At 41.9% G+C, this 144,179-nt stretch overlaps 1 protein-coding gene across 1 annotated transcript; it reads left to right on the plus strand.

Moving 5' to 3' along the window:
• Window positions 1-14,196: 14,196 nt before the first annotated feature.
• On the plus strand, window positions 14,197-52,983 carry LPAR3 (lysophosphatidic acid receptor 3; the record flags this gene model as incomplete). Its single annotated transcript, XM_084243054.1, has 2 exons — window positions 14,197-14,947; window positions 52,658-52,983. Exons 1-2 carry the CDS (start codon window positions 14,212-14,214, stop codon window positions 52,981-52,983), a joined length of 1,062 nt encoding a protein of 353 aa, XP_084099180.1. The 5' UTR covers window positions 14,197-14,211.
• Between the last annotated feature and the right edge of the window lie 91,196 nt (window positions 52,984-144,179).

Consider the following 144,179-nt stretch of genomic DNA (forward strand, 5'->3'; position numbering starts at 1 on the left):
TGCTGCACCATGTGGGTAGCTCCCTGCAGATAGCTTCATAGTGCTGAGACTTAACCCCTTATGCCACCAGGGAGGCCCATTTGCATTTTTAAAGCTTTTAATGTGTATGGTAAAATTACCCCCCCCAAAAAAAAGTTATATTGATTTACATTTCCACCTGTATTTTATGGGAGTGCCATTTTCCCTGTACCCTTGCCAACACCAAGTTTTATTTACCTGTTGAAATGTTGTCAGCCTGATAGTACATCACTTTTGTCCCTATGTCAATACATACCATTCTCAATCCTGTATCATACAGCATCGCAGCTTCCCCTGAGAACAATCAGGGTTTCTCAAACTCAGCACCACTGAGTTTGATAAGTTTGGCTAAGTCTTCACTGTGGAGGTCTGTCTGTGCCTTGTGACGGGTGTAGAAGAATCCCTGACCTTGGCCTATGAGTTGCCAGCAGCAGCCCCAGTCAGACATCTGTCACTAATGTCTCCAAATACTGAGATGTGGAGTGGGGAGTGGAGGATTAGCCTTGACCGAGATCCCACTGTGATATATTATGAGCTTCCTTAAGGCATTTTACATCTTTATACATTTTTTTTATGGAAGGTGGGGAGGTACATCTCTTGTTTTTCTCCTGCCTATCATGAACAGTGAGGAAATGTTAACTGCACAAGATGTGAGGAATCAGTGTTTGGGTAGATCCACTGTGACGGGACCAGTGAGATTTGCCCATTATGGATGTGACTTTCCACATGTGTGAAGTCCACACACATCCATGGAGGTACATGTCAACAAGGTCAGATTTCCATGGATTGCTGCTGCATCATTACCAATCTCCCCCATTATCACACCGTGTCCACCTAAATTTATAGTCCAGTAATTGAAGCCTATGACCCAGTTCAACTAGTAGACTCCATTTTGTTGATTGGGAAAGAAGAATGCTTGAGGAAAAGATATTTCTTCAATTGCACCCTCCACTGTGCTAGAAGTAAACCAGGTTGCTTGCTCGTCTGAGCTTTCTCCGCAACAGGCAAGCTGATTCTAGCTTGTACTGCTCTTTTCAATCATGTCTTTAGAGTTTTATTCTGTCATTTTCATTTGATTATATAATTTGTCCCCATCAACTTTTCTCAAAAAGTCTAAGGAGAGAAGCACTTACAACTTAAAAAAAAAAATGACCACAATCATATTATATTTCTTCTAGAGTCAGTAATTGTTTGCAAGAGGCATTAATGTCATTATGCAGAACAAATCTGCATGTTTCATACTCATGAGGGCACAGTTAACTACCAGAGAGAGACTCCAGTGGTTAGTGTGGTGAAAACACCCCGGCCAGAGGATGCCAGCTGGTCAGAGTAGATGAATCTCTCCAGTTTTAGTTTTCTTCTCTGTGAAATGAAGACAGCTGCACCGTCTCACCACTCAATCAAAGGGGAAAAGAAATGTGAAATTGCTTTCAAACCTCTTCTGTGGTATATCAGTAAATGTATTCTGTTGGATTATTCTAAGATCCAGTATTTACAGGAAGCAGAACAATATAGTTAGGTTAAACATCAGGTTTCAACCTAGTTGTCTTAACTCTTCTTAGGCATATTCATCTGGGGCTAAAAGTTTTCGATGGAAACACGAATTTTTTTAATTATTTCAAACAACTCAAACATCAGCTAAAAACTCTGGACAGGGCAGCAAAGGATAGAAGACCCTGGCTTTTGGATTGTTATGCCAGTGAGGCACCCAATCTGAGGTAGGGGTTTTCTCCTTTGATCTCCCCTCCCCCATAAAGTTAGGTCCCACTCTCCAACACCCATGGGGAACAGGCTTGCCCTGAAGGTAACTGGTCCTGTCTAACTCCTCTGTACCTGGAAGCGGGCTGAGGGCTTTACTTTGGCTATTTCATTTACTTTTTCCCAGTAACCTGATCATGCAACAAGTTAGAGCTTGTTGCTCTTTTATGATAAATGAAATTGAAGCCTGAAGATGTTAAGTACCTTTCCTCTGGATCCACTAGTGATAACAGCAATAACACTCTGTGTCAGAGACTGTTCTAAGCTTCTCATTTAAATTTCCCAAAAGAGATTAAGAGTCCCATTTACTGATGAGGGAAGTAAGTCACAGAGAAGTCAATTGACTTGCTGGTAAGTAGGGCTTCAAATTCCGGCCAGCTGTCTCCAGAGGCCAGGCTATCAGTTTCCCAATAGCTTTTGTTGAAGAAACTCTTTCTCCATTGTGTAATTTTGTTGAAGGTCAGTTGATCATATATTCACTGCCTTATTTCTGGGTACTATATTCTGTTCTACTGGCCCATATGTCTATCTTTATGCCAGCATCATACTGTTTTAATTACTATTGCTTTGTAAGATGTTTGGAAATCAGGAGTATGAGGTCTCCAATTTCTTTCTTTGTTTTGATTATTTGGGATCTTTTGTGGTTCTTAATGAATTTTAGGATTGTTTTTCTATTTGTATAAAAAATGCCACTGGGAATTTCTTAGAGATTGCTCTGAAGCTGTAAATCACTTTGAATAGTTTAGGTATTTAAACAATATTTAGTTTTCTGATCCATGAACAAGGCATGTCTTTCTATTTATGTCTTCCTTGTGTTTTGCAATTTTCAGTATATAAGTCTTTTGTTTCCTTGATTGAGTTCATTTCTAAGAATCTTACTCTCTTTGATGCTATTATAAATGGGATTTTCTTAATTTCTTAATTTCCTTTCTGGAGTATTTTGTTAATGTACAGAAATGTGGTTGGTTTTTGTATGTTAATTTTGTATCCTGCAACTTTATTGAGTTCATTTATTAGTTGTAATAGGTGTGTGTGTGTGTGTGTGTGTGTGTGTGTAGTCTTTAGAATATATTACATGAAAGTTCATACCACTTGCAACCAGATGTCATTTGTCATCTTTTCTGAGTTGATGCCTTTTATATGTTTTTTTTTTTTTGCCTAGTTTCTTTGCCTAGGACTTCTATTACTATGTGGAATAGAAATGGCCAGAGTGGGTACTGTGGGAGCCACGCTCTTTAACTGTTCTGCCCTCTCTCTTATCTGCTAGTATTTAAACCAGAACTTGAAGCCTGTGTTCCTCTACCATACCCTCTGGTCTCTCTGCTGCCTCCTCCTTACCCTCTTCTGTCTCTCCATTTTGTTTCAAGCAGCAGAAGAGGGAAGTAAAGTCTTTGGCTAAGTTGCTGTGGCATGTACTCTCAGGCAGTGAGAAAGTCCTTCCAGGAATGTAGTTATTTTAGTGTAGGTATAGGGTGATTTTGTCATCTGTCCTTGCTAAATTGAGGTGTTAAAGTTCAAGCAGTTAAACTTCCAATTGCCAGCCAAATGTTCTAGAAACTGAGTTACCTGGCTTTCTGGGGAAGCGCTATTTAACATTTATTATTTCCTATGTGCCAAGCATATTCAGCAGTTTAAAAACATTGCTTAAATTCAGTCCCTTCAATGAGCCTCTATAGTTGCCGTCGTCAGTGTCCCTAGAGAGGAAAGGAAAGGCTCTGGGAGATCAGCCATGTGTCAGTCACAGCCATTGCTGAAAGACATGAGCCAGCACTTGACAGGTCCAGCAGATTCCAGAGCTTCTGCTCCTTTGTCCTGGCCACCCTGCCCCTCCCGTGTGTCACAGCCTGCCTGCTTTCCTTGACAGAGTTTGATCTTCTCTTCACTAGCCTCTGTTTTAAACACCCTGCTAAAATGTTTGATTCCTTCTTTGTTCTGACTGACAAACATCCACTCTACAATGGAGGGATGGAGACAGGACACCATAGAACAAAACAGAGGAAAAAAAAATTCAAAAGAATGAGAGATGTGAAGCAGTGACAGGTGCATACAAGTGATGAAATCCTGCTGGGCTGGAATTATGAAGGCCTTTCTACCCTGGCATAGAGTAAGTTCTGTGCTTGTTCTCTGCTTCTGCACTCTTGGAGAGGCCTCCCAGGGGCCTCTGTCCCCTGGAATGTTTATCCTTGTCCATTAAATCCCTCTGTGGCTACATAGGAAATGGGTATTAGAAAGTGTGTGCTCCTTGGGGGGAGAATGAACATAGACCTTTCTAGACCAGCTGTGGCTTCCATGGCAGTGTGTAGAATTACTTAAAAACATCATAAAGCTGCTGGTGTCTGCATCTAGTTGGTTCCACCTGCCAGTTACCACATCCACATTCTGTGCTGGACCAAGCTCTTGAGATTGCCTTATTTCCCAATGTCTGTGGCTAGCCCACTTCTCTCTTCCTCTCTGCATGGTCTCTACTTTGAGGTCCTCTAAAACATGAGCGTGAGCAGGAAGCTGCACTCTTATGGCTATCTTTACCATAGATGTGTCTTCCTTCCTGTAACATTTTATTGAGGGGACTTTGAGAAAGGTTGGATCCTTAGTATGATGTTCTGCTCTTTGAGGTCACACAAGCAGCTAAGTTTTCTAATCCTCCCCAGTCTGTGGGTGTTCTCTGTTCTCTTCCATCTTTGCTTATAAACTTCAAACAGCTATTTTTTTAAATATTTATTTATGCATACAAGAACTGGGGTGTAGGCCAGAGGTGCGGAGGAGTGAGAGGATTCACTGGAGACAGTGGGGAGCAGAACAGGAGGACTGACAGCAATACACTGCTGAGGGGAGCAGCGGGTAAGACAGGAGAGGTCTGCTGCGCCATGTGGGTCACCTCCCTGGCCAGGGATCAAACTTGTGCTTTAGTGGCTGCTGATAGCTTGATAGTGCTTACTTTAGCCACTGCACCCCAGGGAGACCCTACAAACAGTTCTTGCCTGAGCTCATCTTTTCTTGCAGTGCCCGGAGCAGCCAGTACCTGCTCACGGTTCTGTTTCTTCCCAGTACCTCCCCTGGAGCCACAGACCTCTTAGGCAAAGAAGCCCCTAAACATGGTGGCTGGAAGAAAACCGAAGTTTATTTTTCTCTCTTATGAACAGTCCTGAAGTGAGAGGTTAAAGTTCAATGGCTTTCTTCCATCTCATTTCTCTGCCCTTTGCTAGGACTCCGCTTCTCCAGCTCCCTTTGTTGAAAGACTGGTTTTCCTTATTTCCAACCTGCCAAAGACCAACACTTTTGGTTTACACTCTGTTCAGAGGTAAATCCACTGGTCATGCACTTGTCTTTCACAGCGGTGTCAGGGAGTTGTAAACATGTCTAAATGTCTATTGGAGTTTCTGCACCTTATCACCTCCTCGATGGAACTTCCTTGAACTGGGCGTCTCTAAGAAACTTCCCTGATCTGAACACTCGATTCTGCCTCACAGACCTGTTTGTGTTCTAACTTGCAGGAAGATGAAAGAACATGAGGCGCACACACTTGTGGTTTAGGGCTAACCTGGAAGGAACACACTTCATTTATGCTCACATCCCTTCGGCAAGAACTTCCTTACGTGGCCACCCTAACTACAAGGAGACTGGAAATTGGAGTTCATTGCTTTGTAAGAAAAGATAAATACAATTTAACAGTCTGTGCTATAGAACTTTAAGATGAAGAATGATACTGGGGAATAATTGGGAGAGAAGTCCCAGGGCAATAAACAGTTATAGGCCCGTGAGCTAGAGGAACGGCTGTGAATTTGGTCTCATAGCACAATGAATAGGACTTTTTAGAAATGCCATCTGGGCATCTGGGTCCCTGCTTTGATGCAGCCTAAGTCAAATATTTGTTAGGTACCTAGTACTGGGCATCAATGCACAAACATGAGGAAAAATCTGCTCTAGCACTTAAGAAGCTCACAATCTGGTGATAAAGACTTACAGCACGGCAGAGAATGTCTATAAGACAATCTTAGGGGATTTTCCCTCCAGTGGCTAAAAGGGAATTAAATGTAGTCAATGAAAAATCTACTTTAGGAGAAATCACTGTATGTTTTAAAATTCCCATTGTATAGATTTGTATAGGTTCCCGAGTCAAAAATTGCTTCTGATTTTCCCCAAACTTGTTTGTATTTATATTTGAAGATTTTGGAAGCACAGGGCCTTCCTGGTAGCCTAGAGGTTAAGTCTTAGCACTGTCACCACTACAGCCTGAGTTCAATCCCTGGCCAGGGAGGTGACCCACACATGGCGCAGCAGACCTCTCCTGTCTTGTCCGCTGCTCCCCTCAGCAGTGTAATTCAGTAAATCTGTCTCTTCCATTCCCCACTCTGTCTCTGGTGAGTCCTCTCACTCCCTGCACCTCCAGCACCCCAGTTCTTCTACATGGAAAAAAAATGTTGGAAGAGCAGAGGTGAAGCATGCTAGAAAATAAGCCTTTTGATGAAAAAAGAAAGAGCTGACTTCTGATGGCTTCCCCTCCCAGCACCCTGAGCCCTGAATTTCGTTGTCTACTCAGGGACCCTGTCTGGCTTGTGTCCCTAGGGTGTAAAGGTTGGCTGTGATTATTGCCTCTCTACCAAGGCTGTAGACTCCAGAGCCTCTCAGAGAGCTGCTCTTATCTACTGTCCGCCATGACTGGCTGTGCCACTATAAATGCAACCTTGGGGGATAGATTGTGGGGACCCCCAAAATGTAGTCTTTGCAATGCCGTCTGTGTTGCTGTTGCCCCAGAGGTTACAGTGCTTCCTTGGCTTAGGTATCACTGAGCTCCCCCTTGCCCCCTCACAGGCATCGTAAGGAAAAGTCTAGTGCTTCCTTCTCTCAAGTGTCTGGTTTCAAATCTGGCTTATCATAGGCTCAAATTAACACTTAAATCCACATTATTTATTCCCTTGTTGTACATGACTGGGAACATAGATAGAGCTGAAACCCACCTTGGATGAATTAAAGAACAACTAGGAGGAGGAGGTAAGGCAGACTCCATTATAGTCCTCTTCGTTTGATAGAACTCTTGTGACCATGGGTCAGTCACATGTTTACTGAATCACTGCCTGTGTGTAGAGAAATTTAATAGAGTTCAGGTACATATAAGGGAATATTGAGTGCATCGAATGAATTGTGATACTGGACCATATTCTTGGGAACATAACTTATTTCTCTTTCCTTCTCAGAGTTGTTATATTTAGAACCAGAAAATGTTGTGTAGATCTTTTTAAAAGATTTAAGAAATCCATAACAGATTATAACCTTCCCAGAATTTTTTTTCTTGTATTTCAGTGTATTTTAAATGACATCTGTCTTAGAGTTCCATAGGAATGAGGTGACATAGTCACACTAGGAAGGAGGATGTTAACTAGGTAACATTTTTTTTTTTTATACAAGAACCAGGGTACAGGCAAGAGGCGTGGGAGGGTGAGAGAATTCACCAGAGACAGAGTGGGGAACAGAACAGGCAGATTGACTGAAGTACACTGCTGAGGGGAGCAGCGGGCAAGACAGGAGAGGTCTGCCACGCCTTGTGGGTATCTCCCTGGCTGGCCAGGAATTGAACCCACACTGTAGAGGCTGTGGACAGCTTCGCAGTGCTGCGCTCAACCCTCTGCGCCACCCGAGGACCCCGAGGGATACTCTTTATAAAAGGAAGACACAGTTTGTAGAATCCATCAAGAGATGGTGTAGTGCCCAAGAGCTGGGAGCAGCAAGGAGTAATGAACACGACTCTACCTGAAAGCTGGAGAAGAACAACAGAGACTTCCTGTATTAGAAACGCCCTAACAGGAGTAGAAGTAACCACATAACATGGCAATCTGGCAAGGAGGGAGCCTCACCCACCTCCCTCCTGCCCATCTCTTGCCATACCTCTCAATGGCAGGAGCTGGGGGCCCAGGAAGGCTGTGGAAGCAGTCCCTAGGTTCCTGTAGGGTCCAGAGACATGGAAGAAATTGGAGAGAGAAACTGGAGAAACTGTGGGATGTGATCAGGCACAGCATTCAAATGCCTCTTATATGCTTTTCCATGACCTCACTACCTTTACACAGATGTGCTATTTCACTATCAGACAAGGGCAGAGTAGGTGAGGGTGGTAGAATAGGCAGGGCCATGAACCCCTACTTTAGCGATGAGCCCTACTTCCTGCTCGAAGCTTAGGATTCCTTCAGGAATCCCTCTGACTTGTTTGTTTAGCAATAGCAGTGCTTGTTTTTGGAACCTCTGAAGCCTTGCTTAGGAGAACTGTTTCCCACTACAGCCACGTGCTTTGAAAATGTGATTTTCCTTTCCATATAGAGTTTTGGCCTTCATTTAGGCACTATCTGGGGACTGGTGTCATCTCTGGAAGCATGCCTGGGCCACCACAGCTCACTGCTGACCGATTGCTTGTCCTAGCCCAGGATTATTTAGAATAAACTTCTGCAGAATGAGAAGCTCTTGAATGTGCTTCTCGGGACTCGAGGTGAAGATGGAGAGAGAGTGAGTAAGGAATAATGAGTAACTTCAAGGTTAGGTTAGGACTAAAAGTTTAGTTATGACTAAACTTTTTCCTCTTGAAAATTTTCTAACATAAAGAAATAACATCTTATTTTCTTCTCATGGGAAGTCATTTGCTGTGAGCAAGCACTTTGAGATTTCTCAAAATACATTTCACAGAGCGACAGGGTTGTTTGCACAAGAATATCTCTTTCAGCCATGAATGGCCACGATTTAAATTTTGGCATTCTCTTCTCCCTCAACAGTAAAGCTACAGACATCCCATTACACAATGGTCCAAGGATTGCTTGCTCTTTCTGTAACAGACCATATGGAGTTATATTACATATAAACATTAATTTTACCATTTTGATTAGCAGTTTTGCTTTTATAAGGGTCAAAGGGCAAAATGTTGTTGCCTTCTTTCTAACCTAGTGAATTGGATGAGATTAAATTTGCTTTTATGAGGGTCAAAGGGCAAAATGTTGTTGCCTTCTTTCTAACCTAGTGAATTAGATGAGATTAAATTTATCTAAAAGGTAAAGCAAACACCATTAAGCATTAACATTACATTTGGATGAACTGAGTCAGAGAATTTGCTGACCATATGAAATCCACGTCTTACTTTTATTTGGTTTAGTTTTGTATGTTTTTGGATCTGCTTTCCTGTTTAATCAAGAGGCTTAAGACAGTCTTCAGTCATCAGTGACATCCGGGGAACAATACATTTGATGACAGTTGTTTACTAAACAAGTCTTAGAGTAGACGCTGTGTGTATATACCCTGGGCTCCTGTAAATCCACCCACCTGATGCAGAAAAATTTGTAGTTGAACCAGCTGACACACAGCAGGCGATCCTCCCTCGCTCAACGGCCTGCGAACGTGCACTGGCAAAATTATCCTGTTTATTCTACTAAGCTCAAGCTGCAGTTTTCTCTGCATGTCACCACCTCTGATATGAATGAAGATGACTTGAAGCACGGAAGTTTCTCTGTTTCTCAAGTGCCCCCACTGTGTGCCTGCCCCTCCTCTGTATGACCCCTGCTTTGAGACCTTTCGAGGGCCTAGGTGTATCAGAGACCTTATTGCTATGTGGAGAATAGAGACTCTGAATCAGAACAATTGCATGTACCTGAGTTGATCTATCCTTCTTAAGAAACAGAAGTTGAATTCAGCTTTCTTAAGAGAAGTGGTCCAGGGCCTCCCCTGGTGGCACAGCGGTTGAGCTCTGGGCTGCAAAGCTGCCCGCAGCCTCTGCAGCACTGGTTCGATCCCTGGCTGCCAGCGAGGGTCCCACATGGCGTGACAGACCCCTCCTGCTGCATCCACTGCTCCCCTCAGCAGTGCATTTTGTCAGTCTGCCTGCTCTGCTCTCCCCTCTGGCTCTGGTGAATTCTCTCACCCTCCCGGGCTTCTGACTGTACCCAGCGCTTGTATAAATAAATGAATAATATCTTTAAAAAAAAAAAAAAAGAGAGATGTGGTCCAGTGTATTAAGACAAGGTAGCAGATTGTAACAGCCCTACAGGTAACAGGCACCTCCAAAGGAAATGAAAGGTTCATTCAACAAGATTTATCCAAGAATATCAGAGAATATAGAGTAATATCATACTCTATTACAGACAATAGCCGTTCAAATTGAATCTCAAACAAATTGTTACTCCTCTGTGTATTTTATCATAACGAATGAAGTAACCACTTATGAAACATGAGAGCCTTATTTATTTTGAAGTTATTATAGTAAATAACATTTTTCCCCTCTTTAATATTTATTTAAAATATTTACTTATAGACCTGTTTTATATTTACAGGAAAATTGAACATAGAAAGTTCCCACAGTAACCCTCCCCTACTCCTGCTGAGTAGTGGGGTGGGGGGGGCTACTACTAACATCTTACATTAACTTAGTACATTTGTTACAATTAATGAACTGATAGGGATTTACTGTTATTAGCTGAAATCTCTGTTTATTCAGATTTCCTTACTTGTTACTTAATGTCCTTTTTTCTGTCCCAGGATCCCATGTGGAATTGACATTATATTTAAAAGCTCGGGTTTTTTTTTGTTTTTTTTTTTAAAGATTTATTTATTTATTTATTTATTTATACATGCACTGGGTACAGTCAGAAGCGTGGGAGGGTGAGAGAATTCACCAGAGCCAGAGCAGGGAACAGAACAGGCAGAGGGACACGGCAGGAGAGGTCTGCGCGCCATGTGGGACCCTCGCCGGTGGCCGGGGATCGAACCGGCGCTGCAGAGGCTACAGGAAGCCCCGCAGCCCAGCGCTCAACCGCCACGCCACCAGGGGAGGCCCCCAAAATTGACATTATATTTAGATGCGATGTCCCCTTAGCTTCCTCTTAACTGTGATGGTTTTTCATATTGTCCTTGTTTTTGATGTTCTTGATGATTTTGAGGAGTTCTGGCCAGCAGTTTTATAGGATGGAACCCCAGTTGGGATTTGCCTGGGTTTTCCTGATGATTTCACTGGGGTTTTTGGGAGGAAGATCAGAGACCCATCTAAATACTTCACATCAAGATTACAGACTAGCATTAGGATCTGCCACTGTGACGTGGCCTTGCAAACCTGGCTGAGGTAGTGTTTGTGAAGTTTCTCCTCACAAAAAAAAGTGGCTCTTTCTTCTCTGTTTCATTCCTATCCTATGGAGGAGGCAGTGACTATGTTCAGCGCACACTGTGGTAGTGGAGAATTCTGTTGCCCTCTGGAGGGGTGGAATTATTTGCTTCATTTGTTTGGAATTCTTCTACATTGGAGATTTGTCTCTTCTTCCTCATTTATTATTTTACTCAGTCAATCATTTACATAGTATATACTCCTGGGTGTTCATTTTATATTTTGGGTTTTGTTCAACATTTATTTTGTTGCCCACATTGTCCTAGCATTGTCCAGTAGGCCCTCCTTTGAAGTTATGTTCAAAGAGGAGTCGTAGTGTCTGCTCTCCATGCCGACTGGAGACAGGCCTCTATTGTGGGGAGGCCCTCCAGGCCACCCTAACTTGTCTGCTGCAGTAAAGCACCTTTTTAAAAAAAAATTAATTTAATTTATTTACATATACTTTACATCATTGATTATTTTTGTACAATTTTTGCTTTCTCCTCTCCCCATAAAATTCCCTTTTAAGGCTGGAAATTCCACTCCTCACACCTCTCAGGAAGCAGGGTTGGGGGCCAGGTCGACAGAGGGAAATGAAAGAGTTGCAAGACCCAAATTAAAGAGTGTGCAGAAGAAGAATGTAATAACGCTCATTTTGGGTAAAAGGTTAGGGGGCATGCAGGCTTGTGTACACAGTGGTGCTTTGCTCCATTCTACATTTAACAAGTATTTACTGAGAGCCCCTTACATGTTGGGGCTTGTTTCAGGCAGTTGGTGGGGGGCAGGAGGATAGGCCTTAACAATAGAAAGCCCCTGCCTTTCTGAGTGCATGGGAGTATAGACCTTAACCCCAGGCAGATCACAGTGAGAAACAGTGTAAGGAAAAAATAAGCAGGCAGAAGTGCAGCAGGGAATGGAGAAGTGGTCACTTAGAGAGTGGTAGGGAGGGGACCTTGATGAAATGACATTTGAGTGGAATGAAGTAGACAGATGAGCCCTGTGGGTGTCTGTGGGAAGAGGTTTCTGGGAAGAGGGCCCAGCAAATACTAAGGTCTTGAAACTAATGGCTGAGATGAACCTCAGGGATCATAGGTGGATAGAAATCTCCCATACTGCCCCAATTTTGCCATTAACATGAATTATTAATAAGAACTCAGTGAGCAAACATGATTGCTTATGCAGGTGAGGTCTCTTTAACGGCCATTAGAGTACCAGCTAACTGGACCTGCAGCTTTCCTCTGTCCAGGGTTTCCAGAAAGGAGAAGGCCATTCTGCATTTGTGGGCCACAGGAAGAAAAAATAAGCCAGCACCAATCGATGTTGTTTTGGATGCATCTCGAATCTTCCTAGGTGAGAGAGGAGAGTGTTACTGAAAGTTGGCCGAAAGACCAGCAGCAACTTGTTTGGCAAGACGTAGCTAGAAATAAAAGCTGCTTGAGTGGTTTTCAGATGTCTTAATTTTCATAATTGTTTCCATATTATGGGCCGGCTGGACATTTTTTCAGAGATTCAAGTTTGGGAGAATCTAAATGAAAGCTTTGCTCGTGAAGTTTTCATTTGGATTCCACATATAGACTTTCTAAACCATCATTTTATGAAGTCTTAAATTACTGAAGTTTGAAGTTGCGGTAATAGCTCCAAAGTTTAACATCTTTTGTTTCTGGGTCAGAACTATTCAAACCCCTAAACCTTTTGTATTAAAAAGAAAAGAAAAAAAGAGAGAGCGAGAAAAAAACCAGCTTGAGATTGGGCAGAATTAATTTAGCAATGTTAAATTCTTGAAATTGACCTTATTGAGGTTTACTTCCCATAACATTTGAAAATATATTTTCAGAACTATGCCTTCCCACATGTCTCAGGATTATTAAAACAAAGCAAAACAGAACTCCAAAGCTATTTAGAATGCCCCCATTTTAAAAGAGTGTGTGTGTGAGAGAGAGAGAGAGTGTGTGTGTGTGTGTGTCAGAAGACAATCGTAGAAGGTCATTTGATTGGATCATTCTATTTTGGTAATTTGGTTTTGAAGTATGACTATAGCGTTTGGCTCTGCCTGGTGTTTTGTTTGTCTCTATATAGAGAGTGTAGAGTTGTAGGTCACCATGAGAGTCCTGATTAGGATCCAGGGTCTTCCCCTACTTCTTATGTGACCTCAGGGAAGGGTCTTCAGTTGCCTGGAACTGAAATGCACGGAATCATAATATCTACCTCACTGTTGGGAGGTTCAATGAGATTCTCTATAGTCAAGCACCTGGCACAAAGTAATCACTCAAATATGAGCAATTAAAAATAGTCATAATGAAGTAGAAATATTAAGTAACTAATCTAGGAACACGTAGTTCGTAAGTGAAGTTCATTGTCATGTCATTCCCACCAATGGACTGCTGAGTGTCTAGGCCTACTGGATCTCTAGTTCTCCAGAGAATTAAGTGCAACCTCATCCCTTGTGAGGGAGCCCGTGGGCATTCTCCCCAGAAGCTAGATTTCCTGGCTGTTAGTCCCAGTCTCCTTTGATTAGACCTTTATGTCTGTGACCTGACCACTGTGAGTAAGGACACCTCATCATCCCACCAAGAACAGGTAGGTCCCACCTAAGAGTCCCAGCCCAGCCCCTCATTGGCGACACTCCCTTACTCTACTCTTGGATCCAAGATGACTTGTCCTGATACTCCACTTAGGGGTATATTTTCAGACATGTGTTCCTAGAACTTGCCCTCAATTGACAGGTATGTTCTGATATCGCCTGAGGTTGGATGTCTGTGCAAACTCCAAATCTGTCTGTCGCCCAGAGGCCTGCCCTTCTACCACCTGCTGTGTAATGGGAAGACATTGATTTGAAGTGATTGGGTCAGAAAATTCAGTAAACAAATTCACTTTGGTACAGTTTGTTTTAGGAGACTCCAAGGAAAATGTGAACAAAGAGATAAAGAAGGGTTGTTGAGACCAAAGTCTCCAACACTGAACCATACACTAAACAAGTGAGTGTTGCTGTTGTAGCTTGAAACCGAAAGATGGCAAAAGGAGAGTCAGGAGTGGAATCAGAAGTGGTAGAAAATTGACCCCTTGGGGAAGCATTTTGTTGTGTGAAGAGTAATTCAGCTCTGTTCTTAGTGTGGGGCACAGACAATAGTTGTTCATGTGAAATAAACGCTGTGATGGGAGGTCAGAGGTGAGTGTCCTGGAGAAGGAAGAGTTATAGAAGACCTTCAGGAATAACAACAGTTGGACAGAAAAAGGGGCTTAGCAGTGGCAATTGGTGTTTTAGTGAATGATCTTGCAAACTGTGATGTTTGTTTCTTCTTTACATTTCTTTCTAGGATGTTCAGTTCTTCTCCACAATGAATGAGTGTCACTATGATAAGCGCATGGACTTTTTTTATAACAGGAGTAACACTGACACTGCCGACGAGTGGACAGGAACGAAGCTGGTGATTGTTTTGTGTTTTGGAACGTTTTTCTGCCTGTTTATTTTTTTTTCTAATTCTCTGGTCATCGCAGCAGTGATCAAAAACAGAAAGTTCCATTTCCCCTTCTACTACCTGTTGGCTAACCTGGCTGCTGCAGATTTCTTTGCTGGAATTGCCTATGTCTTCCTGATGTTTAACACTGGCCCAGTTTCAAAAACTTTGACTGTCAACCGCTGGTTTCTCCGCCAGGGGCTTCTGGACACTAGCTTGACTGCCTCCCTGACCAATCTGCTAGTTATTGCCGTGGAGAGACATATGTCAATCATGAGGATGCGGGTCCACAGCAACTTGACCAAAAAGAGGGTGACTCTGCTCATTTTGTCCATCTGGGCCATTGCCATCTTTATGGGGGCAGTCCCCACACTGGGCTGGAATTGCCTCTGTGACATCTCTTCCTGCTCTTCCTTGGCTCCCATTTACAGCAGGAGTTACCTCATTTTCTGGACTGTGTCCAACCTGATGACCTTCTTCATCATGGTTGTGGTGTACCTGCGGATCTACATGTATGTCAAGAGAAAAACCAATGTCTTGTCCCCACATACGAGTGGGTCCATCAGTCGCCGGAAGACACCCATGAAGCTAATGAAGACGGTGATGACTGTATTAGGTAAGAGGAACCACAGGAGCCATTATTCCCATTCATTCAGCAAACGTTTATTGAGTACTTACTAGCACCTACTGTATACAAGGCACTTACAGGTACTTAAGAATGCAGTGAAATAGAATGAACATGAGTGCATTCCTATGTGTCTGGACCTGACACTCAATAGGGGAAGACAAAATAAGTATTTTTTTTTAAAGATCTATTTATTTATTTATACAAGCACTGGGTACAGTCAGAAGCACGGGAGGGTGAGAGAATTCACCAGAGCCAGAGCGGGGAGCAAAACAGGCAGACTGATGAAATACACTGCTGAGGGGAGCAGTGGACCTGGCAGGAGAGGTCTACGCGCCCTGTGGGACCCTCACCGGTGGCCGGGGATCGAACCGGCGCTGCAGAGGCTGCGGGCAGCTTCACAGCCCAGCGCTCAACCGCTGCGCCACCAGGGGAGGCCCGACAAAATAAGTATTCTAATGGAGATAAATACAATTTTATCATAGACCTTATGGTGAAAGTTTAGAAAGTTGGATGATATTAAGTCTCATGGAGAAAAATTAAGCAGGAACAGAAGGTTAGGAGTGCTAAACAGATGTAGTTCACCCAGGTGCCTTTTTAGAAAAAATGTGAAGGTGGTGCTGTATGAAGAAGAATTATGTGGGTAACTGGGGAAGGAAGCTCCAGGCAGAAGATTCAGTAAGCATAGGAGCCCTGAACAGCAGGAGACCAGTTGTGACAGAATGGAGAGAGCAAGGGAAGAGGAGGAGGAGAGATGTAGGATGGGGGCAGGGGGCAGCTTATATAAGGTCATATAGCTACCATAGGGCTTTGGCTTTTTTTTTTTTTAAGATTGATTTATTTATACAAGAACTGGGGTACAGAGACCAGAGGTGCGGGAGGTTGAGACAATTCACCAGAGACAGAGCAGGGAGCAGAACAGGCAGACAGACCAAAGACACTGCTGAGGGGAGCAGCGGGCGAGACAGGAGAGGTCTGCCAAGCCATGTGGGTTTCTCTCTGGCCAGCCGGGAATCAAACCCGTACTTCAGAGGCTGCAGACAGCTTCACAGCATGGCACCCAACCCACTGTGCCACCAGGAAGGCCCGGCTTTGGCTTTTCTGTGTGAGATGAATATTGGAAGGTTTTTAACAAAAGAACAATATAATCTGACTTACCTTTAGTGGTATGTCTCTGGCTGCTGTTTTAGGAAATTCCTGTAGTAAAGCAAAGACAAACGCAAGAAAATTGGTTAAGAGGGTATTTAAGTACTCAGGAGAGATGACAGTAACTTGGACTTCAGGGCAACTGGGAGGTGATACTGTGTGGTGGGACGCTGGATATTCTTTGAAGGAGGAATCTGACTGGTTAGGGGTGAAGGAAGATGAGAGTTGGTGGGGATGGTGGGAAGTGTCATCATGAAGATGAGGAAGATTGAAAAGGATGAGGTTTGGGAGAAAGGTGAGGAGTTTGCTTTTGGAAAGCTAAGTTTAGGATCCCACTAGACATCTGAGTGGTTATTGAAACCAGCAACTAGATGTATGAATTAGGAGTTCAGGATTTAGGTCCAAGTTGGAGAGTTTTTGAGAATCATTGGGAGAAGAAATGATATTTTAAACTCCAAACTGGGGGCCTCCCTGGTGGTGCAAGGGGTTAAGACAGCACTATGAAGCTATCGGCAGCCACTGCAACACGAGTTCAATCCCCGGCCAGGGAGGTGACCCACATGGTGCAGCAGACCTCTCCTGACCCGCCTGCTGCTCCCCTCAGCAGTGTATTTCAGTAGATCCTCCTGTTTTGCTTCCCACTCTGTCTCTGGTGAATCCCCTCACCCTCCACACCTCTGGCCTATACTACAGTGCTTGTATGCATAAATAAATAAATCTTAAAAAAATAAAATAACCCCCAAAAATAAAATAAATCTACCATGGAGGTGACTCTAATAGAGAAGAAGACCAAGGAAGGAGCCTCAGGGCACAATGGAAGGAGTGTGGGAAGGGAAGGAACAACCAGCAAATGAGCCCCCACAGGAGTAGCTAGAAAATTGGGAGAATATGGTGGCCTAGAGGTCAAGGGAGGGAAGCCTCAGGGAAAGGAGTACCAATAATGTTAATCGTCCGCAGAGATAGAGTCACACAAGGTCTTACTGGATTTAACAAAGTAGTTCTTTGGTGACCTTGAGAAGAGCAAATGTGGTGTAGCTGAGAGCCTCACTGGAAGAAAAGGAGGAGAAGCTTTAGGACAATGAGTTTGAACAACTCTGAGGAGTTTTGCAGATGCGTTTGGCATGGTAGAACTTCCCTTCATTTGACTTTCTCTATGACAGATGGCCTGGGGTCCCCCAGTTGCAGTGTTGGGTCCCAGGTGGAATTTGTGACTTATGGGCAAACGAGGACTTCTGTAGTTTCACACACCTAGCTGTCTGTCTTAGAGGGGCCATTTCTCAGGGAGGTAGCTGCAGAATGGAGACTGCTAGAAACTGAGGAGTATATCCTTTGCAAGTCTTCATGTGAAAGAATTATAAATTATTGGGAAACAATAATTAGAGGGTGCAGGGTGTAAATATGTGGCACAGAAACCATCTCAAGGTTTCTAGGTACTGAATCTGCTAGTAATACTTAGAGAAGAGCAGACACATGGTAGGATTGTTTAAATAATTTCAAATTGAGGATTCACTTTAGTTCGCAAGTATGTGCGTACTATCTAATATGTGTCAAGCATTGTCCTGAGTGTTTTATAGATATTAACTTCTTTAATACCCTGTAAGAGGGGTGTTATTGGTATCTCCATTTACCAAATGAAGAAACTGAGACGAGTTTAAGCACTGTGTCTGAGGCACGCAGCTGTTAATAATGAGCCAAGGCTGATCGGTTAGCTTTTAATGTCCACATGCTTTGACCTTCTCTGTGGTGCAGGGGATTGAGCGCAGCGCTGTGAAGCTATCCACAGCATCTGAAGCGCCGGTTCAATTCCTGGCTGGCCAGAGAGCTACCCACATGGTGGTGCAGACCTCTCCTGTTTCACTCGCTGCTCCCCTCAGCAGTGTACTTTGGCCTGTCTGCCTGTTCTGTTCCCCACTCTGGTGAATCCTCTCAGCCCCCGTACCTCTGGCCTGTACCCCAGTTCTTGTATAAAAATAAATAAATCATTTTTTAAAAAAACTCCACATGCTTAATATCCTACTCTGTAACTAATTTTGACTTGTTTGGTTTTTTTTTTTTTTTTTCAATTGGTTTCTTTGTCCTATCTTCTGCTTTGACTAACTCATTCTTCTTTTAGTACCTTAACAAGAATGCAGACAAAAATAAGATCAGAGGGGTCACATTAATACATTTTCACTCTTTTTGTGAGTTAGAGAGGACAATGATGTTTTAGTAAAGAGTAAAGCTTGGTATTTATTGGCAGTGTCAAGGAACTCTGCAGCTTTCTCTGCTGAACTTGCAAGTATAGTCATTTGCTTGGCTATGTCTTGAGAAATTACTTGCCTGATTAGAGAGAAAACTTTCTTCTTTCAGCACATTGTGTATTGTGCACAGCATGAAATAAAATAAAAGGTTTCTGTGAGCCTGGGTGGAGAGAACAAGACTGTGCTATAATCCTTGTCATTAGCTTCTGTTTTGTATGTAACTTTGTCTGGAACAATATGTAAGGGTTTAAAAGAAAGGAGCTGTGTGGTTTTGGCAGATGTGATGTTAGATAAAGAAAGACCAGAAAAAGTGAAATTTCTAAGTAGGATAAGAGAAGTTGTGGCATTGAAACACAACAGCCTGGGGGAATTGGTTAATGACAGGAAAACAGTGTGGTGTTAGGACCTGAGGAAGTTCTTCAGTGGTGGGACAGAGTGCTCTGGAAGAAGATAGGAAGTTCGGAGACAGAGGAAATGAAACTGAAGAATGAGGTGGTATGAGGTTTCTAGGCTTCCAGCCTCTGATTTCTTGATAGCAGAAGGTCTGATTTATATAAAAATAAGTTTTTTTTTTAGATTTATTTATTTTTATAGAAGAGCTGGGGTACAGGCCAGAGGCATGGGAGGGTGAGAGGATTCACCAGACACAGAATAGGAAACAGAACAGGCAGACTGACTGAAATACACTGCGGAGGGGAGAAGCAGGGAGACAGGAGAGGTCTGCTGCACCATGTGGGAATCTCCCTGGCCAGCCAGGAATCAAACCTGCACTGCAGAGGCCGCGGACAGCTTCACAGCACTGCGCTCAACCCACTGCGCCACCAGGGAGGCCCACAACTGTTATTTTTTACAAGGATGATCTGAAGCACACAGGCTCACGTTTTCTTGGTTAAATTTTCTCATTTGAGTGGGAATTGACTATCTTTAAGTTCTTCACAAGTTGTAAAATTAGTGATTTTATTATAACAATAAGTAACCAGCGTTACAGAAGGGAGAGAGAGAATGTGGTGTGTGTGTGTGTGTGTGTGTGTGTGTGTGAGAGAGAGACATTATGTAAGTGTTTAAAAGAAAGGAGCCAGCACTGAGCTCTGTGAAGTAGCTGTGTATCAAAGCCAAGTCTCTGCCACCGTATCTCCCGAGGGAGAAAGCCCCCAGTTGCTCTATCTGATATATGTAAAAATACAGTGGCTGAGACTAATGTCTCCCAAATGACGGTATTAGATAAAAATCAATAGTGGTGTCAACTACCATCCCTGTAGTCACTGGCCCGAGTATGTAGATGTTAATGGCTTAATGTATTTTTACAATGATTACCTGATTTAAATATCTTCATGATAAAACACTAAGCCTTTCTATTTACTCCTTGACATATCTATTGTAGGAACAGTTAAGATTAATTTCTTGTAAACCACCTCTTTCAAACATTAGGAAGTCAGTTAATAAATATATATGAACTATCATGCATCTAAGAAGCAAAGGGTTGCAGGAATTCAGTGTGCTGCATCTCATTATAAAGAAGAAAGAATAGCCAGGTGCTGTAGAGCTTGGAAAAAGCTTCTTAGAGGCTGAGGATATGATCTGAAAAGATAGATAGGATTTGCATGGGCTGGAGGGAAATATGCTCTAAGAAGGAGAAATAGTATAATCCAAAGTGTTAGTAGAAACATCTAGAACTTGTACAGTTGCACCACAGGGAAAGCCCTGTGCACACAGATGCATGTGGTGGTATAACAAGAAAGAGCTCATCTGTGAGCCAGAAAAGGTTAGCTCCCTTCTTTGGAAAGGGAGAAGTAGACCAGATGAGCTTCGGGTTCCTTTCCAGTTTTAGGATATTTGTTGAACATAAAAGTGTACCAAGCTGCAATTTTTCCTTGTTGAGGGAGGTGGTGGTGATAATGGCCATGTGAATTTTAAACCTGTGCGTGATTGGAAAGGCATCTAGACATCACGTTCTCATTACAGCAGCCCTGAGGTGGAATACTCACTCACTTCTTGGTTGAGATGTGAGATGGCCCCTTTAATGAAACAAGTCACTTATTGAATGTTCTCAAAAAGATATTGGGGATGTATGATCTGACTTTCCCCAGGGCAGCAAAATCCTGCTTAAGAGAGGGTCCTGTGTTTTGAAATCCTACTTGTCAACAACTTAATGGACTGTAGCAAGCAAACACAAGAAAAACCCTACATGAAAACCTCTCGTTTGTCAAGCAACATACCACATGCCCACAGGGGTGCTTTGTTTCCTGAAAAATGGGCTAGACTGTCTTCTATTTTGCAATGTCTGAAATGCAAAAGAGAAGAAAGGTTGAAGGGATTTGTGAAGCATATTTGAAATCTTCCATGAACTTTCTGGTCTCTTAAGGTGATGTTTTTCAGATTGCAGGTTGAGACCCACTAGTCAGTAGTGAAATCAACTAGGAGATCATAACTGACACCCTTTTTGAAAATAGAAAATAGAAAATAGAAAAGACAATCAAATATTAGAGCGCATTGCATGTAGAGGTATAAATATTGTTCCATGACCTTTCTCTCTGCATCTGCTGGATTGTGCTATAAAACGTATTTCTTTCATGAACCTTCCAAATGTCATGGTCTTAGAGTCAATGTTTCTTTGTTGGCCAGTGAGATATGAACTCTTTTAAAATAAAAGAATATTATAGTTAAAAGACTTTGAAAGGTTTGTAGTAATTGAGACAGAGCTGACTATTTTTCTTCTCATTTCTCCTTCACCTTTTCATTTAGTTCAATGCTAAACCTTCCTGGCCTTCTCTCAGGGGACTGCAGAGGGAGTTAAAGTGGTGGTAAGAGAAGAAGCAACATGGATTTCTCTGCTAGGGTCAAATGGGTGAAAATTAAGTAGCCTTGCTAGAGTACTACCAATAACCACACATACTGTGATGTAGCCCTGGCCCTCTGTCTTGTTCTGTGTTATTGTTTTTTTTTTTATTTTTTAAAAGATTTATTTATTTATGCATACAAGAGCTGGGGTACAGGCCAGAGGTGTGGGGGATGAAAGGATGCACCAAAGACAGAGTGGGGAACAGAACAGGCAGACTGACTGAAATACACGGCTGAGGGGAGCAGCAGGCGAGACATGATTTTGATTTTTTTCTTTGTTATAGTTATTCTTTTTCCTGGTCCCTTATTTAGGTTTTCTAGATTCTTGCTATGAGTGAGACCATCCAGGATTTTTCTTTTTCTTTCTGGCTTATTTCGTTGAGCATGATCCCTTCCAGCTCCATCTGTGTTGCTGCAAATTGCATGTGTTTTGTTCAGCGTTTTAATACACAATTTTCATTTAATTTTGTGGAAATCCCTCAAGATAAGTGGGAAAGATACAATTACCCTGTTTTCCTGCCACTCCCTTAGATGCACCCTGTAGTCAGCTATAATTAATCATTTGTTATTCCTGTGTATCTCTAAGTTCTTGCATATCCTGGAATACTTCTCATGTTCTACCTGGAAAACTCCTTTCATCTTATAAAATTCAACTCAAGGACCTGTGTTCTCTGAGTCTTTCCTTGCCTTACCTGGGTAAATCTGATTACTGTCTCCTTTGGGCAACCTCTCCATTTGGTCCTACCTCAATCATTAAACTTATGCTATGCCTTTCTTTTGAACTAGAGTATATGTTTTATATCTTTGCATACCTCACATGTAATATGCCATCTGGCTCATGCTTGTGGAGATTATATATAATAGAATGAATAAATGAGGAAGTCATGGTTTAGGGAACTTAAGTGGCTTTTCAAAAGCTGGAATAAAAGCCACATTTCCTCACATGCAGTCTGACCTTCAGCCGACTGTGGCTGTGACAAGCCTGTGAGGTAATAATGACAAGGGGGTGGGGATAGCATTTTATAATACTGGAAACTGAGTCTCAGAGGAAAAGAGTGCTGTCTTGGAAAAAAAGAAATCAGAAAAGCATTAGTTGAATGTGTCCGAAGAGGAAGTATGTGTGTTTGATGCTTTTAGGATTTTATTTCACTTAAACCTCGTAACAACTTTATAGCTCTGTTTTGTAGATAAGGATGGACATAACCACCTTACCCATGGACTCATTCTGGAAAAGTAGTAATAGTTAATGTTCATGGTGTGCCATACACATGCTTTCTTTCATTTAATCCTCATGGCGACCCTATGAGGGAGGTGCTGTTATTATTACCAGAATAGGAAACTGAGGCCCATGAGAGGTTCATTGTCTTGTCCAAGATCAGTAGCAGAGCTGAGATTCAAATCTAAGTTTTGGCTCTAAGACACCACTCTTCAAGGTTAGTCAACAGCCTCTATTAAGTGATGGGGCCAGAGTGATGTTGACCCAACTTATGAGGTTTATAACTTGCATCTCCCTGGATTTCTAGCTGAATTTATTTCTGTAGATCCTTGATCTCATTGTTTCACTTACTCTTGATTTGCCCTGGAGATTTTACAGCAAGATAGTGACAGGATAACACCTCCTGGGAATGATAGCTCCATCTGCTCAAACTTCATGCTCATTAAAATAGATGGCAAGATGAGGTTCTTTGAATTAGGAAGGGAACCAGGTTGAAATCCTGGCTTACCTGCTTCTAAGTTGTATGACCTTGAACAATTCACCTAACCTCTCTGTGACTTAGTTTCCTTATTTGTGAGCTAAGGAGAATATTAGCTCTGAAATGGCCAAGTTTGGAAGATACAATGAGAAAATGGAGGTAAAACACTCAGTGTGTGCTTGCACATTGTAGGTACTGAGTGAATGTTTGCTACTCTTCGTAGGCCTTAGGTTGACTCTGAAGAGCCTTGTACTCAAGCAGAGTGCCCTTTTATGCCTATTAATGTTGCAGGTGCTGTGGAGACAGGGACTGAGGCCTCCTGCTGGTGCCATCATTATGGCAGGTTCTGTCATGTAGACAAGGACCAGGAAGGAGATGATTGGTTGTGCTTCACAGAGGCTGCCCGACAGCGGGCAAGTGTATCCAGCTGGGTTCCTGGTTGAACTGAGGCTGAACACACAGTCACCACAGACTGAACAGCTCTGCGCTTCTTTTGCTGGTCCCTATAAACACCCCTCACGCCGTGATCATTGGCTAGTGATTCCTACGTCTGACAGATGATCTTGGCAATAAAACATTAATAATTCATTTCACTTTTGCAACATGTATGAATAAATCATTAGAAACAAGACCCTGACCATCGAGTGTTGGCTTAATAAGAATCCATAACGCAGTCCCAACAACTTGTTCCTAGATCTCTGAGAGCTTTCTCATAAGAAACTGTCCCCATTTTGCTAACAAATCCTAACAGGATGCCTAGTTGGGAAAGCACTGTTACCACCTTTACTAGAATTGGGGGATTTGCCCTTTGGAAAGCACAGGGACCAGGGCCTCCCTGGGGGTACAAGGAGCTAAGTATCAGCACTATGAAGCTATCACCAGCCACTGCAACTTAAGTTTGATCCCCAGTCAGGGAGCTACCCACATGGCACAGCAGACCTCTCCTATCTCGCCCACTGCTCCCCTCAGCAGTGTACCTCAGTAGATCTGCCTGTTTCTGGTGAATCCTCTCACTGCTGCCCCTCCTCCCCATACCTCTGGCCTACACCCCAACTCTTGTATGCATAAATAAATAAGTCTTTAAAAAAAAAAAAAGAAAAGCACAAGAACCAGAAACCAGTACTTTTGACATTGTTCATGGACTTCACCAGTGAAATATCCTACTACTTCATGGGGGGTGTGGGGGAGGAGTAGGAAGGAGGGAAAGAAAGGTGTCCATGCATTCTTATTCAAGAGAAACTCATCAGCACTCCCAGAAATTCTGAATCATTTGCTTTCCACTTTTTTGGCCTATTACTATGGCTTCTGCATCACAGAGGCCTGCTTTTAATGTTCACTGCCTGCATGCCTTAGTAATCAAATACCTTAAAAAATAAAAAGGTTAAAGCTTTGCCTTCAGAAATGCTGAGTGAAATGATCAGATTATTGGCATGCCGGAGCTTTGTGCTGCTGTGCAGTCAAATCAGATGGAGAATGACTAATTCTTTTCAGTCAAACCATCCAGGCACTAATACTTAGGACACTGAGTTCAGAGAGCCCCAGAATACAGGAGGTTTTGTCTTCAAATAGCTAACCCAAGGGGTACCTTTGTGGCAATGCTTCTCTTGTGAGCTTCAACCTTCAAGTCCTGATAGCAGGGACCACGGAGGGGGTTTTGTGGGGAGATGAGTGAGAGGGGACAGGGGAAGAGAGGCAGCAGAGGGATGCACTTGCTTCCAAGACAGGCTGGAAATGAGTGAGTGCAAAACTGTGATGGCCTCTCAGTTTCTGTCCCAAGCAGTCCTTTTTGGCACACTCCTTCCATTCTGAGGGACATGTGGCAATAGAAACCTCTATCACGATGTTACAAAGAAGACAGCTTCCTAGTAAAAAAAAAAAAATCCCATCTATATCCCACACCATCCCACTTTTTCAAATTACCTTGACTTCTTGACACCTGTTCCTCCATGGCATTTTTAGGAATCTGTCCCCTTCTCTCTCTCTCTCTTTTTTTTTAATTATTTATTTATTTATTTATTTATTTATACAAGCACTGGGTACAGTCAGAAGCGCGGGAGGGTGAGAGAATTCACCAGAGCCAGAGTGGGGAGCAGAGCAGGCAGAAGGACCGAAGTACACTGCTAAGGGGAGCAGCGGGCTGCAGGAGAGGTCTGCGAGCTATGTGGGACCCTCCTCTCGTGGCCGGAGAGCAGCGGGGAATCGAACCAGCGCTGCAGAGGCTGCTTAGGCAGCTTTGCAACCCAGAGCTCAACCGCTGCGCCACCGGGGAGGCCCCTGTCTCCTTCTCTACCTCTGCCTTCTGTAGCCCTTTGTTTTCTCAAGTCTGGCCCTTCTTTCTCCTTTTATCCCCCCACTTTGCTGTTTCAGGTTGCCTCACTTTGTAGTCAGTTCAAAAGTCATTTTCCCGACTCATTGTCCTTTTTGGTATAATCACTGTTCTGCCTCTCTTCCCTTCAGCTCTGTTACAGTCAATCCTCTCAGCTTCTTTTATTATCTGTCACACACCCTCTTTTGGGACTTTTCCCTGACATTTCTTCTCTTTAGAAACCTGAAACCTTCCTCTTTGGCTGGAGTCAAGATTTATTTAATTATTTCCTGAAAGCAAGATACAGAAACACTTCTTAAATTCTACTTTTTCCCCTCCCCCCCCAACTGCATTGAGGAAGTTGATGAACATAATTGTATATATTTAAAGTGTACAACATGGTTTGATGTACAGTTACATTGTGGAATGATTACTAAGATCTAGATAATCAGCACATTCATCACCTCACATGGTTAATTAACTCATTGTGTGTGTGTGTGTGTGTGTGTGTGTGATCTACTCTCAGAAATTTTCAAATATGCAAAACCTTATTATTAACTGTTGTCACCATTGCTTTTTTTTAGATCCTTTGAAATCATAACTTCTGTAAGTGAAAGTTTGTGCCTTTTCATCAATGTCTCCTCATTCCCCTCCTCTCAGCTCCCGGCAGCCACCATTCCATTCTCTGTTTCTATGAAACTGGTTTTTGTTTTTAAATTTTCCACTTGTGGGCCTCCCGGGTGGCTCAGTGGTTGAGCGCTGGGCTGCGAAGCTGCCCGCAGCCTCTGCAGTGCTGGTTCAATCCCTGGCCGCTGGCGAGGGTCCCACATGGTGCGCAGACCTCTCCTGCCGCCCGCTGCTCCCCTCAGCAGTGTATTTCGTCAGTCTGTCTGTTCTGTTTCCTCCTCTGGCTCTGGTGAATTCTCTCACCCTCCCGTGCTTCTGACTGTACCCAGTGCTTGCATAAATAAATAAATTTAAAAAAAAAACTTAAATTATCACATTAAAAAAAAAAAGATTCCACTTGTAAGTAATACCATAGAGTATTTGTCTTTCTCTACCGAGCTTATTTTACTTACCAGAGACGTTCCCTTATCCAACTACATCCAACTGTCTTGACAACACCCAGCGTCCTGGAAGGTTTAGAGATCCAGAATAAGGAATATTCTCTCACAGGGCCTTGATTTCCACCAAAGGAGAATGTGGATGTTATCTGTTTTTCAGGTGTCACACCACCAGACTAATTTAAAACCTAGAATGACATTGTCCCTACTGATCCATGGGAGAATTATATCAATTCATGTTAATATTGGTTGTCCCATACAAATGTCCTCTGGAGGCTGCTGCATTCAGGGTGAAGTTAAAGCAAATAGGTAGAATGGGATCTGGCAGTCATAGGTGTTTGCTGGAGCCATGGGCAGTCACAGACAGAGGGATCAACACCGCAGCTGATAAAGGGCAGGAAAACCAAGTAACATTGGCTGGCAACACCAAAAGTGAGCCGCCCTTTCCCCTCCTCTGAGGATTGTCCCCCCAGTCCAGTCACTTGCTCTCCCTCACTACTGGATCATTATCATAGCTCTGTAGAGTGTGACGAGGAGGGATCCCATTACCTGGAAGAATCAACATCTGTTGAGAGATTTGCCCATGTTCACCTTGCCAATCAAGTGCTAGCGCAATGGACTTCCTAGTTCCTGCTTCTTCTGTTAGGTCTCTCTCTTTTTAAAAAGATTTTGTTTATTTATTTTTGCATAGAAGTGAGGTGCAGGCCAGAGGTGGAGGGGGTAAGAGAATTCACCAGAGACAGAGTGGGGAGCAGAACAGGCAGATCTACTGAAATAAACTGCTGAAGGGACCAAGGGTTAAGACAGGAGAGGTCTGCTGCACCATGTGGGTCAGCTCTCTTGTGGGGGATTGAACTCATGCTGCAGAGGATTGCTTCACAATGCTGTGCTTAACCCCTTGCACCACCAGGAGGCCCAAATTTTTGTCATTTTCTTGTTCCCCTGGCTGTTAGGAATTAAACTATTTTGTTAGGTTGAAATTAGCCAGTTTGAATTTGTATCAGCTCTCAATTGCTCTGACACAAAGAATCCCTTTGTGGGCAGTGAAAACAACTTAGTGGTGTTGTCTGAAGGACAAAACAATATTCCTGAAGCTCTTAACGCCAGGGAATTTCTTGTGACCTCTCCAGCGACCTCCAAATGGTACTTCCAACTGTATTGCACTTCTGAGGTGAGGAAGCATGAAATGAAAGCTTGCCCAAAATATTATAGAGAATACTTCACATGGAAAAGTCATAAAAAGACAGAGACACATAAGTATCTATAAATGAGAGGGGAGAAGGGACTTCTACAATTAGCCAGATGAAAAGGTTTGCTGGTTCTAAGCAGCATGTCTTTAACACTGGTGTGTCTGTATTGCACACAGGAGCCTGTGGCTGTAGCTTCTTGAAGATAAAAATTGCCTGGGGTTCTGCAGTATTGTGTTTTTGAGATTCTCTGATAGAATTGGAACTTTCAGGGAAGTGCAAATTAGGCATAGCGTTTCTAACCTCCATTCCCCATGCCAGGAGAACCCGTTTGAATCATCTCGTTCATTTTTATATTGCACAATACGCTGCACCTAGTTGGGCTTAAGAAATGTTTGTTGAATTATCTAAGCAAAATAATCTAAGAAGATGGTCTTTTATTGTCATAAACACCTTTCGATGACACCTCCAAGAAAGCAAGAATAATATGTATTTAAATTAAAATTTGCTTGTGTGAAGCTGAGGGAAGTGGAAACTGGCCACTGTATTTAGAAATGAGTCCTCTTATTTGAAGCCTTGGTGAAGGTAATAACTTTTTAGCATCATGGCTATGTAGAACTGGTAGAACATGTTGTCCTGTCCTCCAGTTTGTATGCCTTATTTGTAGATGGCAATATAGGAAGGAATGCCATTAACAAGCAAACTTGTAGAAACTTCCCAGGGATAAAGTATCCCTTTCTTCAGCCTGACGGAATTACTGCCCCTGCTTTTTTCTGCATTTTCGCTTCTTTTTTTTTTTTTTTCTTCATTCTTCAATATTTATTTTGACATGATCCTCCTGGCTTCTAGTTTGGGGTACGTAAAAGCATTTATTTGAGCTTACTTAAAATGATTAATTGGACTTGGTGATGATGAGCCCAGAATACAGATTTTTCACTGCAGTTCTGCTTTCTTTTATAGTTCTAAGGGTACTTATTACTGCTGCTGACTAAAACTTGTCCCTTTCATCTTGGAGGGACTTCATAGTTTCTGGTATTCATGTTCACCCACCTTCTCTCTGGGTAACCCATGGGATGCAACAAGGATTTAATGGCAGAGCATTTGATTCTAGTTCTGCTCTGTGAGGGAGAAATTTGATTTCTCACCACCTAAGTTTTCTCACCTGTAAACGTCAATACACAAATCCCTTATGGAATGTGCTCTTAGGAATAAATGAAATATAATCCTAACAAGAAGTTAAACAATACACATAATGGCTTCTTGGAATTTCCTTAGTGATTTCAAAATATTTTCTATACATGTCCCAAGAATTTGATTTAGCCACCCAATAACCTCAAGCAGTAGATGGCACAAAAAGTTCTAGATTCATTTTATGGATCAGGAATAAATAAAGCCCAGGAAGGTGACAGAACTTCTTAATCTGACTGTTGAGACGAGAGCTCTGAAAGTACGTAACTTTATAAAATAGTAAAGTGGTTTGTCTCCAGAATTTAAATGATGTTTAAAATCTTTATCATTTTTGTTATTTATGAATGGGATATTTGCTTGATATTAAAATTTACACATCACAGAAATTCATGATTTAGAAAGTGGAAGTCCCCTTCAGTACTCTCTCTAGAGATCAGAACCACTATTAACAAATAGATGTGCCATGTCACAGACACTTTCCCTGCAAATAGTGAGTGTGTGTACTCATTAACACACACACAGTGATTTTTGTACAGAAATGTGTTCTTAATATTTGCAATAGGTCTCCAGCTTACCTTTTTCACTTGGCAATATATCTTGGATTTTTTCCGTGTCAGTATTAACATATCTAATTCCTTCAGTGACTGTCTAAGTTTTCATTGTATTTCATATTGACTTGTTTTTTCATGGGCTACTTCTAATTTTTCATCATTACAATTAATGCTGCAAGTGTCCTTTAAATATTTGCCAAACATTTTAATGGACTATACTATTTAGAATTAGTAGGTCAAGAAAATGCCCATTACAATTTTTATTAGGGGGCCTCCCTGGTGGTGCAAGGGGTTAAGTCTCAGCACCATGAAGCTATCACCAACCACTGCAACATGAGTTTGATCCCCAGCCAGGGAGCTACCCACATGGCACAGCAGACCTCTCCTTTCTCACCCGCTGCTCCCCTCAGCAGTGTATTTCAGTAGATCCGTATGTTCAGTAGATCCACCCCAGTTCTTGTATGTATAAATCAATAAAAATAAATCTTTAAAAATAATTTTAAAATAAATAAAATAAAAAATTTTATTAGGTATTTCTAAGCTGTTCTCCAATAGGTTGTATCGACCCACAGTCCTCAAACAGTGCAATATGCTTTCTCCTTACGCTTTCCATCAGACTGGGCTTTTAATTCACATACCTTTCAAGGAAGCATTTTTGCTTTACCACAAGACATTTGAAAGGGTGAGAACAACCCCATCTATCAACAGCTGTCAGCAAACCAAAGGCAGAAAGCATAGAGGAGTAAATTAAGGTTGACAGGGAGGTGAACACACATGAAGCTAGAAATTGAGATATTTGCCTTCCATTCCTGTTCATTCATTCAGGTAGCATTTAGGCCTGCTTAGGCCCTGGGAATAGAGTGATAACTAAGACAGAGTTCTTGCCTTCATGAACTTACATTCTTGAGTGGGTGAACCATAAACAAATAAATTAGAATGTAATGTCAGATTGTGTTTAGATCTCTGATGAAAAAAATGGAGAGAAAGGGACAGAGTGGCAGGTCAGAGTGGGGTGAGCGGAGGCTACTTTAAATTGGGTGGAAGTTCTTCTGCTGATGTGATACTGAATAGAAACCAAAATGCAGTGAGGACTGAATCCCATGATGTGGTGCAAAGTTCCACCTACGCAGAGCTGGCAACAGCAAGAGCTGATGCCAGGGGAAAAGGAACGATTTGGTAGGTTCCAGAAACAGCTGCAAAGTGTCACTGACTTTTGATCTGCCAGAAGAGAATAATAGGAGGACTCCTACTTCCTTTTTTTTAAATTTTTATTTTATAAATTTTTTTACATCATCTTTCATTTTTTGTACAATGTAAGCATTTTCATCCTGGTTATCGTCCCTGTAAAATTCCCACCCCCCCTTGTTTTGATCCTACTCCCTTCTCCCCCCCTGTAGTGTGTCTCTGGTTTATAGTTGCTTGTTGATTTTGAATTTTACTTTATTATAATTAGTCTTTTTGCTGACCCCCTTATTTAGGTTTTCTAAATTCCTGCTATGAGTGAGACCATCGGTATTTTTCTTTTTCTTTCTGGCTTATTTCACTGAGCATGATCCCTTCCAGCTCCATCCATGTTGCTGCAAATGACATGAATTTATCTTTTTGATGCTGAGTAATATTCCATTGTGTATATGTACCACATCTTCTTGATCCAGTCATCTATTTTTGGGCATTTGGGTTGTTTCCATAGCTTACCTATTGTAAATAGTGCTGCAATAAACATAGGGGTACAGGTGGAGGACACTTACTTTCTATAGAAGGCCATGTTCAGGTAAATGAACTTAGGAAATGCTATGTCTCTTTAGAGGAACAATGAGTTTAACCACTAAAATCCATCAGTGATGTCTGGCAGATGTGAAGTTTCATACAACCCTGCCCCTTAGCAATAAGACAGTTGGTAATGAAATTTACAAAGGTACAAAACAGACCCAGGGCACCCCCAGACTATAGAAGGCTAGACCAATATACTCTTATGACCAACAGACCTTTCTTCCTGCTGCTTGTGTCTTAGGAACCCATTTCATTGTTAAATGTGGCTTCATACAATTAGAGAGAAGAGATCACAATTAAAAAGGAAGTTTGTTGGAAGGTGCTCACAGAGAAGGTTCCACTCGCCAGGCCTGGTGTCTTAAGGGTGGATCACCACCTAGATCCCCCTTACTTACGGGAACCTGCACAGGCTGAGAGCAGCAGCCAGGAGATTAGCAGGTAGCTGTGTAGGAGAGAAAAGGGGACATGAGGTGAATGAAAAAAGGCATTTTAAAAAGTGAGGATGAAGATAAGAGTTAGAATTTTCTGTAGGCCAGGGCCTCTGCCGGCACTGGACTTCTGACTGGGGCCTGTGGCCTACCCCAGAGTTGAAAGTTCCTTTTAGCAGTGTGAAGACTAAGATAAAAGGAGTTTGCATTCTCTTACTTAGTCCCCTGCTCTTAGACATCCATCTTTTAAGGAAAGGATGAGCTTGATACAAAGCTTATAGAGCTGAAGCATTGCTTACTTATTGGGTGGTTTCTATTTCCTGCACACTAATTCCTCCATGTCTCAACATGTAGTGAATCTATTTTTTTCCTTTGCTTTACTCCAAGAGTCTTATGCAAGAGGACTCAAACAAGAAAAACCTCCTTGTGAACAAAACAGCACCCCTGGAAGACTTTGAAATCTATGCCAAATGTGATATTGAACTTGAAATTCAAACATAGGACTGTTATTATAATCTGCCTCTAAAAGGAACTCCCTAGTCTACCCTCATTTACCTACGTAAAGAAAAAATGTGCTTACTCATAAGTACTTTAACAGATAATTTTTTAAACAACAATTTTTCGAGTGTTATGAATACACAGATTGATGCGGTTTATGAACTGCACTAAATCGTCCCATTTTATCAAAACGAAAACTAATCCACATAAGTGCATTTCTTTAATGCATTACTTCAAATGTAATTTATGATGCTAAAGGAAATGTAAAGAAAATTATTTCTGCTAGTTCATTTACATCATTAAAGTCACTTGCACAGCTGTATGTTATGGTTGGTCTTTTTTATTTCAAACTCTGGGAACTTTTTGGCTTTTAACTAGTGACTCTACTTTTGTCTGAGACTCTAAAATTACAGCATATAATTGATCTGATAGCAGTGATTATGACACATCTGGAAGAAACTATATATTTCAGTTTCTTGCCCTAACTTAAACATAGAATCCCATTTATATATTAAGTGTCCTTTTGCTTAAACACAAAAATACCAACATGTCAGCTTAAGCCAAATAGGAGAGAAACAGGATTATCATGGAACACAGGGGCATACAGATCACCAAGCCTAAGGAATAACCTGGAACCAGGCATTGGAAAGCTGTGCTATCAAAGAAATTTTATCCACTTCTTTTTTTTTTTTAAATAATAAATTTTATTTTTATATTCCCCCATACAATTGCAAACGCCCCATTCTGACCCCAATCCCTCCCCTCTAATCTGAGTTTTTCTCATGTGCTTATTTTATTTTTTTAAAGATTTATTTATTTATTTATTTATACAAGCAGTGGGTACAGTCAGAAGGGCGGGAGGGTGAGAGGATCCACCAGAGCCAGAGCAGTGAACAGAAGGCAGATTGACGAAGCACTGCTGAGGGGAGCAGCGAGCATCAGGAGAGGTCTGGGCGCCATGTGGGACCCTCGCTGGTGGCCGGGATCCAGCCGGCGCTGCAGAGGCTGCGGGCAGCTTCAAAGCCCAGCGCTCAATTGCTGCGCCACCGAGGAGGCCCTGTGCTTATTTTATTTTCATCCCTTCTGTAAACTGCTCCTAACCCCCTCCCCCATTTATATTGTCTAAAATATGGCTGCCAGTAGGTCCTACCTGTAAATATCAAGGTATCAAGGTCTGTCTTTCTCCTATTATAAATTTTTGGGGAAGGGACGCCACTGGCTCAGCCTGCAATCAGATGTCAACCTACGGACCATTCATGTCGAACAGAAGCTGGGATCTAGGGAGTGGATTTTGATTAGCGCAGTCTGAATCAAGTGTTTCAATTTTTTTTTTTTAAAGATTTATTTTATTTATACATGCACTGGGTACAGTCAGAAGCGCGGGAGGGTGAGAGAATTCACCAGAGCCAAAGCGGGGAACAGAACAGGCAGACTGACGAAATACACTGCTGAGGGGAGCAGCAGACGCAGCAGGAGGGGTCTGTCGCGCCACATGGGACCCTCGCTGGCAGCCGGGGATCAAACCGATGCTGCAGAGGATGCAGAGGCTGCAGAGGCTGCGGGCAACTTCGCAGCCCAGCGCTCAACCGCTGCGCCACTAGGGGAGGCCCTCAAGTGCTTCAGTTTTAATCAGGAGTGGCTTCAGGGTGCTAGGAGCCTCACCTATGTAAACATGTGGCTGGAGCATGTATGTGTATGTGTGTGTGTCTGTCTATGAGTGGTGTGAAAGAGATAGGCAAAAAGAAACAGAGAAACAGAATATTTTAGAGAAAGGGGATGTGATATTTAATTACTCTTAAGTCCTAGAGAGAGACTGAGACAAAATTTAATTGAGAAGGATGTGCAGGTGGAAGCAGTTGCCAGAAAAGAGGGCATCTTAAAAAAAAAAAAAAGAAAAAGAAAAGAGGGCATCTTTGACTTGTAGGTACCCATTTGAATCCCAAAACATGAGGCAATACACACTGTATGACCTGAAAGTGTAGAGGTGGAAGCTTGGAGAATGACAGAGGAGCCCTGGAGAAATACCTGGAATTGTATGGGGGCTTCATCCAGTTTTCTAAAGGACAAATTCCATTTCAGTGAAATGCAAAGACTCTCCAGATTTTTCAGATTTTTAGTTATAAGGGGCTTTTGTTTAAAAAATTTAAACACTAAATTAATGAGTAAAACAAGCACCACTTGTCAGAAGGAGTCATTGGTTATCCTTGCAAATCTCTTAGATAATAAGGATTTTCATTATTATGCTGTATATTTTAAGACGGATTTAATTTCTATCACAGAAATCAGAAATGGGCTTCAAAATTTATTTTTGACCTATGGTCTAGGGGAAAAAAGATAAGAACATCAACGAAGATTATTTTCATTACCAAACATTGCCAAAGAACAACTCACTGTTGAGAACTGAGGGATTGGATAAATTTATATAAAAAAAGTTCTGATTGCTGTTTCTTCAAAAAGAAATTCCAGTGAACATTTAAATGGGTCACAGATGTGAGCACCAAGACTTTGGATTGCTCGGTCAACAGTTTATAAAATTTTCTATATTTCTGTGTTTTCTTTCATGAAAACCAGTAACTGGTTGAAGCATCTAGGGGTCTCCATGCCAATAATCTCTGAGCAGAAGACAGTGAGTGTTCAAAACAAGGGGTGCAATCCTTAATCAGTGTCCAAACCCCTGGCATGGAGTTCATTCCTTTGGTTATATCTTTGTGTTAATAAGACATCTGCTTTGCTTTTAAAAGTGTACTCAACTAACTCCTCTATCGAAGTCTGAGGATACATTTTTTTTTCACTGTCATTGAATAAATTGTTAAGTAAATTTTTCCCATAAAATAGAACTTTGGTTCTAAACATTCTCACAAGTCTGCAGTTAGTCTTAGGAGACATTTCCTTGCAATTTCCTATACATTTTGTCCTCATGTATAGGAGTTCATCCTTGATGTGAGTAGGTGGTATTCTCTGACACCTTTGGATCATCTGCTCTCAGAGTTGGTTAGGAGCTCTTCTGTTTTTTGTTTGTTGTTCCAGAAGCCTCCCAGATAGGGTATTTTATTTTTTAATAAATTTTTTTGAAAGATTTATTTATTTATGCATACAAGAGCTAGGGTATAGGCCAGATATGCAGGGGTTAAGAGGATTCACCAGAGACATAATGGGGAACAGAACAGGCAGACTGACTGAAATACACTGCTGAGGGGAGCAGCGGGCGAGACAGGAGAGTTCTGTTTCACTATGTGGGTTTCTCTCTGGCTGGCCAGAGATTGAACTCGTGCTGCAGAGGCTGCGTTTTGCTTCATAGTGCAGTGCTTAACCTCTTGTGCCAACAGGGAGGACCTGTATAGGGTATTTTAAAAGAACTCCTTAAGCTACTTCTTGTATGCTTTGTAATAAATCCTTGGGAGATGATGTTTAATTCTAGGATCAGCATATACTTGAGGATTGTCACTTTATCTTAGTCAGTTCCTCTTGCCTGTAAAATTGAGCTAAATATATTCACCCCTTTTTACATGTGCTTATAGTTTCTTCGTTAACATGAATGCTAATAATCGAAAACGCTCACACAGTCCTTACATGTTCTAAGAGCTCATCAAAGGACTCCACAGATATTCACTTATTTAACTCATATATATTATCATTATTCTCATTCTAGGCAGAAATGTTAAATAACTTACTTAAGGTCACAGTAATACTGAGATTTAAATGCAAACAGTTTGGTTTTAGAATGTACTCCTCACCCATACTCCTCATGGAGTATGTCATCATTTATGTATTCATTTGTTTGTTTATTTTTTTCTTAAGATTTATTTATTCATGCATAGAAGAACCGGGGTACAGGCCAGATGTGCAGGAGGTACATGTAACTTGTGTCTCCAGGAGTTGACCTGATGTTCAATTAGGCCCCAATACATGCTAGATCTGTGTCTTACAGAGTTCTGGTGTTCACACTGTATCATACAAGTAGAGACCATAGAAGCATCCAGTTCAGTCATTCAGTAAGGTGTTTCGCAAGCAGATGTGATTCGTATTGAATTATGTATATTGTAAGGATTTCATTTCTGAATCGTATGATTTTTCTTTCAGTTCTGTGTAATATTGTTTTCACCCAAGTTTTGTGCAAATAAGAACATAAGCTTCTACCCTGAGGCTGAAAACGTATCCCCTTTGATTTTGCTGTGGCCCACAAAAGAAGTGGTATGTAAAGGAAAGTGAAGTTTGATTACAATCTATACAAACTCTCCCTGACCTCACTACCTTCCCCTCCTATTTCAGTATCTTATTACCACTGTTAGTATTTCAGCACTTCTTTTCAGTGGCAAATAGCTGATATGAATTGTGTGTGTTTATATGCATATGATAAAGACATTGCTAATGGACCGTATTTGTCTGTTTTGTAATGAGAAAATCCTGTCTAAGATTGTCATTTCATGCACACTCTTTTGACTCCATTAGTTGACGTTACCTTGGTTTTTTCCTAGACAGGGAAGGATCCCACTTCTCCTTGTTGACCCCTAACCAGCTCAGAATCTCCAGGGAAGCACATCTGCTGACTGTGTGCAATCAGCCTAGGGGAATTTTCTATCTTTCTTTAAATAATTAAAGTGCTGTGTTCATGCATAGTGAGGTTTTTTTTTCTTTTAATAAGTGGTAAAATGTTTTTCTTTCAATGATGGAATTATTACTTTTTTTCTTAAAAATATGAACTTTAAATTTGTAATATGAACCTGCCTTATTTATTTTATTTGCTAACAAGATTTACTTAACCCTTCTGTGCATCAGTTTCCTCACGTATAAAATGAGATAATTAGAAAGCGTAGAAATGACTGTTAATTTTGAGACTTTAAAAAATTTGTTTAAAAAATTTGTTTGAGTTTTTTAAAGCAGGCCTCATATAAGTTATTATGGTTGATTGAAAATGAAATGTTATTCTTTCTTAGGACACAGGACACAGTATATGTGTTTAAAAAAAAAGAAAAATAGAATATAACAGTTTTGACCTTTGGAACATTTAGGTTTCCTTTTCAGATCATGTTTAGACCTTGAATATTTAATAAATATGAGCAATTTTGTATGGTCATAAAATAAATTGTGATCATATATTGCTTAATTGTTTTGATGCTTGACAATCATATATTTAGCAAATTGTAGAAAGGATTTCCAAGTAAAAAAATAAGAAATGGTGATTATAAGGCATCACATAAATTAAGTAATAAATTAATCCAATTTTATTTTATGATAAGGTTGCTAGGTAAGCAGATAAGGAAAATGCTATACAGAGTATGTGAGTAAATGTCAGGAGTAAGGTCGATGTTAGGTGACACTGAACTTTGATAATTGGACATAGATTTTGACAATCAAGAAGCACTTTGGTCAGGGGGATAGAACAGTCAGGAAAGTATAGCTAATAATTTAGGGAGGAGGTTCCAGATTCAAACAACTGTCAACAGAATAGGATGATAGGTTAAAACAAGGGAGAATGGCATTTTATAAGAATAGCTATGATTGTTAGATTTATGTAGATCCACACATCATAAGCACACAACCACAAGAATGAAGCAGACTGTCTTAAAAAAAAACAAAACAAACAACAAAAAAAAAAAACAGTGCCTGTTTCGGAGTGGAGAGGGTTGGGGAGAAAGACTATAGATCTTTACGGACTAGAGGTGCTGTGGTACAGAGGACATCTGCTGTCCCAAAGGGGAATGCGATCATGGAGATATTAATCAAACCTGAAGAAACTGGAATTAGAAAAGAAATTGTGCTGCTTTCTCTGCACACAAGTCAGTCCTGTGTGCATTGTAAGGCCATTTCTGAACATCACCTTTTGAGAGGAATATTGTCAATGTAGACAAGACTTACGGGGGTGAAAGGGATGGCACCTGGGGTTTAGAAGGATGCAGAGCAGATGAAGAAACTGGGGAAGTATCACTCGAGAAGAAATGGGGACAGTAACAGTGATCTTAAAATCTTGTAAGAATTGTTACCTGGAAAAGGAATTCCATTTCACGGATTCAGAAATTAAAACTATCATCAAGGGGTAGAAATTACAGAAAGTGTATTTTAATGCATAATCAGAAATTATTTCCCTCAAAATCAGAGCCGTTGTCCCATGAATCTAGTTGCCTAGTGCAGTGGGGTGAGCTCCCCTCTTTCAGGAGTGAGGTCAATGTTAGGTGATACTGAACCGTGGTTGCTTAGGGGTTCTTTCACAGTGGAAGAGGATAGACAGACTTAGAATTCTTGCAAGCCTCACAATCTATGATACTGCAAAAAATGTTTAATCAAAAATATTTCTTTAGATATATGGGAAGATGACTTGATTGCACTTGAACTGGGTACAAACATTAAATACTTTCATTGCCATGGGTGTGTATCATCTGCATAAAGCAAAAACAATCTTGCCAAAAGCCCTGTGCAGTTTATTAGCTCCATCTGGGTTAATGAGAATTGCCAAACAAACCAGAGGATTCATCAGAAAACCTGGTATGGTAAAAAGAACTGTAATTTGAAGGTTAGAGAAATGCCACCCCTGTTCATTCATCTTCTGGGTTGCTGCTGGCTCCTACCTATTGACCCAGCAGTCAAATTCTGCTCTATTAGTATTAAAGGATCCTCTTCTACTTCAGTAGATAACTACATTTATCCTTAGATCTCTATTTATTGACTCTCTTGAACATTCACTCATTAATAAATATTGACTAAGTGCCTGCTTTCTGTTAGATACTATGCTAAGAACTGGGAATACAAATGTAAATTCATGTATACCATTTTAGTGTTCGAGAGTCACAAAGTCTAGTAGAGAAAACGGCCATGAAAATTAAAAAATATTTGTAGCGTTGCTAGCTATAATAGAGACAGCTGACTGGATGGGTTTCAGCGTGTTGCTTCTGCTGCCAGGCCTTTTTCATTTAGTTTCATCTGTATAGCTACATGCTAAATTTATCTTAAAACATCATTATCCTTCTGGGATTACTTAGAAAACAACAGCTAGTTTCTGCCTCTCAAGTAACTAGTTTCTTCATATTTTTCCAACCCTTTTCAGACACTTGAGTCTGATTCTGACCATCTTCCGCCTGGGGAGCAGGACCAGCAAATGCAATGAGTCATGTTCTGTGCCCAACACTGTCAGTCATGTATCCCCTGGAGGATGATGCTTATTATTATTATCTCCATGCTACAGACAAGGTGACTGAGGTACAGGTGGGCTAAATTGGTTAAATAAAAAGTAGTCTGGGCCTCCCTGGTGGCGCAAGGGGTTGAGCACAGCACTATGAGGCTGTCTGCAGCCTCTGAAGCATGAGTTCGATCCCCTAGCCAGAGCTGCCCACATAGTGCAGCAGACCTCTCCTGCCTCGCCTGCTGCTCCCCTCAGCAGTGTATTTCAGTCAGTCTGCCTGCTCTATTCCCTACTCTGTCTCTGGTAAATCCTCTCACACCCCACACCTCTGGCCTATACCCCAGTTCTTTTTTTTTTTTTTTAATAGAGGCATGTTTTTATTTATTTATTTATTTGTTTGTTTGTTTATTTATACAAGCACTGGGTACAGTCAGAAGTGCGGGAGGGTGAGAGAATTCACCAGAGCCAGAGCCGGGGAGCAGCCGGGGATCGAACTGGCGCCGCAGAGGCCGCGGGCAGCTTCGCAACCCAGCGCTCAACCGCTGCGCCACCGGGAGACCCTATACCCCAGTTCTTGTATACATAAATAAATAAATCTTAAAAAAAAGAAAAGTAGTCAAGGGTACTCAAAAGCAAGTAGCAAAACCTAGATTTGAGGGCCTCCCTGCTCGCGCAGCGGGTTAAGCACTGCACTATGAAGCAATCCGCAGCCTGTGCAGCACAAGTTCGATCCCCAGATGGCCAGGGAGCAACCCACATGGCCCAGCAGACCTCTCCTGTCTCGCCCGTTGCTCCCCTCAGCAGTGTATTTCAGTCAATATGCCTGTTCTGTTCCCCACTCTGTCTCTGGTGAATCCTCTCAACCCCCACATCTCTGGCCTGTACCCCAGTTCTTGTATGCATAAATAAATAAATCTCTAGAAAAAAAAACAACAAAAACAAAAACAAAAAATCCTACATTTGAACCCAGCAATGTGACCCTAGAATGCAAGTGGTTAAGACATTGTAAACAGAGCATCTTGGTCTGACCAGTGCTGTTCCCAAATATCAGATCACAGAAGCCTTTTAGGAGCAATATTAAGACCTGATGTTGATTGCCCTGTGCTAATACTGTCTCTCTCTCAGGCCTCCCCAAGCTGAGGAGGGAGATTTCCTTATCTCTTTGACAGATGAGGACACATAGGTTCTAGAATTCACTTACCCAAGTTTACCACTAGTAAATCCTTTAGTACATGTACACCATTTGGTTACTCAGTCGTTATACATACAAACACATTTGCTTGAGGAAAATACAATGGGCTATGTTGAAAGAGGAAGTATTTAATGCTTTTCCTAGAGCAGTTGGGGAGCTATAGAAAGATGGGCTTTCTGCCACTTGTGTATTGCGATGCCTTTACTTCCACAGTTTGATGGAGAGTGTATTCCAGACTTGTTTATTTGCCCTTCATTGAACATAGGATGTTTGATGTGTCTCCTATCCTGGACTGTAAATAGGTGGTCTCTAATTCAAACACAGATTCCTTTAAACTTTGAACAGTCTTTTCAGCATCTAAATTTATGTGATTTGTATGTTTCTTCTTCACTGATTAACAACTTATAAGTTGTTTATTGTTGTTTACACATAGTAACTTACTAATCTCATTTGATTACTAGGACAGTAAAAATAACCTTTTAAACAGAGGACTCTTTCAATCTATGATGTAATGTGGTTTAAGGGTGTTTAACCCAAATGTGGAAAGAGAGGGACTCGAAGAGGCATCTCAGACTCTTCTGTTCTAGACTACAGTTAATCATCCCAAATCAAAAGCGGAGTTCTTGGCTTCCCAGGTACCTGTGGCAGCACAGTGTACCTTCCTTAGATGAAATATGCACTGAGCGGTACCCCAGTTTGCTGTCATTAGCACCACGCTGTGGTGCCTAACCTCAAAGAGTTGGTTTATTTATAAGTTACATGCTTGGCCAATGGGTCAAGGGACCTATGAGTGTCCTTCCTTCCTAATAATTCAATTCCTGCATTTCCTTCATGACCCGTCTCCCCCAAGCCCCATCTTCTCCATCTGGCAACCTGCAAACATTTTTCTCTGAGTTCCTTTATCATTCGCCCAGTCTATTCATCTGCTACCTGTCATTTGTTACCTTGCCTTCCTTATTTTTGAGTTTGCCCTTTTGCCTTATTACTTTTTCTTTTAAAGATTTATTTATTTTTATTTATACAAGCACTGGGTACAGTCAGAAGCGCGGGAGGGTGAGAGAATTCACCAGAGCCGGAGCGGGAAACAGAACAGGCAGACTGAACAGTCTAGAACAGTGTATACAATACAATGCTGAGGGGAGCAGCGGGCGGCAGGAGAGGTCTGTGCGCCATGTGGGACCCTCACCTGGCGGCCGGGGGATCGAACCGGCACTGCAGAGGCTGCGGGCAGCTTCACAACCCAGCACTCAACTGCTGCGCCACCAGGGAGGCCCCCTTTAGCCTTATTAAGAGGAAAACATTCTGAGGGCAGAAAATGTTTCCTTTTTTAATTAATTTATTTATATGTATTTTACATCATTGTTCATTTTTAAACAATGTTTGCTTCCCCCTACCCCTTCAGGTATAGTCCCCACAGAATTCATCCATGCACCATCACCACAGTCCCCTGTGCTTTGCCCTCCCACATTCCGATCCCTCTCCCTCCCCCTTCCCTGCTGGGTGTCTCTGGTTTATAATTGTCTGTTTGTTTTTGTTGTTGTTGTTGTTGTTGTTGTGTTTTGTATTGTTATTATTTTTCCCCTGATGTTTGATTCCCCTATATTCCTGCTATAAGTAAAACCATCCAGTATTTTTCTTTTTCCTTCTGACTTATTTCACTGAGCATAATTCCTTCTAGCTCCATCCATTTTGCTGTTTATGGCATTAGTTTAACTTTTTTGATTGCTGAATAGTACTCCCTTGTGTATATATGCCACATCTTTTATCTGTTCAGTCATCTATTCAGAAAATGTTTCTTAAGCCATCTTATTTTTTCCAACACTTATTATAAAGATGAATAAATATGTTTATGACTATGGGGAAAAAAACGAGGAAAAAAGAACATTAGCCTTTTGTATGGGTGAGCTTAGATAGGGAGAGGGTGTGTTTACCATGACCACAAAGACTGGACCCAGGAGCATCCCCTCCCACCCACCTCAGGAAAGCATGATGTCTGGGTGGCCCGGGAGCCCTTAGCACAGGCAGTCCTCACATTTAAAGGTGGTGCTTGCTTTCCCAGGATAAAGTGATAGAAATTGAGTTTAACTAAGTTTCAACAGAAACAATGTCTTAAACGAGAACTGTGTTCCCACCCAAAGGGTGGGGATGCTCAGTATTTCTCTAAAGGGAATTTTTACCAATACCCTGTTTTATCAACTTTAAATATGTATGACATAAAGCAAGGGTATGTATTTAAAGTGTGCATGTTTATGTATATGTGTGTAGTATTATGCAGGGTAAGTAATTACTTACTTTTTGTTACTAATTACTTACCTTATGTTTTAAGGTTTAATTTTGTTTATTTGCACATACAGATGTAGAGAGGTATATGGAGTGGAGGAAAGGACTGAGGGGTGTTGTAAGAAACAACTTGAAGAAACTGAGATAACCTCTAGCACCCTTGGCAGGGGCCGGTGAGGCTTTTGGCAAGGGGAAGCTCACAGTTTGGAAGGATCTAGTCGGATGTTCTTTCAAACATTAACAATAGTCAGAAGTGTGCAGTGGAGAAATAGTTTTAGGGAGAATTTTCTGGGTTTTTTTTTAAGGACATGTTCATGGCAAAAAGTTAAGACAACAATATAAAGTGTTGTAAGGTTTCTTACTAGAAAGATGTAAGGAACAATTTAAAAATCACTTGGATCATGCTGATTGGGATAATATTACCTGAATATTAATTGGGATAATATTACCTGAATATTAATAATATTACCTGAATAGAATATAGGGACATGTGTTTGGGGCTCTTTCTGTGTGCACATATTTGCACACAAACACATACTTTATTTATTCTTTTTAATCAGAATGGAGCCATTACTATTCATAATCGGTGTTTTAAAATTTTTAAAAACTCCCCAACCTAGATGAACACCCTTTGTACTAATATTATTGTTTTCAGCGGTCACTATTGTTTTCAATAATATTATTTTATATTAGTATTATTTTAAATATCATTTTCAATTATTTCAATGTTGATTCACCAGTATATCTCTAATAATCTCAAAAGTTTTGTTTATATTAGAAGCCATATGATAGTTGTGCTGCCATAGCTATTCTTAACATTTCTATCCTTTTGGTGACCTTGGAGAGGCTGATCATTCTACTTCTCATGGAAGCCACTAGGCACTATGGCCTTACAGGGTCTTTGTACACCCTGCACTATTATTTATGCCTCTGTCTCCTTTGTCTCACTATTCATAGTGATTAGCACAGTGTCTGACACTTAACACATGTTCACTGTATAGATAAATGCTGAGTATCTGAAAATATTGTGGGTGCCCATCTCCAGTACCAATTTCTGCTGAAATCATACCCCCATCCCAATCCCAACTCACAAGTTCTCTTTCTCTCTCTTTCTCTCTCTCTCTCTCTCTCTCTCTCTCTCTTTCTCTCTCTCACACACACACACACACACACACACAAACACACTAGTGTTTGCCTTTCTTCTCAGTTACTTAAACTGTACATAGGCCATGACCAAAGGAAACTATGAGACAAACCCAGAATCATCAACTGTGGGAGCCAGCAGGAACCTTACTGGCCTACCAGGAACCCACCCCCACCAGGGAAGTGACCAGGTTTTCCGAGGGTCTTAAACCAGGACTTTAGCTGCTGGACCTCAAGCTTAGCCTCTTTTTACCATAACAGTGGCAATAAGTGAGTTTCATCTCAGGATAAATTCCAATTGATTTCTCAAGGCTGCTTGGAGCCCTGTTCTGTGAAGATTTTCAGCCATAATCTGGACTCAGAAGCAATAGTGTGGGGGATTAATGATGACAACCATGGCCTAGGATAAAAGTAGTGGTCTAGCTGGCAGGACTCGTACATTACCTGAGCTACTCTGTACCTTCAGTAGTCCAGGTTCAACTCTCTCTAAATCAGGTCCTCTGACTCCTAATACTTCCTGTTCCCTTCCTCTGAGCTCGGAATGGTATTTAATGCTCTCTGCATGTTCACAATCTTGTCTCCTACTCAGGTCAGCTTCCCTGTGCAGCTTCCCATGCCCTGTCCAAACCTCTCTCTTCTCCCACCCGCCGCCACCCCCCACCCGCCCCCAGCAAAGATGCTCCTTTTACCTTTCCCAGGACCTTGATAGGTGCTAATGACAGTTCATGTGATCAAATACTATATAAGCTTACAGTTTAATGTGCCAGCATTTCCAGGTGAGGTGAGGTGCAGTGCAGACCTTTCTAATCCAAAGGAGTGACTACAGCAGGGGGAATTTCGGATCTTTGCAGATCCATCCATTTTTGAGGTTATGTCAGATGAATAACTGCTACAAACCAGGGCATACAGCTACCCTCACACCTTTTCTTAGATGTTGGAGAGAGCCGCCCTTGATGTAATAGTTACTGAGGTATCTTTGGTCCATATATATGATGCTTAAAGAGGAATCTGAAGGTGGAGATGGTGTTTTCTTCCTTATGCAGTTATGGTTTCCAGCTGTTACCCAGAGTTAAACTCTAGAATTAGGGCTAGGCTGTGGTTCTTGCTAGTATGGCTCTGCTTTAAATTTTATCTCACAACCCCTTGGCACCAAGATTTTCAATTTTCCAAAGCTGGCCACAAATTTGAACCAAGTGTCTAAAACCAGTTGTTAGAGTCAAAAGATCCGACTGTAATAACAATAGTGTGAAATGAATCATTTGTGGAATGCTTAACTGCTCATCATCTATTCAAAGTGTCAGCGTTTTCTTGGCTTATGCGGTAAAAATAAATCAGGTTTACAAAAGGTATATACTTTCATTCCTTTCGCATATGTGACAGTATGTTTTCTGAATTATTGGACTTCTAAAACACTGGGTAAACTAGCATGAATTTGAATGCAAACCACATCTAGAAGTGTAAGTTACTGAACAAATTCTCTAATACCATAAGAGCATTTTCACTTACCTATCCCACTAATGTTTAACTTATGCATCGTAATGCTTCAAACCAGGAATAGCTATATACTTTAAAATTAATCGTTAAAAAAATTCTTTTCAAATAAGAAGAGTGCTTCCCTAGGATAAAGTTCACAGCCTGATCTTTATGTAGAGTTATAATTTTCTATTTTAGTAAATCAGACAGCCCTGTGGCTTACTAGGTTAGCATTATTGCTTGTGCCCTGCCACTTTTTCCTGGACTAAAAACAAAGAATCACAGAGTGGACATATTTAAAATATATCCTCCTGTTGATGAAATGAGTAGTCCATGTGCCAGCATCAGACACTCCTGAGTGAGTGATCGCTTTTATTCTTACAGATGTTTATTTATGTGCCATTCACATACCATTTTTTTAAAATTGCATGTGTGAATTTTTAAACAGATGAAAATATGCCTACAAGTCTAGCTAGATGGAGTAACAAAGTCCTGAAGAACAGGTTTCCTGCAACTTGAAGTCTCAATTTTCTGCACATCCCGTGACCACAACCCCAAGAAGGTGACCTGTCTGTCACAGATTCTAGCGAAGCGGCCTGCTTCCAGCGGGACGGTGTTCTCCTTATCTCCTTTCCTGTAATGTGGGGATGAGGCACTAGCCTTATCAAACTAAAAGTCTGAGATATTTTGGAAACTTCTAAGTTAGCAGCAAGACTGTAGGAGATTATAACATATATGTATTATATTATAACATAATATCTACTAGGGACTTTGAAAGATCCTTTATTTCACTTGTCACAAATATTTTCATCGGTGCTTATATCTTCCCAAGTGTTAGGCATTCCTTAATTTGATGTTTCTGATTACCTTAAATTATAGTCATTAAATATCATTTTAGTTCTGTAGTTGAATATTCTAGTACATGATTCACTGTACTTTAAAAATGAACATTTGTGTTTTGAGTATAGCGCTGGAGCTGGTTTATCTAATTACTGGAGAAAAGCTCAGTTATAGTCTAATTGGACTATTAGTGAGCTCTTGAGCAGGTACTGAAAGAATACAGAACATGATTAATACAAAAATAATCACTTCTCATCAACATAACTGACCTGTCACTCGACAATAGAAAGAACTAAAAATGTTATCTGAACAATCATAATGAAGACATTCACTCATAGTAACTGGCACATGGAAAGTGGTTGCTTAGTAAATATTTATTAATGGAAGACATAAGGCTTCGTTTCCCGCTTAATGCTGATGACTCCCAAGTCAGTGTTTCCATGTGGAGTGCTCAGAGTTCTCATCCTCACTTCTGGCTGCTGTCGACACAGCTCTGCCTGGAGGAGCCAAGGAGGCTCTAAGGCCATGACACCTAAGCCTGAAACACAGTCTCCTCCTTCTAAACCTTCCCCTTTACCTCCCACTCTGGTGATCAAAACCACACGCTACCAGTCACCCTGGATTCCTTCCTCTCCCTTCCAGATCCACGTCTTCCTTTGGTCTTATAGTCTCTCCTCCTTGCTACCCCTTAATCCATCTACTTTTCTCCACCTCCACCTCCACTGCCTATTCAAATCCTTATCATTTCAGCTGAATTTTTACCAGTGCTGAGGCAAGTCTCCATGTCCCGACCCCTGGTATTCTCACTTTGCTGTACTAACGCCATCAGTTTCCCATTTGGTAGGTCTGGGTGGGACCCAGATATCTGAATTTTAAGCAGGGACCCCGAGAGGTTCTTATCTAGGTAGAAGCCAACTTCAAACTTCCCATAACAGAGGTATCCAGAGCACTCAAAGCTTCGCTCTAGAAGGCATGTCCATGCCCCTGATTAAAAAATCTTCAAAGCACTTAGCATTTCTATAGCAGTCATTTTTTCAAAGTATGGTCAGTGGGGTTTCCAAAGGTTCCTCAGAGGTGCCTGTTGGGGGGACATGGGGGAGGTGGAGGTTATAGTTTGAAGATGAGAGTGAATTCTGCTATGAGGGGCTTTAACTAACTCCCCTTACCCCCTCCCCACTCCCTGACTCTTCGGTCAGAGCAGCTCTAATTTTGAAGTTTAACAAGAGATTTCCTTTGGGGAAGTGTTCCTTTACTTAAAAAAAAAAAAAAAAAAAAAGATTTTTTTAAAAAAAAAAAACACTGATCTTTAGAAATGGATTTCAAACTTAAAAAAAAAAAAAAAAAAAAAAAATTGGAGGGCCTCCCCGGTGGCGCAGCGGTTGAGTGCTGGGTTGCGAAGCTGCCCGCGGCCTCTGCGGTGCCGGTTCGATCCCCGGCTGCTCCCCGGCCACCGGAGGAGGGTCCCACATGGCGCGCAGACCTCTCCTGCTGCCCGCTGCTCCCCTCAGCAGTGTACTTCGGTCCTTCTGCCTGCTCTGCTCCCCGCTCTGGCTCTGGTGAATTCTCTCACCCTCCCGCGCTTCTTACTGTACCCAGTGCATGTATAAACAAAACCAGCAAACAAATAAATAAAAAAAAGCATGCCTCTATAAAAAAAAAAATTATAAAAAAAAAAAAAATTGGAACCCACAGTAATAAAGAATGTATTCTCTATCATAGCCCAGTTCACATCATTTTTTTGTCCTAATTGAAACAAGTTTTAGGAAGCCCATCCATACTATGTTTGATGCATTCTGATGTTTTCTGCTCTGTTCTAATTCATTTTAAGAAAATTGCTAGTTGCGAGGCAGACCTCTCCTATCCCCGCTGCTCCCCTCAGCAGTGTATTTCATCAGTCTGCCTGTTCTGTTCCCCACTCTGTCTCTGGTGAATCCTCTCACTCTCCCGCACATCTGGCCTGTACCCTGGTTCTTATATAAATCTTAAAAAAAAGAAAAAGAAAAAAGAAAATTGCTAGTTGCAACCCACTAAATCAATTTTCCACCTACTAATAAGTTGTAACAGAGTCTGATAAACCTCTGATCTAGCCTTTGTCAATGGGGTTCCCTTGTGAACCAGGAAACAGAAATGTTTTCTTAATCCTCCCAAGGATGGTGTGTGACTCATAGCATTCTAGATGTTTGGGAGAGAAGTTAATTCCTTATAGACAATGGATACCTGAGGGCATGCAAGCTTAATTCTCTCAATAAACTCCTGGTTGAAAAGTTTATGGGATCTGATGTGTATCATAAAGTCATACTCCTGCATATTAACCACAGGGTTCCTCCCTGGCTGACCTGTGTTCATCTCCTGGACTATCTTACCTTCTCAGTGACCTGGCTCGGTTAAAACCATCCTGAACTATCTGGAGTACCCCTAATGCAGCATGCAGTTTCTCAGCTGCACAGCCATCTTTGACCTCAACTCGCAGCTCAGCTGAGTGTCCTTTCACCCAAGACCTTCCTTGATAGTAGTGAGAACTATCGCACCCAGGTTCCATACCTGTCGATGCCCGAAGAGCAGGACGGTCCACTGTTTACGTCAGCATATGCTGCAGCTAGCAAGCTGCCAGGCCTCCTGTGAGCTCTTAATGACCTTCAGTTACGTTCATGGACTTTGTGCCTCTGCTACTGGGTATGTAGCTTGACACTTAGCTATAAGGACACAGGCAGGTATATGAGGCATGACCTGCATGTTTAGGGAGGTTTTAACAGGCCTGCAGGATAGGACATAGGTACGAAAAACTAGCTCTAGTAGATCACAATACTCAGTTCATATGGGTTCAAATTATGACTCTTCTAGTTGTGGGTTTCTGGACCGAAGACAGACTCTTACTTGAGCCATTCTAGGCTTCAAATCTGTCATATGAGAAACTGAGGGTAATAAGTGCAGCACCTCATAGGGCTGTGAGTTTTAAATAAGAGGTACACATAAAGCCCTGTACACACTGCTTTGCCCAGAGCTCTCAGGAAATGTCAGAGTGGAATTAAGCAGGTGACATGGCCCTTGCCACGTGGATGCTGTAGGTGGAAAGTGTCACTGCTGTTAGAGGAGGGAATGGTCACTGTGGGTTGGACAGACATTGGAGGCAAACTAGGAGCTAAGCTTAGAAAGAAAAGTAGACCTTAGACTAGGAGGTGGGAAGGCATTCCTGGCAGGGTGAGCCAGCGTGCCAACAAAGGCCAGACAAAGGACGGTGTGTGCCTCGCCTGCAGGCTAGTTTTGCTGCTAATGTTTGTGCATGTATTTATGCTTCTAAATAACATTTTCCAAATGGATGCTAAAGGTATTAATCTCTGGAGATGCTTATTTTCCCGTTTTAAGGCACCCTACCCCCTTTCTTCCGCGACTTTTCACTGACTGTATACTGAGCCTACAATTTTGCTGACAGGGTCAGCTTGAGTAAATCATTTTGGGTCATCCTAGAGATATGATTTACAAAGTTGGTCATGTATCATAATCACCCAGGGAACTTTTTAATCCTACAGAGTTCCAGGTCCCACCCTAAGGAATCTATTTGGGTTGATGATCAAGCAGGCTTGGTAATTGCTAGCTCCTAGAATTCATCTTCATCAGTTTTTAGTCTTACTGCTTTATAATCATGTCTGGGCAACAGGAAGTCAAATTTGTTTGAATTTTAGAGAGAGTTGAAACTCAGCGTTTCATAAAATTTAGCAATTTTCTACTTGGAAAAGACTTCGGAAGTCACTTAACCCTATCTCTTATTTAGGAAAAATAAAACTCTCGTCTCTTTATATATCTCAGGATGATCCAGGCAAAGAAATACCCTGCTCCAGGGAGACTCTCTGCCCGTGAATGACAGGTTCCTCTTCCTAATAGCTTTTTCTTTATTTAAAAAGAATTCATCTCCAAATTCAGCCTCTTGTTCCTTTTCTGTTTGTTCCAAGGTAACCTTCTGGAATGGCCCAGGATAATTCAGTGCATCCTTTTCAGGTTTCTGGAGCAGCACATCATGCCTTTCCTTAACCTTTTCTTCTCGAAGGGGAACATGCCTGCTTTCTTCCACTGGGTCCCAGAAAGACCCCCTTGAGTCCACTCCTATATGTTAATCCCTGAAGAAAACATAAGTGATGCAGGCTTGATCAATGTCATGAATTGAGCATTGAGTGTAACTATGTAAAAAACATTTGCCTTAGTTTTTCCTTCTATAATTTATTAGAAATTGATAGGGGGCTGACTAATACATCTTTCCCAGGATCCATTGTCCACCCTTCTTTTAAGAATTGGGACAGTTGCCTATTTCTGTTTCTGACATCTCCCATATTCTCCAAGAATTCTCTTTGATTACAGGTTCCTAAGGTCAAAGCCATTCGTGACACTTTCTTCTCCTTTAAATGTTTTGGGGAGGACCTCATTATCTAGCGGCTGATATACAGTATAATTTCTACCCTTCCACTCCCAACGAATGAACTGTTAGATAAGCTGCATCCAGTCTGAGATGTGTTTGGAGGGAGAGCATGGCCAGGGATGGAGGAGTCCCAGAGGGGCGGGTTTCACCATCACTGCTGGGTGTGATCACCTCAGACAACGTGGCCTCAGCGCCTCGTCTAGTTTAGCAGCATAGTGTGTTTGGGTGGTTCTGTCAAAGAGACTTGCCTTCTGTTGTTCTTGGAAAGAGTATAAAGGTCAGGTCAGCAGATTTTTGTTTCTCTTCTGATCCCATAGAACAGGAACTTAAGGCCAGAAGTAGCCTCTCCCACCCTTTCCCTTGACTCACTTCAGTGATGAGATCTTCTGTGGTCCATGGTGAAATAGCCTAGCAGGAGCCCAGGCACTGCTGGTAGCCTGCCTGGCTTCAAAGCCTGGTTGTTTCCCTTATCAGCTGAGTGACTCTGAGCATATTACCTAACTTCTCTGTGCTTCATCTTCCCCAGCTTTAAAATGAGAGTAATAGTACCTATTGCCAAGGGTTTCCATGAAGTTAAAAAAATTAATTTACACGTAATGCTTAAAATAGTGCCTCAGTGCTGCTAAAGGAGTCATGATTGCTCAATGACAAGTTTGCCAAATGTTGATTGAGTGAATTATTTTATGTAATTCAGTGCAGAGGAAAAATACTCATGCACTATCATATTATGACAAACAGGGCACCAATTTGAAGATTTATTTAGTGTAGTTAACTCTGACTAATACAAACCAGAGTTTTATGTCAGGGGGGATATTTTTATAATTAAAAAATTGCAGGGCCTCCCCTGGTGGTACAGCGGTTGAGCGCTGGGCTGCGAGGCTGCCCACAGCCTCTGCAACGCCGGTTCGTTCCCCGGCCGCCGTCGAGGGTCCCAGCAAAAAAAAAAAAAAAATTGCAATTTTAGGAAAAAACATACTGACAATTTACTTTTATCCTTTTTTGATGAGCATGTGAAATACATCATTCAAACAAAATTATGTCAGCTATGTGTAGAGTGTGAAGAATAACACTTAAAAGAATAAGCAGTTGAATATTTGAGTTTATTTTCAGCATCTTATTTTTTTCTTTATATGTCCTACTTTCCCTATGTTTCTGTCTTCCTCCTCCTTTCTTTTGTCTTGATATCCTTTTTACTTTCCTTTAGTTCTATTTTCCCCTCCCATGGGTTTGGAAGTTATAGACTTTATTAAATTTTGACATGCCTATTTAACAGAATATAGTTAATGTGTTTTCTTCCTTCCCATTAGAAAAGGAACTTGGAACGCTCCCACTGGAATTTCTTTGGAGTTATAAAATTTCACACAGAAAGGACTCTTCACATCAAAGTTGGTAGCTACAGCTTTTGATGTCTGGTTTGTTTAGTTCTTCCCTCTTCACAACATAGTAACTTCTCTCTTGGGAATACCCTAGCAACAGAAGTGTTACTGTTAGGGGAACTACAGACCAGTGGATCTGGATGAGGCCTTAAAGATTCTATAAACTGGTATTTTTCAAACTTTTTGTCTAAGCCCAATGGTAAGAAATAATATTTTACTTCATAATCAATACACACATAAATCCAGTTTGTAAAAACAAAACAGACGTTTCATGAAACAATACATCTCTTAGCTATTTCACTCCATTCTGTTTCTACATAAAGAAGGAAAAACTTGTACAAACCCAATAAATTGATTGCACAAAAATCTCAATCTAGCAGATGCCTGTGACTATGTCAGAGAGAATATAATGTTACATAAGCAGCAATATGGACTTCTGAAGACTTAATTTTTTGAGGTGACTTTGTTGGAAGACTAAGAGAATGCCATAGATGCAATGTCTTATTTTCAGGAAAGCATCTGGATAAACCTATTTAGAGAATGGCTGAGTGCAGGCTTAAGAGTTCGAAGCTTCCTCAAATAGGCCCCAGATTTGGGCCTCAATTTTCTCACCTATAAAATGTGAATAATAACCACAACAGCCTCCTAGTGGTCCTCAGAGAAATCACAGAGGTACCATAGCTATAGTGCTTAGTAAGCACTTAGGAAGCCCCTAATTACAAGACCTGGGTAAGCAGTCAAGCAGGTAAAATGGAATGTGGCTAATAGTCAAGGAGGCTTTCAGGTGTGTGCCTCCAACAAGCCCAGGTCTCAGAGGCCCAGGTGAAAAGTAGAACTCTGCCTTGGAGTTATCAAAACAAATCCTGAAGCTCCTTAATGCCATTGAAGATGACTGGGTGAGAAGTAAACCTAAATAAGTGACCTGAGTAGTCTGAACACCTGTTTCTTCCTTTGTTGTCCCTCCAGGGGCCTTCGTGGTGTGCTGGACCCCGGGCCTGGTGGTTCTGCTGCTCGACGGCCTGAACTGTAAGCAGTGTGGTGTGCAGCACGTGAAAAGGTGGTTCCTGCTGCTGGCGCTGTTCAACTCTGTCATGAACCCCATCATCTACTCCTGCAAGGATGAGGACATGTACAGCACCATGAAGAAGATGATCTGCTGCTTCTCTCAGAAGAACCCGGAGAGGCGCTCCTCCCGAATCCCCTCCACTGTCCTCAGCAGGAGCGACACAGGCAGCCAGTACACAGAAGATGGCATCACCCAGGGCACCGTCTGCAACAAGGGCAGTTCCTGAGCTCCTGAGTCCACTTCCCCATGGCCCAGCGGGGCCTCCTCTGGCAAAGAGCTGTTACGAATGGTACCTGCCTCTAACAAAACCCACACACAGTGTTACTCCAGGTCTGAATTAGTCATTCTAGGTTATAAAAAACCGTTTTTACATAGTCTAAAAGCACAGGTAGTAGAGAGGACACACTGTGTTTAGAGAAAACGCGTGGGGTGAGGGAAGATGGCACAGGGGATTCCGCTTGATGTCCTGAGGGCCCCTGGCGGCACCACGGCCCTGCTATTCACTTTGGGCTCGGCCACCATCTTGTAGCCATTCGCTTGGTGTTTTTAAAGGATGTTATTATAGGGCTTAGGTCAAAATAAATAATAATGTTACTTGAGCCACTTTATGTAGCTATTTGGAATGCCTGTGTAGTTCTTTCTGCATGCAAAGTTTTAAAAAATGCTTTGGCAATGATATTTTCATCCTCAAAGAAACCTGGCCACTAGTTATGTGTTCAGTAGGAATCTCAGAAAAACAAATCAATAAAGACTCCAGACTGAATTTGATTTTTAACTGAAAGAACATGCTGAGGAAAAAGATTTGATGTAATAACAAAAAAAGTAAATATTAAATATTTATTTTGAAATGAAAAAGAGACCTTGGCATGGTCCTGTATGCTTATGGATTTGGGCCTATTTATTCATTTCCACTTTGTATTCAAAGACACAGAGGACAGTGATGGTGAAATAAATTCAGAGGCCACCTTGACTCCTACTCTCGGATAATCGCTGTAGAAATGACTGGTTCTGCCCTGAACAAAGGGAGAAAGATGTGATTCCTTTGCAAACAGACATACAGCAGAGTAAAAGGTATATGGATAATCAGGCTGATTTCCTTCCATATACGATTAAATGGAGCTCAACACGAAGCTTTATTTTCAGTTACCTCCCTACCCCTAGTGACTTGTCAGGTTTAGTATGTGGAATAATTTTCACATCTCTATTTTGCCCACGGTTATTGACATACTTCTAGTACACTTTGCCTTACTTTTGATCTGGGTTCTTTCAAAAATGTTTCTCCTTCAAAGAACTAAGTAGACAACATGAAAGGCAAGTCAGTAAGGGAAAAAAAATGTTTCATACACATAGGCTACTGACCAAAGTTTTCTATGTAAAGCATTTAGATAGTATATTCTGATTTTAAAATAAGAATAACTTCAAGGCAAATATAGTATTTATGTTGTTTGCAAAAGAAGTTTACATTTTTTTGCTATTGTGATGTAACATTTATGTGCAAGAACTACTTGTAATAAAAGAATTTGAAAAGTCATGCTTTTAAATATAATGGCCTGAAATAGAGTATTATGATTTGAAGGTGTAAATTTCACAAATTCTGTATAGTAAGTCATCTATCTGATGCTTATATCAAAGCTCTATATAAAATAAAATTTAAAAAAAGAATCCATTCTCTCTTGTTGAGGTGTATTATTGCTTTGTGTGTTTTCTAAGTAAAAATATGGTTTGTGGTAACTAAAGCACACATTTCTATTGCACAAGAAAAATCAGATTTGCCATGAAGTACATATTCTCAATGTTTTATGTAAGCATTTGGAATCTACAGCTGGCCAAAGGGTGGAGAATTGAAATTGAATTCCAGTCCCTGAATAGCTACTAAGGGATCTTTAAAGGTTTTATTTTGAGGAAAGCACCATTTTTAGTACTCTGCAACAGAATGTCATATTCAGAATGGTGTCTGGAGGGGATCCAAGTGTGGAGACTCGGGTGGAAATATATAGCTTTTGTTTTTATGCACACACATATCTCAGCGATGGTGCGAGAGTAGAGAAGTTTTATATATTTAGAAATGACAAGTGCCAGCAGTCTCAGGCTCACCAGGAACACAGCAAACACATCTTTTAGTCAGAAAAAAAATGAAGAAAGAATGTTTCTCAAGTCCTAGGACCCTGAGCTTATCTACAAGCCATTGAGATGATGGTTCTAAAATTTAAATCTTTTGAGACGAGATTTTGACTCAAATATTGGGTCACTCCCTAGCCAAACAAGATTTAATTTTCTTAGATTTGTAGCACCATCCAAGGTGTTCTGATAAATTTGTGTTGGTGGGAGAATGTAGGCCTTTGTAAAGAGTAACTCTGCCTTAGGAAAGAAATATTTATTGGAAATAAATTATTGAAATCTCACAGTGAAATTTTTTCAAATGTATGGTAAACCTGGGCCCATAATGTGACTAATAGAAGCTCTAAGCACTGAAATGATCATGCCATTTGTGTAATTCCAAATAAGAGCCATACTAAGCCATGTTTAAAGCGCCAACAAAGCTATAGTTTCTCTCATAATCAGCATTTTGATGTTTTTTTGTAAATACAAAATAAAAATTTAGAAATTCCAATGTCTTTGATTCACAAGCACCCTAAGCACATGTGCAGGCCATGGTTGGATGGTCCAGGACCAGAAACTGATTGAAGTCAGCTACAGCAGCATCAGGTGGGGGTGGGGTACAGCACTCTATCCTCATGTGCAGACTAGCTTTAGGGCAAGCCGTGTTTATAGGTTGATTTCCTCATGAGGTTGAAATCCCTTTATGTTAATTAGGTCATTAATCATCTAATCATCCAGGGAGGTGGGCAATAAGGATGTTTGGTGCTCTTTTTTAATTGATTGAATAGATATGGTGAAAATTAGCCGTGTTGCAGGTTAAGTGATTTTCAGTCTTTTCTGCCCTCCCTCCATTAGGATCGATGATGGATCCTTGCGGTCCTGAATGCATGCCTGATGGCGGGCATCTGGAGTAGGGTGTGGGCATGCGTAAGTGGGCACACCTGGGCTAAGACTGAGCTTATAAGGGTGGCGTCAGGGGGATGCCAGTAGAGCAGAGAAGAATAGAGAACAAGAATGAAAGGAGCAGAGAAGAAATGGCCGTGAGAGAATGCCAGAGAGCCCAGAAGGAGTGAAGACATGCTGGGGGCTGGGAGTCCTGCCAGCCTCCTGGCTCCCCGGCACCCCTGCCTGCCTTGTGCCTGGTAAATCCCAAATAAAGCCTGAAAAGCCCTGAGGGCTCCAGGACTTCTCTTTTACCCTGTCTGCTCGATCATAGAGATCCTGCTCTGTGTCCTCCTGTCCTTACACCAGTGAAAACACCAATGAAGGAAACTTAGGAATAAACTCAAGTCCTGGAATAAAAATAACTAAATATTCTACACAATGATGATCTCCAAAGAATTTAAAATGTGCCAAAAATATATCTGACTTCTGGTATGCTAACAAGGAATTATGTCTTCTTGGTGAACCCCTAAGTGTGGTATTAAATTGAAAACCCCTAGAGCTTTTGCCAGTTTTTAACATTGTCATCCAGGCATAGGAGTTAGGATTAGAATCACTTAAAGATGTGGAGTTTTTTTAAAGTAAGGGAAGTTGTATTTTTGTGTGAGGGATGTGCTCCCAAACACATAATTTAAAATACAATTCCAGACTTGTTTACACAGGATTAATATTAGATGGGAGATGCTGTTGCTGTGGGTTCCTCCCCACCATGATATATTTTATTTTTAAGGCATCCTCTCTAGTGCTTTTTAGAGTGTGCTCGCTCCTAAATGAATAAATGATAAACTACTGATAGAAGTGGCTAAGGGTCCAGAATGTTCTATGTATAACTTCTGAACTACATACTTATAGTGCAAATAAGAACACACTGCTCACTGAAATCAAACATGGAGGTTCTGGTGGGTGCCACTAAGAACTGAATGACACTCCTAGTACAGAATATAACACTCTATCATACATAGAATGCAGCACATCTGCCTGCCAATCTGTGAACACAGTTTACTAATCACTGGGTCAGCCAGTTTTATAATTTGCTATTCTTGACAACTTTTTTAGAATTGCAATTTTATGCAGCAAAACTTTATAAAATTTTTCTATATCAGCAAATCCAAGTCTGCATAAATCAAATGCCATAAGCTGCATCAGTATTGTATTTGTTATTGAGATTGGAAACTGCACATTCTGTATGAGTCATGAGGGAAGATAGAAGGAAAAGGGGAACAGGCTGTCTGTCCTGGGTCCATGCTACATCTTTGTGCATATTAGGAAATCAGATCCTTTCCTCAAGAATGTTTTACTTACACTAATTGGAAAATTATCTACTACACCAATTTAGTTAGAATTGTATTGCTACTTTCTAGAAATGTATACTAATACTTATGCACGTCTACAATATTCCCAGTATACATTGAGTTGTTCAGGTCACCACTCACACAAAGGGACATGACAAACATCTTAAGAAAGCACTGTATATACACAACGGAATACAATTCAGCAATCAAAAAAGATAAACTCATGCCATTTACAGCCAACATGGATGGAGCTAGAAGGGATTATGCTCAGTGAAATAAGAAAGAAGGAAAAAGAAAAATACTGGGTGGTTTCACTTATAGGAAGTATATAGGGGGGTCTCCTCTGGTGGCACAGCGGTTGAGCGCTGGGCTGCAAAGCTGGCCGCAGCCTCTGCAGCACCAGTTCGATCCCCAGCTGCTGGCGAGGGTCCCACATGGCGCACAGACCTCTCCTGCTGCACCCTCTGCTCCCCTCAGCAGTGTATTTCGTCAGTCTGCCTGTTCTGTTCCCCACTCTGGCTCTGGTGAATTCTCTCACCCTCCCATGCTTCTGACTGTACCCAGTGCTTGTATAAATAAATAAATAAATCTTTTTTTTTTTTTAAAAGAATATAGGGAAACCAAATAAGGCAACGATAAATCAGAGACATTCTGTGGGGAGTGGGAGGGGGACAGAGATCAGAACGAGGGAAGAGCACAGGGGACTATTGGGATGGTACACAGGTGAATTGATGGTGGGAATTCTATGGGGACTACTACTGAGAGGAGAAAACAAACATTGTACAAAAATGAACAATGATGTAAAATATATGTAAATAAATTATATCCAAAAAAAGCACTAGATTGAAATTCAGGCAATCTGGGTTTTGATTTCTGCTCTGCTCTAAACAGCCTGAGAAATTCTAGACACAATTGCTGATCTAAATGAGGGGCTTAAATGTCCTGTAAAGACTTTTTTAGATGTACATGTACTTCTGAATATCTGTAGGGTAAGGTAAAAAGTATCAGGCTTTTCTGCCCTCCTGCCATTAGGATTGATGATGGATCCGCCTGATGATTGATGAATGCATGCCTGATGGCAGGCACCTGGAGTAGGATTGGGGTTGGGGGGGTTATGTAGATGGGATTCACCTGGCCTGAGAGACTGGGCTTATAAGAGCGGTGTCACGGGGAAGCCAGTGGAGCAGCAGAAGGAATGAAAGGGAGAGAAGAGCAGAGCAAGAGAGAGGAGAAGGGAACCAGCAGTGAACCAGAGGCCATGAGAGAACGCCTGAGAGCCCAGGAAGAGTGAAGAATTGCCTGGGACTGGGTGGCCTGGCGGCCTCCTGCACCGCCTGCGCCCCTGCCTGCTGTGTACTTGGTAAATCCCAATAAAAGCCTGCAAAACCTACCCAGGGCTCCAGGACTCCTCCTTCATCCGTCTGCTCGGGTCATAGAAAACCCGCTCTGTGCCTTTCCACCGCTACATTATCACCTACCAAATGTGAATCCTGGAAAACACTGTAAGTCTTCAAATTTTTTGGATATCACTCTTTGTAGAGTTTTCAGAGAATAGAAGCTCTGTTTTCAATTATTGCTAAAGTTCTTAAGCTTCAGTGCGTGTAAGAATCACCTAGGAAAACCATAGAAAATCCACAAAAGGCACATGTGAAATGTGTCACGGTAAATCCATGATCATGAAGGGGAGAATGGACTTCTGGAATAAAAGGGAACTGCTAACCAAAATGGAGACCCTAAGCGCCTGGGGAGCTGCCTGTTTGCCAAAATGAATGTACGTTTGAAATGTGTGAGCTGCTATTTCATCAAATACAAAACAACACATTTCTTTTTTCATTTAATTTAACCATTATCTTTGAAGATTTCCTGGGTGCTGGAGAACCAACAAAAAGTCCTGTCCTTAAACAAATGAACAAAACTATAAATATGGTAAAAGGGAGCTGACGATATTGAGTGTGGACATGTAGGGATGTAGTTGTCCTCTAGCTACAACATTGTCACCTTGGAACACTGGTGACATTGATGTTGTATTTTTTTAATCTTTGTCCTCTATAATTTTTGACATAGAATTCTCCACCACATGAGGAAAGAAAAAGAAATCGCCTAACAGGGTTACTTTTGGAATTAAAACCAGCTTGTGATTTATGAATTAGGGATCTGGTACAGATCATCTAAATTAAACTTGTGTTTTTCTGGGTTAGGTGGAGGCCTGACCGCAGCTTTACATATATTAAAAAAGAAACATATCAGTCTTCAGTTGGAAGAACAGAAACTGAGTACATGAAACAGGATGGTATTTAAAATAAGCAACTAGGTGCTTGGCAAACATTTGGAAAAGGGAGAGGAGCAAAGGAAAGGGAAGCACATACTTAGCTCTCCACTTTGCTGCTAACTTTTAGGGAAGTGTTACCACACAAGTCAGGAACTTCTGGCAGCTGCTTCCTGAGGCAGGTGGTTTGTGGAGGAACACCAGAGACCACTGCCAAACCCCAGATGTGCTGCTAGGGGGAGAATGTGGCTTCTGCTTCCCTTCTGTCCACCTCATCTCTCAATTGTCTGGAACCAGCAGAATCTAAACTGAGATATTTGATGACTTTGTATTCTGTGAATATAGTCCCTGGGCTTCTGGCCACCTGTCAGATTCAGGGGAGAACATAGAAAAGATCAGAGAGTCCAGCCCTTGGAGAAAGAATAAATGAAGGGGAGGGGTCTTTTTGACTTCTGAGACCTTACCCTTTATGAGGTCCTTTAGTTTCTCTTGCTTTGAAGATGGTATAAATTGTTCTAGAATAAGGTCTGAAAATTCTCAAAAAACCAAAGTGTTGGCACATGTAATTTATACTTTCACATTATAGTTATGGCTCTTCAGAGGGTGAATGGGAATGAGACAAAAAGGAACGTGAGAGTGTAGCTCACTTATCATTGACTGGTCATTGTCCAAATCTGTGATATCAAAGTTAGCATCAGAGCATAAGAAATAAAATGTGTGGTCACAGTTGATAATACAACCTTGGCAAATACAGCATTACCTAATCTTTCCTTTAGATCCAGATGGTGAATAGAAGAGCATCTTGAAACAAAAATGAGTGAGCCAAGGTAAGTGTAAATTTCAGGTGTCCACAGTTATTTAAAAGTCAGAATTGAGAGTTCGTGTGTGACCTTTAAAAATGCAGTGGATCAGACCTATTCTAGAGTGGAATGATAATAAATGTAAATTTCAGACTTTGTGGTTTGCTTGGAGGGGAAGTAACACATTTCTTCTTTTAATGAAAGCAATGGCCCAATTCAGGCATCATTGTGAAGTTGTAAATCTTGGGGATATCTTGATTTTACAAATAAGGAAACTGAAGACCCCAAAAATTAATGAGTATTTAAGTAAGTAACTAAATTAAGGACCAAACTTATTTGCTATTTAAGTTTTTCTTTAGGCTCTTCTCTATTCAGACAATGTCTCCTAATAACTGTATATAACTATTTTTCAAAAAGCCAATAGTGTTTATTAACATTACGTTAGCCCCTTTACTGATTAAGAATGCTATGGTCTTTGAGCAAGTCTCCTGAGAATGTATGCTAAAGAAATGATTCTAAGTTAGGAGGGGGGTTTCATACACAAAAATGGCTAAAGCATGAGATTTATAACCCTGAAACTTCTAAGCAATGTGTACATTTGCTGCCTCACAAGAGTGGCAGCTTTGGGAGCAGCATGGGGAGAGGGAATGATTACTCAAAGTCCAAGTGACTTGGAGCAAGGAGAAGCCTCGAAGGGCTACATGGCAGTAATGGGCTGCCCCGACCCAAAGGCAGTTTCTTATTTATTGAGAGTCAAGCACATAGGGAGTGTCATGGTATACATTAATGGGGGATGCATTATGGGGCTGTAAGACAGGGTGGAGTGACCTGGGCTATTGCCTGGGGGGGCTCCATTGTTCCTACTAGTCAAAGCATATTATCTCTATTCTCTATTTTTACTTAATTGCTAATCTTTAAGGTATTTTAGCTGATCTTGCTAATCTGGTCTTAATATGTGTCTGCTGTTTTCAGCAGATACTGGTTTCCCAGTGTGTTCCTCATACCAGGACTTTTGTCCTTGGTGAGAGGCCTCCTGCCTGGTGTAGCTGACCAGCAAGAATTCTGGACACAGAGATAATAGCCCCAAGGAAAAGGAGGGCTGGGGATCCCACATGCACTGAAGCATGTGATAAATGTAAAGTATTACAGTTAAAGTAGGTGGACTCTGAACTAAATTTCCTGGATTTACATTTACCTACCGGCAGTGTGACTTTAGGTAAGTTCTTCTGTGCCTTAGTTTTTCACCTCTAAAAATAGTGATAACAGTTTTGCCTACCTTATAGATTTGCTTAGAGATTAAATAAGTTCTATGTCAAACACTTAGAGCAGCAATGGGCTATAGGTATGTGTGACTACTGTTACAATTAAAGTTATGGGCAGATATCTAATGCTATTAAAATTTTGTGTTATTTGTATAGTGTAGGATTTGTGTTATTTGTATGGTGTAGGATTTTCTCATGACTTGGAACTGGTAGCAAGAGATGTGTCTTAAGCAGTTTCTAGGGTTTTTGTCCTGACTACAAAGGTGGAATTTCTTTTTACTGAGATAGAAAAGAGGCAGCAGATTTGCAGGTGAATAGGAATCAAAATTCAGTTTAAGGGGCCTCCCTGGTGGTTCAAGGGTTAAGCAAAGCACTATGAAGCTCTCCACAACCTCTGCAGCACGAGTTCAATCCCCAGCCAGAGAGCTACCCACATGGTGCTTCAGACCTCTCCTGACTTGCCCGCCACTCCCCTCAGCAGTGTATTTCAGTCAGTCTGCCTGTTCTGTTCCCCACTCTGTCTCTGGTGAATCCTCTTACTCCCTGCATCTCTGGCCTATACCCCAGTTCTTGTATGCATAAATGAATAAATCTTAAAAGAAAAAAAAGTAATTCAATTTTAGTGTTGCAGATACAACCAGGTGGAGATGTGGGGAAAGCAGCTAGATAACAAATCTGCAGTTCAGCGGGAGGCCAAGCTAGAGATATTAATCTTGGAGTCACCAGTATATGAATGGTATTTAAAGCAATGAGGCCAGACTAAATTATATGGAGAATGAGTGCAGATAGAGATGACATCGGGTCCAAGAACTAACCCCTAGGAATTTGCAATGTTTGAGCTCAGAGAAATGAGGTGTCAATTGAAGAGGCGAAGAAGGAGCAGTCAGTGCTGTAGGAAGAGAACCAAGAGTCCCAGGAGGCTGGAGTGATCATCTTGTCAAATGCTGCAGCCTGAGGTATAAGAATTGACTGTCTATTTGGCCTTGGAGGTTTTTTGTGACCTTGACAAAACTGTTACAGTGCAGTGATGGGGATGAAAACCTGATTGGAGGGGGTTCAAGGGAGATTTGAGAGGAGAGGACTGGGGATGATGAGGACTATTTTTAAATTGTGCTTCTGTTTCTTTTCCTAAAAAGGGGTGAAAGAAATGGGGTGGTGGCTGGAGGGACATGTGAGATCAAGAGAGGTAGGGGAATTGGGTTTATTTTTAGATAGGTGGCATTATAACATATTAGTTGCTGGTGGGGATGATCTAGTAGAGGGGGAATAAGTGATGATTGAGGACAGAAGTGATAATTGCTGGGAGGAATGGACTCCAGGGTGGAAGTGGAGGATCTGATCTCCAAGAGCCTCAGTGACATTCCATCCCTAGCAGCAGGAGGGGAGGTGGAATACGCAGACAGGGAGAGTGAAGATGTACTTATCTGTGAGTGGATGCTCCAGATCCTCAGCTGAAAGCAGTGATAAGGTAAGAGGGGCTGCAATATCTGAAGTGATTTCCATATATAGCCAGAACCATGGATTAAAGCAACAAGAAGGAAAATTTGACACAATAGCCTGAGATGCAGAGCATCCTGCTGTGAAAAATTCAGTGTCTATTTAATTACAAGGGTGTGAATTATAAATTTAAGTGAGAAAAGGCACCGAAGATGGGGAATTTACATTAACTGAGAAGTTAGAGCTTCTGTCCATTTTTTGATTGGGTTCTTTGTTTTCTTTGTGTTAACTTGTGTGATTTCTTTATATGTCTTGGATGTCAGCCCTTTTTCAGATCTATGGTGTGCAAGTATTTTTTCTCATTTGCTTGCATGTATTTTTGTTTTACGGATAATTTCTTTCACTATGCAGAAGCATTTTTGGTTGATGTAGTCCTGTTTATTTATATTTACTTTAGTTTTTTTTGGTTGTTGGGGACAGTCTATAAAGACATCCCTGGAACCAATACCGTGGAGTGTTTTGCCTAGGTTTTCTTCTATGTATTTTATGGTTTCAGGTATTACATCCATGACTTTAACCCATTCTGAGTTAATTTTTGTGCGAGGTGTGAGATGATGATCTAGTTTTATTTTTTTGCATGTGGCTGTCCATTTTTCCCATCACCACTTGTGGAAGAGACTCTCCTTTCTCCAGTGTATACTTGTGACTCCTGTGCCGCAGATTAATTGCCTATAGGTGTGCAGGTTTATTTCTGGGATCTCAACTCTATTCATTGTTCTATGTGTCTATTTTTGCCTTGGAGAGAATTTTAACCTCCCTTTGTAGTAAATAAGACTCAGATGATGTGAGTAGCTTTTTGTTCTTCTTCTAATAAGCAGTAAATCCAGGATTTGGATCCAGAACAATGGACTCTTAAGATTTTGTGAGGATCTGAGACTTGAGCTGCGTGTTAAAGGAGTAAGTGGATTCTGATTTTGGTGATGCAAGAGGGTTTCCCAGCTAGAGGGCTACTCGAATTAAAAAAGGCATAGAGGCAAGAAGAATGTGTTCAATACAGGGAATAGTCAGGGAGAAGGATACCTCCCATGGCTAGGTAGGCTGAAGTAAATGAAGGAACAAGTTATTCAACCAACCAGCCTACAAATAAATGAACTGGAGGAGTGTCTGTTCTCAATGGCCAAACAGCTAGCTGGGCAGCCTGCCAATGTATTTGGACCTGAGGAAGCTGCTTTGCCAAACTGCTAAGTAAATGTTCCCTGCATTGTTTGTACAATTCATTATTTTTAAAAAATGATAGCTGCTGGGTTCCATTGAGATAAAAGATGGCCTCTGAGTATAATCTCATTATCATCTGTCACCATGGCTGGGGAGCTTTATGTGTCCACAGAATCTCAGAATCTATATTTCTCTAGCTTTAATCTCAGGGTCGATATCCCAACACAGCACTGCTCATAATAAATAGCTAGTAGTAAATGATAAAGTAGGCTACTGTGTTTTATTTTATTTGACTTTCAAGCCAATCAATTTTATAGCTGTCTGTTTGAGAGCTGAAAAAAAAAAATTCTGGAGACAGCAAAGAATCATATGAAAAACTAGAACACGCTGACAAAATGAATCTTTATCTCTCCCGTTTCCCCCACAGAAAGAGGCCCTAGGTAGACTGTTGATTATGCATATAATAAGGCGGCTACTCGTGGAAATGGTCCTTTTGATTGGATTGCAGAGTGACTCTATTATATGCCCCTTTGGCTAGTGATACAGCTTCTCATTGTACCTGTGTGGCATACTCAACAATGATATCAGTTAGCTTGCCTTTTCACAGATTTTTTTTTTACCTTCACAATACAGAAAATCACAATCTTGCAATGATAACCAAAAAAGATATAGGAAAAATAAAATAGCATGTGTCCTCAACAATACTGTTAATCAGAAAACTGACTCTCCCCTCTCTCTCTAACTCTTCCTTTCAAAAATATATGAGGTTCAAATACAGTGGAAAGTATCTTGCCTGTCTTGGAGTAGAAAGCCTCTGTTTTTTAATCTTTTTTAAAAAGTGTAAGCAATCCAATCAAAAATTATGTAATAATTCAATGTTAAAAGCATTTTCCAAGTGTAATTGTTATGCTTATCTGAGTTTCACATGAAGAGTCTTTGTAGTCCAAACCATTCATTAATGCAGTATGCACTATACATTCATTCATTTCTTCAGCAAGCTGATATAGAGTATCTGTGAGTCAGACAGTGTGCTGGAAATCGAGAAAGGTACTGAGGGAAATAAGGTGAACCCTGAGCTTAAAAAAAGTTTACATTAGTTACTAAGGTTCTTCTAGTAGACATTCATGGCTCAAGAAAGAGAGTTTTCCTAAGAACTAGTGATTGCAAGGGCATTAGCATGGATGTGCACATCTTATATAGATTATATGAATGAGTTCTAGCACATTTTTACAAAATTATTGTTGTAATCCTGAGACATTTTTTAATTTTTATTTTAGTTATTTTAAAATTATTAATATCCATTTGACCCCTCTACAGAAGTCTGTGCAAAACAACAAAAGATGATTAGCTGGAAAGGTTAGGTAAAACTGAGAGGGAGAACTAAGACAGAGAGAACCTGTACCACAGAAGGCTCCTTGTCATTAGATAGAGGATACTCCCACAATGAAATGCAAATTCTAACACCACTGAGGAAATAGCTTTTTGGCTTTTAGGAGACCACATCTCCTGTTGTCCCTTCTTAGTCTCCTTTGCAGGTTTGCTCTTCTCCTGACTTCTTGATGTTAGAGGAATCCACTGCTTGTGTAGTTCTTTTCTATCTCCCTTTATTCTATTGATCATCTCATCAAATCAGATGTATCTAAATCTATATGTTAACAATTCCCACATGTTTATATCCAAGACCCCTCCATCTCTCTTAAGCTCCAAATTCATATAGCAAATTCCTCTTGAAGAATGGTGGATTCATATGTCCAGACTTCAAACTATTCTGCAAAGCTATAATAATCAAAACAGTATGGTACTGGAAGAAAAACACAAAGACCAATGGAATAGAATTGAGGTGCCAGAAATAAACCCATACCTTTCTAAGCAGTTAATTTATGACAAAGGAGCCAATAATATACACTGGAGCAAGGAAAACCTCTTTAATAAATTGGGAAAACCAGAAAGCCACCTGCAAAAGGATGAAACAGAGCACTATCTCACACCATACATAAAAATCAACTCAAAATGGATAAAAGAATATAAGAACTGAAAAAAATACATAGAAGAAAACAAAGGCAAACCATAGCATGACATTGGCATCAGAGATGTCTTTGTGGATTCATCTCCAGCACAAGAAAAATAAAAAGAATATAAACAATTGAGACTGTATCGAACTAAAAAGCTTCTGTGCAGCAAACAAAACCATCATTAAAACAAAAAGACATCCTACCAGAAGGAGAAATTATTGGCACACCATACATCAGACAAGGGGCTGATATTCAAGATATATGTAGCACTCATTCAATTCAACAAAAAGAAAACAAGTATCCCAATTTTTAAAAATGGGCAGAAGAGCTAAAAAGGCACTTCTGCAAAGAAGACATACAGTTGGCCAACAAATGCATAAAATTTTTCATTATCACTTATCAGGGAAATGCAAATCAAAACCACAATGAGATATCACCTTACACCTGTTGGAACAACCCATATCAAAATGACCAGAAACAAGTGCTGGTGAGGATGTGGTGAAAAAGGAATCCTCTTACAATGTTGGTGGGACTGAAGACTGTTTCAGCCCTTATAGAAACAGAGTGGTGTTTCCTTAAAAGATTAAAAATGGATCTGCCATACAATGCAGCAATTCAATTCTCATCCCCAAAGAATTCAAAAACATTAAATTCAAAGGGAGACATGTTCTCCATGTTCATTGCAGCACTATTTACAATAGCCAAATATGGAAACAACTTAAGTACATAAGTACAGATGAGTGGGTCGTGAAGATCTGGTATATATGCACAATGGACTATTAACTACTCAGTGATCAAAAACTATTTCTGGCAACATGGGTGGAGCTGGAGAGGATTATGCTAAGAGAATTTAGCCAGAAGGTAAAAGACAAATGCCAGATGCTGTCACTTATATGTGGAATACAAGGGAACCAAACAAAAGGTCAGATAAAACCAAATTAACAACAAACCCTAGAAATCTGACTGTAGAACTAGGCTGCCAGAAAGAGGAGGGATGAGAGAGAAGAAAGTGAGAGAGGGAACACAACATACTATGGTGGTGGACAATTGGTGTTTTGGTGATAGGTATGGTAACAACACCCAAAGGGAGAGACTCTGTACCGCTAAAATACAAACAATTTTGTAAACCAATGTTACTTCAAATTTAAAAAAGGAAAAAGAAAATTCCCCTGGAATAACTAATTATTTCTCTCTCCCCAAACCTACTCTGTTCACAGCCCTTCCCATCTCAGTTGATGGGAACACAATCTTTTAGTTCGTTCCTGTCAAAATTCTTAGCAGCTTCCTTTAATTCCCTTTTTTCCTCACACCCCACATCCAGTATGTTAACAAATTGCCTTGACGCTCCTTAATCTCCTGACTGAATTCCTACACACTCTCTGATTGGCCTCCCTGATTCTACCCTTCCCCTTTTACAGTCTATATTCTCCACTCTGTGTTCCTTTAAAAATTCAAATTAAATCATGTCATCCCTCTGCTCTTAACCTTGCACTGGCCCCCCATCTCATTAAAGTGATGTCAATGAACTTTCTCTAGCCCTGTCACCTCGCTACCTCTTTTCCTTCTACTTTTCCCCCTTGAAGGTGCTAGCTAAGCTTAGAAATCAAATCACACATTATTCAGACTTTCAAAATAGTATTTTTAAACATAGGACAGCTACATATAATATGCAAAGAACAATACAATTTCATTCAGAACTTAAAAGCATCAGGAAAAATTAGTTTTTTAACCTGTAGCTTTAATAAATTGGATATTAATTTTTAAAAGCATTACTAGCCTCTGAATAGTTTTTACTGTCCTCAGAACCACTTGAGGGCACCGAGAAAGCCCACATTTAATAGAAACAACATAAACAAGAATTTCCAACTATGCCATCCTTCAGGACAGGACCAGAGGAGGCAATGGGCAGGAGTGAATCAATACCAGATAGCGTGAAGGCAGTCGGTGCTATAGGGGAATAGCAGAAGGCCATGAACTTCTCTGGTGAGTGCCTTTGTTCAGAAGAGTCAAAGTCAACATGTAAAGGAATACCAGGTCCAGAGGCCCCTAGTGAGTGAGCAGATAACTGAGTTCCAACAAAAGTTGATTCTGGGGGGGCCTCCCTCGTGGTGCAAGGGGTTAAGTCTCAGCACTATCAAGCTATCAACAGCCACTGGAGCATGAGTTCAATTCCCGGCCAGGGAGCTACCCACATGGCTCAGCAGACCTCTCCTGACTCACCCACTGCTCCCCTCAGCAGTGTATTTCAGTAGATCCACCTATTCTGCTCCCCACTCTGTCTCTGATGAATTATCTCGCCCCCCTCACCTCTGGCCTGTATCCTAGCTCTTGTATGCATAAATAAATCTTTTAAAAAAATTGGCTCTGCTCATCCTCACTTCTCTTCCCCAAGATATTTTGGTGAGTGTGGCATTCAGGCCCATGTTTGATTTTTTTGATCTCTTTGTTAGTATCACTGTCCCCACAGATAAAACACAGAATGATGATTTTGAAGTGGTAACCATTTTTGATTTTAGTACTTGAATTCCTGTGTATTGCTGTATGTAACATTGATTTCTTTATGTGTGCCAGCTGGTCCTATAGTTTCTGTTTGCTAATTTGACCCATGGCCAGATTCAAGTGAGAGAGCCCTTAGCAGGTGCTGGAGACCAAAAAGGACATCATATTGGTATTAACTTTGCCATTATCAGCCCTTAGAAGAATCATAGTGGATGACTTAAGGCCACTGGCATGGAAACCATAAAGAAACAAGTGGTGTTGTGTGAAGAAAAATTTGAGAGGAGACTTGACAAAGATCTTAAACATATGAACCAGAGTTAAGAATGCCCTTGGTCTTATCTACTTCTATCTACTTATCCTGGCTTCAAAACTCTCAGAGTGTTCCAGGGGCTTGTAGGTCAAGCAAGGTGGTAGGAGGAACATGTGTCTACAGAAATGGCATTTGTCACAAGTTCTGCAGGGAGGTGGCACCTGAGTTGGATGCTGTCCCTAGCTGGACTGCAGGGAACTTAGAGCCTTTCTTCTGCTCTGGGTCCTAATTCCAGTTCCAGAAAAATAGGAAACATCCCACTTGCTACCTCCCATGACCACATTAAGAAGACAAGGATACTCGTTTTTACTGGGGCGAAGCAACAGGGTAGAATTTGTTTTAATTTTTTAGATGTTTTTTTTTTTTTCATTTTAGGAGAACTAATTGGCATAAATCTAGTCCATGCTTTTGGTGTACAGCATAATGTTTGATTTATACATTATAAAATGATTACCACAATAGATTCAGTTAACAGTCATTTTGTTACATAGATAACACAGTGTTATTTTTTTTTATCACCACAGAGATTGTTCAGTAGGAAACCAAAGCACAATAGCACAATAAATCAATACTTTTATTATATCTTGTTGGAAACTGTTTCTGAAATCTCTTTAAGGAAGTTCAGTGTCCAGCTAAAGCCCAGTAACAAAGAGGAGCATACATGTGCCTCCTGTGTGAAATCTTCCTCATACTTCCTCCCGGCTCCCCTAAACCAGCTAGTTGTGCTACCATCTTTCTTCCGTTTATTTGACAAACTCATTTGGTATTTGCTCTACTGGGGATATAGAAATTAAACTTTCAGTCTCTGACTTCAAGGAACTTTCAACATATAGTGAAGAGAGAGATGAGTAAACAGATAACATGATGCAGTGTTAGAAACACTAGGAGAAGGAGGCTTGCAGGTTGTGGATGGCATGACACTAGATGGGGCAGGCTGATGAATGTGCCATAAGTGCAGGCAACAGTCTGGTCATGCCAGAGGCAGGTAGCAGGGAAAGCTAATCTGGGCAGATGAAGCAGAGTCAAGGCTGGATGGTCTGCAGACACTGAAGCAGCTCCCGTGTGTCCCAGGTCCTGTTTTCTCATCTCTAACCACTTCCCCTTTGAATGTGGCCAGACCTTAGAGACTTCATTCTAATACATAAAGCTGATCAGATATCTTTTTTTGTTAAATAATAAATTTTATTTTTATATTCCCCATACAATTGCAGCCCCCCCATTCTGACCCCAATCCCTCCCCTCCCGTCCCCACCCCCCTAAAAGTGTCTCTGGTTCATAGTTTTTGTTGATTTTGATTTTCACTTTCTTATAGTTATTCATTTTCCTGGTCCCTTATTTCAGTTTTCTAGATTCCTGCTATGAGTGAGACCATCCGGTATTTTTCTTTCTCTTTTTGGCTTATTTCGCTGAGCATGATCCCTTCCAGCACCATCCATGTTGCTGCAAATTGCATGTGTTTATCTTTTTTGAATGCTGAGTAATATTCCATGGTATATATGTACCACATCTTCTTGATCCAGTCATCTATTTTTGGGCATTTGGGCTGTTTCCAAACCTTAGCTATTGTAAACAGTGTTGCTATAAACATAGGGGTGCAGGTGTTCTTAGGAATGGATGTTTCTGTGTCCTTTGGGTAAATACCTAGGAGTGGAATTGCTGGATCATATGGAAGCTCTATGTTTAGTAGGTCCAGAAATCTCCACACAGCTCTCCATAGTGGTTGGACCAGTTTGCACTCCCACCAACAGTGCAGAAGAGTTCCTTTTTCTCCACACCCTCGCCAACATTTGTTGTTGCTAGTTTTTTTAATATGTGCCATTCTCACTGGTGTAAGATGGTATCTCATGGTAGTTTTGATTTGCATTTCCCTGATGACAAGTGATGTTGAACATTTATTCATATGCCTGTTGGCCATTTGCATTTCCTCTTCAGAGAAGTTTCTTTTTAGCTCTTCTGCCCATTTTTTGACTGGATAATTTTCTTTGTTGTTGTTGAGTCTTATCAGCTCTTTGCAGATTTTTGTGATCAGTCCTTTATCATTAGTGTTGTGTGCAAAAATGTTCTCCCAGTTGGTGGGGTTTCTCTTTGTTTTTGTTATTGTCTCTTTTGCTGTGCAGAAGCTCTTTAATTTGATGTAGTCCCAGCTGTTTATCTTTGCCTTCACTATCACTGATTTGGGTGATGTGTCAAAGATGTCTTTGATGTGCAAATCATGTAGTGTTTCTCCTATATTTCCTTCTATATATTTTATGGTTTCAGGTCTTATGTCTAGTTCTTTAATCCATTTTGAGTTGATTTTTGTGTATGGTGTGAGGTAGTGGTCAAGCTTCATTCTTTTGCATGTAGCGACCCAGTTTTCCCAGCACCATTTATTGAACAAACATTCTTTGCTCCAATGCATAGTCTTTGCTCCTTTGTCAAAGATTAGTTGACCATAAATCTGTGGGTTTATTTCTGGATTTTCTATTCGATTCCATTGGTCTGTATGTCTGTTCTTGTTCCAATACCATGCAGTTTTGATGATTATGGCTTTGTAGTAGAGTTTGAAGTCTGGGAGTGTGATGCCTCCATTCCCTTCTTTTTTTTTTTCAGGAGAGCTTTGGCTATTCGGGGTTTTTGGTGATTCCATATGAATTTCATCAATAATTGTTCTATTTCTTTGAAGAATGACATTGAAATTTTGATTGGAATAGCATTGAATCTGTATATTGCTTTTGGAAGGATGGCCATTTTAATAATGTTTATTCTTCCAATCCATGAGCAGGGGATGTCTTTCCATTTCTTTGTGTCTTCTTCTATTTCTTTTAACAGTGTTTTATAGTTTTCTTTGTATAGGTCCTTTACCTCTTTTGTTAGATTTATTCCCAAATATTTGATTTTTTTTGTTTCAATAAAAAAAGGGATGGTTTTTTTGATTTCTTCTTCTTCAGATTTATTGTTTGTGTATAGGAAGGCTACTGACTTTTGCGTGTTGATTTTGTATCCTGCCACTTTACTGAACTGATTGATGAGTTGAATTAGTTTTTCTGTGGACTTTTTGGGGTTCTCTATGTATATTATCATATCATCTGCAAATAGTGATAGTTTGACTTCTTCTTTTCCTATTTGGATTCCTTGGATGTCTTTCTCTTGTCTTATTGCTCTGGCTAGGACTTCCACTATTATATTGAAAAGCAGTGGTGAGAGTGGACATCCTTGTCTTGTTCCAGATCTTAATGGAATTGCTTTCAGCTTTTCACCATTGAGAATGATACTGGCTGTTGGCTTGTCATAGATGGCCTTTATGATGTTGAGGTATGTTCCTTGTATCCCAAGAATTTCAAGGGCTTTTATCATGAATGGGTGTTGCACTTTGTCGAAAGCTTTCTCAGCATCTATTGATATTATCATATGGTTTTTATATTTCTTTTTGTTGATGTGTTGGATAACGTTGATTGATTTTCGGATGTTAAACCATCCTTGTGTCCCTGGAATGAATCCTACTTGGTCGTGGTGAATTATCTTATGGATACATTGTTGGATTCTGATAGCTAAAATTTTATTGAGGATTTTTGCGTCAGTGTTCATTAGGGAGATTGGCCTGTAGTTTTCCTTTTTTGTGTTGTCCTTGTTCGGTTTTGGTATTAGTGTAATGTTGGCTTCATAGAATGTGTTTGGTATTGTCCCTTCCTTCTCAATTTTTTGGAAGAGTTTGTGAAGGATAGGCACTAATTCGTCTCTGAATGTTTGGTAGAATTCATTTGTAAATCCATCAGGTCCTGGGCTTTTGTTTTTGGGGAGGTTTTTGATTACCCTTTCAATTTCGCTGCTTGTAATTGGTCTGTTTAGGTGTTCTATTTCTTCTTTATCTAGCTTTGGGTGATTGTAGAGTTGTAGGAATTTGTCCGTCTCCTCTAGATTGTTAAACTTGTTTCCATATAACTGTTCATAGTAGTTACTGATTATTCTTTTGATTTCTGCTGTGTCCGTTGTGATTTCTCCTCTTTCATTGATGATCCTGTTTATTTGTGCTTTCTCCCTTTTTTCCTTTGTGAGCCTGGCTAGGGGTTTGTCTATTTTATTGATTTTTTCAAAGAACCAGCTCTTGGTTTCATTGATCTTTTGGATTGTTTTTTTAGTTTCAATTTCATTTATTTCTGCTTTGGTTTTTATTATTTCTTTTCTTCTACTGGTTTTGGGGTTTTTTTGTTGTTCTTTTTCTAGATCTTTGAGCTTCGAGATTAGGTTGTTTCTTTGAGTTCTTTCTTGTTTCTTGATGTGAGCTTCTATTGCTATATATTTTCCTCTTATTACTTCTTTTGCTGCATCCCATACATTTAGGATATTGGTGTCCTCCTTGTCGTTCAATTCAAAGAATTTTTTAATTTCTTCTTTGATCTCCTCATTAGTCCAGTGGTCTTCCAGTAGTGTGGTTTTTAATCTCCATGAGGTAGGAAAGTTCCTTGCCTTCTTTTTATGGTTTATTTCTAGTTTGATGCCTTCATGGTCAGAAAAGCTGGTTGATATGATTTCAGTCTTGGTGTATCTGTTGATGTTTGTCTTGTGCCCCAGTATGTGATCGATCCTGGAGAATGATCCGTGTGCGCTTGAGAAAAATGTGTACTCCGTTTTTTTGGGGTTTAGTGTCCTGTAGATGTCTGTTAAGCCCAATTGCTCTAGGTCCTTATTTAGAGCTTTGGTTTCTTTACTTATTTTTTGTCTTGTTGATCTATCCATTGTTGATAGTGGTGTGTTGAAGTCTCCCACTACGTATGTGTTTTCTCTGATGTCTGTTTTCAGAGAGGACAACAGTTGTCTGATATATTTTGGTGCTCCTTCGTTTGGTGAGTATATGTTAATGAGTGTTATTTCTTCTTGAAGTATTGTCCCCTTGATCATAATGTAGTGACCATTGGGGTCTCTTTTTATCTTTTTGAGTTTGAAATCTGTTTTATCTGATATAAGTATAGCTGTTCCTGCTTTCTTTTTTGGTCCATTTGCTTGTAGGATTGTTTTCCATCCTTTAACTTTGAGCCTATTTTTATCTTTTGTAGCTAAATGTGTTTCCTGGAGACAGCAAAAGGTTGGGTTTTGTTTCTTAATCCAGGCTGCAACTCTGTGTCTTTTTATTGAAGAGTTTAGTCCATTTACATTTAGAGTTAATATTGATATGTTAGCATCTGTATTTGCCATTGTGTTTGTTTTTCCTTTGATTTTATTTATTCTTTTAATAACTTTTTTTTTTTTGGCCTTCTTTCATTGTTATTCATCCCTCTGAGGTTCTGGCTTTAGGACTCCTTGTAGTATTTTTTGGAGTGGGGGTTTAGTTTTAATGAAATTTCGGAGTTTCTGTTTGTCTGGGATGGTCCATATTCTTTCTTCAAAGAGGAAGGAGAGCTTTGCGGGGTAGAGTATTCTTGGTTGGCATCTGTTTTCTTGGAGTCTGTTGACTATATGCCTCCACTCTCTCCTTGCCCGTAGTGTTTCTTCGGAGAAGTCTGATGTCAGCCTGATTGGTTTTCCTTTGAATGTTATCTGTTTCTTCCCTCTTGCCAGCTTCATTATTTTTTCCTTGTCCTGGATTCTTGGGAGCTTTACTATTATGTGTCTTGCTGTATTTTTCCTTTCGTCGTGGAAGTTTGGTGTTCTTCTTGCTTCTTGTATATCAATTTTCAGCTCCTTCTTCACATTTGGGAAGTTCTCTTCAATTATCTCTTTGAATATTTTCTCTGTTCCTACATCTCTCTCCTCTCCTTCTGGTATTCCTATAACTCTTATATTTCCTTTCCTCATGGAGTCAGATAGTTCCCGAAGTCTTTCTTCGTTCTTTTTCCTTCGTACTTCTCTTTCCTTTTCTGTTTTGGTTCTTTTTATTTCTGTGTCTTCAAGAGTACTTATTCGTTCTTCCATTTCATCTATTCTGCTTTCATTGCTTTTCCCAGAATTCTTTAGTTCTTCCATTAATTCTTAGATCTCCTGCATTTCTTTTACTTCCCTCTTTAGGGACTCAATTTCATTCTTCTGACCATTGTTTTCCCTCTTTAGGGACTCAATTTCATTCTTCTGATCGTTGATTATTTTTCCCTTATCATTGTTTTCCTTTATGACTTCTGTCAGTTTTTTAATCACGGCAATTTTAAATTCTCTTTCTGGAAGGCTCAGAAGTTCTTCCAAGTTACTGTCGTTGCAATCTGGGGGCTGGTTTTCTTTTTGTGGTGTGTTTTTTCCCTGGGGAGTTGCTAGGTTGCGTGTGGTTCTTCTACTCCCTACTGTCTGTTTTCTAATTTGCCCTATGCGTTGGGACACTGTGTTGTTGGGACTGGCCGGCATCTTGGGTGAGCTTCTCTGCTCCCCTCTGGTTCCTCCAGGAGCCATATGTCAGTTTCAAGCAGTCTTTACTGGAGAAAGGTCCCTGTTCTAAAATGCCGATGTGGGGACACACTCCCCTGTGCGCCTGGTCTGCCCCGGCGGTGGGTTCCTGCTCCCCCTCTGGGCTTGGACTGCAGGCCAGAGAGGGTCTGGCGTGGGCGAACTTCCCCCGCTCACCTCTGGCTCCTGAGGAAGCCTTCTGCAGGTAGTCTTTACTGAAGTAATGCCCCTGTTCTAAAATGGTGATGTGGGACACACTCCCTGCGCGTCTGGTCTCAGGCACACTCTTCTGTGCGCCTGGTCTGCCCCGGCTGTGGGTGCTCGCTCCCCCTGTGGGCTCAGACTACTGGTCGGAAGGGGCCTGGTGTGGGCTAACTCCCCAGCTGGCCACTGGCTCCTCCAGGAGCCTCTGCTGGTTTCAAGTCGCTAGGTGGCGCCAGAGATCTCTCCTAGAGCCCTTGGGGATCTGATTTTCCACCCCGTGGGGCAGGGAACAGAGCGGGAATGGTAGGGTAAACCTCAACGGCTTTGGGGTGCTGTGTCTGCCTTGTGCCCCACCGTCGTGGGGAACCCACGCCCCTAATTTCGTGCCCCGGGTCTCAGTTCCAAAGCCCTCAGTTCTAGGACGCGGGCTGTAGCCCAGTTCAGTGGCGTGGGAATGGCGCCTTTTGAATCCCGCTCCCGTGCCTGGGCGCCTGGTTCCTGCTCACTCAGTGAGGGCCTCCGCGCGTCTCCCTGCAAGCCTAGGTCGCAGGCTCGGGGACCTGGGCAGCTGCGATCCGGATCCGCATTTGCTTTTCAACCGCACTGCTTTTCCGCGCAATTCCGATCCCGATCCGCGTCTGCTTTTCCAGTGCGCCGCTTTTCTGCGCAAGCTTACCGGGCGGCCCAGGGGCCGCTTTTCTGCCGCAAGCTTACCGGGCGGCCCAGGGCTGTGTGCTGGGGCTGGTCTCCTCCTGGGGGGGGAGGGCTCTCTTTAATGGCGCCTGGAGCTCACCTCCGTGGCGAAACCTGCAGGATTCTCCACAGCTCCCGTTCACGGGGTGTGGTGGCTGCAATAGTTCCTTTCCACTCACAGTCCCGCTTGCTGCGTAGTTTGTTCTTGTTGGTCGTTTTAGTTTGTTTTTTTTCCTCCTCTCTGCTGGTCAGAGAGTGCCGACTTTGTGGGCGGGGGAGGGGAGCAGGGTTTTGCGCTTTCCTCCCTTCTGGTCCTCTTTTATGGCAACTTTCTTCTTCGGGCAGTTTGCTGGAGTCACCCGTTTATCTTCCGTGTCCCAGTTCTCACTGGGACCTGCCGCTTTTCCTCCCTATTAACTTTTTTTAATGGGAGATCTTACTCGCAGCGTCTCCTCGCTGCCATGTTGCTCCGCCCCCTCCTCCAGATGTCCTTTTGAGATTATGTTTCATGAGGCTGTAATGCCCCTCTCTAGGAAATCCTCTCCTTTGCTGACTTTGAAGAAGTCAGCTGCTGCATGGTGAGCATCCCTATGGAGCTGAAGGCAGTAAACAGCTGACAGCCTACACAGTGGAGGCCCTTAGTCTGATGCCTGCAAAGAACTGAGCACTATCAGATACCACAGGAACTTAGAGGCATATCCTGCCCCAGCTGAGCTCTCAGATGAGAACTCAGCCTCATCGATACTTTACGGCAGCTTTGTGGGTAACTCAATCAGCGGATCCAGCTCATCCAGGACTAGACTCCTGACTCCACAGATTATGTTAGAAAATTAATATGTGTTGTTTTAAGCTGTTAATTAGGTGGTAATGTTGTTATGCAGCAATAGAGAACTAATACCAGTGGTAAGGACAGTTCTCAGGTCACATATGCTATGTCCCCATGATACTTTGGAAAATCTTCGGAACAGTATATTGCAAATGTCTGTCTCCACTTTTGAAGACATTGGTCATATTGTATCCACATCTATTTCCTCATCTGTTAGGATAATAATAGCACCACTGTAAATTAGATAATTTAAGCAATGTGTTTACCAGTATGCCTGCCTTAGTAAGTGCTTATTAAATGCTATCACCAAATCTCCAAGGCTTAGCACAGAACCTGGCACATGCCCTATAAATGTTTATTGAATGGATGATTAAACACAAGAATTGATGGAGAAGGCTTGTGTATTAGTATCTGATGTCAAAGAAAAAAGTGTCAGAAGTTTGGCCATTGTCCCTCAAGTTCTGTTGGAAGGAACCAAAGATATCTACACAGCAGTGCCAGGTGACAAAGCAAGTGTAGGCAGATGCAGACTTAGTTAAAGTGACATCTGTTAGGAGCTTCCTTGGTGGTTCTGCTTGTTCTGGAACCAGGTTCTTGGCTAGAACTGTTGTATGGCTCTACCCCAGGGCTTCTTTTAATTCAGGACTTTGTGAACCCACACTTTTTATTGAGAACAGGAAATATGTACTTATAAGTGATGAAATGTATAAGAGAGTCAGCAGATTCTGATTTGAAGTTTTAATTTCTCCTTTCTAAGGGTCTGATAATAACTAATATTCCCTTTGCTACTTCTTTCATTCATTATGTATTCCTGCATTTTACCCACAAATATTTATTGAGGAAAGCTCTATGTCAGTTATGGGTTTAAGCACCAGAAATATAACAGGGAGCTAAGCAGAGATGCCCATGGTCCTGGGGCTTGTTAATGGCACCACTGGTTGGAATCTCTGTAATGCTTTGAGCAGCTCCACCCTCACACCCTTGCTATTTGTACAATGCTGCAATGTACTACTCCTGTTTTGGGCTCTTCAGTATTCTTTGCAAAGTCTCTAACCTTTGTGGTACATTTACTTCTAGAAGAATCTTTAGATATTGATTCTTCATCAATTAAATTTAATAGAAGACTTTTCTCCCTCTGGTAAACTCCTCATGGGGCTAGACAAATGATTTTGCAACTAATAGCCTCTTTAATCTGAATGTTCTTTGTGATCCTCTTTTCTGATGCTTTCTCTAAGGAATTGGAGAAAGGGGGGCTCTTTGATGGTTAAAATATCTTTTATGGCTTGGAACATGAGTTTAAAGTGGATTGCATAACACACTACACTTTCAGGCACCGGGGAAGGAAGGTGGTCTGATAGACTATCTCACAGATTCCAGTAGCTGCTATTTATAGTGGTAGGGTGGGGAGGGGGGTGAAGTAATCCCCAGGGGAAGTACAGAGAGGGCAATAAGGAGAAAGCACAGCTGCAAAACTCCCCAGGAGGGCAGGGACGAGTAGCACTTGACACCCTAGCCCAACAACTGCTTAACTGCCTTTTTTTTTTTTTTTTCTTCAGTAAAAAGCTTTGAGTCTGCCAAGTGGAGTTATAGGCAATGACAAGCTTGTTTCAAAGTTTTGTTTTGCTTTGTTTTTTAATAAATAGAACAATAAAATGAGCAGTGATAAATCTAGCTCTCAATTTAAGAAACAGAGCATGATAAATATCACTGGAGCGCCCTGTGCTTAGGGTTGCCAGATTAGCCAACAACAAGAAGACAAGCCTATGTTGGACAAGGATGCAGGACGATGGGTGCCTTGATAGTGGGTGTGATGTGATGACATACATCTGAAGGGTGTGACACTATACCTCTGAATCATATAGGGTATTGTAAACCAGTGTCAGCTCAGTAATTAAAAGAAGGATGCTCAGCTAACTTTTTTTATTATTATTATTTTAAGATTTATTTATCTAAGAACCGGGGTACAGGCCAGATGCGCGGGAGGATGAAAGGATTCACCAGAGACAGAGTAGGTAACAGAACAGGCAGACTGACGAAATAACACTGCTGACCAGAGCAGCGGGCAAGACAGGAGAGGTCTGCTTCGCCATGTGGGATTCTCGCTGGCCGGCTGGGATCGAACTTACACTGCAGAGGCTGTGGACAGTGTCACAGTGCAGCGCTCAACCGCCTGTGCCACCAGGGAGGCCCTCTGCTAACTTTCAATTTCAAGTAAACAAATAATTTTTAGCATCAGCATGCACTCCCTGGGACTTACAACTTCAAAGTAGTCATTGCTGGTGCAGCAGACCTCTCCTATCTCACGCGCTGCACCCGTCAGCAGTGTTTTTCAGTAGATCTGCCTGTTCTGTTCCCCACTCTGTCTCTGGTGAATCCTCTCCCCCCACACCTCTGGCCTACACCCCAGTTCTTGTATGCAGACATACAAGATCTTTAAATAAAAAAAAATTTAAAAAAAACTTTGCTAAATTAAAAAAAAAAAAGTACTCACTGCTTAAATTCAAAGTGATCTGTGTCATCTGTAGTTTATCTGGCAATACCACCTGTGAGACCCCAGGCAGTCACTGCCCATGGTTCCTTCCTGACAGATAACCATCACCTTGAATCTGACTTGATCATTCCTTTGCTGTTGTTTATAGTTGAGTGCACAGGTGTATCACTAAACAAAATATTGCTTTCTTTGCTTGTTTTTCAAATTTATTAAAATGTCATATATTATTTTCTTTCCCGCAGTCTATTTCTGAGATTTTTAATTGACCCATTTTTACTGCTTCCACCATCTTATGCATAAACCACAAATGATTTGTCCATTCTCCTGTTAGTGAACATTTAAATTGTGGGGCCTCCCCGGTGGCGCAGCGGTTGAGCGCTGGGTTGCGAAGCTGCCTGCAGCCTCTGCAGTGCCAGTTCGATCCCCGGCTGCTCTCCGGCCACCGCAGGAGGGTCCCACATGGCGCGCAGACCTCTCCTGCCGCCCGCTGCTCCCCTCAGCAGTGTACTTTGGTCCTTCTGCCTGCTCTGCTCCCCGCTCTGGCTCTGGTGAATTCTCTCACCCTCCCGTGCTTCTGACTGTACCCAGTGCTTGAATAAATAAATAAATAAATAAATAAATAAATAAATAAATAAATAAATAAATCTTAAAAAAATAAAATAAATTGTGTACAGAAAATTTTTGTTAAAATAAACAATGCCACAAACATACCACCTGGTGCTCACTTGTAAGAGTTTTTCTAAAGCATATTCCTAGGATGCATAGATTGTATCAGGTCATGTCAAATTGTTTCCCAAAGTAATTGTTTCACCCCTTACTAGAGTTCAAGAGAACCTATGGTATATAGTTTTGTCAAAACTTAAAATTGTCAGGCTTTAAATTTGTTCCAATCTGGTAGGTGTAACCACCTTTTGGTCTGATTTCATTTTACTTTATTTTTATATTTATGAAATTATGCTACATGTATATATTGATTAGTCATTCTCATTTCCTCTCCAGTCAAAAGCCTTTTCATTCTTGTTGCTTATTTTCTATTATTGTTTGTGCTTTTCACACTGAATTTTAGGAGTTCATCATGGCTTCTGCATACTAATTTTTTGTTAATTTTATGTGTGAAAGCATGCCCTTTCAATTTTTGCCTGTTTTCACTCTCTTTACAGTGTCTTTATAACAAGAAACGAATAATTTGATTTTCTCTAATTTATCCATCTTTTCCTTTATGGTTTGTATTTTATGAGTCTCGTTTAAAAATTACTTTCTCGGCCTCACCATGGCACAGTGGTTGAGCGCTGGGCGGCGAAGCTGCCCGCACCCTCTGCAGCGCCAGTTTGATCCCCGGCCGCCAGGCGAGGATCCCAAATGGCGCAGACCTCTCCTGCCACGCCTGCTGCTCCCCTCAGCAGTGCATTTCGTCTGTCTGCCTGTTCTGTTCCCCTCTCTGTCTCTAGTGAATTCTCTCACCCTCCTGTACTTCTGACTGTACCCAGTGCTTGTATAAATAAATAAATCTTTTAAAAAAATTACTTTCTCACTCAAATTCATTAAATATTCTTCTGTATTGATGTATAAAGTCTTAAATTTTTTGCCTTTAACAGTTCAGTTTCTATTTACCATGAATTTCATTTTATATTTAGTGTGACAGAGGACACCAAAATAATTTTTTCCCAATAGTTTTTTTTCCAGAAAGGTCTTGCCCTCATTCTATTATGTCTGTGTTTCTATTGTAATGATATCTTTTAAAAATTATATTATTATAATTTTTATGATAGTTTTATGGAACAGCAATTGGCTTTTGTATACTCAGTCACTTTGCAAAATTCTCTTCTTAATTTTAACAATTAAACTAATTTGACTATAAATTCTTCTGTATATTCTCTATAAGCAATGATGTCATCTGATAATAATGATTATTTTATTCCTTCCTTTCCAATTTGCTACTTTTACTTTTCTATTTTTATAAATGATCATCATTAGACATTGGACATCCTTAATTTATTCCTGATATTAAGGAAAATGCTTATAAATTTTACCAGGAAGAATGTCATCTGCCACCAGTTTTTGTTTTGGGCTTTTATCCTCTTGAAGGAATTACCTTTTTAATTATAATTTTCAGTTTCTATCACAAATTAATATATCTCAAATGCTTTTGCTGCATTTATTGAGAATGATTATCAAATGGTTTTTCTCTTCTGTTCTTTTAATCTAATAAATAGCATTAAATTTTTAAAATAATGTTGACCCAACTTTGCATTTCTGGGATAAACTCAACTTAGCATTATGGTTATCTTTTTCACATGCTGTTGGATTTGGTTGATGATTGTTTAGAATAGTTTGGTTTTGCAACTTTGCTTATCAATAAGATTGACCTATAATTTTCCTTTCTATTCCAGATTTGTTTTATTTTAGGATCAATGTTATACTAATCTCATAGGATGAACTGCAAAAATTTAAGACTGACACCAGAGGAAGTTAAATTAAGTTTCAACTGAAGTACCAGGATTCAAAAGATACAAATCCAAAGTGAGATGCTAGGCCAACATAACCTTTTCAAAGAAAATATTGGGGAATTAGGGCCCTCACAGTAACAACTCATCCTCTCAAGCATGTGGAGTAGAGTGTGATGGAAAGTTTTCAGTTTTCTTTGGGAAACATTACTGGCATGAATTGAGCCATTGAAAAGATATTCTGTAGTTCCCCCTTGGAGAACTCCATGTGTGTCCTCTGTGGTTAGGCAGAACCAGGGACTTGTGTCTGGCTCTTATCTAGAACAGAGGAGACGAGAGCCAGGTGCTAACTGCTTTAGTGTTGGAGGGAAAGAAAGGTCTGCTGGGCTTGAATTATCATGCCTTTCCAAAATATGATGGGGTAAAGAATGCACTAGTTTTTCTTGGCTTAGATACAGTTAGACATGCATACAAGAGCTGCCACGGGGTCGTCTTACCTTGTCTCAAATAGACCAGTTGGAGAGGTGAATAGACTTTGTTATGGGGCATCTGGAGGTGACTGCTGCTTTCAGTAGGCACTAAATGGGGGTTCATAAGCAACTTGCAGAATACAGCATGTTCATTTGGATAAAAGCAATTGACAGAGACAGAGTAAGAAAATAGGTTCTCCAAAGTTCACATGAAAGCTCTCCATGAGAGAATCAATTTCAGATACCCCGTAGGCCCAGTGAGAGCAAAACACTCTAGGACAGAACAAGTTAAATAAGAACTTTCTCTTTCCCTCCTTCCCCATCTCCCAAACCTGGAGAGGGGCAGACACAAAGTGTGTCAGCTATGATGTTTTTGCCTTTCAGCTCTAAGCCCACACTCTTTTTCTTCTCTGCTCTGTGATGCCAGGGTCCATGACCCTGCAAATCTCCCTTCTGTGTTGCCAGTGACTCCCTGTTGGGCTTACAATCAGAGGCTCATTCAGGGAGGTGCAGAAGAGATGTGTGCACCCGCCTCGTCCCCCTCCTGTGTCTCCCTTTCTGCTTGTGTCTCCTGTGAGTGTCTCTTTAACCCCGTCTCTTCACCTCATCAGGCAGTTCCTTCCATAGCTGCAGCTGATCCAAAGTATGCTTCCTACAAAGCTAGCAGCGCCAGACACATCACATCTACCCTTCCATCCTGAGACACGGTTACATGCAAGCTAGCACCCCCTCTTCAGAACCTGGCTCCCAGATTTACAGGCTCTTTCCTCTGAGCTCAGAGACAGCAGCGCCTGTCAAGCCTTACTTCCTCCTCAGCATCTCAGCTCTGAGGATCCTTGTCTAAGCGCTAAAGTCTTAAGAATCTCTTTATGTTCCTTCAGCCATGGGGATGGTAGTGCCTTCTTGAAATTGCTGCATTTATGGTACACAAAGGCACACAAACCTCTTCTTGTCTCCTTAGTTACCTGGTTAGTAACTTTACATTTAGTTAATGATTCTTTGTATTAAATTCTTTCTCAAATAACTGGTGAGTCTTCTGTCTCCTGTTGGATGGAGGGTGATGGAGAAGCTGAGAGGCAAAGACTCCAATTCCTCCCCCCCAAACAGGTCCTCTGCCTGCCATATCTTCTAGTTGGGGGGTGAAAAGGAGTGGAGAGTTTTAACCTTTAAATTGAAAACCTTGCTTATTATATTATGCTGGACATTTTAAGTTACTAATTTGAGTCTGGGTTTATTATGTCTAAAATAAATACAGGCATTTTAATTACTCAATGATAGTCATAAAATCAAGGACTTGCCCATTTTCATCTAATAGCAGGGAAAGGATTCTCTTCACTGAGAAGATTTAAAGGGACAGCAGGAGGCTAAAATATAATAACTTTCTTGATTACATCCTAGGAGTCCTGTTTCCTTAACATACAGGTTATAATCTAAGACTATAATTAAATGTTACATAGAACTTACAAATAAAATTCTAGAAGTCTAGGATTTCTTCATGGGAATATTTTGTTGCTGAATATGCTCTTTATTTCTTTTTTAGTCAACTTTCATAACTTATATTTTTCTAGGTATTTTCCACTTAAAATGGACATTTTCAAATTTATTAACTTGAGGATTTCAATCTTATATTTCTATTATCTTTTGGACCTTTGTACATTCTCCTTTATCATTCCTGATATTATTTGTGCCTTCGCTCTCTTTCTATTTGTTTTTTATTTCCTTATTCAAACTTCCCAGGGGTTAGTCTGCTCCAAGAGCTAAATTTTGCCTCTTTTTTTTTGTTTTTTTTTTTAAATAAATTTTATTTTTATATTCCCCATACAACTGCAACCCCCCCATTCTGACCCCAATCCCTCCCCTCCCGCCCCCACCCCCAAAAAAAGTGTCTCTGGTTCATAGTTTTTGTTGATTTTGATTTTCACTTTCTTATAGTTATTCATTTTTCTGGTCCCTTATTTAAATTTTCTAGATTCCTGCTATGAGTGAGACCATCCGGTATTTTTCTTTTTCTTTCTGGCTTATTTTGCTGAGCATGATCCCTTCCAGCGCCATCCATGTTGCTGCAAATTGCATGTGTTTATCTTTTTTGAATGCTGAGTAATATTCCATGGTGTACATGTACCACATCTTCTTGATCCAGTCATCTATTTGGGGGCATTTGGGCTGTTTCCAAAGCTTAGCTATTGTAAATAGTGCTGCTATAAACGTAGGGGTGCAGGTGTTCTTTGGAATTGATGTTTCTGTGTCCTTTGGGTAAATACCTAGGAGTGGAATTGCTGGATCATATGGAAGCTCTATGTTTAGTAGGTCCAGAAATCTCCACACAGCTCTCCATAGTGGTTGGACCAGTTTGCACTCCCACCAACAGTGCAGGAGAGTTCCTTTTTCTCCACACCCTCGCCAACACTTGTTGTTGCTAGTTTTTTTAATATGAGCCATTCTCACTGGTGTAAGATGGTATCTCATGGTAGTTTTGATTTGCATTTCCCTGATTACAAGTGATGTTGAACATTTTTTCGTATGCCTGTTGGCCATTTGCATTTCCTCTTCAGAGACATTTCTTTTTAGCCAAGAGCTAAATTTTGTCTTCGTGAATCATCTTTATTGCATCTGTTATCTGCTTCTTTAAGGTTATTTCCTCCATTTTACTTTCTCTGAGAATTTTCTGTTGTTTTGTTCCTATGTTCTTATGCTTGATGCTTAACTTATTCAATTTAAACATTTCTTCTTTTTCAAAGCACATTTAAAGCTGGTTTTCTTTCATGGGTACTTTGGAGAATTCATTATTATCATCTGTCTTGAATGTTCTCTATTGATCTGAATGAATTCCATGCATTCAATGAATTTTGAGGGTAGTGTCATTCAGTTTTTGCCTTTTATACTTTTATATTTTGCCTTTGATGCATGAGGAATTAAGTAATATGCTTTAAAATATTTAAGCTCTTTATTGAAGCATAGTATAGAAAATGAAAATGTGTACATATAATAGAAAAAAGTGCACATTCATAAGTGTGTAACTTGAAAATGTTTCACAAACTTTATACACTCACGTATCCACAGATTGGGATTTAGTAACACAGAGGTGATGCACACATTATTTCTATTGTGGTGAAATTCACATAAAAAAGTTGACCATGTTGAAATCTAGTACATTCACAGGGTGTGCAACCACCTCTTTCTAGTTCCAACACATTTTCATCTCCTCTAAACAATACACCATGCCCATCAAGCAGTCACCCCACATTCCTCTCTCTTTCCAGCTCTTGGCCACCAAAATCTGCTTTCTGTTCCAGATTATTTGAGTACTGTGCTTTTAAGTTTCTCAATGTTTAGAAGTTTTAAGATATAATTTTTACTGTTTTGTAACTTAGCTGTGATGGTCTCGTGATACTGATTCTTTGTTGGAATTTGATATCTGCTTAATCACCTAATTCATCATCAGATTTCATAACTGTAACCTGTGACTTTGGAAAGATTATGTCTCCTCCAGTGGTTGACTGCAGCTCTTCACATCAACCTTGTTAAACATCTTGTTCAAAATCTTTATAACTTTACTGAATTTGGGGTAGGGGGAGGCTGTTTGATCCATCAATTACTGAGGAAAAAGTGTTAACTCTTCTGCTCTGATCACAGATTTGTCAATTACTCCTTGAAGTACTGTCAGTTTTTGCTTTAGTGATAGACTTTTCAGATAACACAGAGAGGCACTAATCAAAGCAGAAACTTCAAATGTGTTACATGTGCAAAATGACTGTCAGCTGCCTCTGTCTTTTCTGCCACTTGAGCCCAGTTGGGTCAAAGTCTTCCTGGAACAAGGGAGCTTTTGCTTCCCCTCTATCTCCCAGTCCCTTTCTTTTTCTTTTCTTCCTCCTGTTTCAGAAATGCATATATTAAAAATCAAAAGAATGGTCTAAGAAGATGTTAAACAAAAATACTCTAGGTCCTTGGAATTTATTTCATTTCAGCAATAAAATCCAAAACTTTAAATCATTGTTTTACCCTGGACCATATAACCTTGTAGTTTTCCGTTTTCCACAAAGGTCTCTGTGCACCAAGGACAGTATTGTACCAAGGGAGAACTGAATGCCGCTGGCATCTCTCATCTGCACAGTTTCCCGTGGTGCATACTCCTTCTTTGTCAGGCAGCAAGTGATGAAGAGTGACTCAGTCCACTTGTGGTGGTGGTGGTGGTGGGGGAAGCCCCTGTCATCTGCAGCTGATTCACTGTTTATTTGGCTGCCTTAGCAAGAACAGGAAGAGAAGCAATATGGGGTGAATCATTTGTCTGGCTCCAGCATCTTTATTCCTCATTATCTTTCACATTGAATACAATTGCTAATGAAACAATTACTGTCTTTACCTGGTAGCAAACTTGTATTTTGCTTATAAGATAGCTGACTGGTATGCACTGAAAAAGCAGCACAATGTCTTTCCCTGGGCTTGGATTCATTTCCCTTAGCAAATGACTTCAGTAACTTATCATTTTTCATCTGGCAAGTTAAGAGGAGCCAAGCTTTGAGAGAAATAAAGCTTGTTCCTTGGAATGGAACAGTGCCACAGAAGGTGAAATAACTTCATTTTCCAAGCAGACATGTATGCCACTCCAGTTTTTGCAGGGAGAGGTGTCTGGATTTGCTCAAACCAACTTTTGGTACTCTTACTACTTGGTTGCTTGAAATGGGTTGCCCAGCTGGCAAGTGTTGAGACCACGGAATGGCCTTGGGGTTGCTGATTCATTTCTCTCCCCAAGACTGAATGGCCTATTATTTGAAATGGGCAGATGGAGCCAATTCAGTTTGCCACAACTTGTTGCAGATGACCTAGGAAGGGGACCGCCTCTCCCCTGCTTCTCCTGAATTTTGAAGAAGCAGTTTGCATCTTAGCATGATGAACAACCCCAGGGAACTTGTGCTGCTTCTAGGTCCCTTGGGTCTGGAGGTCAGAGAAGGTCACAAGTTGTGTTGGTCAAGCGCATAGTATGAGGAAAGGAGACACAGTGATAAGCTGGCATGTGCCAACCCATCAATCCACATACTTTATAGTCTTTTGGGAACATTACCCCACCCCACGACCCTCACCCTGTTTATTTTCCTGTGGCAGGAAGTTATGACAAAGAAAAGGAATATGAAGCAGATATCTCTTGACAAGTATTGTGGTGTTAACATTTATTTATAGTCTCTGCCCCTAGTCAATCGAGGAATATTTATTGATCATCTATTACATACAAGGAACAGTGCTGAGTGCTGTGAGCGATATAAAAATATAGAAATCTAATAAGATCACTGCCTTCAAGCTCCTTATTGAGAGGATAAGACAAAAACATAAAATAAAGAACAATACAAGAGCTAAATGAGGCCAAAATATTGGAAATCTAAAAGATGCCCAACTCGTTTCTCACTAGAGATAGATAGAGGTGAAGTGACTCAAATCTTCAGTAAAACTATCCCTCTTAAGAAGAACGTAGGTAGGCAACACAATTAAGAACTGACTATAGATAGGGCATTTGTGAGCATTTTACCCGCTATTTTCTTAATCTTCACTAAATCTTCACTTACTCTCCACTTAATCTTTACTAAATTAGTATATTTAGCAAAAATCAGAAAGAATGACGCATGATTCAGGTTTAAAACTAGATGTTATATTGTAGTAAGTCCCAATCCTTTGAATTTCAGTTGTGACTCAATTTGTGGCAGAGCTGGGAACTAAGATTCTCATTTTATGCTGTGTTATGTTGCACATAACATCTGAGAAGCTGAACCCAATTCAGGTTTAACATTGTGACCTAGACACACTGGTGTGCAACTAAGACTATTTGCTCTGATGTGTTCCCAACTGTGGCACTGGGAGGAAGTACTTAAGATGGGGGCAGGGTCAAACCCTCCTGAATAGGATAACTTATGAATTCTAATTTCCATTGAAGCAAAAGCTCTCTCTGCAGATTAGGAACTACACTAGATGTTGAAGATTTCACCCTAGACACTTTCAACCAAGAATTTCCATGTTAGATATCCAGTTATCAAATTTGTTTAATAAAGGAGCAACTAAGTGCTAAAATGGTGGAAGAGCATCTTGAAATACCAGCACATAAACCTGTGATTGCTGCAGCTCAACTCTTCAGCATTCTCAGGAGGCTTCAGTAGCAAAGTAAGTAGCAAATAAGATGTAAACTGGGGGCCTCCCTGGTGGCGCAGGTGTTAAAGACAGTGCTATCAAGCTATCACCAACCACTGCAGCATGAGTTCAATTCCAGGCCAGGGAGCTAACCCACGTGGCGCAGCAGACCTAACCTGTCTCGCCTACTGCTCCCCTCAGCAGTCTATTTCAGTCAGTTTGCCTGTTCTGTTCCCCACTGTCTCTGGTGAACCTCCTCTCACCCTCCCACACCTCTGGCCTGTACCCCAGTTCTTGTATGCATAAATAAATAAACCTTAAAAAAAATGTAAACTGACCATGTCACCCCTTTGTTTCAATCCCTTGGAGTGTAAGTCTCATAGGAGAAGGCCTGGCGTACTAGGGCCCTTGTCAGTTTTGGGTTCTAGGCCCTCTTCACAGCCATCTCCCAGTGTGGCCCCAAGTTCATACTTTAGGAGCACAAATTGGTTTCCCACCCTTTCCCTCAGCCAGCCCAGTGGTGCTGTGCACTGTGCTTGACTTGGAGCCAGAGGCCAGGATGCATCATGCCAGTGTCTGGAACAACCACCCCCTCCCCAGTGCTTGGGAACCTACATGTGTCCCAGAGACCCAGCTCAAGCTCCATGGCCTCCAGGGAGACTGGGTTGGGCCATGCACCCTCCTCTTCGTTGAAATTATTGGAATTGTGTTTCTGAGTGTGACTTAATCCCCTACTGAATACCTTCTAAAGGTAGAGGCTCATTTATGTCATATCCCTAGTACTTAATATCATGCTTGGCACACAGTAGGTTCTCAACAAAGTTGAACTGAACTTAAGACCAAAGTTTAGTGGGGATCACACATGAGGGTTGCATATTCAAGGCCCCCAGGAGAGCTGGGGTAAAATGGAGTAGTATGTGTGTTAAATGACTGAAGCATTTGTTTTTCCCAGGGAAAAGGAGGGTGTCACAGAGTTCTTGGTGTTCCTTTATGTCCAAAGGAGTTCTGATTTCTATGGGCTCTTTTCCATTCCCACTGGAGACATGCCCTTCTCTAGAAGGGGAGGTGAAGAGCTTCCCTGACACTGGAGGGGTGTGTGTGACAACAGTGACCCCCTAGTGTGTGACCTAGATTGACCCCTGATGAGGATGGGCAAACAAGAGACATGGAGGTTTAATTGACAATCCAAGATGTAATAACTGTTAGTATGCTGACTTGGCTAGCAATTGTTGTCAAGAAGCCCAGGGCGGAAAACTGGAGGGACAGAGCCCCCCAAATCCTTTCTGCCATCAGTAACAACAACCACAAAGAGAAGCGCAAAGATTTACAAAGGGGTTACATAATTAAGAGGCTGTTCTACGGCATTCTTATATTAACAATATCAGGGAGGGTGTCCAGGTGTGTGAAAGGGGCCTGCGAAACATACCAACCTCACAGAGCAGAAGGAGTTGGCCCTTTTCAAGCACCTCCTCAGGGGAGGTCGGGATTAGAGCGCAGGGGAGAACATGTAACCCTGAGGTTGATCTGGAAGAATTAGAAAGCCTGCCCCCAACCTGGCCCAGGGCCAAGCTTCCAGTAGGGAGTGCTTGGGGTGGTGGTGGGGGGGGGGCTTCTGCAGCTTTTTTTGCACCCCTCATGAGTTCAGGGCGGCCCCTTTGGCACAGCCTTGCCAAGCCCTGGCCCCCAGAATCCGCCAGTCAGGATTACACTCCCTACTGGGAGGAATATAAATATGGATGGAGCAGAGCATCTTTAAACAGTGTACAAGAACAGAGGGACAAGCAGGTCCAAATGATAATATTTTGAAAAGCCACAGGGAGCCTCTGCTGCTGTTGAGTTAGAATTGCTCCTCTTTCATGTGATTAAAGAAGCCCTTGTGGGTTTTTTCTTTTCCTTAGAGATAGACCATGGTCGCTGCCCTCCTGCTGTAGCACTGAATGATTTTTAAGGTTTCTAAGTGCACTGCATTTACATTTACTACTCATTCTCTAAATGAAAGGCAGGCTGAAACACATTAATGAGCCTTCTGATTACTGCAGCCCTTGAGAAATTAATTAACAACAATGCAGCATGCACTTAACATTCCTCCCACTCTCCATGCCCGGAGAAGCTGCACTTGAATCTGCACCAACCAAGAGCCACCACGTGCAGTTGCTTTTCCTGGCCACATTTTGGATGGCTTCTCCTTGAGAATGCCATTCCCTGTATTATAAAATGGCAACATCTTTCTTGTGACCTAGAATGGCTTTTCCTTTAATGAGGATTTTTTTGCTGGAAAATCCTTGAGCCTATCATTTTGTTTCTTTTTTTCTTTTTCTGATTATTTTGAACACCAACATCAAGCACCAGCACTTATCTGGTACCTCACTTATAATAATAGCCAACACTTAATGTTGTCAGGAACTGTTTGCGTGTGTATGTGCGCACACACTTACTTCTTAAATCTCACAACAACCCTGGAGCAGGTGCTATAATTTTACAAATAATAAAATAAAGGAACAGAGATGGTAATTAAGTTGCTTAAGATCACACAGCAAGTAAATGGCAGAGTAAATGGCAGAGCCATAATCTAAACTCTGAGGGATTGTTTCAGATCCAAAAACTTAGCCAGTAAACACATCTACAGTTATCCATGTGCACATTTGTATTTTGGATCCCAGATTCTTGAAAGAGCCGTTTGACTTTTTGGCACCCCTAGGAAGCTCTAAAGTAAGCTGGGGACCAGAGTTGCATTCACTGGTGGTCTTACTGAAGGATCCATCAGCAAAGATTTCAGGAAGCCACCCCTAGAAACAACAGCTTTGGCTGCACAAGGTTTCCAAGTAAGAGAGAACAGGATCGTCACAAAGAAGGTGGTTTGTAAGCATCTTCCAAGCAACATGCAGCTTCAAAAGTATTCTTTCTTAAAAAGAAAAATACCGGATGGTCTCACTCATAGCAGGAATCTAGAAAACTTAAATAAGGGACCAGGAAAATGAATAACTATAAGAAAGTGAAAATCAAAATTAACAAAAAACTATGAACCAGAGACACTTTGTGGGGAATTGGGGGTCGGGAGGGGAGGGATTGGGGTCAGAATGGGGGGGTTGCAATTGTATGGGGGAATATAAAAAGAAAATTTATTACTTAAAAAAAAAAAAGTATTCTTTCTTCCACACAAAGCCCTGGGGGCTGGGAGTGTCCTTGACAAGGCAGCACAGAACGCGGAATTTGGATGTTAGGAACATGTGGGTCTGGACTCATGCTAGACTGGAGGATTGCCTTGTCCTGGCTATGCGAGCAACCAGATCATTCTTCAGTCCTTCCCATCATCCTCCCACCAGTGATATGGGAGAATAATTGTACCTGGCTTATCGTAATGTCATGACAATTGAATGGAACAACGAACATAAGGTGTGCAAAGTGCTTACACAGAAAGCATTTAATTATATCTGTCCTTTTTACAGTCCATAGTGCTCTTTGCCAGTCTTCCTTCAACTGTGTCCTCCTGGTCCCTCTGAAATGCCCTGCAACAGGCAGCTTCGGGGTTTTGCTCCCTTCTCCATCCAGGACTCTACCACAAGGGCAGCTCACCAGCTGACCTCCCCTGACCAGCTCACATTCTCACCCACCTTGCTGTATGTTTTTCATAGCGCCTACACCACAGATGCTATACCATATCTCACTGCGTGGTCCAGTGTCTGTCTCTTCTCCAAGAACATAGGTCCCAGGATGACAGCAGTTGTGTTGGGTTCACTGTCGGATTCTTGCAGCCAAAGCAGTGGCTACGATGTCGAGGGTACCAAGTAAATATACATTGAACACTTGTAATTAAAGGCACCTCTGTGAGTAGACCGTGATCCCATACGATGTTATGAGACCTAGACTGGGACCATAAGTGCAGGAGCTGTGGTATATGTCAATGTCAGGCAAGGCTTGGGTTTCAGAGCCTCCAGCAGAATGCCCAGGAAGGCCTGACCCACAGAGACACTGAGCCATGCTCCAGTGAGTCCTACAGCCCCGAAATGCAAGGCAATCACTGCAGGCTGGAGGGGATCCGACTGCTCAGCCATTTTCTTTGCTGGGAAAGTTATAGCCTGAAGTGAGGAGGCGGGGAGCTCCCTCCCTAGTAAGCTTCCCATCCCTCTGCCTCCCACTCTCCTCCAGGATTCATTACCCCCTAGTGTGACTTCCTGAAGGACAAAGAGTGCGTGTCTTCAAAGTAACCTGTGGCAATGGATAGCTTACTGCTTTCAAACTCAGGAATTATTTTTTAATGGCAATACATTGTCCGGATTATGGTTTTCAGTGAATAACAGCTAGAATAAGTTTTGCTTCTGGCTAGGAGGCCTGACTTGGTGCAGCTACCTGTGTCCCTCACATCAGGGATCCGCAGATGGCACCTGGTAGGAAGAAGAGACAGGGTGGCTGTGGGGACAAAAGAGCTGCTTTCTCACTGCTGCAGCCCGGGAAGGCCTCAGCAGCCCAGAGGCTCAGGGAGCATCAAACAATTCATCTCTGCCTCACCCAGGTTCCTGGTTTAACACACCCAATTCAGATCCAGAGACAGATTGATTTGGACACAACAATGCATCTCAGAGCCAGTGGCATAGATTGATTTAGAGGCACCTCCAAAGGGCATGGTTTTCTCTAAGGTACAAGACTTGTAAATTCTTTTTTTTTTTTTTTAAAGATTTATTTATTTATTTGTACAAGCACTGGGTACAGTCAGAAGCACGGGAGAGTGAGAGAATTCACCAGAGCCAAAGCGGGGAGCAGAGCAGGCAGAAGGACCGAAGTACACTGCTGAGGGGAGCAGCGGGTGGCAGGAGAGTCTGAGCACCATGTGGGACCCTCCTCCGGTGGCCGGGGAGCATCCAGGGATCGAACCGGCACTGCAGAGGCTGCGGGCAGCTTCACAACCCAGCGCTCTACCACTGCGACATCGGGGAGGCCCCAAGACTTGTAAATTCTAAGCACTTTCAGAGGTAGTGATGAACAGACTGTGGTTCCTCAAAGTCTCTTCATAGAGCAAAGAGATTGAGCGTGAAGTAAAAATAAATAAGATGCCAAATAGCAAAAAAAGGGGAACATGCTCTGTGAACTCTAGCATGACTTACAATGCCAATAATTCAGGTTAGAGTAAGTTTCTGTGTCTATGATGAGTTAAGATTTGCAAGATGAGGAAGAAGCTGCTTTTGGGCCTTGACTATAGATAACATAATACAGTAAATACTTCATACTAACACAATATATAAGGGGACTATGACAGTAACTCTGCTGTCAGGTGCATAAATCATTAAGAACTATGCTACCCTGAGTCAAGGATTTGGGTGAAAGAAGAACCCAAATTGACATGTCGATATGGTGGGCAAGTTCCATAACTGAGGAGCAAAAATGGTTTCCTTAGTCATTCTGGGTAATATGATCTGTGCTCACTGGACAGACCTTGCTGGATTTCTGGACAATATTCAGGTCTCTGGCCATGGGTCAGTTGATTGTACTTTTACTTTGATTTCTTTATTTTCTCCCAATTGGAGTGCTTCTTAGACTAACATAGCTCTTATTGAAGGAAATATCTACTTGTGATTTCCTGGGTGAGATTGTGCCACAGCAGGAATTCCATTCTGAAGTAGCTATTCTCGTGTGTGGAGTATGGACAGATGCAGTTTCTGCTGTGCAGAATCCATGCTCTTAACCTGGGGACTTGCACAATTCCATCCATGCCCCAGATGCTGGTCCCTACCAAACAGGACAGGTAGACAGCTCATGACCATCGGGACCAAGCCTGGCTAACAGATCTAAGAGGATATGGATGAATCCCATGTTGCAGTTTTCTTTCCCAAAACAAATCCAGGCGGTGGGAAACTGTCCCTCCCTCTCCCCTCCAATTATCTCCTCACAGAGGAAATCACTGTCCCAGCAGTTTGTCCCACTGAATCCAAAACTTACTCATCGTAGCACCTATAACATCTTATTTTATTTATTTTTTTGCGTAGAAGAACTGGGGTATACGCCAGAGGTTCAGGGGGTGAGAGGATTCACCATAGACAGATTGAGGAGCAGAACAGGTGGATCTACTGAAATACACTGCTGAGGGGAGCAGTGGATGAGACCATATGTGGGTTAGCTCCCTGGCCGGGGATCGAACTTGGGCAGAAGTGGTGATAGCGCTGAGACTTAACCCCTAGGCCACCAGGGAGGCCCACCTGTAACATTTTTACTGATTCATTTTCCCATATCTGAAAGCCTCTTGAGGACCCAGAGCCTGGCATAGTGCCTGGAACATGATAAATATTCAAATAGTTCTGAGGATCTATCCTCCTGAGGGCACAGGAAGTGAAGTTACACGCACGTGCAGCCTCAGTCTTACCAAAATTCAGAGAAGATGAATCTGACACAAGGTGTAGCCAGGCATGTAAAGAAATTTCACGAGATAGCTTGGATCAGAAATCCTTACAAAACTTTCCTTATCAAATCCTAAAGGCAAGTATGCTTTGAGTAGCTGGAATTCAGCTTGGCCGAACAATGGAATGTTTCTTCCTCTCCTTCAGGATTCTCCTGAATCCTTGGAGACAGAAACTTAGCCCCATGTCTCAGCTGATGGATGACAAGCTCACCTTTGACGGTGCCATGAGGCTCCTCAGGACACAACGCACCTACCCTGTGGTGACCATCAAGTTGTAGAAACAATCACTCCTATGAGTTGCAGTCTTTTGACCTCTCAGAGTTTCCTTGATTGAGGAGTATGTGCTGATGGTGGCAAACGAACAGCTTTAGAGCAGATACAGCGACAGCAACTGTGTTCCTTTTACACATGGGCTTCTGGGTGCATCAGCATCAGGGCAAGTAAAGGCTGTTGCTTTGTTAGCAAGAATCTGGTGAGTGTTCCTTGGGACCTGCCTGGAATCAAATCCCCTTAAGGCTAGGAGGAGCATGCACAGAGAGGATGGAAAGGCCTTGCCCCAAGGCACTGACCAGAAGACTCACAGTTTCTCAAAAGCAGGGCCTTTCCCCAACCAAAAGCCAGGCTGTCTGGTGGCTCTGAGACTTGAGGTTAGTCATCCCTCACTGTGAAAATGCCTGCCTACAAAGGGAGGTGTATGTCAGGGGAATTTCATCCACACCAAGGGCCGGCCTATGGCCCACAGAGCTTAAGGAATTCCACCCTAGCGGCATGTCAGCTTCAAGTCTTTCACCTGGTATTTTGGCAGCTTTTTAAAATGGTAGATTTTATTTCATGGCAAATAAAAGGGCATTCAAGCTCCAGGGCTCTGGATGGGCCCTAGAGTTTCCCATGCCCAAAGGCCAGGCTGCCTTCTTCACCCAGGCAGCATCCTCCCTCCCAGGGTGGCCTGACAAGAGGGTCCCTGCACATGCTCAGGACAGCCTGCTGCCTTCCAGATGAAGGAGAAAAAGACAGATGGACCGCCGCAGGCAAGCCTGCTCTGTGGGAACACAAAGCGCAGGCATCTGCTCAGGGCAGAAGCTCCAGGGTGCCCCATGAGAAAGCCATCAGGGCCCTCGGGCGTGCAGTCAGGGGAAGCTGATGGGCCGGGCACTTGCTGCCAGCCAGGGAACACAGAATGTTCCTTCACAGTACAGCGAGTCCATCTGGGCTGGGAGCCCCTCCACAGGGGCCTCTTAGGGGCTGCACCTTTGCCATTTGGAAGGCCAAGAGCCATCATTTTTCATTCAGATGCCCCCTGTGAGGCCTAGAAGGCCTGCCCCATTCCCTGCCACATGCAGCCTGGAAGATTCTCCCTGGTGCCACCTGTCAGTTGTGCAAGGCTATTTTAGAAGTCTCTCTTGGGACAGGCCAGGAGGAGAAAGGCGTATATTCATGGGGACAGGAGTGTTAGGTGCATTCATTGATGTCACCAGGTAAATCTGTCAAGTTTGCAGAAAGGAAGAATCACATGTGTAAGGAATATACAGCTGCTGAGGGGGCAAGCAGAGCCTGCTCTCAGAGCATCATCAATTTCATCATCACCACCATCACCATCACCCTCATCTCTACCATCATCAGCATCATCCTCAAACAGCATCTTCTAAGTACTTGATTGTCACATCCTCCAATTAAGAGGGAGACCTGTATGGAGACAGCTGAACCTGAGGGAGGAAGTCAGCGTTCCCATCCCTACTCTGCTTCTAATAGTTCATGCCTTTGAGCATGACATGGTTTCCTTTGTTCTTCTCACTTTGCCCTGCTCTTCTAGATATAGCCCTGCTCTATTTCTCAGCCCCTACCCACAGCAGGCATGACTAATTGATCACTCTCCCATGGAGTCTTAGAACATGGCCTCAGAAACCTTAACATAGAGCTCCTGACAGTCAATGTTCACTGATTTGAAGGGCACTCAACTTGAAACCTATTTGCCGACACTGCCCTAAATAACTCTATAGGCTGGAAGTAGAATTTTGTACCTAGAACAGGCCTTGTCATTTACCAAAAAAAAAAAAAAAAGAGTTTAAAAATCAATAAAGCAATAAACCCACCCGACTAATCTAGACTGACCAGGTCGGTAATACTTATCTACTAGACAAAGATGTCTTCTCTTGTTTTATTTGAGTAGGGATATTGAAGCACAACCCAAGTCAGTAATTTCCTTCCCACAGATGGAGTTCCCACAGGAGGGAAGGAACTTCAGTCTAGCCTTTCATTCCACAGAAGAGCAAATGAAAAATATAGTGGGTGTGACTTCCTGGGCCCCCAACCTGGTGGTGGCCACTTCACAAACCCCCAAACCCCTGGTCCTAGTCCTCTCTCCACCCATTGACTACATCGCTTTGCCTGGCAAGAAACAAAAAGCAGGGCTATTTAAGGCACTGGCAATGAATGGTTTTCAATAGTGTTTGTGGTGAGAATTAACTAACCCAAGGCCTCCTCATGGATACATTAAAAAAGCAAATCCCCAACCCTGCATAATTGAATAGCAAGTCAGATTCCTTTGTTCTATTGTAATTCCACCACTCCCTGTTTGGAGGACTGAGAGAGTCACCTAACCTGTTTTTGACCTTGGTTTTCTTGCCTGTGCAATGGGCACCAAGGATGTTGTCTGTACTTGCCTTACCAGCACATGGAAACCAAAAGCAAAAGACTTGGAACTTTTGACAACAGGTGACTGAACAGCTGTCATCATGAGGAGTGATTAGCAATCAGGTTGTAGTTGTCATTTCTGGATTAGTGGCAACATTTGACCAATGCCAATATGTGTGAGCTAAATGCATCATGACTCAAAAATGACTTAATGTAATTCAAACTGGAGGTCCACCGGCTTCAGCACTGACCTTTATTTAGATGGAAATGTCAGGAAAAGGAAAACTCTGAGGGACCTTCCAAGGATGAAGGATTGCTTCAGGTCAGCAGGAGACACACAGGTAATCCTCGATTTTTTCTGCTTCAGATGTCTGCAGGCAGGTTCTGCCAGCAGGGCTAAGTCCGGGATAGAAGTCCTGCATGCATGCTTAATGAGTGTTAACTGGGGAGCAGCTGAAGCATTAAGGACCAGCGTGTAACAGATTAGCACACAGGGAGTAACCCAAACACATCTCTTCCTGCCTGCATTTATCAGGGCTCCTTGCTGGGTGTTCCTGACAGTAGGAGTCCTGGTTTGTAATCACATGCCCACCACACCAAGGCCTTTGCCATAGGAAGTGGCAGGGTGTTCACACAAAATATCTTCCCAGGACATGAATTAAACATATGTTTCTCCCAGGTCTGGCAGTTTGCCACACTCCTGCAAAGGAAAGACTGGGCTGGCTTTGTTCTCTAGCTTGACTGAGGCGAGACCATGAAGCAAAAGGCATTTTGGGGAGAAAGTAGTCTCTGAATTGGCCACTAGGTGGTGAAAGAGCTCTACCAATGAGACAGTGGCTGCCATGGCCACTTTTAGGGAAACTGGAAGTGAATTTGAAATTTCCAAGAATTTCAGAGCAGGATTGGGCTTTAGGGGTCATCTAGTCCAACTCTGTTGCTTTAAGGTCAGGTAAGTGGAGCTCAGGATGATGAAAGCTCTTGACTGCTGTCGACAACCAGGTAAAGCAAAACTGGAATTAGAACTCAGATCTCCTGCCTCTGGATCCCTCTCTATTCCATCAAGCCACCATGATTTCCTTTCTCTAGTTAAGTGCATCCTGTGTTCTCAGTCACTACTGGCACAGAAGGAGGTGTTGGTGTTAAGGACTAAACACAGGAAGGATAGGAAGGGAGTGAAACTGCTGAGTGTGACTCCAGTGGTATAGAAGGGACAGCACCCAAGGTCCTAGTCTGCAAGGACAGCAATTTCTCCTGCGGTCCTGCCCAGGCAGACTCAGATGAAGGGATGCCCCCTGCTCTGTGCGTGGTCAGATCATGAGGGTCAAAAGCAGCTCGTAATCCAGCCTGGAGTCATGGGTTCTAGCTTTGATGGGCTTGCCACTCTCCAAGTGCAAGTTGCTTGCATTCCTAAGCCCTGGTTTCCTGTCCCACTAAACAGCAAGGCAGTGGAAAGGTAAACTCCCCAATTGAATTTCCATTCCAAACCACAGAGATCCAGAAAGGGAAGCCTGCCCTTGTTTTTTCTTTCCTATGTTCTTTATTATTTTACTTATGCTCTATCTACATGTTCCAGAAAATAATTAAAGCAATGCTAAATAGTAAGAGTATATCCCAGAGACCAAGAAAATATGTGAGTCTACTTTATCTAACATTCATTCTGCAGAAACTGCATTTATCTGGTAGATCTGTACTTTTTCTGCCAAGCAGTAATTCAAAATTATAATAAATGAGGCATTTGTACTTGTGGAGAGATTCAGAGTGCAGGTTGCCCTGGTTTGGACTTTTTCTGCCACTCCTGCCTTGTGTGCGAATGAGTAATCGTATAACCTCACTAATCCGTACATTTCTCATCTCTAACATTGGAATCATATTTTATGTTAAATTATCTTATAGGGATATGCCACTTAGCATCCAAATCTTATTTGTTTGTTTTTTAATATCATTCCCCAATAAAAGGTCCCAGGGCTCCTGAGCAAATAGCTGACTATAGAACTGAGATAGGAAAAACCTACCATGTACCTGGAATACTCTGGTGGTGCCAGAAAGTAAGGAAATACTCCTCATCAAATGCAATGGCATGTCAAAAGGACACAGAGATAATATGAAAAAGCTCCCAATGACCAAAGCTGGAACAATTTGAGCAGCAAAACAAATCATGATAGTATTAGATTATAAATCACAGAATAAAACAAATATCCACGATAAATAAATGGTAGGAAAAGGGACAAATCTTCACAAAGAATTACAATTAACAAATGAAGAGGGACATATAAAATCACTCCTAGAACATGCAAAACTCATAAGTGAATGCTAACATTAGTGGGTAGAGGTTTGAAGGCAAGAGGTTATTTGAACAGTCTCAAAACCTCTCCTCTCCCCCAAGATACTTATTAGTTACAAAGGGAAAGATAACAATTTTTTTGTGGGAAAACCCAGCGACATCACCTTAACCAAATGATCAGGGTCAACATAACCAGCATAAGACATATGGACCTGTCAGTTCTAAGCATCCTAGATAAAAATGTATAATCTCAATCTAATTAAAGATAATATCAAACAGACCTAATTTGAGAGGCAGTGTGTGCAAACAGCTGACCAGTACTATCCCAAAGTGTCAAGGTCATGAAAGCGTTAGGAGTTGTCACAGACTCAAGGAGACTAATGAGACATGACATCTAAATGCACTGTGGGGTGCTGGATTGAAGCCTGGAATAGAAAAAGAACATTAGTGTTCCTGGCAGAGGAGGCAACAAGAGAAAAAAAACACCATGGAGTAGTCAAGAGGGGACCTCTCAGACTCTAGCAGGAGGGAGTCTGGTTCAGCTTCTGTTACCCCCATGTTGTACAAACATCATATTTTATTTGTGCCTTGATGGGAAAGAAATTAGACAGCACTGAGGCTGAAGACCACTCAAAGCTGTGTGATCTTAGGCAGCTTACTTAACCTCTCTGATCCTTGGTTTCCTCATCTATAAAATGAGTATTAGTAATGGCACTTAACTTTTAGGACTTTTGACTGGATTAAATGAGACATGGTAAAGGCTTGATTAATAGGTTGTTTGCCTCTTTCGGCACTAGTGTCCTTGGTGGTGCCGGCAATTGATAGCAGGTTATCCTGGAAGTACTTGGCTTCTGTTTAAAGTGAGAGTACAGCCTGGCTGAACGGAGCTGCTCAGTCTGTTCTGGTTGAAGTGCACCACTAGCAATGCCACAAATGGCCCTCTTTATGGAGAGATAATAAACATTAAGTGCTCAACACTGATTTAAGGGAGAAAAGAAAAATCAAACAGATCAGAGGTCAGAAATTAGATGCGTCTTAGGAATGAAAGAGGGCCAAGCAGAGCAGGATGGGACGAAGCACATACTAACTTTCTATTCAATAATCATTATTTTTTTAAATATTTATTTATTTATTTATACATACAAGCACTGGGTACAGTCAGAAGCACGGGAGGGTGAGAGAATTCACCAGAGCCAGAGCAGGAAGCAGAGCAGGCAGAAGGACCGAAGTACACTGCTGAGGGGAGCAGCGGGCGGCTGGAGAGGTCTGCACACCATGTGGGACCCTCCTCCTGTGGCCAGGGAGCAGCCTGGGATCTAACCGGCGCTGCAGAGGCTGCGGGCAGATTTGCAACCCAGCGCTCAACTGCTGCGCCACCGGGGAGGCCCCTTTCTTGTTATTTTTTAGCAGTGAGCTCAGTTTTATGCATTGTGGCATCAGCCAGCAAGAGACTGCAACTCAGGGCTCCCTTGCGGACAGAGATGTCCATGTGACTAATTTCAGGCTCATTAAATGGATGTTAGGTGTTACTTCCAGGAAGGCCTCTTAATGGGGAAAAATTGTTGAGACATGCTCATTTTCTCTTCTTTTTCTCTGCTTCCTGACTGGAAGGCAGGCTTCATGGCTGGAGTTATTGTGACCATATTTGCAACATGAGGTGGGGTCAAGGTAGAAAGCACATGCCAAACAGACAAGGGAAGAATATGGGCTCCTGATGACACTGAGGAACCACTACCCCAGGCCTAGATGACCTATTGCTAAATGCATATTAATTTCACAATATTTCCAGTGTGTTGTCAGTTGCTGGTAGAAACCTCCTAAAGTGTCTGGAAAGACATAAGATAGAGTGAAAATTGATGATTGACACTGATTTTCACTGTATAATGTTGCGAAGAAACCTGTTGGGTATTCTTGACCTGAAATTTCAAAGCATAAGGAAGAGAGTTTAGAGGTAAGAATGGACAGAAACATGTACATGTGTGCACATACACACATGTGCACACATGCACACACCATGATTTGTTTGCATTTGTTTGCATTGCTTAATAGGTTGTTTGCCTCTTTCTGTACTAGTGTCCTTGGTGGTGCTGGCAATTGATGGCAGATTATCCTGGAAGTTCTTGGCTTCTGTTTAAAGTGAGAGTACAGCCTAGCTGAGGGATAACAGGCTACAGAGGGATAACAGGGTACAGAGAAGAACACGTGATATTGCTGAGTTAATTGATCAGAAGGACGGTACGAATGCCTTGGATTGTTCCTCAAGTCTTGCTTCAACATCCATTCCCAAATTTAACAATCTCATTAGCAAATGGGAGAATAACTACAGTCATTCAAACATCAGATTGTCTTGGTTAGGGGAAACCCCAACATAAATTGGTTAATGCAAACAGTTTTTTCACTGGGCTCTGATGGTATAATAAAAGCATCATCACTTTTTCTTTACAGTAAGCAATTTTCTTAAATCTCCTCTGTGCAAGTCATCTCTTTCCTCTCTCAGACAAAAAAGGCAGATTCTATAAAGGTCTTACAGCATATTGAGATGTTCCATCAAAGAAATAGGCAGGTTGGCTCATGCTGGGCTAGGAGAACAGGCAGTTGTATTCTTAGTCAGTAGAAACCTCCTTGGGGAGACTATAAAGCAGCACTGGTGAGGGTGTTTTTTTTTTTTTTTTAAAAGTGCCAGATTCAAAAAAAGTCTGATTTTGATGTTCATTTTTGGGTGTTATATAGAATAAGAGACTGCCAGCTGTGCCTGCTGGGGAAGAAGGAATTCTGCAGAGACTGTGGGGTTTAGTGCACTTGTTCAGCCATCCCAGCCGTCCATTCATCCCCCTGGCCATCTGCTCGTGTAGCTGGCCACCTACCCATAAACATCTACTCAGGACCTGCTCTGTGTCAGGCCTGGACACAACCCCTGATCTTGAGGCGCTCCTGTTCCAGGAGCCCCAATGCAGACATAAACCACTCAACAAATGTAGTTGATCCTATAAGACATCTCCTCATTTCCCAGCAGAAGCATAAATTTGGCGAGCTAGTGATATTAAAAAGCAAATAAAAGTAGGTGCTTATTTTCTGCAGGCATTAATAGTAATTCTTCTAGATTATCACTTATAGAACTACAGCTTTGTGTCAGGCCCTTAACAGGCACTATGTCAGTTCATCTCTCCAATGATCCCCCAAAGACAGAAATTTGTATGGGGTAGAATGCTTTCAGTGGCAAGGATCGGAGAACTCAGCTGTCAGTAGCCTAGTTATTAGCTGGTCATTGAATCATTTCACCCAAAGAAGAGGTGACCAGTTCCAGGCTAGCCCAGCAGCTCAGTGACGCCAGGATGCAAGAGAGCATTTCTGTGTCTCCTTGGTCTTCCCTTCATGGCAACATGGGTTATGTCAACCCCAAATATCACATTCTCACATGATACACCCAAAACAGGAAGACAGAAAAGTGAGAGAAAGCAGAAACTCTGCCATGCTTTTTCTATTATAGAAGAAATGATTTCCTCTGGTTTCCCCAGCAAATGTGGGCTCCCAGCCCACTGATTGTCTTCTGTAGCTGCACAAGAAAATGGGGAAAAGCATGTCTGTTATGTTCAACTTCCAGCATGAAGCAGGCAAGGCAGACAGGCTTGGGTAGGTACTATTGTTACCTCCCTTTTACAGACAAGGAGGCTGAGGCATGTGGTAGTTACTCTTAGATTTGCCCAAGTCACACAGCTAGAAATGGCAGGATCAGGATTAAACTTCAGGAAGGTCTGATCTTCAGCCCAGACCCCATCTCTGCGGGGGACCTCTTTCATCTGCCTTACCAGACTTCACGTCGATTTTACCACCTGCCCATTAACTGTATTTCCCTGCTCTTCCCATTAACCTTACATTAGGTCTGGGGTGTCAATTCTTTCTGTAAGACAAAGAGACAGGCATAATGTTTCCCCAGCATAGTGAGGGAGCTCAAACTACCTCTGAAATAATAAAACTCCTAGGAAAAGAGCAATTTTACAGAGCAATAATGGAGGTATGTGCGTGGACTTGGAATGCTGTGAAATTGTATGTTCAGCACAGGGGCTGGGAAATTATCATTCAGTCAGGGGTGGCTGATGAATGTTGGCTGTTCAGTGGCATTTTGGCCACAGAAATAAAGTTGAAGGTGAAGGGCAGATCTGTCAGCCAACAAACTTGTTTATCACATAATGTACCTTCAACATAGTCCAATTTCAGCCATTTTTCTCCATGATTTTCAATACTGTTTTCATTGGAAAAGGCATTTTTATTTTCCCACAGGGTCAGCTAGGGCTCAGATGCCCCTTTGTATCATGGTAATTCAAGGGTTTCTTCTAGCAAGTGAGTGAGGAAGATTGGATACTGAAAGTGACTTATTGACTCTACACTGGGCAAGCCCTAGGTCAGGATTTGCCAAACCTCAAGCATAACCTGAGTTATGGACTCCAAATTTGGGGCCAGGGCAGAGAGGCCCACACTCCAGGTAAATTGCCCACTTGAAAGGTAGCAGAAGTTTCAGGCTGTCCAGGTGCTATGGTTCAGGAACCAGGGTGATAGTGAGCCAGATAGGACCAGTACCTGACATAGTTGCAATAAATAAATGCTAGTCTCGTAATCCAACTGGTAAAGAATGCCACCATGCCGTGCCCCACTGCCCCCAGCTCACTGTCCCCCCAGACCCTGGGATAGCCTGGCACACCCGCCACTCTGGTTGCTGAGCTAGGGCTGCAGGGGGCCGCCAGCAAAGTCCAGCCCTAACCCCAGGGACCTGTGACTATGGTGCCTGACATGACAAAAGAAACTTGGCAGAGGTGCTAAAGTAAAGGGTCTTAAGTTAGGAAGATTGATTATCCTGGGTTATTTGGCTGGGCTCAGTATAATCACACACATTGTGACTAGGGAAAGGAGACACCGGAGGGTCAGGGAGAGATTTGAAATGCTATACCTTTGACTTTAAAGACAGGAGAAGGGACAATGAGGCAAGTAAAGGAGGTGGCTTCGAGGAGGTGAAAAAGAGAAGGAAATGGGGCCTCCCCAGTGGCGCAGCGGTTGAGCGCTGGGTTGCAAAGCTGCCCGCAGCCTCTGTAGCACCGGTTTGATCCCCGGCTGCTCCCCGGCCACCGGAGGAGGGTCCCACATGGCGCGCAGACCTCTCCTGCCGCCCGCTGCTCCCCTCAGCAGTGTACTTCGGTCCTTCTGCCTGCTCTGCTCCCCGCTCTGGCTCTGGTGAGTTCTCTCACCCTCCCGCGCTTCTGACTGTACCCAGTGCTTGTATAAATAAATAAAAAAATCTTAAAAAAAAAAAAAGGAAGGAAATGGATTCTCCTTCAGAGCTTTGAGAAGGGATGCGGTCCTGCTGACATCTTGATTTTAGCCAAATAAGACCCATTTGGACCCCTGACCTCCAGAACTGTGATACAATAAATGTGTCTGCTTGAAGCCACTCAGTTTGTTGGATGGCAATAGTAGGAAACTAATGCAGGGCACAGGTGCCCCGTTGAATGCCCACAGGCAAGGCCGAGCTGGTCAAGAGCATGATCAGGGAAAGGGGAAGAGGTCTGTGTGTGGACACAGCCTCAGTGGTGCTGTGCTCCAAGGCAATCTGTTTGTATACTGTCCCCCACCCCAGGCCCCTTCCAACAACGGGAAACTCCTTTTTGGAGCTAATCATCTGCCTGTATTCTCTGCGCTAGAAATACACCAAATCGTATAAAAGGGCTAAAAGGCTGATGACAGTCCCTTGATTTCAGGGGCACCTGCCCATTTCCTGGGTTGCGCTGAATTGCCCCATTGTGTTTCTCTTGCAAAGTGTTTTCCTTGCTCTCATTTTAAAGGATTCATCTGAAAGGACTGTTTCTCTCTCGCTCTCTCTCTCTCTCTCTCTCTCTCTCTCTCTCTCTCTCTCTCTCTCTCTCCTTTTCCATGGGAGTCTTGGTTCATTACATCCATTAGCACTTCCCTGTCTCTTCCCAGCAGGAGATTTTTAAAAAGCATTCGTTCAAATGGCAGCCACCTCCCCTCCAGCAGAGTGCTGGCATCCTGGCTCTGTTCTGGTTCTCTCACCAGTCCCTGGCGGTGGAAACATCCCAGGAGGCCTCTGCATTGTGAGATGTGTTTCTGGTTAGAAAAACCCTGAGTGCCCTTGGGCTTTCAAGGACTGCATTCCTTTGCAGTGGTTGTTCCCTGATTGGGAAGATAATCACTTTCAGTCACTATGGAGAAAGTAAAGAAAATACCCAGAGTGAATAAATCCTCCTTTCAGCTTAACCCAGACTTCCTTGTTTTACCTGAATTGCCTGTGATCACAGGGCATGCGTGGGTCACCTGACTCAGGTTAGAAACCTCATTAGTGAGTGTCTGCGCAAAGACAGGGGACCTGTCTCAGACTTCCAAAGCAAATTTCCCGGCTTTGGGCACCCAGTTAAATCAGGATGGGAAGGCACTGGATGAGTATGTCTGGTCTTTGGCAAGAGTATTTTGCTCTGCAAATTGCTGGATGAAAATCAGGCTGTGCTTCACCGTTAAGCACCCAGAACATGTTGTTAATTGCATGTAGAAGACAGCGTTAGGTTGGATTAGTTGTGCAGACAATCAGTAACATCAGAAGCTCCAAATTTTGAAAACCAGGACTCTACAATAATGCCTTAATATTTCCAAGTATCAGTGGAAGGTATTTAATGCAGCTGCATTTGGTTTCTATGATCTTTTTCTGTTATTTAGCCAGAGCTGCAGAACTTTTCTACCAGTCTGCAAGAATCTACAGGCCAAATGTGGATAAAATCAATGGGAGGGGCAACAGACAGCGAACACCTGACTCATAATCACCAAGAACGTATTAATTATATTCATAATAAGAAGTCATAAACAACCAGGCCTCTACTATAATAACAACAATAGAAAAAGTCTGTGCTCTTTGGAAACTTCTTGTATAATAAAGAAAAAAAAAGCATGCCTATTGCCAGCCCTTCCTTGTGATGGTGGAGACATCTTTGATCAATCACCATACTTTCCCTGCTAGATCATGTCTGTGTAGTCAGAGGATAAAACTCTAGTCTATAAATTAGAGTCACCCATTTACCACTCTGTTGGCAGGTAAGGTGAACACAGATGAGCGCTGGAGGTGCAGCATTAGTAGACAGACTGATGGAGTGAGATCCTAGTATAAAACACATACCACAGGGCTGGTCCTGACAAGGGTCTCAAACTGATTGTTTTATTGTTGTTTGTTTCCAGATGCTGTGGCCTCTGCCCGAGAGGTCACCCTTCAATCTTGAAGGATCCCAGAGAAAGCTGGGTGGGGGACTGGGCTGTTGGCTGCAGAAGAGAACTCTCATTTCTAAGTACCAGCTCAGAGCCGGGGACAGTGCCAGCAATGTCCACATCTCGTTTATTCCTCTCAAAGCCAAGGCGGTTAGCATTCTCCTCCAGGAGAACTTCATCAATTGCTATTACCTCGGAGCCTAGTTGTTAATTACACACTACAGGTCGGGGAAATTGTTAATTTTGTCTTGTGTTCATTTTGCTTGTTTTTGCATTATGCACACTTTAAAAACATAAATCATTTGCATTAATGGGTTTCTTTCTGTAAAACGGGTTAATAATAGTTCCTACTTAGCACTGTGGTCATGGGAATTACATGAGGTGATGCATATAAGACGCTGAGAACGGTGACTGACATGCAGCACCCACTCAATTTCTTTCTAAATTGCACTTAGGATAATGATGATGATGTATTTAGTGTCACATGTTTATTTCTTTTTCAAAATGAAGCAAATATTTTTCTAACAACAAAGGTAATACATGAAAAACAGAAAACAGAGACTAGAAATAAATATTAAACATTTTTAATATCTTGGCTAGATTATTTTAGATTCTTTCTGTACGCCTAGGCACATACTTACAAATACACACATATGCACACATAAAATGTGTTTTCAAAACACATTTTTTTCAAGACATGTTCAGCTATCAAGTGTTTATCTAATTCGAAAAGCAGTCATTTGTTTAACCGCTGTTCATTTATTTATTGAGAATTGATGACTTGCCCAGCACTGCGAGGGTTGGACAGTGTGAGCAAGTCTGTGCTGCCTTCTTGGAGCTTTCAAATGCTTTTCACAGCTTGAAATGAGTGACTTTGAGAAACCCGTAGGGTTTCTCCGAGAGGAACAAACCTGGCTGGCTGACAGCAGAACAGACCCGTGGGCTCCTTCACTTGACAGCGTTTTCTCCAGAGCCTTGAGGTCGTTGAGTCCAGGCCCTGCACCCTTCTGCTCACGCTCCACCTCAGCCCTCCCTCCAGTGCCTGCACTGGCCCGGATGGTGGAACACCCATTGCTCCAAATGACTTTGGGAGATGATTTGGGAGTTGTGTGAAAACAAACATCTTCATTCTCACAGGGAAGCCTGACTGCTTCAGCCAAAAGCTCACTCACTGATTAAACAGGAGAAAAGCTAGAGGAGCACTATTTACTCTTGGCAATTAATCAGACTCAGTCATGGGGACCAAGATCAGCAGGTACCCAGCCATGGTCAGGGAGCAGCTCGGGGCTCACAGCAATGACTGCCAGCAAGCGCTAGCCAGACGACTGGGGAAGGAGAAGAAGGGGTGTTATCCATGTCCTCCCTCAGCACAGACCCAGCAGAAGTAGAAAGCCCCCATCAGCTGGCAGTGGTAGCAGCTCTGGCATATGGCACACCCCGGTTCTCTCTGCTGAAGAGTGGGTGTCCGGGCTGCATGGAGGTGCTGCCCAAGCCATCTGCTGAGTGCCAGCTCCTCTCACTCTCAGCTGAATTCTAACTGTGAAGCAGGAGCTCGGGAAGAAGGGGTGGGGAGAGGACTTGGAGAGAAGACACGGTTTTGTTATGGAGGAAACAAGCCACTTATCACAGGTGGTGCAAGTCCAGGCACCTGGAGAAGGTGAGAAGTTATGAGTGAGGAGGAGGGAGGTGTAGGGCAGGGGGAGAAGGAGAAGGGAAAGGGAGGGACAGGGCGCATAGGCGCTGAGCCACACACGAGGAAATTTGTGGGTTCCTAGTCACAATTCCTTTCTAAAAGATATTTGACACGGCTAACCTTTCTCACAAACGTGGATGAAAGCGGTTACAGTCACAGCACCCAGAGTGGGTGAAACTGTTTTCAGGAGTGATTTGGGTCACCAAGTGAATGCTTAGTAAAATGTGACCCAGAAAATAATCCTTTTGTGCTCAGGGGTTCCAAAATGAAAGACATAGGGAGAATCCATGCAGGGCTGGTGGCCTGAGGGGGGCTCCCTGCTTTTGTGGCCCTGTGATCTGACATAAAACAGGGTAGGGGGCAGTGATGGATGTCCCGGAGGTCTGAGCTGGTGTGTCCCTGTGTGTGCATGAGGCAGCACAGGTAGAAATGGCATTTCTCTAAGTGAAGATTTTCTTCTGCACTTGAAGAGGAAATAGGGAGACTTACTTTTTTTTTTTCTCTTGCATTTTCTTACATTGTTGTTCATTTTTGTACAGTATTTGATTTCTCCCCTCAGGTGTAGTCCCATAAATACCCCACCACCACATCACCTATAAACCATCATCATGGTCCCTTGTGCTCGTCCCACCCGTTTGGATCCTTCTCCCTCCCTCTCCCATGCAGTAAGCCTCAGATCTATAGTTGCCTACAAGTTTTATCTTTTTTTTCCACCCTTTGTTCAGTTTTCCTGTATTACTCCTGTAAGTGATTATCACCCGAAGTTTTTCTTTTTCCTTCTGACTTATTTCACTGAGCACGATCCCTTCCAGCTCCATCCATGTTGCTGTGAATGGCATTTTTGTTTGTCATTTTTGTTCACTAAGTAGTATTCCATTGTGTATATGTACCACATCTTCTTGATCCAGTCATCTGTTTTGGGGGCATTTAGGTTGTTTCCATATCTTAGCTATTGTAAATATTGCTGCAATAAACATAGCAGTGCAGGTTTCCTTTTGAATGTTTTTGTGTCCTTTGGGTAGATTCCTAGGAGTAGAATTGTAGGAAAAAAAGGAACCCTCTTACATTGCTGGTGGGAATGCAAACTGGTCCAAACACTATCAAAAGCTGTATGGAAGACCCTCAAATCACTTTCACATTCTTAATGGTATTTTTCTTTTAAAATAAAAATATTATGATGACCCCTGGCCCTACCTCTGCTATCTTCCTGATAGGCATCTCTAAGGATGATCCAGGAGCTGTGGGTCTCATATGTGGATGCCATGAGGAATGTCCCATTGACACAGGTGGTAGACAATGGGGTGACTAGATCACACACCTTATCCCTGATGTTTGTCTCATGGAGTTCACTGAGTTGTCTTTTTCCCCAGATAATGAATAAAATATGAAATTGATTTTTCAGAAAGAAGGAAATAAAGGGGGGTTTACTATATGGTGATGCACAAAATATGTGTATATAGATGATGATATATAAGTTTGTGCCTTTAAAACTTGTATAATGCTTCAAACCAATTTAAAAAAAAAAAAGAAGAAGAAGAAGAGAAAAAGGAAACCGCTATTTGCATGTCCTAAGAAGCGTCACCCAACATGGGATGGCGTCTTGTTCTGGAAGCTGCCTGTGTCCTTGCAGGACTCGTCTCCACAGTGAAGGGGTTTGCTGTATAGCTGCTGATTGAGGCCTCATCAGAAATGAGGTGTGCTTCAGATCCCAGAACCTCTGAGTTGGGAAACAACAGTCCCTTAGAGCAGGGGTCGGCCAACTTTTCCTGTAAAGGACCAGATGGTAGACATTTTAGACTTTCCAGGCTGAGAGGAAAAATTGAGCAACTGTTCTCACTGAGAAGCTAATAGACCTTTTGACATTTTACAATTTACATTTTAGAATGCAGAAACCATTCTCAGCTGTCAGGCTATACAAAATGGGCAACAGGCCGACATTTAAAGCCCCTCAGCAGCCTCCTTATAAGTGGCTGTCCAGACTTTGCTTAAATACCTCTAAGCCATAGGACACTCACCACCTCTCAAAGTCGCCAAATCCATTTAGGGACAGCTAAAATTGCTAGAAAACACTTCTTCAGATGGAGGTAGAATTTTACCTCCTGCATGTCATTACTGAAGAATGACTTTAAGGACTGATTTAAATCATTATATAAGAACGGATTTAAATATCTGGAAATCTTTTCTGGTGGAAATCATTCTCTATTACCTATTCCCCCACCTGGCAGCCGGCATTGTAACCTTTTGTTAGCATGTTAGTCATTATGAAAATAAATTATTGTATTGTACTGTAATGCAAAGAAACCCTGAGGGGCTGCTGGGGTTTATAGAGCTCTTTGCCCTTATTCCACATGTCCCTGGACTGCCGTGCTCCATGGATTCTTGTTGTTTTTTTCCTCAGTGTTACTACCTGATCCCTTATTATAAAAATGTCACCTATGTCCTTTCTCACTGTAGTCTTGTGCCAACTGAAGCGGTTTATCCCTCCTAATTAAATGCTTCTAATCTTCCTGTGGACTAAAAAAAAAAAAAAAAAACTAGCTCACCATGAGAGAGAACAGACCGTGGAGCCCTGGGGCCTTTGGTACTTGACTCAAGTACTTTCATCATGGAAGTATTTAAACCACTCAAGGCAATTTCTTCCTGTCTCTCCCTCCCACTCCACCCCACCCTAATATAAAGTTGATTTTTGAATAAATGTGATCACTTCTTAAAAGTCGTTACAGACATTTGTGTGGTTTACTGATTATAAATCCCTTGAGGGACTTTACAGCATTGCCTTAGATCCTACTTCAGTGCTTCCCCTTCAGTAGGAGCTTGGTGCTTCTGAACATTTAAAGGAATGAGAGGTTCCAGGGTAGGGCTGCTTGATTTATTTATTTTTAAGATTTATTTGTTTATGTATACAAGAACTGGGGTGTAAGCCAAAGGTGTGGGTGGTGAGAGGATTCACCAGAGAGAGTGGGGAGCAGAACAGGCAGGTCTACTGAAATACACTGCTGAGGGGAGCAGCGGGCGAGACAGGAAAGGTTTGCTGTGCCATGTGGCTTGCTCCCTGGCCGACCGGGAATAGAACTCGTTCTGTAGTGGCTGGCAGTAGCTTGATAGCGCTGTCTTTAACCCCTGCGCCACCAGGGAGGCCCCTGATTTCAGTTTTTAGTGGCAGGTTCTTTTGTTTGTTTTATTAACAGTAAAATCAGGACTATTGATGCGATTTAGAAACCTACCTTTAGCGATATGAGTGTTTTAAATGGAGAGAGACAACTTCTAGTGTGCTGTCTGTCTGTTTCCACAGGGCTGACACTGCTGTCCTTAAACAGGAATCCAGGGGGTCTATGTGTGAGCAGGCTATGCCCTCCGTCCTACCACTGTGTTGAGGGCTGGTGGCTGGGCTGTGTGGAAGTCAGCTGTGTTTGTAGTTCTGGATGCTGGGTGGTAACAGTGAGCTTTAACTAATTACACCTCACATCACCCCCAGGAGGTAGGTAATGATTATAGACGTGCTTGGCTGAAGTAACTCAGAATGTCTTAATAATCACTTAATAGAATCTTATCAAGAGAAGCAAATTGCATTAAATGGGCAAATGAAGTTGACTGTGAGAAGCAGAGTTAGGAAATAAAATGCTATGGGGGGTTTTATATGGAAAAAATCCAATTAACAGCTTTTTAAAAGAGTTGGCCCCGTGGCTTTTTCATATCCCTTGCAGTGCCTGTCACGGGGTTACACCCTGAATAAATACTTTCTCAATCTATGTGAAAGAAATTACAGTAAAAATAAAGGCTGGGAAAAGATACCTGGGGGGCGGGACACATGGCCGCCCCAGAAGCCGTCGGATAGCACAGTTCCACTTGGCAACAAATGGCAAAAGGATTTGATTGTGAAGCTACTGTGAAAAACTTCACAATAGGGACATCCCCTCCCCCCCACACACACTTAATTCTTAAGCAACATGGCCGTCACCATGCAGCCATTTTGTCATGATGTCAACCAGATAGACAGTGTATATCATGGATATGCCCTCCATTTATCCAAATCTGGGAAACCCTGGATTCTATAGATCCATGCCTAGTGTTAAGGCAGCAAGATAACAAAGAGAGTGCAGGTAGTACCCTAGGAAAGAGAGTCTGAGTTTTGAGTTACACCCAAAGATAAGGGTGTACCCTGGAAGCCCCTGGAGGACCTGTGACATTGAAGGTAAAGGAGGGGAGTGGACTTTACTCAGATGAAACTATTCTGGAAGCATGGTGCTAAGTATTTGAGCTGGGGTTAAAAAACAAAAAACAGAGGGTGACACAAGGACTTGGACAAAATCCAGACAGCGTGTCCAGGACTCACAGATACAACATACAGGAACAGGGGCATGATGTATATGGAGGCTAGCATGGAGTGGCAGGGGGCTTGGGTGGGATTCTGGGGGCAAGCCAAATTAGCATCAGAACAAGCAGGCATACATCTGAGACTGGACCAAAATTAAAGCAACAACAAAAGCTGTACAGAACATAGCATGAGGGGCCTCCTGGGTGGCCTAGGGGTTAAGTCTCAGAGCTATCACACTATCAATTCTACAGCCTGAGTTTGATCCCCAGGGATCTACCTACATGGAGCAGCAGATCTCTCCTGTCTCACCTGCTGCTCCCCTCAGCAGTGCATTTCAGTAGACCTGCCTGTTCTGTTCCCCACTCTGTCTCTGGTGAATCCTCTAACCCCCTGCACCTCTGGGCTACACCCCAGTTCTATGCAAAATATAAACTAAAAAAAATCTTAAAAAAGAAAATAGCATTATGTGATAATTGAGTCCTAATGTTGAATTGTAACCTTCATTGTGTGTATGTGTGAGTGTGTACACCCATGTATTGATATGAATATATAAATATATATGTATGCAAAACTAGACACCAAACTGCTCCAAGAGCGCCCCTATGGAGGGTTAGAAGGGGGTAAAATAGAGGAGCAGTAGTTTTTTTCCCACACACAGTTCTGTGTTACTTGCTTTCCCTCTTCTATACATATCATGCATTGGGGTAAATCAACTACCATATATTTATCACTAAAAATAAAGCGTGAGAGGTAGAAGCACATACCACTTAAGCACAGAAGGGGCACAGAGGGCTTTGATCTTTCTTCACTGGAAAAAATGCCTCCCCCACATTTTTTGGAAGGACAGGATGGACCCTAAAGCTGTTTAATGATGTTTAAGAGAGGATGTACTTTTCTCTACAATGCAAAGGAATGTTGTCTTGGCTTCTTCCTGGAAGCTCTTGTAGCTCTACCCACATGCGCAGCTGTTCTGCAACCGCTGTCTGCCTGCATTTCCTTTGCTTAACATTTCCATTTGCCTGCCACAGCGCAGCTGGCCTGCACTGCGCAGCCTCACTAAATCAACCTCATTTCCCGGGTGCAGAGACTGCGAGGCGGCCCTGGCCATTACGCCTAATGGCATGTTCTGCTGCTTATGTGTGTCGCCTATCTGTGATGAACAGACCTGGGGATGTAGTTTAGCGCCATTCTCATTGAGCACTGAACGTTTTGTTTTGCTGTCTTGTGGGGATGACTAATGGGCGAAAACAAACAGGGGTGATGGGAAACCAGTGTACTCTTCTTGCACTGAGGACCAGCAGCTACAGAAAAGAAGGCTCTGTAAAGAATGAGGAGCCCAAGCAGCATTTTCCAGCATCACCCTGACTGGGGTGCCTGCTGCAGCTGCCAGGCCAATGCAGATTCTGTCCACAACACCCAGCAGTAATACCCTCCTAGGCTTTTAAAACCTTGTAAGGGGTGCTCAGATGAGAATCAGATCCTTCTAGAATTCATTATGTCTCTCAGAGCACAGATTCCTGCCGACTCCTTGGAAAAATTTAATAACATGTCATTTAACAAATTAGAAGGTGGAGTAGATTAAATATGGTAAATCAAAGCAAAATTTAAAATGCAAAGTAGAAGCAAGCCTACCTTCTCAAAGCATGCAAAAAAAGAAAAAGAAAGAAAGAAAAAGAGTAAGGTTTCCAAAGCATTTGAAAAGGGAAAAGTTACCATAAAAATTCCTGAAGTCAGTCTAGCTAGCTAAGCTCCACCTATTTTCAAATGCCCCGCTCTGTGAGGAGAGCGGGATGGGAGATGTTTGAGGACAGGTTTTGGATTTTTAAAGTAAAGGAAATAAATAAGAAGATCAATTTAGTGGATTAAGATTAACCTTTAACAGGATCAACCCTGTACTGCCACTATCACAGGAGAGAACAGACGTCGTGGTAATGGTGACTTGACCACTTGGTGGCGCTGTTGTTCCACTGCTGGGTTCTGCCGAGCCTTTTCCCTTGCTGGTAAAAGACGTCCTCCCTTTGCAAATAGGTGCTTTCTCTGTGAGCCGCCCTAGCATTCATTTATTCGAAAAATATTTATAAAGCATGTGCCAGAAACCATGTGAGTCTCTGGGGATAGACTTGCGAACAGAATAGTTTGTGGAGCTCATAGGCTAGCAAGAGAGACAATTAAATCAAATGAAATAATTGCACGTTGTGATTAGATCTGTGAAGGAAATGATCAGGTTCCTGTGATAGAAAATAATGGCAAGTTACTGCCTTTATACAGGGTTGCCAGGGAAGACCTTTCTGGGGAGTTATTAGGCTGAGCCTGAAGCATGGAGAGTCAACTTTCCCCAGAGAATGAAAGGAGAGTGTCCCAAGAAGCCACCTTAGCTGGGCATAGCTAGAAAAGAGAGACACAGAGAGGGTGAGCAGGAAGAACCTGCAGTCGTAGTATGACTTCTGTACAGCTTTTATTCTCAGGGCAAAGAGAAGCCTTTGGATAGTTTAAGGAGTAAAGTGAGGTTACTTGCTTAAATAGTTTACTCTCTATACTGTATTGTAATTCCCCTTTTATCATCTTTGCTTTAGATACACATAAATGCTTTGAAAAATAGTATCCAGCATTAGGACAATGTTATATTTTTACATGGCTTTTGTTTTCATAATACAAACTGAAGGATATAAAACTTTAAAAAATTATATTATATATACAAGGAGTTTGGTGGAGGGCAGTGTTTAACAAATCTGAGAGAAGTACAAAACACAATGAGAGAGCACCGGATTGTAATGTGAGTCAGGAAAGTGGGTTCACTGCTCCTTCTCTTAGCACTTCTCATACCATGTTGCCCTTACCCCAACCTTGTCTTCTGCCATTCTAGACTCTGGGATCAAAAGGCAGGACTGTCTTAATCCATATTAGTAACCACTATGATGAGCATATTAACACAGTAGATTCGCAGTAGGTTTGGATAGATAAATGGCTACGTGAATTGAGGGATGGATGATTGGGTGGAAACTGGATAGACAGCTGGATAGATGGACAGATGAACTGGATGGATGGATGGATGGATAGATGGATGGATGGATGGATGGATGGATGTATGGATGGATGGTTGGACAGGTGATCAGGCAAGAAAGAGGTGTGGAAGTGCCAATGCTGGATAATTGAGTCTCCTACAGAATTTTAGTGACACTTTCTCAAAGATAAATCATTTTCAACTTCTAAGTATGACAAAACAGGCCTCTTTGTGTGTATGTACCAAATATCAATTGAGTACCTACTATGTGCAAGGCACTGTGCTAAATCAGGGTCACAAAAATGGTTGAGATATCACCAAAGTTCTGAGCTGCTTATAGTAAAAAAAAAAGAGGTAAGATCCCATCATAATAATCTATAGTTTAAAAAGTGTACAACATCAGATGCAGCCTACGTGTTGCAAATGTTGAGAAAAGGTAAAGAGAACTTTCAAGAGTGAGAGGTAAGCAAAGTTTTGTGAAGGTGACATTTGAGTTCCTCTAGGGATGGCAGAGCTCAGAAGTCCGCCGGCAGCTAGGAGTGGTGGCTTGTTCTGATGTGGAAAAAGGAACACATGAGTGTGAAGACCTGACCTATCTACACCCCCAGCAAATCCAGACAATCCAGCTTCCCAGACCATGAGCTCTGGAACACCATTGCTGAGTGTGTTGAGGGGCTGGATATTCCCAAACCTCAAGCAGCCAGTCTTTGTGGCTTCCTGTTAGAGTTTTTACTTTGGGGACACTTCATTTTTCTTTGGCAGTATTTTTCCAACTGCAGATCACAGTCCATTAGTGGGTCAGGTAATCAATATGCTGGCCAGGATGTGACCAGCATTTACAAAACAAAAGGAATAGAATAGAATGAAAATGAAGGTGCATTGCCCAGTAAGGTTTCATTTGGCAAAGACTTTGTCAGTGTAATGTGGTGGCTCCCTGTTTGAAGATAATTTCTGAATGCCCCAGGGACAAGTTTCCTAGCCAGAGTATTCTACTCCCACGGGGAGCTCCCAATTTAAATTTATGTCTCCTCTAAGACCCACAGAACTGGAAATTCATGCCATCACTTATTAGAATCAGCATTTATGCTAAATATTTAAATATACATTTTGAAAATGGGTATCGTTTCTGGATTGCCACTAAAGTATTCTCAAATCTCCATCTTCTGCACACATGTACGTGCCTTTCCTGACTCCATGACAGGCCAGAGAAGGTTCCTGTCAACACTCTGCAACGTGCCTCATCAAACAGGAAAACCCGTCCAAGTATCACAAAATGTCTGGGCCGGGGAGTCGCAGGGGCCTCACAAAGCCATGGAGCCTCTTAAATGTACCTTTATTTTGTTAGAATTGTTTGCAAATTATGATTTCTGCCACTCAGAGATTTTAGTCACTGTTTTCTCTTAATGAATGCCTCATAGAAGCTTTGCATTATTGGTGGAATCTAGGGCGTGCCTCCAACTCTCACCTCTAAATGTAGGTTGTGAAACCACAGAAGCACAATTAAATTTGAATAGAACTAAGTAAGTCTTTAGCGAGCCAAGCCAGCGTGTCTTTAGTGGATTAATTTTCTTATTCAATTAACATTCACAAGAGCCCAGTCAGAGCAAAGCGCTTTGGTGGGTGCTGGAAATCCATCAAGATAAGCCTGGGCTCTGGTCTCAGCCAGCAACAGTCACACTGAAAATTCAGTACTTTTCCTTTGGGGGATGGAATTATAGAGAATTATACATTTGGAAGAAAGAATGAACCTCCTCCCTTTCTAAACAACGAAGGCATTTTAGTGACTGTGTCCTGGTATCAGGAGTACAGATTATATCACATGGCCATTTTATAGTGGTTGCCCCTCTTCTATAGAACATCCAAACCAACCTCAAGAATTAACAAGTAGAGGGCCTCCCTGGTGGCGCAAGGGGTTAAGGCTCTGAAAGGTTCAGCAAGGTAAAGGAAAGGAGAGGCAGGCTAAGCTTTCCCAAAGGAAGGGAAAGTTTATTGCGCCCCGGGCGGACATCATGGACCCAAGGTGGGGGTCAGTGAAGCTGCGCACATTGTAGGGGAAGGCAGACTTTTATAGGGTGAGGAGAGGTCAGGTGGGAAACTGGGTTCCTAGGGCGGGAAAAATTTGTAGGACGGGAAAAGATGGGGGGGCAGTTTTTTTGTCTGAGAAAAGATTTGTGTGTGGGGGAAAGGTTCATTGTCTGAATTCTCTAGGTAGGCTTCGGAATTACTGTTCCCAGGTGGGCTGCCTGGTGGGTTTTTGCAATCCGGCTTCCTGCATGGACCTTTCAGTCTCAGCACTATGAAGCTATCTGCAGCCACTGCAGCACAAGTTCAATCCCTGGCCAGGGGGCTGACCCACATGGCACAGCAGACCTCTCCTGACTCACCCGCTGCTCCCCTCAGCAGTGTATTTCAGTAGATCTGCCTGTTCTGCTCCCCACTCTGTCTCTGGTGAATCCTCTCACCTCCCGCACCTCTGGCCTGTACCCTAGCTCTTGTATGCATAAATAAATAAATCTTTATTTTAAAGACGGGCATTCATCCTTTTTTTTTTTTTTTTAAAGATTTATTTATTTATTTATACAAGCACTGGGTACAGCCGGAGGCGCGGGAGGGTGAGAGAATTCACCAGAGCCAGAGCGGAGAGTAGAACAGGCAGAGTGACGAAGTACACTGCTGAGGGGAGCAGCGGGTGGCAGGAGAGGTCTGCGCACCATGTGGGACCCTCGCTGGCGGCTGGGGATGGAACCGGCGCTGCAGAGGCTGCGGGCAGCTTCACAACCCAGCGCTAAACTGCTATGCCACTGGGGAGGCCCTCATCTTTATTTTAAAGATTTATTTATTTATGCATATAAGAGCTGGGGTACAGGCCAGAGGCGCAGGGAGTAAAAGGATTCACCAGAGACAGAGTGGGGAACAGAACAGGCAGATTGACCAAAGTACACTGCTGAGGGGAGCAGCAAGCAAGTCAGGAGAGGTCTGCTGTGCCAAGTGGGTTGCTCCCTGGCTGAATGGGAATCGAACTCGTGCTGCAGTGGCTGTGGATAGCTTCATGGATTACTGTCTTAACCCTTGCGCCACCAGGGAGGCCCAGTAAATAAATCTTAAAAAAAAAAAAAAAAAAGAATTAACAAGTACAACAAGTACTGTGTGAAACATAATAGGAGAATTTGGAATGCAGATAATAATCCAGCAAGCATTTGCACAAATGACTTCAAGCTCCCTCCCTACAGTTTTTCCATTTTCCATTTTCCATTTTGCTCCCACAATTTGCAAGTAATTTGTAGTCAGTAAAATGCTAGGTAAGAGTCAGAATTCATCTTTCTAAGATTGGCTACCAGGGAGTGGCAATGAGCTGGTGAAGTGGATTCAGAGGAACAATTAGTCATTTTCAGATTTCCTGGAAATCTTATATTGATTCCAGATATGACTGCAGTAATATTCTGATGTCGCAGCTCCTAATATTTGACAGCCTTTTATGGAGATGGGTCAGGATGTGTCCTGTGGTTGTAGCTATAGGTACAGTGACCTGCAAGGACTGAACTAGAACCACTCACTGTGGGTCAGGTCAGGGCTAGTGGGCTGGGAAAATCTTATCAACCTTTTCTTGTGACCTCCACCACCAGCCAAGGCCACTTCTGCCCAAGATTCCTGAGTCTCTGGAGGAGATTCAAAGAACAGTTTTGTCAGTCCTTTGGATCTTAGCAAACTTAGGCACTACTGAGCTTGATCACAGAGGCCCCTGGCCCCACTGCTGTCTGCCCCCACCCCCAGAGTTCTCAGGAGAAGGGCTGATGTAAAGATGACCCGCCCCTGAGTTATTGTCTCGAGTCTCCATCTGCTCTGTCAGATGCCTATCTACAGGGTTGTTCATCCCTCTCAACAGATAAGGTGATTTGTGCTTGCTTCAGCAGCACATACTCTAAAATTGGACCGATACAGAGAAGATTAGCGTGGCCTCTGAGCAAGGATGACATGCAAATTTGTGAAGCGGTCCATATTTTTAATGGAATATTATTCAGCAATCAAAAAAGATAAACTCATGGCATTTGCAGCAACATGGATGGAACTAGAAGGAATTATGCTCAGTGAAATAAGCCAGAAGGAAAAAGAAAACTCTCAGACGGTCTCACTTATAACAGGAATATAGGGGAATCAAATAAGACATTATTAGTGTGTTAAAAAATAACAGTACAAAACACAACAAAGCACAAACAGACAAATTACAAACCAGAGACATCCTGTAGGGGAGGAGGAGGGAGAGGGGTGAGAGGGAGGGAGGGAAGAGCACAGGGGACTGTGGTGATGGTGCATGGGTGCCTAGGGGAAGGAAATTCTTTTTTTTTTTTTAAGTTTTTTTTATTTATACAAGCACTGGGTACAGTCAGAAGCGCGGGAGGGTGAGAGAATTCACCAGAGTGGGGAACAGAACAGGCAGACCAACAAAATACACTGCTGAGGGGAGCAGCGGGCGGCAGGAGAGGTCTGTCACATCATGTGGGACCCTCACCCGGGGGCAGGATCGAACAGGCACTGCAGAGACTGCGGGCAGCTTTGCAGCCCAGTGCACAACCGCTGTGCCACCAGGGGAGGCCCAGGGAAGGAAATTCTATGGGGACTCAACTTGAGGGGGGTGGGGGGAAGCAAGTATTGTTTTAAAAAAAATTAAAAGAAAAACAGATAAGGTGATTTGACTCATTCTACACCTTCTTGCATCCAAGGGGCTGGGGGGAAATGAGTGTGAGTGGCAGGGAAATCTGTTTTGCCTCATGTAAGGAAATGTTCTCTTGTCCTTGATCAAGTGAGATGACCTATATAAATATTCCCAAATGAGACCATAGATTATTGAACAGAGCTGACCCACTGGAGCGACATTTCTCTCCATGTGGAAAAACTCAAAATCTCCAGTATACAAATACCAATAAAAAAAAATTTTTTAAGTTATAAAATTAAAGCTGAGTGAATAAAAAACCAAGCAAACAGAAGCTGGTGAATCTAAAGCAACTGGCTTTTCTTGCAGTGCATGGTGGGCATTCGTGTGTGTCTTTCACTTAACTCTTCTTTGAAACCTACCGTTGAGACTTAATACGTGAATGTGTAATCACAGGAGGTGGTAACAGGGAAGGGAGACTCCCTGAAGGCCTGATCAGCTACTGTCATTTGGTGGCAAAGGAGGGGAGTGTTCTGTATACACACCATGAAAATACCCTCACTCTTTTCCATCCCCCTTGGTGGTGTCAGCACAGCAGAGACAAATTGGCACTTTTTTTTTAAAGATTTTATTTTATTTATGCATACAAGAGTTGGGGTGCTGGCAGTGAGAGGATACACCAGAGACAGAGTGGGGAGCAGAACAGGCTGGAAACTGAAATACACTGCTGAGGGGAGCAGTGGGCAAGACAGGAGAGGTCAGCTGTGCCATGTGTGAAGCTCCCTGGCCTGCCCAATAGCACTCTGGAGTGGCTGCAAATAGCTTCATAGTGCTGAGACTTAACCCCTTGCGCCGCCAGGGAAAATCCCCAATTTGGCATTTTCAAGCCCCTCCGTAGCTTTGTTTTAGGGGCCATAGCCAAGAGTCCCTTCCCAAAGTTTCTGCTTTTGAGTCTGTATCCTGGCCTTAACAATGGCAGCTGCTGACAGTGCCCCCAGAGCAGGCTTGGGGCCACAGGGCTGTGGGGCTGCACCAGACTCACTGAGGTATAGATTAAACCAGGAAATTCCCAGGCTTTAACCAAGAGCTGCTTACACTGGGAGCCTGCCCTTCCAGTCCCTAATGCACTTTAGGTGATTCTTACTCCAACTGAGATTTAAAAACCATTGCCTGCTGAGAACCAAAACCCTCTCTGCACATTGGAATCATTTGAGGGCTTTAAAAAATACCAGTTTCCATATTCCTACCACAGACCCATTGATAGACTTCAGCAGGAATTTGTTATTAACTCTCCAGGTGATTCTAATGTGCATCAGGGTTAAGGACAAGCAACTAACTAAAGTCAATATTAATAGCTCCCAGTTTCTGTGGGGAAGTAAGTTCAGGTAACACTTTGAAGGCCACATCCTAGTTCCTCTCCTGTGTCCAAAGGCAGGTGTAGGACAGGGTATTGGATTCCTTTTGACAGTAAGAGGCCAAGAGGGGTCAAGTCAGGGGCTAAAGGACAAAAACCCCAGGATCCCTTCTGGAAATATCTGATTCCCTCCCTGGGGTCTGGCTAGAGATTTCCTGACTTCCCAGGGTTTTCTCTTATGATGGAGGAAACTTGGCAAAACTCCTAATTTCTCCCCATGGTTATAGAATAAGGGAACTAGTGAGAATCAAATTCCTGAAGATGGGTAAACTCAGTTTTAATAATAACATTGGATACACGATTTGTTTTTAATCAAGGTAATTGTTTCTTCTATCTTTCCTGCCTGGAGTAAAATATTAGGAACAAATTCTTTCCATATCAGGAAAATAAAAATAATCTGATTTTAAGAGAAACTAATTAAATGAAAGTGGTAAACAGACTGCCAATCTCAAACAGACTAATCTCTCTTTGGATTCATTACCCTTGATATTTAATATCCTGGCAATCTATTAAGAATTCAACACTGAGTTACATGAAGTGCTTCTGCAATACAATTCCTTTAATATCTCCACAGTTATTACCCAGCAAGTACTTTTGGTGCACTGACTAAGTGCCAACCACTATGCCAGTTAGGAGACAAAATGAGCAAGAGCAGATCTCCACCCTGAGGTGAATGATGTTAGCACTGATCACAAATAAATAGTAAGTGCTCTGGGAGGTGAAGGAACTGTTTTTCAATGCCTGTCTGAACGTGCCAATTTGAGATGGGTTTTGAAGGGTGAGTAGAAGTTTTCCAAGGGTACCTGACACAGTATTCAAGACAGAATAAGTGGTATGCAAGAAGGACACCTAAGCAGGTCATCTTTGTCAGATTGTATGCTTTCTGTTCCTGCTGCAAAACAAATATTATCAATGTAGCAGTGTAAATAACACAGGCTTATCTTATAGTTCTGAGGGTCAGACGTCCAATGAGCTCAAAATCACAGTGTGGGCAAGGCTGCATTCTTTTCTGGAAGCTGTAGGAGAGAATTTGTCCTTTGCCTTTTTCTACACACTGTCACATTCCTTACTCACGGCCTCTTCCTCCATCTGTAAAACCAGGAATGACAGGTCAAGGCCTGCTCACATCACCTCTCTCTGACCTTCTTCCATCATCATATCTTGTTCTGATCACAGTCAGAAAAAAGGCCATCGTGTTTAATGATTCATGTGATTAGATTGGGCCCACCTTAATAATCCAGCTGACTCCCCATCTCAAGGCCCATAACCTCATCACATCTCTAAGTTACAAATCCCCTTTGCCATGCAAGGCAACATATTCACAGGTTTTGGGGATTAGGGTATACACATCTTTGGGGACCCATGATTTTACCTTCTATATTATGCACCAATTAACTGAGTGACATTGATAGGCTAGTGTGATTAAAAATGATGAGGTGACATCAAAGGCCTTTATATGTGAAATTAAGGAGTATTCAAATTACTCTATGTGGGACCAGGGCCACTGGAGGTTTTCAGCAGAGGCTTTCCTTCTTCGGGATCTTTGGCTATACAGGCTGATCATAAGAACTAATGTTTGGGGGAGTAGGTGGGAGGGCAGGAGGAGGTGCTTATTACCAAGATTGACATGTAGGCTTGGAAATTCTGACTTAGTAGGTTAGGGTGAGCATGCAGGAATGCATTCATGATCCATCAGGTTATCAGCACACCACTGGAGAGATTCATTGAGAATGCAGCCAAGACTGCAGCAGTATGGGAACCAATAAGGAAGTTGGGCCATCTGTCCTGGTACACAACTAATGGTAACATAAACTAAAGACATAACTAGCCCTGCAGATAGAGACAAGCAGAGGGATTTTGATAATATAATATTTAAAAGGAAAATTTGGCATTACTGTTGGTATATCCCTAAGTAGTATAAAATGCATATGCTTTTTTAAAATTATTTCTTTTTTTTTAAATATGTATTTATTCATGCATACAAGAATCGGGGTACAGGCCAGATGTGCAGGAGGGTGAGAGGATTCACCAGAGACAGAGTAGGGAACAGAACAGGCAGATTGACTGAAATACACTGCTGAGGGGAGCAGCGGGTGAGACAGGAGAGGTCTGCCACATCATGTGGGTAACTCTACGGCCGTCAGGGATCGAACCCATGCTGCAGAAGCTGCAGACGGCTTCACAGTGCAGCGCTCAACTGCCTGCGCCACCAGGGAGGCCCAAAGCATATGCTTTAGAATCAGATGGATATGGGTTCAAATCCTGATCCCACTACCACCTGCCAGAAGGTGGACTTTGTTGAAATGATGTCTCTGAACCTCGGAGTCTTTGACTAATAAATGAAAAGAATAATATAAATTTTACAGAATTTGTAAGGATCAGCCATAATGTGTCTGAGGTACCAAAAATATAATAGACACTCAAAAACGGCATCGTTGTTATTATTGTTGTGGTGGTACTGATGGTGCTAGGTGAATGTCAAGGGTGATGGTGGAAGACAGGGCAAAAAGAGGAGAATGAGGATAACTACTAAAACTTTGGACCTGGATGACCAGATAGGAGTAAGTGTCCTTCGCTGAGCTAGAAAAAATATAGGAGGGAGAGCAAGCTAAAGTGAAAGGCGATGAGTTTCAGTTTTGAGAAGTTGAACTGGAGAGGAGGGTGGGACTGCTGGGTAGTGTCCGGAAAGCAGCAAGATATACAGGTTTGGAGCCAGAAAAAAGAAAATCTGGATAAGGAAGAGCTATAGAGCAGCTTTTCCATGAATCTGAAAACATTTAAAAGATGTCTTTGAACATAAGCCGCAAAACTGTAGGAATCAAAAGAACTACTAATTCATCAAAGCCTTTTTACTGCTTAAATTACTTTGTGTATTGTAATAATGCAAAAGTAATTACAATGTTCCTGTTTAAGTAATAATACCCTGACAACTGAAAGGCGTGCTTAGAGAACCACAGGTCCTAAACGTGCATTTGGAGGCCTCACAGAGCTGTTTGGTTTATGATTTTACAAGTTTCCTGGAAGCGGGGTCATGAAGAGGTCAATCCACTGGGCTGTAATTCCTCCTGGGTCATTGGCAGAAGCCCAAATCCAGGTCGAAGATTTTTGCTCTATCACTTCATTCATTTTCTTGTCAACCCAAGACGGACCTCCCAGGAAAGAGATCTCTGCATCCATGGTGAGCCACCTTGGGGTTGCTAATGTGACTCTCCTTCATCCTGGGGCTCTATCACTTGCTGAGATGGCAGCAGATCTAGTTTTTGGTTGATTTCCCTCCGTGGATGCCTGGCTCTGGCAGCGGCATGGCACCTGCTGATGGGGGAATGAGGCACCATTGTCTCTGGTCTACAGAGTCCCCCAGACAGGTTGATTCTTGGGACTTGTCTTTCATATCCAGGTCTGTCCTTTCATGCTCAAAACATCATAGTCTACAACTTCAGATCACCTAACAGATGGCCTTCTCGACTCCCCTTTTCTATTCCTCCCAGCCACTCCCAGAGAAGCCCCACAGTGGGCGTGGGGATTCCTCTGCCCTCCCACAGGGCCTCACTGAACCTCTCTGTACAGCAAACAGTGCTCAGTCGCTGTTTTCATCTTATTTTTTATGATACTAAATCCCTTGTTCAATTGCGATCTGAAGTGGAAGCCCAGAGAACAAAAGAGGAAGTGCAGGGTGCTGTGTGGAAAGTCGTAATCCCAGGGCAGGCGAGTTCACTGGCCCTGATGACTCTGAGCTCCCAGGGCAGCACTGGCGCCCTCACAGAGCCCTCTGCCCTTGGTCCCTTAGCTCTTATGGCCTCCACTTTTGAAATTCTGCTCCTTACATCACCCCACACTTGAGACTGTCAGTGGCTTTCCATGACCCAGAGATCAGGTCTAAACTCATTAATCTCTCATTTAAAGCTCCCCACAGCCTGACTCAAACTGACCTTTCTGACTTTAAATTCTATCATATCCCCCACAGCAACCATCTGGTCTAACGACTGTCCCTAAATCATACTTACATTTTCCTGTCTCTGCGCTCAACTCCTCGCCCTGATTTACACTCAGTATTAATTTTCTATTGCTGCTGTAACAAATTACCATAAATTTAGTGGCTTAAAAGTATAAATTTCTTCTCACAGTTCTGGAGGTCTGACACAGTTCTCACTGGACTAAAGTTTAGGTGTTGACAGGAACTACTTTCTGCTCTGAAGATTCCAGGGGAGACCTTATTTCTTTTCCAGCTCCTAGAATCAGCCAGCAGTGTTGCATCTCTCTGCGCCTGTCTTCTGCGGTCATGTTCCGCTGGGTCTCTTCTCCCTCCTCCACTTTTATGGATCCTTGTGATTACATTAGGCCCACCCAGATAATCCAGGAAAATCTCTCTCCCTCAAGACCCTTAAGCTAACCACATCCTCCGGGTCATCTAAAATAATGGCAGGTGCCAGGAATTAGGACAACTTTGGGGCCGTTATTCTGTCCACCCCATGACCCAATACCTATTCATACAAGTCACAGTGTGAGTGGCAGACTTTATTGAAAGATGCTGGGGAGGAAGTGTCCTTCATCACAGCCACACAACCATTGCGAATTGAGTTTTAAACATCATCTTTTGCCCACCCCACCACTGAGGGTGGTTTCCTGGCCATTTCACCCCAGATAGCATCCTAGCCTGGTTCTTTCTCTCTTCCTTCCTCTCCCACAGGTTGGCACTGAGAACTCCTAATTCTTCTCACTCTGTTATGCAAAACTATGACGCTGTCTCCATCCTCTGCTTCCACTCAGCTCCCCTGACAGAGCTCAGATGGGAACATGGCCTTTCATTTCATGGCAGCCACCTTCAGAGAATGTGATGATTGTTGTAAATACCCATGTATTCCTCCACTGGAGTCACGTGAAGGCTTGGTCACCTGCTCACTGACATGGAGCCGCTACCTATGTCAGTGCCACGTTGGTGGATCTGCTCTTTTGTGGACCTCAGGAAAAGTTCTCAGGAATCATTGCTGCCTCAGCAAAAGGACAGAAATTTAACTTGGTGTTAGCATAAGCAGAAGAATGCTCATGCAAGAGATGAATCTAAATGTTAAATGTGAAATTGGTTAAAAACAGTAAGTCATAGCACTCCTTGGTAGTCAAGTCCTAACCCTGACAGGATTATTACAACTCGGGACCTGGAGACCACCTTTACTCATTGTTACACAGCATCCTGGCATAGTAGCTGCACATCACACACCCCTAATACATTTCCAGATATAATTAATGGTTTAAAAACACAGTATTTATAAATATTGATATATAAACTTTCCCCCCTCACAAATGCAGCTCTCTTTTTCTAACTCAGAAGGGAGGTTGTCCTCTCCCTGGGATCTGGCCTGTTAGAGGGTGCACCGTGTTTCTCGTCATCTGATGAGAATTGCTGTTAAGAGAGTTGAGTAATACAATAGACAAAAACCCTCTGCAGGGGATATTGGAACAGAGCATTGGCGTAATGGAAGAAGTGTTTCAAAGCCACACATTTGTATTAACATCTGTGCAAAACAAGCTTTCAAACTGTGAAGCAACAGGATTTACAGCAGTCTATTCATCTTCACTCTGCTCCTGAGTTAGAGAGATGTTTATTCTCAACAGTGAGTCACTCACAGACAGGAGCTACAAAAAGCAGCAATCTTCAACACCCCGAGAAACACAGGGGAGACAACTGAAAATTAATTCTCCTTCTTGTAATTAAGTATAACTTTTTACGTTTTGTTCATTTGGTTGGCAAATAGAACCCCTTTTCCCACGTCGGGTTTGTAAGCCAGATTGGAAGCTTTTCTTTGCCTAGTGAGGCCACCGGGAGAGGCCTTTAGTGGGACCGCAAGGGTTTGAGTGTCTTTCTAGTAAAATGTGCAGTGGTGGGAGTGGAGGTTGTTCATGGATAAGAGAACAACAAAAATATATGGAAAATGACAAGAGCTTTCTTGTGTATGAGACTACACCTAACGCATCATTATTCATATCGTCAGAGAAAGAGCAAAGCATGGTTAGATCTCCCAAGTCCATAACATATATCAGTTTCATACTTTTATCCTCATGCCCACCCAAAGCAAAATGGACCAATTCTGAGTTATTATCTTCATTGCTTAGCAATTTACTATTCATTCAACCATCTGGCAGATACACATGGTGTGCCTGCTGCATTGGGGTTGTCACAGTGATCGACATGACCTGCTTGATCCCATGAACACACAGAGTGACACTTTATCCAGGCCTAGGGGAGCATGAGGATGTCATTGCCTTGGGCTGGTGGCTGTAGAGCTGGGTACAAGCCTGAGGTGCAGGGGAGTGAGAGGATTCACCAGAGACAGAGTGGGGAACAGAACAGAACAGGCAGATTGACTGAAATACACTGCTGAGGGGAGCAGCAGGTGAGACAGGCGAGGTCTCCTGGCCAGGGATCAGACACTTGCTGCAGTGGCTGTGAATAGCTTCACATGCTATCGCTTAACCCCTTGCACGACCAGGGAGGCTCTGTAGAGCTGAGTCTTAAGGGATGAGTAGAGAAGATTTGGGGACCAGACAGGGGACAGAGATTGTGGGGTGCAATTTCAGGAAACAGAAGGAGTTAGCAGAAAGGGAGAGGTAGAAGTTGCAGGGGAGAGAGATCATGGAGAAGGTAGAAGAGTTGGGGTTAAGGTCTAGGTACTGCTTGTTGACAGCAAATAAGAGAAGAGATAGTATTTTTTTTACCCTTTGTCTCTAGTAAAGATACCAAAAAGCAGTACAATAAACAAAAGTCACCTACAAGAACCCAGGGAGGGAACTGAGCAGAAGCGAAGGGTGGGAGAGCCTCAGCAACTCACAGGCCCCTAAAGGAGGCCATGCCAGGGATGCTTTGCCTACAGGTGGGAAATGGCAAGAGTTAGAGAAACATTTTGAGGGAACCATGCACCCAACCTACAAAGAGCAAGGGAAGCTAGCTAATAAACTCAGTCCGGCAAGCCCAAAGCACAAAATACAGATGTGGTTCAAAAACATTTAGACCAAATATCATCAGCACTGGAAATTGCAGCAGTGGCAACAGCAATCACCAGGAAGACCCAGTCTTGGATATGGAGCTAGACAGCCAGGCACAGTACCTGGAGCCTCTGTCTCTATGGGTACAATGATCCCAGGGTCTTAGGTTCTGGCTGTTCCCCTCTGCCTGATCCTTTATGAATTCTAACAGCAGAATCTTGTCTCTATCCACCTCCAGCCCTGAGTCACCCGCACAAGGATGCCAGCAGGGGGCTCTAGTGGCCTGGAAACTGGTCTTAGCTTCTGACTTCCATGCCAGTGATTATAAGTCAGAATCTGAAATTTCCCCTGGCCCAGACCTCAGTGACTTCAATATCTGACTCCTGTGCATGACACCTCAGCTCCAAGCAGAGCTGATGCTCTTAAAGACAATGTTCCACCACCAAGATATATGTGAGTTTATTGACCAATTCATCCACAAAGACATCCTGTGCTTCCGTGGGGGACCATGATGAAATCTCTTGACAACTGTGTGTGTCTGAGAGATTCATCAGTGTTGTGTGAGACTGGATTGTTTGTTTTCATTGCTGTTTAGTGTTCCACAGTGTGAATATACCAGGACTAGTCCATTCTTCAGACGCTGGTGGTACATCGGAATTATTCAGTTTGGGGGTATTACAAATAAGGGGAGGATCTTCCACCTGCCAATTGACTTTTCGTGGCAATTATCTGTGGCATGTCTGAGAGTAGGTTTGCTGCCTCATGGGTAAATGTATATCAAACTATGTTGTCCGAGAGTTTTCCAAGGTGATTTCACCACTTTTACTCTCTCAAGAGCATCATATGAGAGCTTCTGTACCTTCAACTAACATTCAAATGAGGGATAAAGTTTTGTTGATCTGATGACCGTCTGCTTTTCACTGTGATTTTCATTTTCATTTTCCAAATGAATTGAACCCTTTCCATATGGTTATTGCTCATTAGGATTTCCTTTTCTATGATCAAGTTTTGTTTCATTTTTCCAATTAATTAGAGTAAATTCTGTATTTTTTTAAAGATTTATTTTCTATATGCACACAAGAACTGGGGTGAAAGCCAGAGGTGCAGGGGTGGGGAGAGGATTCACCAGAGACAGAGTAGGGAACAGAACATGCAGAGCTACTAAAATACACTGCTGAGGGGAGCAGTGGGTGACACGGGAGAGGTCTGCTGTGCCATGTGGGTCAGCTCCATTGCTGGGGATCGAACTCGTGCTGCAGTGGCTGTTGATAGCTTCATAGTGCTGAGACTTAACACCTAGGCCACTGAGAGGCCCAAATTCTGTATATATTTTAGATACAAGTTATTTGTTAGTTTTCATGCTTTACAATTTTTTTTTTCCATTCTGAGGCTTGTTTTTCACTCTTTGTAATGATTTTTTAAAAAGATTTATTTATTTATTTATTTGCCGCGGCCACATTTATTTATTTATTTATTTATTTATACAAGAACTGGGGTACAGGCCAGATGCGCGGGAGGGTGAGAGGATTCACCAGAGACAGAGCAGGGAACAGAACAGGCAGACAGACGAAATACAGTGCTGAGGGGTGCAGCGGGTGTGACAGCAGAGGTCTGCAGCGCCATGTGGGACCCTCACCAGCCGGCTGGGACTGAACCAGCGCTGCAGAGGCTGAGGGCAGCACAGCGTTCAACCACCTGTGCCACCAGGGGAGGCCCTTTGTAATGATTTTTAATGAACAGATTTTTTAATTTTAATGTAGTCTATTTCAGTGTTTCTCAAACTACCTACAATGGACACATTCAGGAGGAGGGCTATTGTTTCATTACTAATCACAGGTGGATAAATTAAATAGAAAGCAAAGATATTAAAATACTTATTTATCTGAGAGATAAACATTCATTTAAAAGAGAATTAAGGGAAATAAATGTCCCAAAGCTGAATGAATGATTTTAGGCTCCCTCATAATTACACTCAAATCCCCTAGAACCATGAGCACACACCTCCTTCTCTTGCAACCACAGAGATACAGCCAGATCATTGCTAGTCAGGGGTAAAGTCATTCCATTAAGTTTCCAATGACCTTTGCCCTGGTTCTGCCCTTCTGCTGAGCTCTCCTTATCAACAACTCAGTCTTGACTTCAGTCATCAGTGAGATATGACCTTGCTGTGTGGCATCACTCAGACCTCCTTGGCCCTTTTTAAAAGAAGATGTAATTAATGTATACCATTATATTAGTATTGTGTCTTTATTTAGGCTGAAAGAAATCTCCAAACCTTGACATAGATGAAAGTCTCTGCAGATTTTGCCTGTGTGACAATCCCAGGCATAGGCAGGATAGTAATTGTAGATATACATCTTCCTGAGGGAAGGGAAGAGCAAGGTCTTACTGCTTCAAAGGATCCCACCTTTACAGCTTCCTCTCCTTCTTGATGGGCTGTGGGTGAGAGAGTACAACTTTCAGGCAGTTGTAAAAACAAAATGGGAGTGTAGAGGCAATCATTGTCAAAATTAAGTCAGTCTTCCCTACTCCCTCTACTCCCCAAACACAATTTAAGCACTGGCTTGGAGAACTACAATGCATGTAGTCATTCCCATAACCATGACAAATAACAGCTATAAGGTCAACATTATTTGGGCTGTAAAGTAAAATTCCAGCGTGAGCTTGAAGTTATATCAACATTACTCAGGCGAAGAAGCTAAGGCCCAAGAGGTTTGAACAATGTTATTCAATCAATAGTAATTTTTTATAACTTTTTATTATAAAGTAAAACAAAACTATGTGTAGAAAACCACACAAAACAAATACATGGCTTAGTGAAGTATTATCAGCCAAACACCCTTGTAATCACAACCCAGATGAAGAAATAGAATATGGCCAGTTCTGGAGGTCCTTCACATGCTCTGATTTAAGCAAAGTCATAACCTCATGCGTTTCTCCAGATGTAACCATGCTCTTGACTTTGTACTAATAATGTGCTTATGGTTTGTTATGGCTTTTCATCCAAGTGCATGTCCTTAGACACTATGATTTCATTTTGCCCATTGGAAAAAATGTGATATATGTCTTTTAATCTATAGATCCCTTTCTATGCCCTTCTCCCCTTTTTCTTACAATTCTGTGGAAGAACCCTGGACATCTGACCCATACCAGTGCTTTTCAAACATCAGCCTGCATAAGAACCACCTGGAGAGTTCATTAAAATAAAGATTGCTGGCCTTGCTTGTAGAGTTTCTGATTTAGGAGGTCAGGATGGTGTCTGAGCATCTTGCTTTTCTATCTGTAGGGTAAATAATTGTCAGGCTTTTTCTGCCTTCCTGCCATCAGGGTTGATGATGGATCCCTGCGGTCCTGAATGCATGCCTGATGGTGGGCACCTGGAGTAGGGTGTGGGCATACGTAGGTGGGTACACCTGGGCTAAGAGACTGGGCGGCACCGAGGGCTCCAGGACTCTCCTCCTTTACCCATCTGCTCGAATCATAGAGCTCCTGCTCTGTGCCCATCCTGCCCCTACACTATCAAAGTTCCCAGGTAACATAGATGTGACTGGTCTGGGACCACTATTTGAGAATCTCTGACTTGTGGACTTTCCACAAGTATGGTTTTGTTAATTGCATCCTTATGGTACACTCAGTATGTTCCACTATCCTCTGGGTTTCTTGCAGAATGACTGCTTGATCTAGAGGCTTCACCCTTCTCAGGTTCTATTCTTTTGCAGGAATATACAATAAGTATGTGTCCTTTCTTCAGAAAACACGTGACACCTGAATGATTCTCTTTTTTAAGATGTAACTGCCATTAATGTTCATTTCCTAATATTCATTGGTGGTTGCAATTCAGTGATATTCAAGTGATATGATTTAGTTTTCATTTATTAATAACTTTATAAAGAGACACTTTCCTTCTTTACTATTGGATTACAATAATGCAGTTCACATAGGGGCTACAGGTTAAATGTTCATTCTTTCCATTTATTTACCAGTTTTCCAGATAGTGATAAATTGCTTCTTTATCATCCTAAAAGATCATCAGCAAATACCACCTTAACTCAGCCTACTGCCTGCCTTTTGAGGCTATTTATTATGTTTCAATACCCTCTCTACATTTTGATAGTTTTCCATGTTATAATTCCCAAAGCAACATCTCCAGGTTCTTTTGCAACACAGGTGCAGAGCTATGAAACTTGGGTGTTACCAAGCAGAAGCACATAGATTTAGCAGATACTAAATGATGGTGCCCAGTTAAATTTTTTACTATATATATATTTTTATTGAGTTGTAATTCACATACTGCACAATTCATTCTTTTAAAAATAAAGTAGTTTTCAGTATTCATGAAGTTGTGTAACCATCACCACTATTTAATTCCAGAATATTTTCATTAGCCTTAACCCATTAGTAATCACACCCTGCCCCCACCTCCTTACTCCAGCTCATGCCAACACTAATCTGCTTTCTGTCTTCCTGAATTTGTTTATTCTGGATATCTCATGCGAATAGAATTATGTAATATGTGGTCATTTGTGTCTGGCTTTTACCTTAGTATCATGTTTTTTTTTTTTTAATAGAGGCATGTTTTATTTATTTATTTATTTGTTTGTTTGTTTGTTTGTTTATACATGCACTGGGTACAGTCAGAAGCGCGGGAGGGTGAGAGAATTCACCAGATCCAGAGCAGGGAGCAGAGCAGGCAGAAGGACAGAAGTACACTGCTGAGGGGAGCAGCGGGCGGCAGGAGAGGTCTGCACGCCATGTGGAACCCTCCTCCGGTGGCCGGGGAGCAGCCGGGGATCGAACCGGCGCCGCGGAGGCTGTGGGCAGCTTCGCAACCCAGCACTCAACCGCTGCGCCACCGGGGAGGCCCAGTATCATGTTTTTAAGGTTTATTTATGTTATACTAGGAATCAGTCCTTTATTCCATTTTACGACTGATAATATTCCATTGTATAAATATACCACATTTTGTTTGTGCATTATTAGTTGATAGAGATTCAGGTTTTTTCCACTGTTTGGTTACTAAGAATAACACTGCTATAAACATTTACATGAGAGTTTTTTTTGAAAATGTTTTTAATGCTCTTAAATTTGAATGTCAGATAAACAATGCATAATATTTTAATGTAAGTATGTCTCAAATATTGCATGGGACAAATATAAAGCTATTTGTTGTTTATTTAAAATTCAAATTGAATTTTGAATTTTTGTAGTTCTGTGTGTTATCTGTCAGCCTTGAATTGGTGAGACTTGGATAAAGAAGTGGTAAATATGAGGCACTATCAATAGGGAATCTGGTCAAATATATATGAAAGAAATATATATGTTTGGCCAATTCTACATGATCTTTTCCGGGAAAAAAGAGAAGGGAACACTTTCCAATTCATTTTATATTGTGAATTCATTCAGACAAAGTTATTACAAAGAAAACTATAGACCAACATTCTGCGTAACTATGTACATAAAAACCTTAATAAAAATATAAGGAAATTGAATCCATAGATAGATTAAAAGGAAAATAGATAAAGAGATAATAACAGAATCTCAGATGTCTCAGATTTAGCCCGCCCTGCTCCACCTCCCCAACCCCAAGGGTATCTGGAGGAACATCAAAATTTTAAAAGTAGCCAAGATGAATGGTTCAAAACCATGATTCTAGAGCACAGTTTTTGGTCTAGAATTAGTTTCCATTAAGATCCCCTATTATAAACATTGATGTAGAAATCATACATGTACATATTTCAATAGGAAAATTATGAGAGATAGTCATGTTTGTAGGACATGCAAAATCAAGAAAACTATTCTTCTCTGGAATAATAGCTTTCTTTTATATTAGCTGATGAAATATTCTGAATCCTGTAACTGATTGGGTTTCTCACTTTCTTTTGACCACTAGCAATATTAGAGCCAAATATATGGCTCATCCCTCCAAATACATAAAAGTGTGTGGTCTCCTAGGTATTTACCCAAAGGACACAGAAACATTAATTCCAAAGAGCACCTGCATCCCTATGTTTATAGCAGCACTATTTACAATATCTAAGCTTTGGAAACAACCCAAGTGCCCAAAAATAGATGACTGGATCAAGAAGATGTGGTACATATACACAATGGAATATTACTCAGCAATCAAAAAAGATAAACACATGTAATTTGCAGCAACATGGATGGAGCTGGAGGGGATCATGCTCAGCGAAATAAGCCAGAAAGAAAAAGAAAAATACCGGATGGTCTCACTCATAGCAGGAATCTAGAAAACCTAAATAAGGGACCAGGAAAAAGAATAACTATAAGAAAGAAAAAATCAAAATCAACAAACAACTATGAACCAGAGACACACTATGGGGGGGCAGGGAAAGGAGGAACTGGGGTCAAAATAAGGGGGTTGCAATTGTATGGGGAATATAAAAATAAAAAAAAAATTTAAAAAGTGTGTGGTCAATTTTTGTATGCTAGTCTTACATCTTCAGTATCTTTTCTTTATGGGGGTGATAGGGGAAGTTGTCCCAAATGAAGAGGAGTTTGGTAGATGATTCTATTTCTTAGAGTAGACCAGTTAGAGTTTATGTTAAAGGTATACTAATTATAACAATCCCCAGGATATTGGATAAGATATTATAAATTATTTTGAAGAGGAAAAAAAAGATGCATGTTGATATTGAATGCCCAAATTAGAATGACAGATAAAAGCACTTAATTAAATCCTAGAGTGCCCTACTTTATTTCCAAATGGGTACATTTACTCTTGATTAGTAACAACCTCATGTCAGATTCTGGTCACTCTGCAAGGTTGAAAGGTAATGGGAATTTCAACAAACGCAGCTTTAACTGGAACTTCAATATATCATCATTTTTCCTTTAAGTCAAGAGTAGTATTTTTTATTAAGAGGTAACTCTGAGTTTTTGTATCTCTTTTTCATTCAGAAAGTGAAAAAATAAGTAACTCCAGGGATTTACAAATCCACATGCCATGTATTCCAGGGTTAGCCTGCTCTACAAATATACCAGTGATGGTTTATTTGACATGTCAACTTGGAAGGTGTTTGGGATGAATTAACATTCAAATTGGCGGACTTTAAATAAACAGAATTCCCTCCACAATGTGGTGGGTCTCGTCCAATCAGTTGAAAACCTGAATAGGAAAAAAGACCTGTTTTTGACCAAGAGGGGCTTCTCCAGGTTTCCAGCCTTTGGACTAGAACTATACCGTCACCTCTCCTGGGTCTGCATCTGCCAGATTTGGGGCTTGTCAGCCTCCAAAATTGCATGACTCAATTCCTTATATTAAATCTCTGTGTACATATCCTATTTGTTCTGTCTCTGGGGAACTTTAAGACAAACCCACAAAGCAGTATGAACCACTTTAGAAATATTTAAGCTATGAATTCTACTTTATGTCAATAAAACTGTGAGTTAGGAAACATAGACTTAAATTTTGATAGAGAACAAAAAATAACAATTCTTTTTAAATACTTGGAAGTCTCAAAGGAGAAAAGACTCAACACACTTTCAGAATAATCTCATAGAAATATTACTTGAAATACCATTATAAGAGTAACATGTACTGTTTAAGTAGTATATCAATTAGAGATTGTATTTGATTATAATTGAAACCTCTAAAAACTGTGATTTAGACAAATTCCATGTTTGTTTTCCTTGCAGAAATGAAATCTTGAGGCAGGGAATTGGGGATCCTATAGAAAAAGATTTATAGGGTGACCAGGGACCCATGTTCTTCCCAGCCTCACTGCACTGCCACCCCCAATATGTTGTTTTCATGCTCACAGCCATCTCCTGACTTCTTCTATAGCCTCCACACATGAAAGAAGGGTAGAAGAAAGGGCAAAAACTGCCTAAACCTATTCTCTTTTAAAAGCATTCCAGAAGCCCAACCCAGCAACTTGGCTTATAACTCTAGAATGTTGTAAAAAGGCTAAAACCTTTCTTCACCCTTAGCTACAAAGGGAAATGAGATTGGGAATACTGTCACCTTGAACAAAGTTGGGAATCTCTTAGTAATGAAAAGGGGGCACATATACTAGGTAAGCAGCTGATTACATCAGCTATTCATAATCATACTTGGGAACTATAAGGTAGTTTTGGGACTTAAATTGTTTGGGTATTGCTGTGACCTTGGAGAATGGGGAAGGAACTAGCGAAGAAAAAAAGGTTTAGCTTTTGTCTATTCCTTGATTACCTACCTTTGGACACATAAATCCTGACAGGATGATTTGGAGAACTAAAATGTCACTCCAAGCCATCAGCAGTGTTCTATGCTTTGCTTCCAATCACCCCAGAAGTTGATGACTAAGAATGAAATGATGTGGGGTGGGGTGGGGGTGACTTTCTCTCCCTAAATGTAGGATCCGGCTTGGAGACAGTGGAGATATACGTAGAGATGGATAGATAGATAGAGAGATAGATAGATAGACATAGATAGATAGATAGATAGATAGATAGATAGATAGATAGATAGATAGATAGATATACACACATATATATGATTATAAATAATATAATCTATATATACGATTATATATGTTATATATATATATATATATATATGATTGCTGCACTCTCTCCTTTTTCCCCATCTTCATTTTAATGATAATAATCTAGGGAGAGATGGTTTTGTATATTACACTGATAAACTTTTATGATCACATGATAACATTTTAACGGAATCAGACACTCTTTAAGAAAGTGTTTCTCAATTCGGAGTTTGCAGGCACACACTTCGGGGCTGTAAGGGTTGTTTAAAAGCATCTCGACAGCACTCAAGTTTGAGCAATCTGTTCTAGTGTCTTTGAGCAAGGGCCTTTGGAGAGGGACTTACATGGCAGTGCAGTCTCCGTGGTGGTGGAGCTAAGACACTCTGTCCTGCTTTGGGTCAAGGACTTCACAAAATGCTGAGTCAACAGACACCTTAAGAGAGCAGGTCTGGTAGCAGACATTTGATAAGTTGCTGCCATTAGCAGGGGGCTGCTGGGGACATATGACCGCTGTGCCTTTTGGTGTTGAAAGGAGCAGGTAAGAAACACAAATTTGCTGACCAGAGCAACCCACAGAACAGCAGGTAGAGTCAGGCTGGATGAGGGGAACCCACACTGGTCCTTGAGGGCATAAACCATGCTCTATTTATTGCTTATTTCCCAACATCTACGATACTACCTTGTATTATGTCAGCAGCTTAATGTTTTCAAGGTGAAAACTAATAGAATGAACAAATGAATGAATTATGACTAAAGATGATGGATATTTGAGTTTTCATAATCATTTCCAACTCCCATTCTGAGAAGTTGGCTTCTGCTTGCTTGACATCTCTTTCCATCCTCTGAGGGGATTTCTGTATTTGACAAACTTCTTAAGCTTTTATGATGGAAAATAGGGAAACAAGTTGAGGAAAAGAGGAAGGAGCTCAGCTTACTGCTGTGGTAATGTGATTCCTTCTGCTTGACCTGGGTCTCCCACATTGGGGGAATCTTTCAAGGGGCTCATTAATGCAGAGTTCACAGCATAATACCAATTAATCTACAGTCAAGCCCAGATCTTCTTGGAAGTTGTCCTCCATTCCTCAGATAGACGTCTACATCGTAATAATTAGGAAACATTTGAGGACAGACTCAAGTAATCTAAATAACATAGCACTAGCGGGTAAAGGAGTTTTGAGGATTAATTTTAGGAGCCTGCTATGGAAGTGTGGGATATGACTAGGAAAAGGATATTAACTAGTGACTAGTTAAGCAGCCAGGGATATTGACTAGTGTCAACATATATTCAGATTCCATTTAATGTTCTTTGAGAATCACACACACAGAGACACACACCTTGATAGTATTCTGTGATTCCTGAGTGTAGAATTGCTATGAAGGTATGATTTTGAACCACATTAATTTCTGGGTTTATAAGAATTACACAGTAATAAATGAAGGGGTGAAAGAAAAGAATGTGTTAGTGTAATGTCTCTTGTCCATTCACATCATAATGTAAGTTTCTCCTTAAAATAGGAGAAAAATAGAGAGAGTTATATACTTTCTGTGGAGAGGAGACAATTTTCTAGTCAAGGAGCTCATGGAAAAACCTAGAACCTAACAAATTCTGGGAGAGTTTTAATTAGAAGTTACAATCTTGATTTACAACCTGACCTTTATTTTTTCCAGTAAAGAATATGCCTGGAGAAAGAGATATATAATGAAGTCAAACTTTGAAAGGCAAACTGGAATAGTAGCACAGATATTGTGAGGGAAAAAAAAAGCAAAACAGCACAGAAATTTAAAAATATTTTATTTTGAAAATTCTCTGACTTCGGGGAATTTCTTGATTAACATCAATTATTAATATCTCTTTCAACTTTTGCTCTTCCAGCCCTCCCAAAATTCAGTGTAGTAACAAAAGAAATAATAAATAGCTGTCTTTTGAGTGAGGAGTTAGAAAACTCATTAAAGCAGAGAATTAGGCAGCCATTCGATGGTGGGAAGGAAAGAAGGGAGAGAATAATTGAGCATGACCTTGGGATCAAATTCCAATTCTTGAGGCCTCACTGGTGGTGCAGGGGTTAAGCACAGCATCTATGAAGATATCTGCAGCCACTGCAGCACGAGTTTGATCCACGGCCCAGCCAGGGAGCTACCCACATGGTGCGGCAGACCTCTCCATTTGTGCCCACTGCTCCCCTCAGCAGTGTATTTCAGCCAGTCCACCTGTTCTGCTCCCCACTCTGTCTCTGGTGAATCCTCTCACCCCCTGCACCTCTGGCCTGTACCCCTCTTCTTGTGTGTATAAATAAATAAATCTTCTTAAAAAACCCAAAACAGATCCTGATTCTTGTTAGGGGAAAGACATGGCATGAAGACAAGGAATATGTTGTAGTTCTTAAAATTAAGAGCTGCGCAATTTAAGTATAGGAAGCAATGATTTGTTTATTACTGTTGGATAATCAACGGGTGGCTGAAGTCAATATTATTCACATTTGTGGTCACAAAGGCTCTGAACCCTCCCTCTTGTTTAGAGAATCTCCACACCGCAGTTCCTGCCTCAAGTTACCCTCATGGCCTTCCATGCAGTTAGGGTACAGGCATGTGGTCTTGACTCATCTATATCCATGCAAGTCTCTTATTTGGAAGTGAGGAAAAAGAAATCCACATAGAGTGAAGAATAGAGCCATTGGTGAGGGTGGTATTAGAAACACCCCACATTGAATGGGGAAACCAGGACAGATTTCCTGGCATCAGCTCCATCCCTACCAGTGTGAGCAGGGTGTCTTCACCGGAGTAGCAACTGTGGTATGGTTTGAATCTTGTTTCTGACTAACGCTGGCCCTCTGAGCTACCTTTTCAAAAGGATATTGCTGCTTAAACTAGCCAGAATGCATTCTGTTTCCTTTACTAAGAACCTCATCTAATTTAGGGTAAAAAAAATATACATATGTATATACAAAAACACACATAGTCATCTTTATAGCTAAATAGATTTTTTTTTTAAAAAAAAGCCTTGAGGTTACAAGAAAAAGTTACTTTTCTAAAAATGTGTTCCTCTCAGTTTTCAATTTTTATTTCTTTTGGAAAGAGAAACAACTTCTTGTTCTTAAGACAGTTAACATCTAAAAATATCAATAAAACATGAATGATGTTTGGATAAAAATGTGGAGCACAAGAATTTGCAGATTAAATTAAGATGTTTAATTAAGAAGATTAAATCAAAGTTAATTTTCCTCTCAGCTTAAATTTAAAATAATTCTAGTAACCAAGAAGGGACAAGGCAGAGCTTTAAACCTTCTCTCCCTGCCTGACATCTGGGCCACAGTCCATCCATGAGATTTCTGTCAGGGATACAGGGTCTGATCCAGACGTTCCCAACTAGGCCTCTTAAATCTGCATGGGGTGGGGTGGAGCGTGAGCAGTACAGTGGCTAAAATCCCAAAACCCTTCCCCTAAAGCTAAAGATTATCCATTGACAAAGAGTCATCTTGGCCTAAGCAATCATGAGTTTCTAGCACGAAAGAAAGAGGGAGAAGTAAGGACACTGGTCTCTGCCAAGGTGCCTTTGGCCAGGAGATAGACCAGAGAGTGTCCATTTGTGATTCTGTCATCTTTCTTACTCACAGAGCCAGGCAAACATTTGCACAAGGGCATCCAACCAAATGTGCCTGTTACCTTTCTTGAATTTCTCCAACATTTACAATTGTGCTAAAGGTGAACACTGAGCCCCACTACACTCCACCATCCAAGAAATAAGAACTCAATCAACTTCCTTCTGTCCCATTCACTACCTCCTCCTCAGTGTCAGTCAATTTGATGAACTGAGTATATGTCAATCACTCTCTTTCTCTCTCTTATCTTTGTCTCTTTGGAGCTAACCTCTAAAGGCTGTGTCTGTCAGTTCTATGTGCTGCAAGTTACTGACAAGACTTGTCTACGTAGCAGAGACCTTAGGATGCATATTTGTGCCAGTGACTTGGTGGATAAATATTTTAGAGAAAGATTTAAGACAGCCTATTTTGCACAAATCGAAAGTCATTTTTTATTTCTCCTATATCTTATTTCTTCATTCATTTGAACTTTGGCAGAACCTCATGCAGCAACAGATGTGGGGTAGGGAGGAGCAATAATTATAACACCCTCAGCAATGGATCATCTTGGCTGATTTAATAACTCTTACCCCATGCTGTTCAAACTGACTAGTAAAAAAGAGACCAGGTGGCACTCTGTGGCATGCCACAGAGTGAAGATAGGGGTATTGGATTACTTCCATATGGGTGATGAGACAGGAGTCTAGTGTTAACATTCAGGTGGTCAGAATTTCTAATTCCAGTCATGGAACTTGGCTTCTGTGCTTCACTGGCCTCAGAGCAATACAAGAAAACTACCAACCAATTGCTCTGAGGTCTAGGAACTGGAGGTTGTGAAGACACAACCAGATAAGGCCATACACACCATCAAGTGTGATGTAAATGTGGGTTTTTTTCTACCAGTTTACAAAGATTTGGAAAGTCAGGGAAAGGTGTCCATAATGCAGATGTTGGAAAACCTAGAAATTAGACCATTTTTGACCCAGTTGAAAAAAAATAATACATAATCTAATTGCTATCCAACTAAAACTGGAAACTATAAAAATGGAGTTTCCAATGAAAAATTTAAGCTCTATAAGATCCTTTGCATTAGAGTTTATATTTACTGGTCAAAAATGTGAGGAGAATGAAGCTGGAGGCACATTTGCTGCTTTTTCAAGGAAAAAAATAGCCAACTGCCAGAAGTGGAAGAAAAGCTAAAGCTAGGTATTGGGCTAATTGAGTCATTGAGTCTGAGGCTAAGACTAGATCATAGTGTTTATTACCAAACTCTCTTAGAGTTACCTAAGAGTTACTTAGTTTGACCTGTGGTGAAGCCCTGGGCCTTGTGGCAGGGTGCCTAAATTGGAGGAGAGAGGAAGGCCCTGGGTCCTCTCCTCTGTCTCAAACAATCTGAGATTCCACTGGTGCAGCCTGAAACATGGTTCCCCAGTTAACTACAACTTGAGAGGTGTTTTACGGCTCTTGGTGGGAGAAGCTGCTTGTTTCATTTATACACTCCTATGTAAGTTTGCATAGACCTAGCTTTTGTCTCAAAAATGAGGTTTGAACTGAAATGTGTCTATAAAATAAGGTTAATCCTTAGACTGCAGTTTAAGTATTTGAGGAAAGGTACTCTTCTGGTCTTTCTTTTACATATTGAATTTTTTTTTAAAGATTTATTTATTTATACAAGCATTGGGTACAGTCAGAAGCACGGGAGGGTGAGAGAATTCACCAGAGCCAGAGCAGGGAGCAGAGCAGGCAGAAGGACTGAAGTACACTGCTGAGGGGAGCAGCGGGTGGCAGGAGAGGTCTGCGCGCCATGTGGGACCCTCCTCTGGTGGCCAGGGAGCAGCCAGGAATCGAACCGGCACTGCAAAGGCTGCGGGAAGCTTCGCAACCCAGCGCTCAACCACTGCGCCACCGGGGAGGCCCCTACATATTGAATTTTTAAAGTCACCAATCTCCAGAAAAAGAGATCGTTTATATACCTACTTTGTATACGAACTTTTAGATTTCATATTGAAAGAACTTTGACCCTTAACTGTTTGAAAAATAAGAACATTATGTGGTGGCCAGAAAAATAAAAAACACCAATAACTTCTGTGAGAGGACCTCTCTTTTTAACTAGGCACCTGATTCAGTTGGCTTTCAGTCCCAACATTATCACTATTTGTTAGAGGTTTAACTAATAGAGGTTTAACTAATAGAGGTTTAACTAATAGAGTTTCAACTGTTCAATTTGTTGGAGAAAATGCGTGGTAAGTAAGAGAAGAAAATGTAAGATTAATTAGTTTCTGTACTTTCAGCGAGCTAGAAACTCTGGGAGTCTGGGAGATAGTGAATGCATGACCTTTTAGTCCCTTAACTCTTAGATTGCAATTAATGTTCTTGTTCTTAGTCTTTAACTTGGTGTAAGAAGTGCAGGTTCAAAGAGATGTTTGTTTAAAAAAGGGAATTTACTAGGGTTCAAACTATAACCCAGTCTGTGAGCATGCTGGTTTAGAAAGTGGCAATGTTTTCAGCAGTGGCAGCAGAGTTTCTTTATCTTTGTTGTTCACAGAATTTGTGTTAGAATGATACTTTTAAAATTCATTAGACCAGTAATAATACAGAGGCATTTAACCTGATACTCAGATGGCACAATGCACTCTCATTACTCTGCTCTGTTCACACAGTTACACACTAATAAAGGGCCCTTTCATTCTAGTCTCTGCCTGTTCAGCTGAAAGCCTCTGTTAATGTTTTTCTCAGAGTCACAGATTTGCTAAGTACACATTCCTTAGCCCATAATAACTAATGTTTCTCACCAGAACCCTGGTTTAATGGTTTTTCAAATTCATATCCATAGACTGGCCAAGTAGGATTAGGAAACAAAGCTCAATACATACTAAAGGAGGACCAAATTGCTTCCTGCTTAGCTGTGTCTGAGTCCTTAGCACAGTATCTGGCACAGAGATACTCACGAATATTTACAAAATGCATGAATGGAATTCTTCAAAGAAATAGGACAAACATTATTGAAATTTATGTGGGACCATGAAAGACCTG

The sequence above is a fragment of the Talpa europaea genome (assembly GCF_964194135.1).
Source record: "Talpa europaea genome assembly, chromosome: 9".
NCBI classification, from domain to species: domain Eukaryota; kingdom Metazoa; phylum Chordata; class Mammalia; order Eulipotyphla; family Talpidae; genus Talpa; species Talpa europaea.